Source organism: Molothrus aeneus, chromosome 2 (genome assembly GCF_037042795.1).
Source record: "Molothrus aeneus isolate 106 chromosome 2, BPBGC_Maene_1.0, whole genome shotgun sequence".
NCBI lineage: Eukaryota > Metazoa > Chordata > Aves > Passeriformes > Icteridae > Molothrus > Molothrus aeneus.
In genome coordinates, this window is record NC_089647.1 from 43409671 (window position 1) to 43553849 (window position 144179).

At 43.6% G+C, this 144179-nt stretch overlaps 1 protein-coding gene across 3 annotated transcripts; it reads right to left on the reverse strand.

Annotated features, from left to right (window-relative positions):
- Positions 1-8544: 8544 nt before the first annotated feature.
- On the reverse strand, positions 8545-65018 carry ARHGAP20 (Rho GTPase activating protein 20). 3 transcript variants are annotated; one of them, XM_066544779.1, is made up of 15 exons: positions 64877-65018; positions 54873-54955; positions 38936-39106; positions 33679-33828; positions 31808-31849; positions 30843-30927; positions 28145-28222; positions 24699-24765; positions 22591-22773; positions 18245-18423; positions 15152-15313; positions 14049-14158; positions 13621-13810; positions 13059-13170; positions 8545-11451 (listed from the first exon to the last, which is right to left on the reverse strand). In XM_066544779.1, the coding sequence occupies exons 1-15, from the start codon at positions 64973-64975 to the stop codon at positions 10352-10354; spliced, it is 2811 nt and encodes a 936-aa protein (XP_066400876.1). In that variant the 5' UTR covers positions 64976-65018; the 3' UTR covers positions 8545-10351. The 3 variants fall into 3 exon arrangements, with proteins under 3 accessions (XP_066400876.1, XP_066400874.1, XP_066400877.1); XM_066544777.1 differs by having other exon boundaries at positions 54873-54958; XM_066544780.1 differs by lacking the exon at positions 64877-65018 and adding an exon at positions 64542-64717 and having other exon boundaries at positions 54873-54958.
- Positions 65019-144179: the final 79161 nt, after the last annotated feature.

The window sequence follows — 144179 nt, forward strand, 5'->3', positions numbered from 1 at the left end:
GTTTTTCTTTTTCCAGTTACCTGGGATTTCACCTGACTGCTATGACTTCTTGACTATCATGGAGAGGGTCTTGGCAACTATATCAGCCAATTCCCTCATGAGGGGATGCACCTCATAAGGTTCCACAGATTTATGTACATTCAGGCTCCTCAGGTGGTCATGAACCTGATCTTCTCTTACAGTGGGGATCTGTTTGCTGCCCCAGTCCCCATCTTGCAGTCCACCCGTGTGAGAGGTGTGGGAAGAGAGGCTGCCATTGAAGAACGAGGCAAAAAAGAGTTGTTGAGTACCTCAGCCTTGTCCTTGTCCATTGTTACCAGTTTACCGGTCTGGGCTAGAGTAGATAGTTCCCTCTTATGTCCTGCATGGACACCTAAAGTGCAGTCAGGAGACAGGTCTGGCCATGCAAGCCCCATAAACCTTGGGTTTTTTTCAGAAAACAATTTAGAAGATGTTTCTGAATCACTTCTCTTGGAAACAAGCAGCAAAACATCTCCTGGGATGCTTCAAGGACAGAGAAGCAGATGAATGTTTGTTCTGGGCCTGAATCCAGATTCCAGGTGTTCCCGGCCACCTCTGTCCCTGTCCTGCTCCAGAGGACTGTCCTTTCCCTGTCCCTCCTCAGAAGGTATTTCGCAGCCAACTGGTGACACAGATCTGAAGAGCAGAGAGGTGTTGTACCCTGCTTTTGGAAGTTTGGCAGCCAATCCCACCTTCTCCCATTCATTGCAATAAACCCAAATAAAATTAATTTGTTATAAAATAAATAGGGGCCTGCTTTTGCATCAGCCACAGAAGAAAATCAGATTTGAGAGCACTCATCTTTATATGAGATGGGAGTCTAAGCATTCCTAACAGAAAGGGAAGTATGGGGACTGTGTTAAGGCCATAAATACCTTGGAACACCCCAATTTACAGTGGGACCTGCTCCTGCTCTGCACCCACATCGTGTGGGTCTCCTCACCCTGAGGCAGGGCTGAGATTTTGTTCACTGAGACCTGTTTTCAGAATTATGGCTTTTATGGCCTTTTTGAATGTGAGGAAAGTGAAGAATTTACACAGTAAAAATTCTTGGCAAAGTCCAAGCCTTCAGTTTCTGTGTAGTAAACCAATTACTGTGTATGTTGAATTTACATACTTCAGACAAGTGGACAGTAAATTCATATCCCAAGGTAAAAAAAATGGAAAAAATTCAGACTTTGGCTTTGCCAAACATTTTATTGGACAAATCCTTCTCTTTTTAAAATTTTATTGTTATATCTAGACAGGATGCATAAGTATTGAATACTTTTTTATTTTTTCTTACACCATAAAAGAATATTTTGGAAGTCTCTACTTTATCAAATAATAGATAGACCTCTGTAATATGAATTAAAATTTTAAATGGAAGCTTCATAGGAATAATTTCTTTTCAATAAAACAGGAACGTCTGGTATGGTTTCTAAGTAATTTAGAAAATAGGCATGGCTCCAGCCCAGTAAGGAATTTAGGTGCATAAGCAATTTTATTGGATTTCTCTGGGACTATTTACACTTAGAAGCTAAGCCCAAGCCCAGGAACTCTGCTAAAGGTGACCTTCCAGACTCCTCATCTATCTCTGGATGAAAAGTGTGACATCATTTAGATGCTGCACATTTCTGCAAGTATTTGGGCATTCAGCAGAGGGATAGCAATGCCATGGGGGTATTCAGTTGGGTCTGGGCAACGAAGACCATCTTTCAATGACAGCCATCTGTGGAGACCAAGTCCTTCTTGGAAAGATGACTTTGGGCCATGAACTTCCTTGTCTGCCTGGCCACCTCAGGTTCCTCAAGTCATGGACACCTGTGGACTCAAGTCATGACACCTGTGGTGGCAGATGTCCCTTTCCTGAGCAGTTGTGCCAATAAAACCATTAAGTTCAGCCCTGCCTCCTTCCTGCCACCCCCACCCAGTCAGGCCCCAGCTCTGCTAAGGGAACTTCCAATGGTGCTTTCAGTGGTGTTTCAGGTAAAAATCATTTATGCAGGGAAAACATTTAAGTTGTAGCATTAACAGACCTGCTGTTGCCTTGTCAAGGTCAGGCTGCGCATGAGCTGCTCCCTGCAGCAAATGGTGAGTGACCCCTTGGTGGCTTTGACTGGATTTGGGGAGGGATTTCATCTGTCTCCTGCACTAGGTCGTTTCAAAGCAATTTACACTACAGCTGTGCAAGCTGTCCATGGAGCACTTTAGATTTTAAACCCCCCTTCTTGTTCAAAGCTGCTCTCTCTGTTGCAAGGCAGACACTTGCACACATGTGAGCAGCACACGTGGCAGGTACTGCTCCTTCCAGCTCATCAGGATTGTCCACCAGGAAAATATGCACACACACATGGAAAATGGGTCTCTCCAGTGTCTGGCATTGGTACTCAGTGTGCCCCAGAGCCAGCCCCAGTTCCCCCAGGTGCTGGCACTGCACCCTCCAATCTGAGGTTTGTGGTCTCATTCCAGCTGCTGGCACTTGGCTCAGGTGCAGCTGCCCATTTGTCCAGCTTGAAGGCTGGTGCTGGTGTCTCACATGGACTCAGAGTAGAGGGTGTGCTCACACAGAAAGGCAACTGAGAGAATGAAGCAGTGATTATTATTAGAAATATGTAATTAGTTACATCATTACCTCTGAATATTTAGTGAGAGTATGGCAGGCTGTGGCCATGAGGGCTCAGTCAGAGGATTGTGTTCTGACCAGCCAGCTGTCACCCACACCAGCCCCTTTGAGCCCTTTTCCCCTCTATTTTTTTGTGCTGGTTCCTCCCCTGTCCATCTTAATCCCTCCCTGTCCCTGCCTTTGATCCTTACCCTAAACATCCCATAATGAGCCTGGCACAGTGCTACAGCCCACTTGGAACACCTCCTAAGAGGCTGTCCATGCAGCATCCTCAAACACTTCTCCCCCACAGCCCCCCATGAGCCTCATGTTCCTGCAGGGTGCCACTAATGCCTTGGTGGGGTTCACGCAGGAGCCCTGAGCTGCCCACTCTCCTCTGACAGTCCAAGAGAATGGGATGGGGCCCCTTGGTGTAGGAGGAGTGACTGGGATCCTACAGCCAGCATTGCCCTTTGACTCCTGTGGGGATCCTCTTGAGTCCAGGCTTCAGCCACCAGTGGGTCACTCTCCACTTTCTTTAAAGCCAGGTCAGTCTGTCTTTATCAGCCCTTACTGTCAGATCATTGTCTGAACTCTCAGCTGGGATGGTGGAGCCTCAGCTGTGCACACTGGCAGCGCATTCCTGTCCCTTCCCTCCCTGGATGGCAGACCACCCAGCCCCCCTCACCCATCCCAGCCTCTGGGGCAGCAGGGAACCCTGTGGAAACTCTAAAAAGCCAAGAGGAGAAGGAGGAGGAGCAGGAGAGCCTTGCCTTCAATGGTTATATCAGAATTATTGCTGAGCCTGAGAGCGGATTTGTAGCACATTGACAGAAATAGTTTGTGACATAAGAATCAAGTGCAGAGAAATAATTTCTGTACTGGAAACACCTCTCCCATGCAGGGTCACAGAATGGCTAAATTCTGAAATATTTAATGTAATGAAACTGGCAGCAGCTACCGAGTACTTGTCCTGGAGGAACTGCTGACATTTGCAGTGAAGCCACAACAAAACCGACAAAACAGGGCCTGGAGCAAACCTACTATCAAGGAAAAATGACAGCACAGACTGCATTGTACATATTTATAAAACACAAATGATATCCAAAACCTTTAGGCCTTGTGTGGCAACCATGCTTTAACAGAAATATTCAACACCTTTAACCAAAGAATCTTCCCCTTTGGACACCAGGGGGTCAATCAGTTTAGCTTGACAGAGGCCTCAACGCAGGGATGTTGGTAACTAATCCTGGGAGCAAGTGAAATCATGCAAGCAGGTCTGTGAAAGGGAGAGCTGGCTCCCTCCCCTGAAGTTGATGTGAGGCTCTGCTCAGCTGGCAGACATCATGCTCCAGTGCCTCTCACACTTGGCAGGAGCCAAGGACTCTTCCAAGCAGAAGTGGCCATGCACAAATGCCAATGAGGCTCAGTGCAGCCACGGCCCCTTGCTCAGCCTCTTCCCACACCAGACCCTGGAGAGGGAAAAGCCCCCAGTGTGGCTGGTGCCTTGGGTCTCCCTCCAGATGTGAGTGCTTGAGGATGGCCACTGGTGTCTGGACTGAGGCAATATCCTTAGGCATGTTCAGGGATTCCAAACACAGGATATGGAGAGATGCTAAATACTGAGGGAAAATGTATCTTAGTCCCTGCTCCTAATATATGTTTGTTGGGATAACCTGAAGTTTGGATGTAAGACTACAGCTTTTGCTGGTTTCTTAGATCTTTTCTGGGTTATTTAAGACATCACCATCAATACTCTTGGGCACATGGTGTGACTCTTAGGGATGGTGCTGTGCAGGGTCAGGAGTTGGACTCGTTGATTCTTGTGGTTCTCTTCCAAATCAGCATATTCTGTGATACTTGATTCTGTAATCATTGTTCCAAAACATTGTGTTTATTTAATTGTCTGAGACAGCTGCTTTTAACTAAATTTCTCCAGCTGTGATGAACATTGCTGTCTCTCATCAGGACACGAGCTACCTGTCTTTGACACAAGCCTTCAATGCTGCCACCTGAAGCACTCACCTGGAGCAAACAGTCTGCTCATGGCTTGGGCAGGTGAACTCTGCTGAGTGAGAACTCTTTGCTGGCTGGATGTGTGGGGCCAGAGAGTGGAGGGGAATAGAGATAAATCCAACAGGTGGCTGGTCACAAGTGATGTGCCCTAGGGATCAGTTTTGCAGTCAGCTCTGTTTAATATCTTTATCAATGATCTAGGTGAAGGAATTGAGACCTGCCTCAGTAAATTCACAGATGACACCAAGATGGGCGGGAGTGTTGATTTGCTGGAGGGCAGGAATGGCCTGCAGAGGGATCTGGACAGGCTGGATCACAGGGCCAGGGCCAATTGCATGATGTTCAGCAAGGCCAAGTGCCAGGTCTTGCACTGGGGTGACAACAGCCCCAGGCAGCGCTGCAGGCTGGGGACAGTGCCTGGGAAGCTGCCCAGAGGAAAAGGACCTGGGGGTGCTGGTCAGCAGCAGCTGAACACGATCCAGATTGTGCCCAGGTGGCCAAGAAGGCCGATGGCATCCTGGCCTGGATCAGCCAGGTGTGGCCAGCAGGAGCAGGGCAGTGACCGTCCCCCTGTAGCCAGCACTGCTGAGGCCACAGCTCCAATGCTGTGCTCAGTTCTGGGCCCCTCAGTGCAAGAGAGACATTGAGGGGCTGGAGCGTGTCCAGGGAAGGGCAGCGGAGCTGGGGAAGGCTCTGGAGCACAAGTGCTGTGAGGAGCAGCTGAGGGAGCTGGGGGTGTTCAGCCTGGAGAAAAGGAGGCTCAGGGGGACCTCATCACTCTCTGCAGCTGCCTGACAGGAGGGTGCAGCCAGGTGGAGCTCCGCTTCTTCCCTCAAATAAAAATAGGATAAGAGAAAATGGCATCAAGTTGCACCAGGGGAGTTTTAGACTGGATATAAGGAAAACATAAAGGGCTGTCAAGCTCTGGAATAGGCTGTCCAGGGAAGTGTTGGAGTCCATCCCTGGAAGTACATAAAAGATGTGTAGATGTGGTGTTTAGATGGTTTAGCAGTGGACATGATGATCTTAAAGGTTTTTTCAACCTAAACAATTCTATGATTCTATGATTATACATGGATGCGCAAGCAAGAGGTTGAACCAGACAACTCCCAAGGCCTCTTGCAGCCTGAATTCCCCCATTCCCCAGTGCTTTATGGATAAAAATGAGAGGAGTTTGATAGGCCCAACTCAGTGAGATTGTTTGGGGTGTTTTGCAGATGCACAGGTTCATCTGCAAGAGATGAAACAAATCTGTTTGCATGGGTTATGGCAGCCTCACCGTGTGCATATGTGTGTGATTGCACTTGTGCATGTGGTCCCCAAAAGCAGCAGCCACCTCCCAGCCCCCCGGCCTGCTTGTGCAGGGGTGGACAGCTATGTTTAGGATGGGAGAAAACACCAACCACCACCATGACCCAGCACACCAGGATACTCAGGGAAAAGACAAGTGGTGCAAAACAGGCAGCAGAGGAGGCAAACAAATTTGCCAAATATCATAGAGTAGATCATGGGCAGAACTGGAAATGAGATGTCAACTACCAGGTCCTGGGACCACATATGTCCCCAGAACAAAAAAGGGTGTGAAAGAGCAGCAATTAACAGAAATCCACTGATTTGGAGTTTTGGATAGAGAGACACCTTCAGTTTAAAGGTCATGCTTCATTTCCTGGATCTATAATCCATTTTGCTGCAACTCTACAAACTTGTTTAGACAAGGATTAGATGGTACGTGTCTTCCTGCTTTCTGAATTGGGCTATGCTAGAGAGATAAAACTTGCAGGGATGAAGCAATATAATTTATGAGATTGATGAAGAAGAATGGAAGAGCCCACAAAAAAAACCCTCAAAAAACCTTCAAAGCAGGCTGAGAACAAATTGCTCTAAATTTACATTATAGTAATCTCTCAAATTACCTGAAAGGAATGATGGCTAGCACTTGTGAAACAGAGGCAGGATGCTCATTAACAATGAGAACATTAACCCCTGTGGGACAGAAAGTCCAAGTAGTGAGGTAATTTGTCAGTTTGCTTCCTTTTCTGTCTTTGACAGCAGTAAATGAGAAGTCACAGCCACTGTTTCTTCCCTAACTCAGTCATCTTTTTATTTTATGTTTTCTCTGTTAGGTTTTGGTACTTCACTAAAGAAGTAAGCATTTGGGAAACATCTCACCTTCCATTTGTCACAAAAACTTGAGCAGCTCCTCCAAAGCAGCCACCCTAGTTTATGGAGGCAAGCTTACATGGAGTTTATGGAGACAAGTGACCCACAGTGAGCAGGATGTGTGGGGGACACTCAGCTGGAGCCAGGGCAGGAGAGGGGGCTCAGTGCTCGGGGCCACCTTTAGCCCACCTCCTTCTCACAGAGTGTATTGGATGTACACAGCAGGGTTTTGGTAGTGGGGGCCTACAGAAGAAGGTGTGTGGGGGGGAGAGGGGGTGTGGGGGGATGTGTGTGTGTGGGAGATGCTGTCAGAAGCTTCCCAGTATCCAACAGAGCCAATGCCAGCCTGCTCCAAGATGGTCCCACTGCTGGCCATGGCTGAGCCCAGCAGCTGGAATAACAGAGTTAAAGAAAGGCCAAAAAATGCACAAAGGCAGCTGGAGAGAGGAGTGAGAATATGTGAAAGGGATGGCTCTGCAGGCACCCAGCTCGGTGCAGAGGAGGGGCAGGAGATGCTCCAGGTACCAGAGCTGTGATTCCCCTGCAGCCCCTGGAGCAGCCCATGGGGAGGCAGCTGTGCCCCTGCAGCCCACGGAGATCCACGGGGATGCAGAGATTCCCCTGCAGCCCTTGGAGGAGACCCACAGCAGAGCCAGAGGATGCTTACTGCAGTGCTCAGGGCTGCATCTGACACTCTAAAAAGGTTCAGTATGATCCATTTTGGGTCTGAGCAGCATTTAATTCCTTCACTGTGTGCTCCCAGCCCAGAGGTATTGCAGACAGTGATTTTCCCCATTAGTGCTCTTTTTGTGATTGTCACAGAACACGCCTCATGCAGCAGCAGGGTGTATGTCTTGTAAGACAGAAGTGCATTTCAAATTGTGCTGGGTCTACATCCAGCTTGTCTGCCATACATTTAAAGCTGAAATCACTCCAGCATTAGCTACAGCTCAAAAGGAGACACATAACTCACTTTACATGGAAGCATACTTTGATATACCCTTTCTTCAGACAGCAGGGATAAATGACTTGTAGGAAGATACCATTTGCAGGACAGAAAAATTATGTTGCAGAGACTAGAGATTTTCTAAAGCTTTATTATTGATGCAATGAATCAGTATTTGCTACTCAATGTAATCTTGGCAGCATGGCAATACGCTTTTTACTGTTTTGAAAAGAAATGGAAATGCAGAGTAGCTGTTTTATTTCAAAATAGCATCACATCAATCAGTCTTTCTTTGTTTGTTTTGAAGGAGGTGTATATGTAGGGTTGTTAGATGACAGGTCTCAAAATGCATACCAAGTATTTTACCTTTGGAAGGTGACTGTTACAGATCAGATTCTGCATACTGCTGTTTTCATTAAAACAGCTGAATATGAAAAAGAAGAACCAGCTAATATTAAAGAATAAATCTTGCTCTCATTCATTGGTCTACTCCCCTCCTCTCCTTGCTCCCAATCCTAATAGGCATTATCCCATGAGATCTCTCTTCACCTCTATATTGTTGACTGAATCCCATTACCTGAAAACATCCTCCTACCACTAGATGAAGAGAAAGAGTAGGAATTCTTGCTTGAGAATTACTAGAATTTGTAAAAATCAACAGGATGATGATATGCAGTGGGAATGATGCCACCCAAAGTAGAAGAAAAATGCTTCAGTCCTTTCTCACACAAGATTTGCAGTGCTATCATTGGGAATTCTGCTTCAGCAATAGCTTGTAGAACTGACACATAAAAAAATCCACGGAATATAAACTGAATTTATGACATAACAAATAATATTTAATATAGAGCATTGAATGCATACACATCAATACCAGTGCCGTAACAACAAAACAGAACTTGTAAAATTAGCAGCAGTTTTTTGCAAGTACAAAAATACACATTTTTTCCGAACATATATAATAGCAAAATTTAACAGGATATATTATACAAACTCAAAGCATTTAGATAATGCATTACTCCAATATATTATATGATGTAGGACACAGACAGTGAGACCGAGCGCACCCTCGGTGGGTTGGTAGGTGACAGGATGCTGAGAGGTGCAGCTGACACAACAGAAGGACGGGATGTCACCCAGAGGGACCTGGACAAACTTGAGAAGTGGGCCCATGAGAACCTCAGGAGGTTCAACAAGTCTAAGTGCAAGGTGCTGCACCTTGTCCTGGGTCAGGACAAGCCCAGACTGGGAGAGGAACTCACTGAGAGCAGCCCTGCTGAGAAGGACTTGGGGGTGCTGGAGGATGAGAGGCTGGCCATGAGCTGTCAATGTGCTCCCACAGCCCAGAGAGCCAAACGTGTCCTGGGCTGCATCCATGGTGGGCAGCAGGGCCAGGGAGGGGATTCTGCCCCTCTGCTCTGCTCAGAGCCCACCTGCAGGGCTGCACCAGCTCTGGGGCACCAGCACAGGGAGGACAGGGACCTGCTGGAGTTGGTACAGAGAAGGACCATAAAGAACATTAGAGAAATGGAAAATCTCCTCTGTGAGGAAATGTAGGCTGTGGGAAGACCTCACTTAGGCCTTCCACTACCTTAAGGGGGCTTATAAAAAGAAGGGAGGTGTTTTTTTATGTGGGCAGATAGCAGCAGGACAAGGGGCAATGTTTTAAACTAAAAGAGAGCAGGATTAGATTAGGAAGAAATTCTACTCAGAGAGTGGTGAAGCACTAGAACAGGTTGCCCCAAGAAGTTATGGATGCCCCATCCCTGGAAGCATTCAAGGCTGGGTTGGATGGGGCTCTGAGCAGCCCGGTCTAGTGGGAGGTATCTCTGTCTCTACGGCAGGAGGTTGGAACTGGATGATCTTTAAGGTCCTTTCCAACCCAATCCATTCTGTGGTTTTATGTTTTAGAGGTTGCATAATAAAAGTACATGTGTTCTGCTTGCAATAATACATAATGCCATTTACAGCAATGTTAAGAAACTATTCACAACTTAAACATGAACAGAACAGCCAACAAAGCACAATAAATGAAACATAGAGTTGCAAGGTGTTAGTTACAAGATTCAGCATTTCCCTTTACATATTTTTGGGCTTACTTTTTCTTTCTTTTGCAGCGTGAAAGAAATAACTACACCTATTGAACATACTGTATAAACATACAGAAAACAACACACTCCTTGGAGGACAATGAAGGTCATATTTATCAGTTTCAGAACAGTAGTATAGTACCACAGTTATGGAAGCTATGCTGACTTTGCACGCTACATCAAAAGCACAAAGGACTGGGACTCACATCTGCAAGGCTCAACACTCGAGTGCTCAAGGACAGAGGTCCAGCAGGCAGCCCGCTGCCCTTGCAGGGTCAGGGAACAGGACACTGGCCTTAGTTACCTCCTGGGTCCCTTCCAGATTTTCAGGAGATTTCTGTTTGCTTGCTTTTCAGCAATTTTTATTATTCCTGCAATGTTCCTGCAAAGCTTCATATTGGAACATTACTCAGTTTCCTAAAAAAAGAAAACCTGTGAGTCCAGGGACTGCTCAATTAAATTTGAACAATCTGGATGTTAAACTTAAAATGAACACACATCAACACCAAAGGCATTTTCTTTATGGTGTTTATTTTAAGCATTAAAATTCCTCTGCAAAAAGCTTTGGTCAGTCTCTTCAAACTTTGGATTGCTGTAATGCTTTTCTAGACCACCTCTTTGCTCATGAAGTCCGTCTCTCCCAGTGACTTTCAGAGGCAATGGCTGAAGGTCAGGCTTAATGCAACAGCCATCGCCTCCATCAGTAGGTTTCAGGGGTGCTGACCTGCTGCTGGGTCCCATCAAGCCCCTCTCAGCCCCAGTGTCAGTAGGTTGTGGAGATGGTGGCACTGTGGTGGATGGAAGGAAACAGTCATCAGCCACAGCAGCAGCAGCAGCAGCATCCTCGTGTTTCTTTAGCAACTGGAAAGTGCTGTCGAAAGGGGAGGAGGTTTCACTGAAGGTAAACAGAGCCTGGTCTGAAAACTGGGAGAAAGCACTGTCCAGGGAGCAAATTGATGACACAGATGGAGATGTCCCAGAAGAAGATTGGCTAAAAGAGCTAAATCCTGAGCAAGTATTTAATCCCTCTGGCGTTGGAGGCAGGAGAAAATGAGACAGGTCTTTCCTTTCAACGTTTTTGTTTGTGTTGTCTCTTCTACCAACATCAATCCCTACAAGCAAGCTCTGATTGCTGAGCTTTTGCCTCTCCACCTGCAGCGACCGGCGCTGGCAGAGACACTCCTCATCTCCATGAGGCAGGACCACGTCACAGCTGGCTTTGCGCGTGGCCTTCTCACGTGGCGCGGCATCCTCAGTGCGGCCGGAACCGCAGCCCTGCAGGCCAACCGCGGGCTCGGAGGAGCGCCGCTGCCTCCGCACAGCCTTGGGAGCACCCGAGGGAGCTGCTGAGGGGAACCCACTGGAGTAGGGAGACTTGCTTGAGTTTTCTTGCAAGGAAAACTTCGGGTGCGCGTCGTCAGAAATTTCCAACTGCTTCAGTTTGGTTTGGCTTTGGATTTCGTCCACCTCCGTCTGCTCCGAATCGCCGTCGCTCAGAGTGAAGACAGACTCCCTGCTTCTGTAATCCTGATCACAGGTTTTAATCCAGTCACTGGAAGAAGAGTCAGCTTCATCATTCGCCTCATTTTCCAGGCTGTCATAGGAAGAGTCGTTCTGATGGAGAGAAGCAACATCTGCAAGGACAAACCAAGCGTTAACACATCAGTGACTGAACCGCCCTCTTGACAAGCAGCTTCTTTTTTTTTTTTTCTTTTTTTTTATTCCTGGCAAGTGTCCTTTACTTTCAGGAGCATTTGCCCTTTAAAGATTCTTCAAGCAAAAGTACTAATAATTTCATTAAAAATTGCTCCCTTAATTTTGAACTGGAGAAGCTAAAGTGAGTACTAAGCTACTATTCAGTCAAGAAATACAAAATAATGGCACAGATAAGGATTGGGGGGATTTTGTTGTGATTTTGCTTTGGTTTGGTTTTTTTAAATGGATAGTAGCTAATCCAGCTGTAAACAATAATTTATATACATAGATACATATATGGTATACATATATTGGTAATTTATTTTTTTTTTCTTTTCATTGTTGGACATTGAAAGCAACATTTAATCTTCCTATCCTTCTTTTAGACAAATGAAGAGAACAGGGTATACTTCTTACCTCTACTTCTTCCAGAAAATACAATATTTTTAAGAGCAACACTGTGAAGTTTTAGGCTCAGCTTAAACAGCTACCTCATTTGCAATGAGCAGTGCACACCTGGACCCTATCCTGCACCTGCAATAATTGGAATTACATTAAATTTCTTTTGCTCTGGGTTAGGCTAAGCTGTCTTATCTCACATTTGCAGCAGACACAGTTCATGCACGGGCAGTCACCATGCCTCAGTGCCTGCCTGAAAGCTCATTCAGTTTCTGTGACCCTGCTGTCGTGGGTCTGAGCTCTCGCTGCCAGCACATCCCAGCACAGCAGATCCCATGCGCTTCACTCCCGGGGAGGGGGGAGGCCAAATTTCACCCAATCTCTCGGGAGGCAGACTTGGGGAGTTTGAAACAACCGCACTGAGTCAGTCAGACATGCTGACACAATTGTCATGACCACTTTCAGTACAGGCCACCTGTGACAAAATTCATTTTACAAAAATGCTGCTTTAGAAATACTTCAAAGAGAGACACAAAACTCTAGTCAAAATCAAGTCAAAATCAGAGTGTTGGAGAGAAAAATAGCATTAATGATAATCTGGAAAACTCTGTCAACTAGTTTGCCAAACACTTTCAGTCATCAGTTCCATGATTTTTCTGTGCTAGCACCAAAATCTGGATGTCCCATTGAAACTCTGAAGATCTCTCTCTTTTAACAATGAACAGACACTCTCAACCGTAACGTAATGGTGTGACAGCTGTAGTATGACCACTGTTGATCACTGACCACCTGATATTTTGGGAAGACACAGGCTGAGGCAAAAATTATGGATTTGAAAGGAAACATTCACTGAATTTTTTCTTTTTTTATTTTCTTTGTTTCCCCTCCCTTCTTTTTTAACTGTAGTGGTTCAGATGACCAGCATAGGAACAAGAGTCTTTGTGAAAGCATTTTGTGACATGATCCAGGTCTATGGTAAGTTGAATCAGTGATTATGACCAATTCTTTGGGCAATTGAATGGAAAGAGACAGCAGTATCTGGGAACACCCCATGAAGAAGGAACAGCATTCTTCCATGGAATATACCAATCTTTTGCCTGGCTGAGTTTATCTGTCTTAATGGGATCAAAACATCAATCTGCATTACCTGAGCTGTTCTCTCTCTTGCATGTCATCAGTATTTCTCCAAAGAGGGAGGCAATTTCATCTCCAAAAATCCTGCAGCAATTCTCAATGAGGAACTGTACCAGACTAGAAATCTGCAACAAAGTAAAGGGAGAGAGATGTCAGATCTTCTCTTACTCAACTCAGGAGAAGCTCACCATACAGATGAGGAACAGGAGCAGACTGTCATCCATGAAGGCAGCCAGGAAGTACTCTCTCAGTCTCCTGGGCCTGATAAACTGTCCTGGTAAACATCCTTGCAAACATCTTTTCCATTCTACTCTGTCCTGTTCTGAGGTCACCACAACCACAGATCCTCTTGAAGAGAGAAGCATTTTCCTGACGCACTGGGCATTGCTTTATGATCTCTCTCCCCTTCTTCCAGGAAGGTTATGAGAATGGACTGATGAATGTTTCTGGAGCCCTGATAAGACGACAAGTCCTGATTTGAAGAGGTACTGAGTGTTCTCATGTTTGCAACCAATAGCCTGGTTGAATGGGATGAAGGTTGGTTGGGTTTTCTGCTACACCAAAGTGTTTCTCACCTTTTTAATAAATTCACTTTCTATATCAGGAGTGGAGGATACAGGAGGCCAGAGCAGGCTAGGTGCAATGCAGACAGCTAGATTAAAGGCATTCATCTGGTTCTCTTCAGATCGCATTTCTATCCCATGCAGCACTCCAAAGATGTAACGCAGGAGAACAACATTAGCTCTGGGGAGATGCTCTAGTAACCTGAAAACATAGAAAAACAGAATTCTTCACATTAGTGACCACTTTCTATGGATATGCACAAGTCAAGATAATGGAAATGCAGAAACAGGGTAATATGGTCCACTAATTAAACCAGGGAGAACGTCAAAGAGATGTTCTTGTTCTTGTTAAAAAAAAAAAAATTAAGTTGAATATTTGTGATTCTGCATTCTGGGATATACATTTATAGGAAAAGAATGTAGAGAACATAAATAACTACCTTTGGATGCTTTTTATCTTCTCTTCATTATTTCCTTGATCCAGCACAGAGACCCACTTATCACACAGCTGGGATGATAAAATACTGCCTGGGATGTTGCGAAGAAAATCCTTATCAAGAGAAAAGAAGAACAAAACACATGAGCAGCTGTTCTGGGGCATGTGAGGGAGTAGGAATAAGATACACAGATACAAGAGGATGTATCAATAGGACAGCACTTGCTGGCAAGTATATTGCTACACACAACCACCAAAACCAGAAGAAAATCATCTGAGATAGAGACACTTTAGATTATGCTTAAAGTGATTATTTCCCAGCCTTTCTCTACCTTTTCCTGTCAAAATAGAGGTATTTGAATGCTTCATCTGATATTGCTGAACTAAAAAATCTGCAGTGAGACCAGTTATTTTGATGTTGCATAATGTCTATCTTTACTTATCACTTCACTTCATCTGTAGTCCCTGTTTCTTCTCCTCAGCTGACAAGTTCAAATACTTCCCATAAGCACTCCAAGGCATCAAAACCCTCCTTCCCCTAATCAATGGAGTACTTAAACTGATCATTGATTGTTCTGCTATTCCTCTTTCCTAACACTTCAACCGTGAGCATGGAAATTGTTGCAGTTTAGGAAGAAGGCCAAATCCTAGCTTCCCAAAATAGATATGCTGAGGGAAGCTGTGATGCTTTTTTTGCACAAGGAACATTGGTTTTGACATACAAGACTGTATAATGCATGGAGAAAATAATCAAAATACTTGTGGCAACACTATAAACTCACTAGGATCTGCAGTGTAGGGTAGTACTGATGTGTAAAGAGACAGGTCTGCAAACATGCCTTTTAGTATTTCATATGCAGAGGGTAACAGGACCAGGCTGTAGCACAGACCTCAGGAAAGCTGTCAGCAAAACAAGCTGGCTACTCCTCTTCCTCATCCTAATTCAGTGGTATCCTCCTGTGGAGATCCTCACAAGGTTAATGTGCCACCCATTCTTGTTAATTCATTCCTCTTTGGGCCTGTCCCTGGAGAAAAGCCCTCCCTGGTTGAGCACAGGATGTGTGCTGCTCTCACCCAAAAAGAGAGACAGGAACAGTCTTCACATACCTTAAACAAAGATGCTGTCACAAATATGGATTCACGGGCCAGGTCCACTTCAGTGCCTGAATCAAGCTTCTCCTTTAGCTCTTTGAACGTTTTTGCACTTCCAGAGCGTCTGAAAATACCCTTGGTGGAAGGCCCCTCTTGGTAAAGGAGGGAAAGCATGTCCTAAAGAAGTTAAAAAGGCCAAGAGGATTTCCCATAAATATATTTTATTGTCCAGTGCCACTAAAATGTAGTTTTGCCATTTTTGCCACAGATGAAAACCTTTTCATCCTAAAACATATCAGAAACCAAACACAATCTAGGCTCACTCTGCAAATCTTGCCAAACTGCACAGCAAAGCTGTGATTTGGGGCTCTCATTTTGGAAAACATGCCCTCAGAAATACTGTGCTGCCACTGCCGAGCACTAACCTTCTTCATGACCTTCCAGGACCTGTGCAAGTTTCAGCCAAGTCATTTAAACATACAAATGCTGTGGTATGGGAAAATCTAATTCAAAGCTTTGCATTTGACAGTGGCCTCAGCCATAAATTGCTTTGCAGAAAGGTATGAGACCCTCACTGCTCATCACTGTAATTAATATTATCACCAGCCACAGATAGAATTCTGTTTCACTGTTGATATCTGAAAAAAAAGAGATTTTTATCTAAACTAGAAAGTGCTTTGTTTGTTAATATATATCTGCACTTCTACAGCAGATCAGAGTCAGATTTTTACCCCTTTGCTGCTTGTGAGCAGTATCAGACCCTGCAAGCAGCTCAGGGCTGTCAGCAGAATCATCTCTGAGGCAAGGAGCTCCTGTGCTTGGGAGGTCACTCCAAGGGGGATAAAGCTCAGCTTGTGGCTCCCCTGAAACCAGTGAGGCTGCACAGGATTAAACAAGTAGACAGCTTATTACAGAGAAAGGAAAACAAGCAGATTCCTGCCTAGCTTTTAAAATAACAGGAGGGACTGATATTTGCTGTTAAATAGTATGAGGAAAACAAAGAGAAAAAGAAATGCAGAAACTTCTCCTGAGATAACGTGTTCAGGATATTTGCCAGATGCTTAGTTTGATGCTTAGTTCTCTGCAGTCTCCTGAGGGCCATCCCTCAGACATGCAGGTGAACTCTTGCAGGCCTGCTCCATGCCATGGAGAATCTGTCATGGTTATCCCTTTGAAAGGGGAAACACATGCAGACAGACTCTGGGATATCTGTATGCACACAGTGGCCTGAGGACCAAGTTATCAAAAATGACAGCAAGAGAAGGGACAAGGAGTGGGAGCCCTGGGACACTGTTCCATCATCATTAAACTGAATTAGTGAACAGTAATGGATAAGGAATGGAGTTTGGGGACGTTCCTAGTCTGGGCTGTAATGTAGGTCCTCTTGCCACACAGCAGAGCAAGTCTAATGGAAACTATTACTTTTGATTTTATTCTTTCATGTTTCTTTCTCACTCTTGCAGAAGTCCAAGATCAAGAATTAATGGAAGTGCAGATGCTTTGGAGGAGCACCTTCATGGCAGCAGGACTCATGTCAGCATTTTCATTCTCTTTGCAGGAATTTAGAGCTCTCCCATCAAAACAGGCCGAGACCCACAGCACAGGATGTTAGGACATGACATGAACAAACCCTTTCAAAATACATTTTGAACAAAATATTCACAAGATAAAAATGGGAAGCCCCTATTAAACTGACAAACCCAGATGAAATTGCATGAATGAAGCTGTGGTGCAAGACAATTCAGTGTGGCAATGGCTAAAAGAGAGCCCTTCAGCTGTGAAAGCAAGCTGCAAGCTCTGAAGCAGTTATCCAGCATGCCTGCAGCATTCATCCCTGCTATTTTTTCTCTTGCAAGTAAATCCCATTCAGTTCCCCAGTATTCTATTCTCCAGAGATGCTGCATGAATTCAGAAGTTCTATTTTGTGGTATAAACACAATGTTTAAAATTCAAAGCATGAAGTCTACCAAGCTGTGATTCTATGCTTAGCAACTTTGGGGATTTTTTTCAAATAAAAATTTACTATTATTTATGTGTTGGAGAAATTTCTGAAGTGCAGCATTGGCTCATCTCTTAAACAGAGAGAAGGAGAGATCAGGTCATCATAGCCACACAGAGTCCATCTCTGGAGGGCTTATTTAAATAACCTAAATAATAAAAATGCACACTTCTCCTTCAAAAGAAAACACTACTGAAAGACCTGGAACATCCTGGTATGATTCACTATTCAGGCAGTGATAAAGCAGCACATCAAGCACCAGCTTAGGAGACAGAACACTTCCTCTTGTAAACTGGTGTGACCCACTGATTTCAGTGGGGTTCTGGTAATTTCTTCCAGCCAGAAGTCAGGATGAAGGGCCCAGTCCTGCAGGGCTCATTCCCACTTTGTAAATACTTCATCTGCTGTACTGACAACAGGGCCTTCTAATGACCAAAAATGCCACATACATGCCTTAATTATACCTAGGAATGGGCTCTAGGACAACCTTTTTCATGCTCCTAGGTTCGTTTTGAGAGCACCCACAGCACCAGAGCTCCCTCAAGACAGGATGAAAAGATGCTACTGTAGCCTCCACATTGCCACCTATTTTTTGCAGTGGTGCTGTCAGACCAAAAATGAGGACTCAGGATGCTTGCCTGCCCTGGAATGACTTCAAGAAAGGCTCTGAAATTGCCTGGTTATGGGCAGGTGGCATTTTTATGCATGCATGGGCTGCCTATATGGGACAGTGGATGAGACATTTATGGATGTGGGGATTTTACAGAGATCTTGGGAGTGGTTTAAAAAATATGTGTGAATGTGGCATTTATTTACACTGTGTGAGTGAGGATTGGGGAACAAGCCTTATAGCATGGGCTATAAAGGAGAAATAGCCCAGAGCAGCAGACTGATCACATGCATTTCTCAAGCTGTTATTAACTGGGCCTGACCACAGAATATGTTCAAAACCAAAGTTCTTGCTGGGAATCACAAATGAGGTTTCCCTATGGAAACCTTTCTGGTTTCTTTGCTTGGCTAATTTCAATGTCCCATTTACAAACATATCCTCATTTACCACAAAGAGAAATTCCACTGCTGTAAGACCCAACCCTGAGCCTGGGACTCACCAAGAGGGGTTTGGGCAGGTTGTCATCCTCACAGATGGTTGTTAGTAAGAGGCCAAAGAGCTTCCCAGGAACAGCAGATGTTGAGGAGAGGGGTGCATTGTCCAAGTGAGTGCCTGGGCCACGCCAAAAAGCCCAATTTATGATAGATCTTTTCCTTTTAAATGACTTTTGGCTTAAGTCTGGGGAAAGAGAAAGGTGTTTATTATGAGAAATGCATTTCAATTCTAGTTCCAGTATTTGGGTTTTGGTGGTTGCTATGGTTTCAAAGGAAAAAATGTCATGAACTCAACCAGCTCCTTGCATCCAGCTAGGCCTAATCCACCATGCACATAGCTCTGTGTGTGTGTGTGTGTAGAATGTGTTGCCTCACTCGTGCCCTGATGGGGATCACCAGGATCTGCCCTGCACTGCTGGAGCAATGTCAGCACTCTCCACCACGTGCAGGATGGAAAACCTCAGCCTGCTGACTTCACACAGCTGCACTCTGCTAAATAACTCATTTTCCACCCACGGGGGCAAATCCAGTGCCCTCACCTCAGCATGCTGTCCAGGGTGATCCTAGCTCTCCTGACCATGTGGGAGACTCTCCCCACAAATACCACCAGAGAATCAACTAATGGGATGGGGCATTTTCAGACCAGGAAAAGGCACTGCCTTTGCTCTCTTCTCCACAAAGCAGGAGTATCATCAGTGTCCTCACTCCAAGCACTTGCTGACTGTGGCCCAGGGATGGTGCCTGCCCTTTAATCACTGCCTTCCAGATGGCACTGCAGCACGCTGCCAGCACACGGATGGGCTCTGCTTGTCTCCACTGTAACATACCTCATCAGACATCAACTAACTGAAACTCCTGTCTGGAGTGTGGAGAGAAGGAAATACTGGTATTGGGACACAAAAAAGGGGTTTTTATATGACCTTTCTCTACATCAGCCACTGTGAAATCTTCTTAACAGCATGGGTTACTGCTAAAGGGAAAAGGAGTGTGGACTGTTTATGACAGAAGTGCTAACTGGGAAAAACTTAATCTGATATATTTTTCCTTTCTGAGATGTTTTCAAAACCAATCAGCATTGATTTAGTTGCTTGCCTACCCCATAGACATTTTAATTAGCTGGTTCTCCCAAACATTTTACTTTCTGCTGTTGTGGAGGCCAGAACCAAGTCTTGCAGAATTAAGGATTGTAGTACAATACCAGAGTTTTCTCTCCAATACTTTATTCTCTCCTATACCTTATTAGAATTTGGTTTTTAGCTCAAAGAGTGATTTCCATTATAGGTCATTCCATTCCAGATCATGCTCCCTTTGGGAATGGGTGGAAGTCTTTTCATTAGATGCTTACAGGATGAAAAGTTACAGTTTAACTCAAAATGTGAACATATGAATGTGAAAGCCTGAAGAAAAATGCTTTTCATAAAAAATAATGAGGACACACATTTTAAGCAGTCCAAAGCTTCAAGGAATGTAAGTCTGGCAGTGTCTAACATTACGTTTTGGGAGACCATAACTGACCTGTAACTTTGAAAAATTATAATTTTTCCTTCAGATGAGCTAGATATTGACACGTGAATAAGATTTGCTTCACAAACGAAGGTTTGCCAGCGTTCTAGTGACACAACAGCAAATACATACTGGTGGTTTTTTCTGTAAACCCTGTAGATCTCAGTGGAAGCAAAAATTCTGATGTTATTTTGGAGAACAAGGAATAGCAGAAGTGAAGAAAAAAAAAGAGTTTTAAAATTAGGAACTCTTCTCAGTCTCTTACTGATTGTTCCCCCTTAACAGCCATGTCTCAAACTGAGAATGTGAAGAAGGGGTCATTGCAAGGAACTGCAGCTCTCTCCTGGGACAGAAAGGAAATCTTAGCCAGTTCTCTTCAGCACACCAGGGCAGAAACCAACAACTGATGTGTGGCAATGAAATGTCCTGTGCCTTAAGAACTAACATTCACTGCAAAACAGGAAAATTCATCCTTTTCATACCCCCTTTTTAAGGGTGTTCACAAGTCTTAAGCTGAAGAGGAGATGAGAAGGGGTGAGTGTTCACTTTCTTTCCTTGAACCCGTGCAAAGTTATAATACTAGGACAAAGCCAGACTCCTCTTAGCCAAGACAGCTGCCAATTGTTGCTCTGCAGAAGTACTTCCACACAAAGACCTCATGGCCTTGCTCTGGTGGATTATTCTAAGCCAGAATCAGAAAAAAGTAATACCAGTTTGTTGGAAAATTTTGGTCAGAGCTCACAGCAACCACCTCTTCTTGCTCATATTTTACATGAAGGGAATGTCTAGTCATAGTTAATGTCCTAGCCATGGAAATGGCATTTCCTCTCCTTGAAACTAATCAGAAACTCCTAAATAAATCTTCAGCTCTATTTAACGATGTGCTCATCAGCATAATTTAATGGCTATGTTTAACTGGTAGGTGACCATTCCTGTTACATGCTGAAAGGCTACAGAAGAGGCAACAGAAACACCCTATTTCTTCCACATAGAAAACTCTCCTGTACTGTTTTAACCATCCTGCCAGGACAGTTGATGCAATTTGGTGTCCACAGAGCCACTTACATGACGTGAGGGCAGCTGTCAGTCACACCAGCCTGTCAGTACCTGCACTGCTGTCCCACTCTGGTGCACACTGCTGGAGCTGGCAGCTGCTCCTTCTGCCTCCAGCAGGGACAGCATGTCCTGCACAGTGGTGTCCCACTGCAGGGAAGTGATGGCAGGGAGGGCAGCACAGCATGTGGCAGTGAAGTGTGGGGTTACAGATACTGAATTTACTCTGTATATTCACTCTGTATGTGGCAGTGTGTCCAGTGAGTACCCAACCCAGATTTTGGCTTGCTGATTTGAAGCTCAAAAGCCAAACCATAGCTTTGGCTTGCATGCAGGTAATTTTTGCCATTTTCCAAACCCAAAACAGTCAGAAAAAGCGCAAGGAACAGTGCTGTATGTGAGATAACCTGCTTTGCAAGCAGCTACACCTATACATCACTTCAACAGGTTTTGTCTGATGAAAGAAGGAAAGGTGAATGGACTAAAAGCCTCTTTCTCCCATTAGCACAGTCCCTGTGCATGACCTGAAGGCTGCCCCAGGTTTCTGCTGCCCCAAGCCAGGCTCACTCCACTCCTGCAGCTTGCACAGCACTGATGATAACACATCTGCATTAGAACTCTACAGGCCTGATTTGCATTTCTATTTTCTTTTGCCAGTCAACATCAGCTGCCAAAGCAGGGCCTGTAAACCTAATTACACCCCTTTGCTAGATTGCCTCATTCTTAAAATATGCCATGAAGTAATATATGATACAAATTACTGGGAGGGGGGTGGATGAGTGCATGTGGAAAGGAAATTAATTTATATAAAATATAATCAATTTTCAGAATAATTTGTAATGGACTCTGGTATAGCTTCACTGTATTTAATTTCTAAAACCATTACAAAAGGATTCTATTCATATATTCATATATTGTGGGAGATCTTAAGTATTGGGGAATGCCCAAGATAACAGTGTGAATGTTTTTTTTTTCTATGATATGGTTTATTAATGGTGAAGTAGGGTAGAGTTCCTAATTGAGCTGAGAATGCTAGTGTGTTGAGAACAACAAAAACACACTATGGGATGTATCCTTGCCCTAAGTCTAATTTCCCATTCCTGTCACTATCTCCTTATTTGTTTTATCATGAGCAGAGCACAGTCATTTTGCCGTTGACAACAGAGTGCAAAACAGAGAGCAGGTGCTCCTATTTTTGCAGCATCAAGGCCAAAGGCAGAAGAAATATTACCTTCCTTATTTTACTCAAAGAGCACTGAAATAAAGTTCTATTCGCTCAGTTCTATTCACTCTACCTCATCTAGGTACCCAGGTACCTGCCTAGACTTTGCCACTTGAGGGTCCCAGTGAGGCAGAGTGTTGTCCTAAGTACTTTATAAGATGAAGGATTTCCCAAATGTTGCATGGGAATTCTGTGCCAAAGCCTTGACTCTTGAACCGTGAAACCACCCTGCCTTGTTACAGAGCACAGCAAGGGCTGCAGAGAGAAGCTCAGCTAACAGACTCAAAAAAATTGCAGGGGAGAGGGAGATTCTGTCTTTCTTTTGCTGACTTTAGAACAATCACTTGACAGGCAGCTTGTCAAAATGTAACTTCCAAAGGTGACACATATACAACAGCACACTCAGATCAGTGAGAGCTACAGTGTAAACCCCCCCAGAGCAGCTGGAAGATACACCTGCACGCTCCTCTGCGCTTCCCACCGCGCCCCCAGCCCGGCACATGTGCCTTCTGCAGCAGAGCCAGGTGGCCAAGCTGTGTGTGGGGACAGATCTGGGCAGAGGGGACAACGTACCGTTCAGCTGCTGGCACACGGCCACCTGGCTGGGCTTCAGCACAAACTGGCACTGCAGCTCCTGGGGCAGCTGCTCCGGCAAGAAAGGGCCCTGGAGCTGCCTGGGGCAGGCACAGGGCTTTGATCCGTGGGGCATGGCGTCACGAATGTGGCTCATTGTAATTCCAAAGGGATACTCGTGGCCTGTTCAAAGAGAAATCGAAATAATCTCTGTTGGATTGACTGGAGACTCGCAAAACTCCATCTGCCCTGGAGGAAAAGCAGATTCGGCTTGCTGGCCCGCAGCACTTTCTCAGTAATCTAAGAATTGCTGCTTTTCTCCATATTTGCACGGGCATAAATCATACACGGGCAGAGAGGGAGTTACCGTGTTTGGTGTAGTTAAACAGATGTAAAAGTAAAATCGGATCTATTACAGCTGTATCACATAAAAAAGCCCATCAGAAAAAAATAAAAGTGACTATTTCTGAGTTCAGTGTTTACTCTTTCTACTGCTTTTATTGCGGCACTGAAAGTTAGGTACTGCTTGCTCACATCATTCTGGAGGGAAATGAGATTTTGGGATCAGACATGTCAAATTTCTGCTGAGCATGCAAAACCAAAAAATTCCAGTATGGAAGTGATCTTCCCTCCCTTAGCATGTTAAGTCCAACAGCCATCAGCTCAGTCAAATGAGACACAATTATGGTTCCTGTCTGAGGCTGAAACAGGAAGGAAACGTTAATCACAGGGCTGATGCAAATGAGCTATGCTTGGCTTTAACCAGCATCTTTGGGGACTACACAGAGGCAATTCATTTCTGAAGGAGCTTTCACAAATGCCACCGGAAAGATGCTCTTCCAACTTGTCTAAAGACCTGGTGGATTAAATATATGAAATGTGGATGCAATGCTAAGATGTTTTAGTTAGCTTGCAGTTAGACTTGAACACTAAGAGAACGGAAGAGGTGTTATTTGAGATTATAGTATGAAGTTATGGCACAGGCAAACTCTGCTTCTGATGTGCACCTGTAATAAAAGTTTGCCTTATCTAATAAACCTTTGCATAAGTATCAAGAAAAGCATCACTTTCATGTCAGATTCTTCTTTTCCAAGGATTGCAACTTGAATTTGCAGTGAGAGTCAGTCAATTAGAAAGGCCTTTTCCATTTCTGAATTCTCTGGTTCTATGTTTAAAGCCATGGATGTGATTTGATCTGAAGAAGATACACAATAATGGTCACAAACCCAAAGTCTGGTATGTTTCAAAGGCAAAACAGTTTGCACTCTCTACAAGGTGCACAAGTTAGACATTTTATAAATATTAATGTTGTCTGACTCCAGTGAAGCATTTGTAGCTAAGGTTACTTTGAGAAGGAATGCTAAGATTTACTGGGATTAGATTTGCAGGAGAAAAAAATAGAAAATCCACACGTTTTTCTTGTTCTAATAATCTGCAAACTCATGCAGCACAAGTAACGCTGGGCTTCTACAGGGAAATGTTCTTACTAATGGAAAGGGATTTGTTCTCAGTGAATCATGGGCCAAAATCAAATCACTCCATCCAATCACTTCTGAGATTTGTGTTGATTCCTGGTCCTGAAATGTTTCGAAAAGCATTTTAGAAATTAATAAGCACTAATTTGCTCCTAATCAGACGGGAGCTGTCAGCTAGAATGAGAAATACAGGATTGGAGAGGATTGCATCAGTTAACTTGAGTTGTGAAAGGAAAAATCATTTCTCAAAATTCTGCTGAGTTTTGCTGAGGAGGGGACAATGCTATGGAGGTGTAGGAAGAAATATGGGAAAGCTGGATAACCTCCAGAAGAGGAGGTGACTGGAGAGGCCAACTCTGCAGAAACTCTGGGGCTTATACAGCAAAACTGGGGCAGAAATAAAGGAACTTCTTCAACCTCTTAGTGACACAAGCAGACATCTGCTCTTCAAAACAAAGGATCACCATTTCCCTAACTCCAGAGAGGCAAACTCATGTGATAGGGAAGTAAGAGAAAAAACAAGAAAAACAAGACAAAAGAGGAAACTGAACTTCAGTCTTCTCTCTATTTCTTGCTTCCTACAGCAGTAGTAACTGAGTGAATATTGAAAACCAAACAATGTCAACAACTTACCAATAAGAGGGTAAGGAGCATGTTCTCTTCCTGAAATGACCCATAGCTTGTAGTCTTTTTCAGAGCCCTTTAAAACCAAAATTAAGAATCAGTTTGTCAGCCATTAAGGACAGGTTCTCAAATAAAGTTTCTTACAACATAAGGATAATCTGCACCTTGCCAGCAGGGTCAAAGGAATCCCCTTTACTTTTGCAGTGCCCAAGTCTGCCACCAGCAAAATTCCTGCAGTGTGTCTGTCATGTGTAGTGTGGTTTATGTGACCTGGGCTCAGCTCTGAGCAGTGAGAGGTGCTGGAGCCCATCATTTCTGAAGAAAAAGGGAGAGATTTGCCCCCAGTTCTTTCCCTCAGACTGGAGTGCCTCCTGGCAGCAGAGGGATGGATGTCAGAGCCCACCTCACTACTCTGCTCCACCCTCTCCACAGCTTCCCTACATCTCTAAGCAGGAGGAGCTCAGGCTGGAGAGCCAAAAGGACCCTGTGACTGACACTGGAGCACAGGGCAGGAGCACCTTCACCTGAGCCCACCCTAATGATGCCAAGGCAAGGATGGCAGCCCCAGGCTCCTGGCACTCAGTGCTGCCCCAAAATCGTGTTGTAGGGCTACTGGCAGCCTTTTTGTGCAGCCCTTTTGTGTGGAAGGGCTTGCGACTGCTGGATGGTGTTTTAAGACTACTGAGCCCTCTTTTAAAGTGTACAGCAGAGAGGATAAATTTACATCAAAAGAGACAATTTTCAAAAGACTGGGGAAAAAAAAAGAAAAAGTGGATAAATACACTGCATTAAAAGTGATCTATTTTACCTTAAATCCCTTTTTGGTGAGACTACTAAATCAGGATAGTTAAAAATATAAAAGTTTTCTGGCTATAAAAAGCAATAAACACCTCATGACAGCATTTACTTAGATCCAAAGTTAATTCCTACCTCCTTTCAAACAGACTTGCCTACTACCCTGCATTTTCTGGACCTCCACCCAGTGTTCCTAAGGCTTTTGAGACTCTTCCTACTTGCTGCATGCACCTGATGTAATGCTGATATGCCCAACAAAGCCTTTGCAGTTTGCTCCCTGACTGACAGAGCTTTCTGGCCCATATAAGCACTGCTGTTAAGTCAGCTAGCAGGGGGCAGAAGGAAAATAAATAGGCTTTGGAGACATCTCTGATGCCTCAGGGCAAGCAGCCAGGAGCAAATAAATACAGCTGAAGAGCACAAGAAAGGGTATTTGCTTTTCCTTTCACAGACATATATGAAAGGGTTTGTTGCTGTGAAGGGGAAGCAGGGAAGGGAAGGGCCAGTTAAGCGTGGTTGCAGGAGGCAGACTGCTCATCTCTGACTGCAAATGCTGTCCTTTACAGCTTTATGAGGCCATTTGTCAGGATAAATGTGACTGTCCCAGAAAAGTCAGCAAGTGTACTTACAAAGCTGAGAAACCCAAGGCCCTTCCTTCTGCCCCACTTGATAATTTGGAACAGATGATCAATGCCATTTTGCACGAGGTAGCTGTCATTTTACCACAGAAACCACAGAGGAAAAAACCCTGATGTGTTAAACCAGAATGAACTCAGCCAAAGTAATAGCCCCATTAATCACACAATATGTGAAATGTAGTTTTTATAAGTGCCATTGAAAAGTCATGGAGCTCCTTTCAAGTGGTTCTCTGTGGACAGAAATAAAAAACCTTGATACAGCACGTAAGGCAGAGCTTCCTTAGGGCCAGAACAATCCTACCAGGGGGCTGGGTGTTTGGTTGATATGCAGGCAACAGCTTAATTTATTTAGCTTGTTTGATTTTATTGCTAATCTTATGATATGCCTCTAATGAAAAAAAAAGGCTTTCTGCTCTAAAGAACCAGTAAAAAATGTAGTATATTAGCAGGGCAAATAATTCTGCAGGCAAGGTTTTACATCTTTCATATGGCTTTCATTCGTTTTCTACTTGAAACAAAAACATAAAGAGGAGGAAAAGGTTGATTGTGATACATACAAAAGAACACAATGCTGAAACCCAACCAGCTCCTTGTCCTGCTAATCTCCAAGTATTCTCTTTAAATATTACCATTTTCCTGCTTTTTCTGTACACAAAGTGAGGAAGCGCAAATGACACCCATAAAATGGGTAAAAATAAAGCACATCACAATAAAGACTTGCAGCTGTAATAGCACTTAGTCTCCTGATTTTTGGTGCAGAGCAGGGGAGACAATGTGCAATTAAAATCCTAATTTTAATTCACCTTTTATACTTTTCACCTTGCAATCCCTCTATCGACTCCAGAGATTCCTTAATTAAATGGACTACTGGATTCTGAGCCAGGCCCCCAGCCCTGGTGTAAATGAGATGTCTGAGCCATAACAAGATGGGCAGACACAAATTGCTGTGCCTGGGAAATGCCAAGCCAGCAGAACAGACTCCTGCATTAAGAGCCTGTGTAAATTAGGGATAATGGATGCTGGGGAAGGGAAATTCTGAGGTTACTCCAACTTTTGCTGTGAGTCTCCAGAAGCCCCAGGGATGCATAACAGTGGCATTTTGCTCTTCATATTTGACTCTTCACACTCAGGGCTGTGGTAAGGAAAGACTTGTCAGATTCCATGCAATGAGATCAATGTATGCATCATGAGTAAAACATTTTAAAAAATCCTGTTACCCAAACAGCAAGCTGATAGACCAGCTAAAAAGCTGTCACCAGGAGCTTCTATATGGTTGGAGCCACGCTGTGAAACAGAGTGAGAAGCCAGAATTCTTGTCCCTGGCACTGATCCTTTACCACACCTGAGGCACTACCCAGTCTGGGTTAGGGCAAAGGAAGCCAGCTGAGGCAGGACTTGATCTAGCAGGGATCACTGCATCTATCTGGTACACTACCCTGCATTATTATAAGTTTTGCAAAAGCCTTTTTCCAAAACAGTTTCAGGACACTGTTTAAATTGGGTGCATTCAGATTCCATGCAATCACTTAGTTACATTTGTGTATCACATAACTCCAAGGGTCCATGGATATTCAGAGTACCTGACTGGGACACTTGGGAGCAGTGCAATCTGGAGACACAGCTGATCATGCTGTGTCTGCACACTCTGAAACCAGCTAACAGGCAGACCAGCAGGCTTCTTGTTCACATTGAAGCATGCAAAAGGAGCTCTATCAAAATCTCACTTCTTGGGTCAAGATATCTTCTCTTAGGCATCAGCAAAAGAGATTTAAAAGCAACTTGAAATATGACTGATCCCTTACAGGGATGAGAGGCTTACTCAAAACTTTTAAGGCACTTGATAATCTCTGGAGGTCTTTATGTTAACAAGATACTTCTGCTGCATTTCAACAACTGTAGACTACTATGTTAAAGGATTTAATTAATGTTCATATCCTAAAACTTGGAAAAAGTGAAGGGTAAGATCTGATTGTTAAAAGTAACTACAAAGAAAGACTCATTAAAACTGGTGCAAGGACTTACATTAATTCCCAGTTGCTGCAAGGCCATCAGAATTACATCATTTGCTGTATCAACATTGGTTACATTTAGGGTTTTTGACTGTGAACAGAAAAAAAGAGAAGGAGAAAGTGGCATTAAAATTTTGGATTTGCAAAGAGTATCTGAGTAGTGCAGTAGCTCTGCATAATTCATTGTTAGAAAAAATGAGAATATCCTGTTAAAATTTTACTTGATAAATAAATTATACTACATAGATAAAGGTCCAGCTGTCTGAAACCAAGGTTTGATTCCTCTGCTTTGTCACACACTTTCCATATTTGCTTCCTGCTTCCCCAACAGCTCAATCAGAAGAGAGTATTACAATTACTGGGACATGACTTCCACATTAAAATATGCAAGAAGTCAGAACCACTAACTGCACTTTTACACACTGCATAAGGGAAACATAATGGTTTGATTAATTTAAAAGCATGGAAGTTTCCTTTGAAAAATGAAACATTTCAAGGAGTTTTTTTTCAGTGAAATATCAATTGTTAATTTCTGTCCTTTTCAACTGAAGATCTCTGTGGTAAGAAAGAATTGTACACAGGCTGTTCATCCCCATAACCTTTCCCACATTCTATATAGATTTCCCAAAGCTAGATTTGGCTTAGTACCAGAAGCACTTCCTCTTGGAAATACTCCATCCAGTTAAAACAAGACCTTTCCAGCATCCTCCAGAATCTGCAGATAGGCAGTTTGGAAAAGCACAGAGCAGCAGAGACCCCACTTTCTAACCAGCTACAGTGACCAGCACAAAGTGCCAAGCTCTGTGTCAGCCAAAGTGCCACTTTCCACAGCCGTCTTTCCAGAGGGAGATTTCAGCACCTGCTGCCTGGCACCAGCATGGCTCCTGTCCTGCTGGGCAGTGCTCTCTGTGCCTCAGCTCCATGGGCTGCTCCAATGCTTGCAGCACCACAACCAGGCTGGCCTGGCCTCCCAGCCAGCTCCCACACACGAGGCACAGGTCACTGAGCCCCTGTTAGAGGCTGGCTTGGCTCTGCCACCAGGACTACACAGCTTGCAGACTGCAGCTGGTTCATGGCCAGACTAAAGCCTTGGCAGAACCAAGGCAAGCCCACTGCAACAAACCACCCAGGCCCACCTTAAAGAACAGAAGGTAGCAGAGCTGGGATGTAGATGTTTACTGCCAGTCCCAAGAGAGTCTGCAATACCCTGTAGCACATCAGTTTTATGCTGGCCATAAGATGTTCAGGTGAAACAAACCCCTGACAGTTTGCATTTAAAAAAGATCTGAGCTGTACCTTTGTGTAAGACCCTGGCAGTAACAAGCTGCCACTGCAATGAAAGGAAATTAGTGAGAATACTGTGTATCTTGCTTCAGGACAGATCTGAATGCTCATACCATAAAAAATTTAACATTTGCCTGAAGCAATGACATCTGGCTCTCAGGAGTAGGTCAGCACATTTGCATAAGTTTTGCTCTTGGCTAGAATACAGTTTGTGCCTTGTGTTCAGCCTTCCCTACTGTCCAAAAATGAAATAATTCTTGGGTGTCTCCAGCTGCTGTAGCACAGGAACCACAGCACCATAAGAACTATGTGCATCACAAAATTTCCATCTGTTCCTCTACTGTTTTATTACTGATAATATCTAGACTACAGGATGTCGTTCCTAGGACTGTCAGTATCAGGACACCCATATATGGCACATGGTCTCCTAATTATAGCTAAGGAGAAAAGACACTGCAGAAAGCCCCAACAAACCCTGGCACAAGACTGCAACACCTGAGTGCATGTATGATTTATAGACTTTTACACCTGAGCAGACCTTGATCTGCAGTCCTGCATTTGAACTGTCACAATTATTAGTATTGCTTATTAACTTTTGTCTTGGCAACCTGGCAATTCTGTCATTGTTTACCTTAATAATGATTTTCTAGGGGGAAAAAAAGAAAAAGGGAGACTCCTTTATGCTTACATTGATGCAAATATAGAATTCTAAGTGGAGAGTCATTACTGGGCAAAGACTTATAGTGGAATCTAACTTCCGTGAAAATTTCTTATGCCCTTGTCCATGCTCCTTAGGATTCTGAGCTTGAAATACAGATGTCACAAGCAGTTAGAAAGAAATGACAAAAAGCAGAGGAAGAATGGTTTGATTATCACTGAATGCTAGGGTATCTCTATGGAACTGGCTACATACAAGAATTTAGCTTAAATAGGTTAAAAGTTATATAGTCAAAAAGGTACAAATCACATTATGGATGGCCTTCCTTTACCATCTAGTCTTTGCTTATAAATTCACCAAAAATCAATTATTTGATTAACACACTTAAGGCAATTTCAGGGTGCTCTTATACACTGATTTACTGACTTAAGATTATTATAAACAATAAAACAACTGTAACTGACATTTCTGGAGATGCTTATGCATAAATTCTACTAAAGGTGTTTCTTGGGACTTCACACTGTTGTCTTTAGCTCATTTGCCAGAACCAGTATTTCTTACCAATCACATTGCCCTTAAAACAGAAATTGTGTATAAAAGACAGGGAACAGACATTTCAGGGCTGTCTATGCAAAGACATTTCACGGGGCTGAATCCTTAAAGGAGATTGCAACCCAAAGGAAACCTCTCAATATCCAAAGGATTTGCAGGTGACTAGCACTTCTAGGTGATGTGGATTTGGAGCCCAGTTTAGCTCAAGAACACTTACGTATGCACAAGTCCCCACGTCCTTTGCAATTATCGTCAGGCGAATGCTTTTAGGATTGTCCTTTTCCTTCTCTTCTCTTATCCGACTGACAAAACAAGTACAAAACAAGTAAATTTTTAATATTGCACACATAAATAGCAAGACATAGATTTATACAGCAATCAAGCAGTAACTTGGTAAGGAGATCATTTGCAGATGTACTGCAATAAAAAGATCTCTGAGGACAAGGGAGCATCCAGCAGTGTCTGGAAGGGAGGCTGACTGTGGCCCCCAGTAATGCCCTCATTGCAGAAATCAGAGTAAGCAGCAGAGAAAGAAATGGGAAAAAAATCAAAACTACCCATCATTGTGATGCCTGAGTCTGCACTACAGACTCCTACTGGAATCAGTTCCATCAGTACAGACTAGTTCAAAGGACTGAACAGGAGAACAGTGAACTGGAAATCATCCCAGCAAGGATGATTTAAACAACCCAGGTACTCTGAAGAATCAGGTAAAGACACAAGCCTCAACCAGAAGAACTGGGCAACCAGAAAACAGAACCCTCCAGCACTGGGCATGGTTTTTCAGAACAAAACACAGCCAGCCTTGAGCAGCAGACAGGTTAGAGCAGAGGTTTCTGAGCTGGGCTTGCCTGAATGCCACCACCATGGAAAGAGCTCCAGGCTCAACTCGAGCCATCATGGTAGAGGCTCCTCCTGCTGTGTTGGGAAGGAACAATGTGTGATAGGAATTGCTTCAGTTTTCTGCTGAGCACAGAGAAGCAATTCCCTCCTTGCACAGGGACTGTTGCATAAAGCACACATCTTCTGAGGGAGGAGACATGTGATTTTTTTTTCTTAACATTTGAAATTTTATTTTTCTTAATATTATCTATCATGATGGCTTAAGCACCACAGCTTATGGAATCACTGGTCTAGACCAGGACTCTTCCTAGTGTCTTTAAAGACCATATAATAAAGTACCTTTGCAAAACAGACAGCCATGCTTCCTTTTGTTCTGCAGACCTGAAAGAATTAAAAGAAAAACAGGACAAATCAGCCATCATTCTAAAACCAAAACAGTCCTTCTACAAACCACAATGGAATGCACCTTCTCTTGATAGCAATTTCATAAATACCTACAAAAACTAAAAGGTTTATCCAGATTTGAATGAAAAGTCTGCTTCCCTGCAAAGTCAGCTGAAAAGCCTGCCAGGGAGATCCAAAGCCCCAGTTACCATTTTTGCCACAGAAGGTAAAGCTTCACCAGTGAATTTCGCAGGAAATGTGTTGAACTCTGAAAGTAATGTCCAAATAGAAGAGGAGGGCACTTAAAAAAAAAAGGCTTAATTCAAAAGTTTAAAGGTATTTCCTCAGGTACACAGATTTCTTTCCACACTAATTCCTATTTATTGCTTGTTTTATCAGCACATCACAAAGTACATAAAAGCCCACTGTACTTAGTAGGGTTTAACTTTGGACATTTCGAGGCTTATCTCATTTCTCTTTATCTCATGTGTATACTTGGAAGGATAAAAAGCAGTCCAGTAAAATATAGCTAATAATATGACAGTTCAAGGAATCTAACCTAATTTTGCTTCAACTTTCTTGATTTAAATCCCAGCCCAAATGTAACTGCTATTTCCACCGCTGCTTTTCCAAATCTAGTTTTCCAAATTTACACAGCAGGCATTTAGGGAACTACAAACCTACTCAGTGATGCTGTGAGGGAAATGCACTTTATAACGTTAAAAAAAATATTCTGATTTGGTTGTTTCAGTTCTGCTGGACAGACATCTATGCACTCATGCATGGCCCTTTAAATTTTTCTTTGTACCTCCAGACATCAAATAATTTCACTTCTGTAAATCTCTAGCTGTTTTTGACTGAAGCTATTGCTTTCTTATTCAACTACTTTCAGTTATCTATAAAGGATCACATACTGCCTTTAGAGCAGAGCTCCTGAAATCCTGGCAAGACTTCAATTGAAAATCAACAGAAAATTTCATCTCTGCTTCGGGACTATTACGTGTAAAAAACAAACAGCACAACCAGCTCAGGAGAGTGCAATTTGTAGACAACATTGTCCTTAGATATGGACAATGGGACATAGAAATTAAGCCAGATACTCTGGCTTTTGCTCTGTGTTGATAAAGAAGAAAATGTGATTCCTGAGACTCAGGCAAAGCAGCTGGGATTTCAGGGGGATGGTGCCCTCCCTCATCCAAAGCAATGAAAGAGCCCTCCTGCTGAGACTAAAATTATCCTAATCACTAAAATTACCTCTACAGCCCTTATGTGTCTTACAGTCAATGCTGCAAAGACAGCCAAATTTTTTTTCTTGATATAAAAATTCAGAGATTCTGCTTTAAGAGGAATTTTGACATTTTCTCTGGCACAATTAAATCAAAAAAGAGAAATAGGACAAAGGTCATTATTTCACTGTAAGTTTTCTGCTACTTCCAATACATGGCCTTCTGTTTAAAATTGTCATACAAGAGTGTCTTTGATCCTTTCATTAGCTTGGCTGTTTAATATTTGTAGTTCATCTTATTAATTAGCCAAGGTATTTGCCAAGTTATAGCAAAAAAAGGTCATTTCCACTGAGCAAGTTTGTAGCACAGAAAGTGCTTTCTCAAATGATGTATTTTCTCAAATTTTAAAATGATAAGTGAGATGGAAGATGAGGTATGGAGGGCAGCTTGTTCAGAGCAGTAGAAGGAATTGGTTTGAGAATCAGTAAGTTCCTGCTCCCCACATTCACTGGTGCTGAAATGAATCTGTGATAGTCTCATGACCTGTCAGCCTAGAAACATTTACATAACTCGTTAAACAAAACCTATCTCAATTCTTACCTGAAGTTTGCCACACAGTTTGTGGTGGGCCAGCCCAAAACAAAGGACCTCTCTGGGTCTGTGCTGCCTTCACACACTTCTTCTGTACAAAATGCTGTCCACATCTCACAGAGACGTGCTTGGCACTTCAGCTTGAAATGAGAGTGTGACCTGCAGGTGGAAATTCACAGGTGTGTGACACACATGAAAACACAGACAGCAGATTAAACAACTAGAGTTCTTCTTCCTTCAGGCACATGTGAGGCTTGTACTGGAGCTGATAGAAGAAGCACTTCTGCTTCAGTTGAAGAAAATGTTTTATTGGGTTGCATGTAAAAACATACCAATTCTTCATTTAAATGGGATCAACAAATCTCTTATTTGTGGGATAAACAGATTGCTTCTGGCATCCCTGGACATCCCCCTTCTTGGGGAAAAGCTGTCCATGTCTAGAGTTGCTCTTCAAATCTTGCTATGAGGCAAAGGTTGCCACTTGTATTTGACTCTCCTTTCAGTGACTTTAATGCCATTGAGGAGTTCACAATACAGTTCTATTGCTTAGTCTCAGGGTCAAAAATGATGATGAGTTTAGGTAGTGAATACTAGGCCAGGGCAAATGAAGCAAACCTGAAGAAAAAACAAGCAGAAAATTGCTATTTGTGTTAACTATAGCACAGGTCACCACACAGCCTTAATAAACTTCCTACATGGTAGCTTTAGGAACATAGCACTTGGAGAATGAGCCATGACCTTGTGCATTCTCAAAATATTTGCTCATCTACAAGGAAGAGACATAATCTGCCCAATTTTTAAAAACGTGGCCCTTCCTATGTTTTATGCAACTTAACAATTGAGTAAAGGTCAAATTTACAGAATTTCACATTTTAACTTCAACTCTTCCAATAGATTTCTGTTTATAAGTGTCCTTCCTTTGTAGGATTAGTGAGTGGTAGTGCTATGTGAGAAACAAGTAAAAACTCCCGAAGTCAATCCAGCTCTGTAGCACTGCTAGAGCCACTCACTTCAAGCCCTGCAGAATTACCTGAGCTATGGTTCTCATGGCCCAGCAGGGAAAGGCTGGAGGAGAAGTGTCCCCTCCCTGAAACCAAGAGCACATCAGCTCACCAGTGTGTTGCAAATGTGGACAGGGACAGTGCTGGGCACCATGGTGATTAGTGCTCTATAAATAAATATGCCAGGTAAGCAGTTTCTTAGGGCTTTGGCACACATGGACTACCTTCTCTGAGATTAGCCTCATTTACAAGGTATTTGATTTGGGACAGACTGAACTAACACAGTCTGAAACACGAAAGCACCTGACCCTTGTGGCTTTAAAGAGGACATAGATGAACCTGGCTGGTCAGAGTTTTCCAGCTGACACTGTGCTAACAGGTGTGGTGGGACAGAGCAGCACATTCAGAGGAAGGTCAAGAAAGAACCACCAGTACTTATCAAATCTAAGGCTATGGTGTCTCCTGGTCAGCTGAACATTTCACCTCTCTTTATTACATTGTGCTACCCAATTAAAGAGAAACTTGAAGAACAGGAGCATACTTCAACATGCTTGTTAGAAAATAAATGAGTTTATGATGCAAAAAGTAAGGTCTGTCAAGAATACAAAAATAACTGTATTCTGACTGACCATTGAATAAATTGTGAAAACATAGATTTACCAAAAAATACAGCTGTGAATTCTAATGTAGATATTATCAAATGGGTGTCTGGTCTGACTCCACTAAATCAACCTGCTGACCCTCCCTTTCTCCTCAACTTCTTTTTGCCATTACCCAGTACACTGAACACTCTACATGCTGTTTCATTTTTTAATATTTACAGTCCATAAAGCCAGATCCCTACAGTGCCAGTAGCAGGTGTCAGCAGGGTGTTGGCAGAAACACAGGGATATTCTCCAGTCATGCTTGATGTATATTCTTCCCTGTTTGCCATGCCTAGTCACAGCTTTCAGCTATTATCAGTATTCAAGTGGCCTGGTTTCCAGAGGTGCTGAAGCAGTAGCCTCCATTAACATCTAAAGAGCCTGAAGTATAATTTTATCCCTATCTGCCATGTCCTTTATGCAATCCATGGCTTCTTAGCATTTGTGAAATGTGTCTTCTATTTAAATGCCAAAGCATTACCTTTAGAAATTAATATATTGCTGACTAAGGAAGCAACTTGACAGAACATTTAAAAAATGGGTACAGTAACAATCTAATGAGTATTGTATATTTTATAAGGAAGTCCCCTAGCAAATGTTACTGTGAATATCAGGCAGATTCCAAATCAACTGAAATCAGTAGAACAATCATGAAGACCATGCTGTAGATACTGGCACACCCCAAGTTATGCCACCTCTGCAGAGTACACAAAGTTCCTTTCGCTTACAACTGGATACCTTGCAGCCGATAACAGATGGGAGATTAATTTCTCTCCAGATTTGCTAATCTCCTTAACTGAATTCTCTGACAAAAGCATTTATGGACCTACTGTGAGACTGCTGCCATAATTCCATGTATGAACTCAGCCATTCATTTCTATGTCCAGCCACTTCAGGAAAATACCCTAAAAGGAACGTATATGTATGCAGGTGCACATCACAAAGGAGAAAAAGAAAACAATTTCTCTGCGTCTCTCACACAAAAACACATGTGAGACACCTTCCTTACTGAACTAACAGATCCTTGTAATAGTTACTCTGCCAAATAAAGACATACACTCTCTGTAAGAAATCTAATCAATACAAAAAAAAGAGTATAACATTTTACATACTTGACTTTGGTTTAGTTATAAAAACTCTTTCAATAAATTCATTTGTGACTTAACTCTCACATGAAGGTAGTGATGGACAGGGCAGCAGAGGAGCACAGCATGTGAGTACCATTCTTATTTTTTATAAACTAGTCTAATGCATCATAGGAAACCGTAGCAGTTTGTATTTCAGATATTATTAGAAAGCAGCAAAAAATGAACCCACAGGCCCCTTGTCCCAAGTCATACATGGACCAGTTATGGACAAATTTCAATGGGAGCAATGCCAGTTTGTTGCCTTTAAGCAGGAGCTCAGTCCTGTACAAGAAGTTTACTCAGCAAGCTCAGAGGACACAAGATATTTGTTCTCTTTAGCAAAAACTTGTCCCCATTTGCTGGCCATCCAAAGCCTGATTGTACATGAGCTCCATTTGTGCAGTGATTGGTCACCTGCAGCTGAGCTCCCACCTGCACGGGCCCAGCTGGACCAAAAAGATACCTTAGGGGTTCATATGCCTCAAGCTGAAAAACTACTAAGACAGAATTATTCACAAGGAATAATTCTGAAGTTAAGTCAGATTCAACTGTATCACTAATTCTGTGCTAGTCTTACTGCTTTGACTCTGTACCAGCTATTAAAAAGTCAATGGCAGTCAAGAGTCACAGCTACATAGCAATACACACACTTGGGTTTTCCTTCTAGGAATCAGCATTGGCATTTTAGTGTGAGATAGCTTTAAAAATGCTGATTTTTAAGTAGTATTCATTAGTGACAGCTCTGATGCTTTAATTGCTGACAGGGCAGCTGTAGAGAGAACATCCCAATTAGTTCTTCAAAATACATGAAGTAAAATCACTCAAAATACTATTTTTGCCATTTCTAGCAAAGACTTGCTCCCCCCTCTTTTTCACATGCAAAAGCACAAATTGTTCTCTTCCACCTTTTTTAACATTGTTTCTCTTCACCACATTAAATCACATGCTGTAGGAGCTGTTATTACTCCCTGGGGACCAGATTTTTGTGCGGTTACACCAACTAGTGCTTTCCTATGCAAATAGTCCCACTGGGACCCAGCCAAACCTGCAGTAATGTGCAGCTCAGGGGCTGTAACACAGCTTGTGCTCAGCAGGCTGACCAGAGAAGGGGGCTTTATCCCTCATGACTGTACTACTTTACAATTAAGGAGCTAAGCTAGTGGACCATGCCCACAGAATAGCCAGTGGACAGAGAGAGAGAGACACCCAAGAGCACTCCCCTCACCCATCAATGCTCTTTCAGCACAGGTGAGTTTGCCACAGTCAGGAGCTGGTTTTGCCTCAGTGACTGTAAGAGGAACCCAGAAATGTATGTAAGTTGCAAGTATTTCACTTTACAGCTGAAATTAGGTGAGGTGAATTCCACCCTAAACCAGCAACAAACAAAAATCAGTACAGTAACAATGCTGCTACTGCTGGTGCTGGTAGAACACCAAGATTTCCCCTAAACATCCTTATGTTCTCCACCCACCCATAGCGAAACGTGTTTTGTGTAAAATATCCTCTGTGTTGTCACAGCACATCAAGTGAGGGAGTTCAGCTGGGGGGCTTATGTTTACTATGTGTGATTCAAACAGACACAGCTCGGATTTCTACAGAAAACACAGACTTCTGGCTTTTCCCAGAAGCCCCTGAAACAATTGCTTAAGCAAAATGACACATTGCGAAAGCCCAGGATTCACATTGAGACTGCCCACCCTGTGAAACCACAACACAGTGCCTAACAGAGAGTGAAGCCACATCAGGATTTTTTATTATTATTTCTCCATAACCCATAACAACAAGTGAAAGCACCCTATAAAACTGCCTTAAACCACAAATGCCGCATGAAGCTGGCATGCTCGACACAGCTTGTAAATGTGATTTAATTGTGAATGGTAGAGTGAATAATCAGAGCTCAACAGCAAGCCTGATTACACATGAACACTACCCAGACTGCTCAGCATGGCTTCCCCTTCCCCATACTCCTTTCTTCTGGCAGAGGACAACCTACAGAGACAGACATGGCAATGCCGCCTGCAATCTCTATTATTTTTTATATTTTTTATTATTTTTATACAGCTGCTCATGCCTGGTGTGTATCAAAGCAGCTTCCAGGTAAGGGTTAAAACCTCTAATCCCTCTACAACACAACCACTGGTGTTATCCAAACCCCACAGGATGAAGATGACCTGTCTAAAACAAGAAGTTGAAGTAGCACATTGGACATAGCTGAGTGCCAATGAGTCTTTTGTAACACTGCACTCCCAAAGTGGAGAAGGTGACAAAAAACAAGAAATATATGAAAGAACATCTGATGCTTCCATAAAATGTTGCATCTTGAAATTCCTCTATGGCTATGAGGCTTTCAAAGGTCCCTGGAGAGGTCAAAATAAAATGTTTCCTTATGATTTGGGAAGATTTGCTACTATAAAAGCATTCTGGAAATCCATGCTATGTTCCACTGAAGAAAAAGTCTGCTCTGCAGGAGCAGTACCTGAGGAGCCTTACTCACTTGGACTTGGCAACAACCAGAAGGTCTGTGAAGAGGAAAAGGTGTCGCTCCTGGGTTTGCAGACTCGTCTTCAGCTGCACGTGGCCGTCCAGAATGAGCACTCGGTTGTGGCATATGAAAGACTGCACAAGGGGCCATGACTCTGGGCTGATGGGGGACAAGCAGCCTTCCCTGCAAAAGGACATAAAATAAATGGAATAAAGGAAAGCAAATCAGCTACTTGCCTGAGAGTGAGAATCAGGCAGTGACTTCCCATACCTGCTGCCAAAAAGTAATTTATTTGACCCCATTTCAGTGAAATGTGAGAGGCACTTACAGGATAATTCAGCAGTCAGATTCTGACACAAAATCTGTTAGGGACTGTCCTCACTGAACCTTTAGAGCCCAAGCTGTAAAAGCTGTAGCTGTAGCATTTAGCATGAGTAGCATTTAGCAAAGGACAATAATATAGACTCCCCATTTCTGCTATTTGTATTTGTTTCAATTTGAACTGAAGTCTTGGAGAAAATATTTCATCTCCTGTAGGCTCTCCAAATAGAGAGAGGACACATAATGCATGATGAACAGTGAACTGCACACCCACCTTGATCAGAATAGCACTCATACTCAGGGTTAAAAGCCATTTACAGAAATTACTGAGAAACAATGACAAATATAAGGTGTTACTGAACCTTGCTAGAGACACACCACGTATTAGATCAACATGAGAAGGCTGCTCAGCCTTTCTCTCTTCTAGCACACAACCCAGAAGCACTGAATAAGCTCCTGCTACAGGGTTTGGTTGTGTGGCTGGAGCACAGCAATGCTCATCTGAGGCTGCTGGGTAATCCAAACCCAAGCCTGTGGGGGAAATACCAGGCTCTCTCCTAGAAGACACTGATCTTTTCAAAGGAGGTATTGAGTAAGTTGCAGCACAGGGTGGAGACATGATTCTCTCAAACTCTCCTGATCTAACTGTTCTACATAAAGCAGCTGAATAGTTACTGAAGCAGAAACAGATTTTCTCTAGCATGATGGTCAGCTTACTCACCCAGCCAGGATATCCCTACCTTCTGAGCCTTGCTGTTAACAAATGACCATTTATATGGAGCCACACCAAATGAATGTGAGGGTCTGAGAGGAGGATACTCTTTCTCTAGGGTTCTCTAGAAGCTTGTAGCAGGTCTGGAAAGCCAGAGGCATGGCCTCAAATTCTCATACTAAGCTGAGAGAACTGAACCTGGGTCTCCTATACCCTGGTGTACCTTAAATAATGAATTTCTGGATTAAATCCAGGTACCATCAGTATCTTTACCCATGATTTTAAAATACAACTTTGCAATTATTTGCTTTCCCAAGAGATGCCTCCAAATGAACCATTTCCCTCTGGCAAAACAAATCAGTTCAATTTTTATTCAAATATAATTTACTTATTTTTTTCTTGTTAAAAAAATTAAGCAAACACTTGGCAGGATCAGCTCGGCAAGGGCAGGCTGAAACGAACAACTTTGCAATTCCAGTTTATTCTTGATCCCATTGGAACGGATGACAAACACCTAAAGACTTTTCTGGGACAAGAAATGGAGCTTATATGGTAAAAGTCACAAAACAAACGTGGGGGGAAATGAAAGAAAACAAGAGCAAGCACAGGAAACCTTCAAAGAAGGTCATAAACCTTGTACCTATGTTAGAGCCTGGATGACTCATGACCCTCCTCTCCTTGATACTTGTGGCTGGATTATGCAGAAAGTTATTTAGGAAATCCTGACAGCTGGGAGAGAAAGGATAAGCTCCAAGATTGGCCTACATTAGCAAGACACACTTTCACTGATGTATAAAGAGCTGGCAAGGATCCCTACCTGCTGTGAAGGGCCTTGGATTCCCCTTTATGGCTGGAAATCTTCAATTTTTAAAAGAATTCCTCAACTTATTTTGTCTTAAACTGTGTCTTAATCTTGTCTTTCATTACCTACCCCTTCAGGTAAGAGAGAAAGAAGAGGAATGACTTACAGAATGAAAAACGCAAACCTAAGTTATTTGGTCATTCCTATGCAGAACGGGTGTCCAGGAGTGTGGAGGTTAAAGCAGAGGGAGGAATTTTGGTCCAGCATAACAGGGATACACACTGTGTGGCCAGCAACAGGAGCCAGGGGAACAACAAGCACCTCTTCTACCCTGCCACACCCACGGGACTAGAAACTGCCAGCCCACCAGTTCATCAAGTGTTAGGTAACTGGACTCCAATTCATTAACTCCCTAGCAGCACTTGGCACAGGAACTCAAGCAGAATTCAGGAATGCTGATGAGTCCACCTGCATGAAAGCCATGCATGGCTTTTACCTGAAAGATTAAATCAGGAATACACTCACCTGTACTTGAACCCAGTAACAACAAATGCGAGGAAAACCCTTTTCATGTTACACTGCTGGACGCATTCTTACAATCATAAGGTCTGGCTTTTATGTCTCCATATAGGCAATTCTGTTTGATTATTCCTATTTGTATGTTTTCTACATCATGATTCAAGCCCAGGAGCCCCTCAAATTACACTAAGCAAAATCTTTGCCATGTTGGTACACAAATGAAGATGTAGTAGGTTTAGTACTGCCAGAAGGATCAAGTGAATTGAACTGTCTTTTGAGCCAGTGCCTTTCAAGCACATCTGTCAGCTGAACTCTAATAAGCAGTCTTACATACACTAATATTAGACCTTACCTGATAAGCCTTATTAAAAAAAAAAAAAAAAAAAAAGAAGTGCCAATATTTTCTTCAAAGTGGAAAAAAAATCAAAGCCATTAATTTAGCCAGAATATTCTAATGCCCCAGGAACAAGGAACATGGAGGAAATTCATGTCAGCAGTGACAAAAATGTCTTTTGGAAAGCAGGCTTTTGATCCTCTCAATTAATGTTCCTTTGTTACAAGACATGAATGAAACCCAAGTGTTGTTACATTGAAAATGCAGATCAGCAATATCCTCAGGCACAGGGATTTATATGAGAGAAGTATTTTTGCAGTTCAGTTTTTAATGGCTCAGTGATTTTTCGGGCCATTAAATGGATCTAATTCTGAAAAAGTGCTAAGTACATAAATACTGATTCTTTGAAATCATTTCACAACTATGTACTGTAGGTATAAATCCTGCATGCCTCCACTGGTGCTGAAGCTCAAGTAAGGACCAGAAGTTCTTTCCAGTTTTCATACAATCAATCACAGAAACATAGAATGTCCTGACGTGGAAGGGACCGACAAGAATCATTCAATCACAGAATCACAGAATAGCCTGGGTTGGAAGGGACATTTAAAGGTTATCTAGTCCAACATCCCAAGCAGGGACAGCTTCCTCTACATCAGGTTGCTCAGAACCCTGACCAACCTGACATTGAATCTTTCCAGGCATGGGGTATCTTAACACCCCTTAAGGAAACCTCTTTTACAGGCCACCTTTAGGTACTGAAAGGCTGCTCTAAGGTCTCCACAGAGCTCTTCTCCAGGCTGAAGAGTTCCAACTGTCAGCCTTTCCTCTTAGGAGAGGTGTTCCATCCTTCTAGTAATCTTCATGGCTTTCCTCTCCTGGCTCCAATACGTTCATGTTCATTCTGTGCTGAGGACCCCATAACTGGACACAGAACTCCAGGTGGGATCTCACCAGAGTGGAGTAGAGGAGGAGAATCCCCTTCCTCAACCAGCTGCCCACGCTGCTTTTGATGCACCCTAGAACATGCCTGGCCCTCCTGGCTGCCATGGCACTATTGACTCATATTCAACTTGTCATTGACCAGGACTCCCAGATCCTTTTCTCCTGGAACTTTCCAGTGTCTCACTTCCCAGTCAATCCATACATCCACAGTTGCCCCATCCCAGGTGCAGAATCCAGTGCTTGCCCACGTTACACTTCATGCAGTTGGTGACTGCCCATGTCTTTAATTTGCCTACGTCTCTCTGCAGGGCCCCTCTGCCTTCCAGGGAGTAAAACAGTTCCTCCCAGTTTGGTGTCATCAGCAAAATGATGTAAGGGTACCTTCAGGTCCTGTGTCCAAGTCATTTATGAAGACAGTGAAGAGGATCTGCCTACAGGTGTAGAGCTTGCAGCTTGCAGCATAAATCTAACCTTGCTTTGGCTACAGGCCAGAGAAGACACCAAGCAGAGCATCTGCTAACCTTCCTCACCGTGTTCAGAGACATCAGACTTACTTTGTATACCTCAAAGGCCAGTTTTGCATGGCTCCAAAGAATAAGCAATTTATCCTTTAGGAATAATAAAGCAAATGAATCAACTTCAGTGTCTCTCAGTCAAGTACTTTACCATCACTGAATCACAGCTTTGGGCTAGAGCAGCGCACTGAGAGAAGCAGGAGCTACCCACATCCTTTCAAGGCTAGTGAAAACAGCAGCTATCTGCACCTAATGCCTACAGTTCAGCCCACATTATGTATTTTTGCCAAAATGGATTACCAGTCAGGGAAAACATGTCATTTGTGACCAGCAGAGATACCCCCAAAAGCAAGCAAGATCTAGAAGGTAAGTTCCTCCACTTTCTTAACAGAGCTTATATTGGAAATGAGGTAACAGTACTTGCACTTTTTCCTGTGCCTCCTACTCTGACCCTTAAGCTCCTAAACAGTCCTGTGAGAAGGAACTTCAACAGGAGCTTAATAGATGGTTTCCTTGTCTTTTTGCTAATGATTCAGGACCTGCTAACTGGAGCTTGGAAGGCAAGATGGTTTACTGCTGGAAATCAGTCAACACTCAGACATGTTATCTATCCTGTGGCTAGAGGGTGTTTTACATTCAAGATAATTAACTTACTAAGGTAGTGAGAACAATTATTTAAGTAACCAAAAGCAAACAGGTCCAATTTGGTGTGCAAGAGCTCACCAAATAAGGTGAGATAAGGTGGAACAAAAAACGCAACCAAATCTGTAACTCAGCAGTGAGTACTGACTCACACTGCAGCCCTCCTTATAGTGCACCAAAGGGCAATGTTAAGGTTTCAGAACTTCAATACACAATGAATTTCATCATAAATGGGAATCTGGATGTGACTTGAACTGCATTATAGCCAACTTGAAAAAATCATCCCAGACTTTGCCAAAATAATCACACAAAACAGATCATTGTGTTCTGTATGCTAAAGGAGAAGAGTGAGAAACTAAATGAAAGAAGAGCTTTTCTTGTACACTGAAAACAACTGCCCATGCTCAGGCCTGAACACAGGGCAATGGAGATAGTCCTGCTGATGCTCCTGACGAATTTAGTTTGTATCATGCTGGCAGCTTATTAAAGCACATGGCTTGAAGAATCACTCCTCAGGCTAGAACAGCTGTGAAGAGAAAGGAGGCTACAACTGCACTACACCCATTTGCAGGCCTACCTCCAAAATCTGTCAGCAAGGGGCTTTGTCTTTGAAAAACAGCTGAGGAACAAGCAAAGCCCTGTGTAAGTTCTTGAACATTCCCTCAAATGTTCTTGATCATTGAGCTGTAGATGGAAAGTTCTTGATCAAGTTCTTGATCATTCCCAGCTGTAGATGGAAAAGGGAGATACAACACGGTACTCCTCAATAACGCTATCTATCTGGAGATGTCCTTGTGACAGTTCTGGCTTGGCACAAACCATCTATAGATGGAAAAGGGTGCTGAAAACAGGGATGTCAACAGCCACACCCATTTCCCATGACTTGCTCAGTCCAACCTGTCCCATCTCCACTGCCTGTTCTGCACAACCACACAAAGCCCTGCCAGTCTCAGGGATGAGCATTCATGGCCCCCATTGCCACGAACGAGGTAACACAGACAAGGCTCACCCACACGGAGCAATCTGCAGCTCAGAGCCCTACTTAGGCTGATATATATAGCTATAGATATATATATAGAGATAGAGATTTAAAATCCTCTGCATTTTTAAAGGTGCAAACTGCTCCTTTCTGTCACTGCCTCTGAACCACAACCAGTGCCCTCAGTGAGTCACCCACGTGCTCAGGATCTGCCCACTTCAAATCTTTGTGACCCTGAATATGCACTTCATCTACATTTGTATGGCACTTTATTGTAATAAATAATAATTAGACTTGGAGGGCGAAAGAAAGCACAAAAAATATGGGCTTGGAGGGTAGGAGTGTTTTCCAGGAAGGCGGTAGGTAAGATGTGGGCCAGTACAAGGCTAGTATGCAGTTGTAAACTTACACGGACTATTTATAGAAGGGACTTTAATAAACAAGCATGAAACTCTCTTAATCACATGGGCTGCCAATCCATTTCTGAAAATCTGCTGTCAATTGATCCCTGCTATGCCAAGGGAGCTTCGTTCTGAGGATGCTGGGCATGTTTGCATGCTGTTATCTTTGGTAAATTTTATGCAGTTGAAGCAGCACTTTGTGAAAACAGTGCAGCATTCCAGAAATAGCAAGTCTATTTTCTGCAGCACTCCTTTAAAGTCCCCTAGGCCATCACCATTGGGGGTACAGTAGCTTTTGTACCCTGAAACAAGTGATATCTGCTTGGTTTTTCAAAGAGCATTAGTTGCTAAATTTTACAATGCCTGATTCTACTTTACAAGTGTTTTTTACTGGTTGCAGCTTCTTTTTTACAAGTAATGTGTTTGAACAAATACAGGGCAGTCACCCCTCACCCCTGCATTTGCCCTTATGGACTGTGCCACTGGATCTCATAGGGACTCCTCTGACCTGGGGCAAGTATCAGCCTCAGTTCACAGCCTCCAGCACAGGACTGTCCTCATTCTATGCAGGCAACCAGCTGGACTCCAGAAAATTATACCCAAGATCAAGCAGTGAGTCCCAGCAGGGCCACAAAGACTTCCCACCAAAATGTGCTACAAACTACTCTCAGCACTGGCAGGGCAAGCACAAGCCTGGACAATGGAAGGAAGATATATGTTAATTGGGACTGGGAGCAAGCTTTACTCAGATAAATTGACTAATTTACATTTTAGGGCAGAAATCAAGGTTAAAACTCATATTTATGAAATTGGATATGACTCCTCTGCTTCTAAAACTCAGTGTGCACATTTTAATGCAATATTTATTGAGAAAAATATTCCAACTTAAATTATAATAGGATTCTAAAAATTGTCTTGTATCATCTCTGCATGATGTCAAAACCTTATGAAACATAATAAAAATTACTATAGAGAATAAGGTGGTGGTTTGCACTAAATGTTCCAGGTGCTGAGGCACATAACAGACTACTTTTCTGTAATCTGGCAGTAAAATATCACATAGCTGTAGGGTAAAATGCATCATTAAAACAAAATCCTCACACTTTTCAGGCTGGAAGCTTGGCAGCTTAACTGTAAACAAAGCTGCACTTAAGTAATTTTTACATAGCCAAAAGGACACAATCCTCTGCAGAGCAAGCATGCACCACAGTGTGGAGGCTGGAGACAGGAAACACACTTGTGGTTTGGTTTGCTTCCAAGGCTTTTTGTTTTATTTTAATAAACAGCTGCAAGGTGTTTACTCTGAAAATTTAACACAAGGGCAAAATTTTCTATTGATATAAATTAGCACCACACGTTTTGGTCATATTTTGCCTATTTCCACCAGAAAACAATTTAGGGCAAGTGATGTAAATCCTGCTGAAAAGCTCTTGCAGTGTGGGTGTTCTCCAGTCAGTCAGCAAGTTCAAGGGGTTTTGGTCTGTGGCCCCCTGAGCAAGTGAGACGTTTGGGAGAGGACATATTCACATGCAGAAGTCAATAAAAGCTTTTTGGCCTTTGGAAGAATCAATCCTCTGTTCCCTACTGCAGTTCCCACTCACTTTTACTGACCGACATAGCAGCACCACCTTGAGTTACTTTCTCTTTGCAGGTGCACCAGGGAAATGCCATTCCAGGCACTGTCTACCCAAACAGAGATCTTATTGTTCATACCAAAAAAAAAAGGTCACAAAAAAGTGACCTTTGTGGGGAAAAATAAAGAAAACAAAGATAATAAAGAAAAAAAAAAAAAGAAAGAAAAAAAAGTAGGATGAACTGAGGCGAAAGAAAAGCCCAAAACCTAACAACTCAGCTCTACAGTTCTGCACCATGGATGTCTGGGCTTTTGGAGCTTCTCATGGCCTACAAGAAGCCTGGATGCACAGGCTACCTTTACTCCTACCAACGAAACTCCTTCCTACCCATTCTGAGGAGACATACAGAGGAGCACTCTGGGATCTCAGTCCCACTAGGAGATCCAGTATTATTTTAGTTGGCTGAAGAGATACAGTTTTTGTCCTACCTTAACTTTTTTGAGAAGTAATAATTTCAATTAGGAGAATTAATCCTACTTAATCACAACTGGAACATTTAAAAGCCTGGCTCAACTCCATTGACTTTGACTTACCTCATAGATGAAACTGATCTTTTATTCAAAAGGTGTTTTCATATATCTTCTTGTAAAGTGTATTACAAGAGTTCAGCACAGGTCATGTAACAGTCAGGAATTCTTGGTGACCAAAAATAGCTGGGACGTTCTGCAGATCTCTACAGAAACAGGTAATTTAAAGCTGATGTGCACATGAGGTAAAAAAACTGGTGTAGACATCTTTAGAAATCCCTTCTGGACCAACATGAATGGCTGTCAGTGAGCCTACATGTTTCTGCTGACCCTAACATGTCCAGCTCTGTGTCACACAGGCTGCAGATGGGCAAGAGCAGGGCACTGGTGTGACCATGCCCTTTCAACAGGGAAATGGCATTTTCTAGTTGACTGCCTGGGTTTACTTCCTGTCAGTCACCCCACTCAATCATTGGGTAATACCAGTGAGGCTGCTCATGGTCTCTCAGAGTTTCACTGCTCAAGAGCCCTTCCCCTTTAGAGTCTGATTTTCCCATTATTGAAGAAGCAATTCAGATAGGTAGGTTTGGATTAGATCTTAGGAAGAATTCTATACTGTGATTGTGGTTGGGCACTGGCACAGGCTGTCCAGAGAAGTTGCAGTTACCCCATCCCTGGCAGTGTCCAAGGCCAGGCTGGATGGGGCCCTGAGCAACCTGGTCTAGTGGAAAGTGTCCCTTTCCATGGCAAAGAGCTTAGAAGTAGATGATTTCAAGGTCTCTTCCAATACAAGCCATCCTATGAGTCTGTGAACTGTGGGACACAGTGGGGTGAACTCCACAAAGCCCCAGCACAGACATGAAAAGAGGACATGCTCAGCCCCTGTACTGGCTGCAGTGTGTAAGAACCACTTCTCCAAGAGAGATGACCAATATGGGTGCCAACATGGAAGACAGGACTGTCACTTCACCTGTCCAGTTGTAACAGGAACAAATCTGGCTTTGCTTTGCCTCCAAGGCTTTGAATTATATTTTGATACTTGTACTACAGCACAGGAATTATCCTATTACAGTGAAGAGATTACTTAATATGCCTGCTGCTGCCAGCTATGGCAAGTGTAGTGACCCAGATTCCTTATGAACATGCATGGAGCCACACGCACCTGTTTGCGCTCCCATAACTCACTGCCCACCTATTTATTCAACAAGTTTTTCACAGAGCTACTCAGGCAGATTAGTCAGAGGTTCCTACTCCAGAAGTGATCTGAGCTGGGGAGAAAAGCTGTTAGAGGATCGCCCACATCTCTGTGCCTTTTGATGATAATTACCTGTTCAGTGCTGCCAACAGCTATGCTGTACTGGCATGTGCAAAAGCAAAACTCCAGGTGTTTGGTAAGCTGTCTGGTCAGCAGGACAGTGTCTAAACAACAGAGGCACTTGAGAGGTCAGGAAGCCTCTGAGATGATGTCTTTCTGTCATGGGTTTAGAGTCTTGCCCCCAAGGCTTATTAGCCTTTATTTGATCTAGCCCCCAGCACTCAAACATTAAAGAGTGGGCACAGAAAATACCTAAATACAGACTGTTACTCCCAGGATGTGATTAAAAACCCCTCACCAGCAGCTTTGTGCACCATGAGGACACAGCTGGACCAGGAGAAGCAATGCCACGGAGAGACCAAAGGGTATTTAATGCTGGCCCTTGTCAGAGGTGGGAGCACCACGAGCTGCACATCAGCCTGCACATCATTAGAGCCTTTCTGCTTGTTTACACAAGATAAATGATCACAAAGCAGACTGAGCAAGTTGGTCTGTGATTTCCTCAGGTATGCTGTTGCCCAAACTGCTTGGCCAGACTGTCACTTGGCAGAGATTTTATTGTCTAAAATCAGCAATACACAATGGCTGGACAACAGCTGCATTCTTCCAGACCTCAAGGCCTAATCCAAAAAGTCCTTTAAATGGGCTGCAGCCAAAAGCACATGTGGACACTGAGACATCTGGACAAGCAGAGCCCTGCACTCATCCTGATGAGCACTGCCCCTCACTGTCTTCATACTGCCACAATTCTCTCCAAAAGTGAATTGGCTTAAGGCACTGCTGTTAAACTATTAGCCATTTATTGTAAAATTAATCTCCTATTTAAACTCCAATCCCTCCAAAACCCTGATTCCAAGCCTTCATTCTTACCTCTAGTCCTTTCCTTTTAATAAAAAAGCAGCATATCTCTGAAAGCCGCAGATCATTTCGATCTCCAGATGTACAAACATCGCTAAAAGCCAGTTTGTAGGTCGTAAATGAAGAACTGAGGGGTTTTATCAAAAACAAACATATGCACACATACACTCACACAAAACAAAATACAAAAACACAGCAGAGGGGCAGGATTGCCAATCTGAGTTAAAAGGCCATCTGAGGCCTCAGAAAGTTCACCTTGTTAACAGCTAATAAAATTTTATCCTCAGCTATTATTATGTAAAAGTAACTTTTGTGTTCAAACACATGGTTTAAGGAAGCAATACTCCAGTGTTATAATTAGCTTTAATCAAGCATGAATTAGATATACTAGAAACTGACAACTTGTAGAATATCATCACAAGCTGTTTTAATTATAATTCCGTTAAAAAGGAAGAGCATTAAATACAAAAAAGCAAATTTTAAAAAATTACTATTTTTCTACAAATTCATATATGTTTACCTTACATAGGGAAACATGACATATTGAGGGGAGAAATCCAGGGCAGCTCTCATACAGAGATTTCTGCACAAAATGTTAAAACATCAAAACTTTTCATTAAATAAAAAACCTCAGAAAAAAAATCCCGATCAAGTTTTTCGAGGCTGAATTAAATCCAAGAATTAAACCCAAAAGCAAAGACACACCTTCCTTTGCTTTGGTGACGGAGTCTCTAGGAATAGGAGACTCAGTTTAGACGACTGGCTGGAGCCAGCCGGGATCGTACCTGTCCATGCCAACTCCCGCTCTGCTTCTGAGCCCTGCTGGCGGCGTGCAGCTGCTCCAGAGGTAAATCCCCACTGACCACACGTGGAAGGCACACCTGGAAACTGGCAGGCACACGTAGCACAGCCTTTGCCCCTCTCAGCTCCGCAAACTCCCTGGCGAGGCACTGCCCAAGCCATGCCCTCACCAGCAGCAGAACCATCGGCCGGCCAGGCCATGGTGGCCCTGGCCCAGGGTGCCGCTCCTCCGCCTGGCACGGGCGGCCTCTGCTAGGGAGGTGCCATCCACAGCCCAGGCTCCAGCAAATGCTGCCATGGTGCCTGGGGGCTGTGCAAGAGCAACACCCACCTCGGCACAGGCAGGAGAGCTTCTGCATCAGGGCCTCATCCTGTGCCAGCAGGTAATAATGGCCGCGGCCCACGGCCCAGGGGCCCGCGCTCCCCCTCCATTGCCTCACCAGCCAAACCTGCCTCACAGAGATTCCATTGCAAGGCAAAGTTATTCACCAGCATGGAAATGACTGAAGAATGAGCAAAATTATCGCAGCTGGAATATCTATATAACAAGCTGGTTACTCATAATGAACTTTCGTCCCCTTCGTCCCTGCCGTCAGTTTTGCCTGAAACACCAACTACTCATCTTCCCCGTGAAAAAGAGACAGTTAAGGCCTTCTGGCAATTTACATTTATTAAAAGTCTCTATTTTTTTGTCTTCTTCTAGTCCCATAGCTTGGATCATCCACATTTCTTCTGACTAAAACCCTGAAAACACAATGTCCAAGGCTCTGGGAACACTCTGTATTTGCCTCGCGCCAAGTGGAATGTATTACTAGATTACACATATGATCTTCGTTATCTGGGATATTTAGCCTTTGGCACAGGACCCCTAGAAGATGACATGCCAGAATCACTTACTGTGCACTGGAAGAAGGAAGAACAGCCTCTCTGTGAATGGCATAACATTACTTCTATGTAAATAAGTGGAGGAAACACCTTGGAAACTTGTCGAATCTCCAGCTTTTACCTTCCCCTTCTCCAACCATAAGAGCCACATAACAAAATTGAGTAGAGGTAACATTTTAGGAACTTCCTTTTCAGGTTCTTTAGGGATTTATTCATAAAACTTTCTAAAAAATATCCTTTGGGATTTTTTTTTTAAAAACAGCCTGTGCTTCCAGCTTACACCAAAATAATATCATAAACACTCTTCATACTGTAAAAAAGAGTTGTTACATTTTTAGTATTTTAACACCTTTAATGTGTGGACACACAGATCTATAAATGGTCTTCCAGACTTAGAAATTGTGAGATTATATTACTTGGTTTCAGCATGTAAAAATATCACCTTCAAAGATCTGTTGAGGTGTGCAATAGAAAAGGGGAAGCTGCTGGCAGCTGCAGCACAGATTTTGGCTGTCCCTGTGAAATATTAGAGATGCAAGCAGAAGACCACCAATGCAGAGCAAAAACTTGGGTTTTGTCACATGTGAAAATTGTTTTGAGCAACAGCAGAACAAAAGCTGAAAATTTTACTTGAAACAAGTCTTTATTATTCTGTGTCAATTATTTGAGATGACAATACCCAATGCTTTAAATCCAGGCCTCACACATTTCTGTTTCAAGCATGTAATTTGTATTGCACTGAACTGTATCATTAAGTTGAGCAGGTTTCACTAAAAGACACCAAGAAAAAGTAAGAGGAAGATTACAACTGTGGAACAAGTCTGTGGACAAATATAACTAACCCAAATCCTTTGCTGATTTCATACACATTAACGGAGTTAACAATCAAATTTATTTTTTCTGCACCTGAATATGAGCCAAGAAAAATACCAAAAGCTTACTTTTCCAATGTATTTCTACAATAACCTTGCTCAAAGTGCTTCTGAAGAGTACATCTGATGATGTGAAGAGTCTCTACATGGCTATTCATCACAAGTTTGTGATGACAAAGTAGCTGTAGAGCGGAAAAAGGAAGAAAAACAAGAACAATGTGGCAACGGTGGCCTGCATATCTTCATCTCTTGGATGTAAGGGCCCAAATTCCACTGTAATATCTGTACTATTTACTATGTTTCTCTTCTGCCTGCAGGTACAAGTCAAGTGAGGTATGGATTATAGCAAGGTTTCCCTTCTGTGCACCACCATGCCATACAGCCATCCCAGAATTCTTCCATAGGCCGAGTATCATGTGACTCCTTCTATATGATTGACAAGGCAAGGAAAGATTTGTAATGAAAGCTGAATGTTCATGAAACCATGATACAGCAGGAGAAAAAGATGACAAGCTTTTAAGCACACAAGACTTTCAGACTTGCTTCTCTTTCAGGACTGGTAAGAGGACAATGGCACAAACAAGCACTGGTTTTTCCAACTAGATCATCTTGTCTTGCTCACATGCTTGGGTCATCACAGCTACCATAACACTACCATTGAAAACCTTAGTCCTCTGAAGGCTAAATAGCCATCTCCAGATGTCACAATGGTTTCTTTGAATAAATAGCATTAATAAACTTTAAAATGCCCCAGAGTAAGTCTGTCCAAAGTGCCACTACATTCTATGAAAGTGCCCTGTATATAAACCAGGGACACCTGACATATAAAGTGGTATAAAAATACAAACTGACTCGGCTTCTAAGTATTTCCTGCCCTTTTAAACTTTGCACTTGTTCATTAATTTCAACAAATATTGAGGTGAGCCAGCTGCTGAGGTGAGAGCATTCAAATAAATCCCTCACAGATGTTTGTTAACTTCAGATAGGAGCTTTATTATCTACAAATCATTAATCAACCATTAACAAGTAAGTGTTATGGAGTCCCAGTATTAAGGTTCACTGCCAGAGAAGAATGATAGATTTTGCAGGCTGGCTGTGTCTATAAGAACTAAGAGCAGAGACAGGTCTGAGGTAAAACATTTGGAGGAGATTAGAAAACATGAGAAGTCATTTTGTTGCTCTTCAGCTCTCCTTCAGAGAAAGCACTTCACCAGAGTTAAGCATTTACACAACAAACCGAGTGGAAAGATCAAACTCATCCATCAGTTTGGTGATGAAGAGGAATGTACTTTCCACAGCCAAACAAGGAAGTCAGGCACAGGTGAGAATTGCTGCTCCTGAGAACAATAATAAACACCATCCAAAGTGTTACACTCTAAACTGAAAGACTCTGAAGCTACAAAATCGCCTGCTCTGACTTCAGAGTCCTCAGACTTCACCCAATACCTCTCACAAAGGCCACAGACTTCTGCTGGAAACAACAGAAGCAGCTAAATTGTTCCATGCCACAGGCAGAGGACAGACATGACTGAGGCAGCACCCATCAGTTGTTGTGTAGGATAAGCATGGCTTACTGCAGAACAAGGAAATGCATTCCCCTCTTTGGTCCTCTCCACCACACAGCTTCTGCTAACTGGCCTTACGAGAGAATCCTTTCACACAGTAGATTTGGAAATAATTCTGATCTGGACTACACAAGCAAGACACTTCAGAGAGCACAAAATTCTTAGGTGAAAATGTAGTGTGTATTACACTCCGTGTCTCTCCAGCTATTTCTGATTTCTGATACTTATGGAGCAGGCAATAAAGTAAATTTAAAAAGCAGAATTGAAGAAGAATATTGCCTGAATACCAGCAGGTAAATGAATTTTGACTTTCCTATTTTGCAACTCTGATTTTTTCACAGAATACTTTCACAGGTTTCTGAAATACTATGGAATTCTAAATCATGCAAACCAGATATTAATTAGATCAAAGACAGAAAACTTTCCAAAGCTCACGTACTGATTACTTAATGCACCACGGAGTAGGAAAAAATATTCCTTACAAAGCCATACTTTTATTTCCCTCCATAACATTTCTTCATAAGGAGCAATACACAGCTGGAAGCATTAACAGCCGACCAGATGGTTCACTTCTCGATAAACATGTTTTGTAAGTTTAAAGTCTAATGAACTGTAGTGCAGGGAGAAAAAAAGTTATGTATGCAGAGTGGTTCAAATGGCAGGTCAGGGCTGGGGCTGGACAGGGGACTAGCTCCACAGAAACTTCCATTTCTATGGCAGCTTTACATGGGAGGAGGGAGGGAGGAAGGATGGCCAATTCTGGCAGAAGACAAGGACAAAAAAGGCTGAATGCTTAACACCCACAAATTCAGCCCCACAAGCGCTAATACTGGACAGGGGAAGGTTGTGATCACCAAATCCTGGCCCACAGCATTGTCCTGAATCAGCAGGTGCTTCCAGAGCCCTAGAGAGCCTGTACCATGCAACAGGCAATGACCAAAGAAACTCAGCTCAAATTACAGTGTGCAATTCTACAGTGAACAATCCGGAGTTACACCTGACACTGCGGAAGTGTCCAAGGCAACAAGCACTCATCTTCCTCTGCCCATGCCATCTCCACAGGATGCAATCCAAGCCAGTCACACAAACTGTTCACAGCTGAGCAGCCCAAATGTCACATGCCTGGTTACAAACTGCAGAGCAGCCCTGCCCACCCGGCCAGGTATAAACAACTCAGTGGGGCAGCACTGGGGAAACCCCTTCTAGGAGACCACCTGGTGCCTGGGCTGGTTCTGTCACATCTTTCAGCAGCCTTTATAGCTGTGCAGCTACCGAGGAGCCTGAACTGTGTTCAACAAGCTGGTGTGGACAATAGTTCAAAAACATTTCAAGTTTTGGGCTGAGAAACTGCAAAACAACACAGCCAGCAAAAGTCACTGACTCACCTGGAGGCCGATCTAGATCTGCTGAGTGCTTTGACAAAGATCAAAGATGGTGCAGACTGACGTCTTTGGGCCAAACTCTTCATCTTCTGATTGGAAAGAGAAACAAAATGAAATCACAGGTGAGATTTGGAACAGTAACTGCACGCATTCAAACTGAGCACAGCCAGACTCCAATTTCAGGCCATGGGAAAAAGGCTGTTATTGCCCTCAGCAACCCTGGAGGGGGAAAATAAGGTAAGAAAAGCAGGAGCATTACAAGAAAGCCAGTGTAAAGAATAGCTGAAAAGTAGTGTCTATACACAGATACTTGAGGTACCCTGCACACATGAAATAAACACCTAGAGCTGGTCTTTGACCACTTTTTTGTCCCTTTGTAAGATATATTTATCAAATATCCAGGTGGTGGTTTAAATTTCAAATACTTCATATATTTCTGTGTCACATCTGACATCTACCATTATTTAAGGTTTGTATTCTACTCACCTGACCTTAAACATTTTATTAGGATACCCCTTTTTAACAAATCTTTAGAGATGAGAGCATTTTCCTTCCCTACTACTCAGTCTGGAGCATATCTTGCCCATCAGTAGCCAACAATGACATTTTTTCGTTGCTGATTATGCATGAGAAAAATAAAATGGGGAGAGACAGGACAGTTGTTAGCACAGAAGTAGAAAGAGAATGGGAAAAAGGAGACACTCAAAGACAGAGAACACCACAGGGGAAAAAAAAAAAAGAAAGCGCAAGGAAGAGATGAAAATGTCAGTAGCTAACAAGAGAGGATGGATTTCCATTTAGTGAAGTTGAACACTACAATAAAAATACCGAGCAAATAAATACCACAGTTTTCCCCAGAGGTAGAAATTTTCAAAAGCACCCACAGGAGACAAAAATACACATTTTCCTGAACCACAATGCATTCAGTCTCCCTCCTGCAGCCAGAAGCAGGACTAGCAGAGTAGTCCTGGCCCTGACCCTGGAGGGCTGTCTTGAACCAGTTGTGCAGCCTGCTGCCAAGGTGCATGACCTCTCCTCTCACTGACCCTCCACCAGAAGGGTGACTGTTACATTATTTAGCTCAAATACTTTTCAGAATAAACTGGGGAACAAAAGAACCAGGGTCAAACTCCTCCTGAGACCCTGACAGGAGAATATCCAATGATGCAGTGGTACCTTACAGCACCACTGAGAGCCCACAAACAGGTGAACCTCTGACAGCCATGAAATCCCTGCTCTCAGCTAATCACAAAGCATGACTCTCTTCCTTCATACCAGAAATAACCTCTGACTACCAGGACAAATATGTCAGGACAGTGGGAACAACTGATTCCTCTGCCAATGTATGCGCTGGACGTGGCATTCATTCTGTTTGGGCAGGTGCACAGTGTGCTCCCCTCGGAGAAACTCTGCATATTTTACTTGCTTGTGACAAGTGCATTTATTTTACTCACTGCAGTCCATCTGTTATTGTGTCAGTTTTTTGGTTCTCTCTTTATTGATGTAGAGCAGACTTGTTTGTTTTGTCACTCAGTTACAGCTATTGTGCAGCAATTGTTATAAATTCAACTGCGTAATTTCAATTTGCCTTTAAAAATTATCCCCTCCTCCCTATTTTATCAAAAAATAACCTTCTCAAGACTGATAAATTAAGTCTTGGAACATTTAGCTGTCTCCAATTGGACTATAACTGCATAATAAAAGATTACTAATAAAAGAGATGCCCATTTTTAATAGTTTTTTTAAATAAATAAGATAAATTGTTCTAGTGAATTAAATCTGTTTGTCTTACTGCTAGCTAATCTGAAAAGCTGTTAGAGGTTTTAAAAGTAGCACACCTGCAAATACAAAGACAAAAAGAGATCTGTGTAACAATGCAGTGTAACATGCTACAGAAGACCAGCCACATATGTCACACAACAGGCAGATTTCAGAAGTTAATATAAAGCATCACCTCCCAGTGGGAAATTTACTGCAATTTACACATTACTGGGCAGGTGGCTTTTGAGGGGATAAGAACTGGAGCATCTCAGCTCCTGCAAATGCAGTGGAAGTTTGGTTACATTTTCAAGAGATCTTCAGGTCTGAAAAGAAAGCCGCTGGGAAAAAACCTGCAGTATTTTAAAATCTATAGCAATTACAGCATTATTTTTCATGCTTGGGTTAGCAGTGCTGAATAGCACCTGTGCCACCGAGATTCTAGTCTTGACTCAAATGTCTGAAGACCAAAGTAAAGTGTAGACTACAGCAAATTTAGGAAGAGCTCAAATAACTGGCAGAGATTATCTTGGTTAGGGGGATCCCAGAGGTGTGTGACCCAGCCTCTCTGAACCTGCTGACAGCAAGACCCATTCAAGCAGGCCACTCTGGGCCACCTCCAGTGCAGGTCTGTGCTACCTCCAAGGATGAGATTCCACAGCCTCTCTGGGCAAACTCTTAGCACAGCTACTAAGCATATCTTAACAGAAAAAAAATAGACTCAAAACATAAAAAGATCACTGATGAGAAAAGGAAAATTTTCACAGCACTCAAGTGAGTCAGGTCAGCTGTATGCAAATAAACACATTACACAGAGACATTGATTACAGACAGAAAGGGGTGTTTTATTTCTGTTTTGCTACGTACAGAGTTTGGGAAGAGAAAATAAGTGACCGTCATGACAATTTGAATTGATTCACTTTGAGAAGGGAGAGGATAAATTCACTTTTTCTTAAGTTGGATTCAGTTGCCTGCTATCCTCATTTTTATTGCTTTTATTATGTGCAAGGATGGCAATGTGGAGAAGAGGAGATATATCCTGAACAGCTGTTGTGAGAGCAGATGTTTGGGAGGAAAAGGAGATGCACTGACCAATTATTTAAGCATGGGACACAGAGAAGCATTTCTCAACATGTGTCCCACATCATTACCTCCCATTTTTTCATGTAAATATTAGAAAGGTCAACACAGACAGAAATTCTCATACTTGCTGGCTGAGTCACACCCATGTGAAATGTATCATAAAATCAGTATCTATAATGAGTGTTTACAGTGTGCATTTAGATGCAAAGATGATAATCTTGTGTCAGTCAGGACAAACTAGAGTTACGTCTGTCTTCCTCACATCCAAAAGCTGGAGTTGCTTCCCCCTCCCCTCCGATTCAGGTTTAACTTCATACTTTCTGCATTTCTGGTTGTGGTTGTCTTGACTTCTTAACAGAAACAAAAAGGTTTTGCAATTTCAGTTGTTGGACTGGTGGTAGTATTTGGCCAGTTTCTCATTTGGTATAAAAAATTCATAGGCCTGTAGACTGGAGAAGAATGAATTTACACCAGATATCGATCAGACCTACAATCTGACACACTGTTTTGTAAACTGTGATGGTAGGCGGTTTATGAGCAGACCAGCCTACCATGCAGAAGACAGAAAGCTTACAAAACATCACTGAATATATGCTGCCTCTCCTCAAGAATCAGAACCCCTATGGACTACAGTAAAACTTGCACAAGTATCTCCCAAGTCATCAGCTTGGGGAAAAATGTATTCCTGGATGCCAGTATTCAACTAATTTTGCCTCAGAGTTGAAGTGGATGATGGCACTATTTGAAATTTATATAAATCAATATATTGCCAAGTTACAATATTGCTTTCCACTGTGGAAAAGGTAACACATGGTAAGACCAAAAAAATTGGAACTGTTCCTGCACTTTACATGTATCACTTTACTATATCACGCTTCTAAAGAGAATGGCAGAGTGTGAATTAAATAAAGAATGTATGAAAAAAAATTAATGGTACTTACTATTTATTTTGTGATGGCAAGTAACTTAAGTAATGCATATAGAGTGTTTATAATATTTTCAAGTGTCTAGAGAAGTTAAAAATTATGCACTAAGTGGATACCCTGCTGCAGCTACTGGTCAGAGCAGGCAGGCTAAGCCAGGGGCAGTGTGCAGTGATTCCCCAGGAACACACTGCCCACATTGCCAGGTTGTGCTGCCTGACCCATGCCATGGTGAGACACATGCAGGAAGATTCCTCTCCCCAGCCTCTGACTCACACACCTGAGCTGTCTGCCCTGTGCTCCTTTTAGAGCTGACAGAGAGAAAAGGACAATTTAGGGCATGGCTCATCTTGCCTGAAGAAGTTTTTCTCCATTGACTGTAAAAGAAAAAGCAAGGTGACCAAGAAAATAGAGTTAATCATCATCAATCCTCTCCTTGCTATCTGAGCAAAGGACAGGGAACAGAAAAATGTATATGCTCAGTAACTCAGGGAAGAACTGTCTTCTTGCAGTGGTTTGAGCTTAGGATGAGAAAATGTTACTTGATGTCTATTTAAGAACAGACACACAAACAGTTGAAAAATTTACTTAGTTCCTGAGTGACAGGTAAACACAGCAGAAATGCCTCCTCAGCAATGTGCAGATAACCTTGTTAAAGCCTCCCCAGACACTGAAGGATTTCAGGCTCCTGATTTACAGGCTCACTCCAGAAATGGGTCAAGGCTGGGACATCTGCCTGGGTCATTTAACTGGGTGACAGGGACAACCCTCAGATGTGCCAATGCCTCAAGCTGAGGATTGCTTTCAAGTGGCTAAGCTCTCCCTTTCACTGCTTTATTTTTCTAATGAAAAGAAGTCTGATTTTAACAAATCCTACTCTCTAAATATATTTAAGTTAATAACTGTGAGGGATTTCACCCATGCAAACTCTGCTCTTGTTGTCTGAGCAACAAAACATATCTGTGGCACACACTCCTGGTTTAGCTAGATATGAACCAAAGCACTGACAACAAATCCTTACCAGAAACTGTGGGGCAAATTTCAGCTAAATGCCTGAAAATCAGAAAAATCATAACAACCCTCAGCATATAGCAGAATAACTGGGCATCACTCTTACCCCTGTATCACTGGGTCACTTATGAGAGGCAACAGATTATATTTTCCTACATATACTAAAATCCAGTATTTGTTAGACTTACAGACTAGAGTTGTCAAAAAGTGCCAAAAATAACAAGAATTCTTTTATTTTGTTATAGCAAGAAATGGACCTATGCTGACCTATAGCATTCTTGAGCCCTCAAAAACAGGGTGAGAAGATGACTGCATTTGAACTGCTGGCTCAAGCAGCAGAGATGTAGAGAGACCCATTTACCATAAAGGCAGAGCAGGTGACAAAACTATGTGCTTTTGTTTATGCTGGCAGAATACTTTTACTTACAAGGACCTTCCTAGAAAGAAAGCCATTTTTGGATGGATAATTGTGGAGAAAACAATTGCAGGGGCACAAGAGAAAAGAGCTACCAACACAGTGGAACCAAAAGCACATCCTCATGGAACAGCAGCTGCTAGAGAGCACAGCAAAGGCTGAAAGCTATCTCAGAGTATAAAGAAAAATTGATAAAAGAAGCTAGGAACAAAACATGTTTCACCATACTTCCTGAAGGATACAAATCTTTGGAAGCACTTATATGGATGTCTTCAAAAGATTCCGCTCATCTGCATCACTAGATGAAGATGTGAAAGATCAGTAAACACATCATAGAGGAGGGGAACATTGAGCATTGAGTATGCTGCTTGTGGGTCCTACAGTGAGTCAGTGCACTGCTCAGATCAGTGACTGGGTTTGTGATGGTCCTGCTGAAGCCCAAAGTTTCCTTTCAAGCTTGCCACAAAGCATGAAGGTTAACACGTGGATAAAATTCTGTCCCAGTTTCTGTACGTACAGACTTTCTCAGGAGCAGTTTAGAGATGACAAGAGAGAGGAGATTCCCCCCACTCCACATCCATACTTCAAGCAACATTAAGTAAAGAGGCAATAATTTGTTATTTGTGGTTCTTGGGCGTTACATCCCCTATGACCTATCGTGCCCCTCTCTTTCCTAGTGCCACCTGGAGGGGCAAACAAAAAACCCAGGAATAGGAAACTCAAGAACTAGAACACATTGTTTTCTGCATAATTTTCAGGTTCTCTCATGGACAGAAAAATAAAGGATTGCTAACACTAGTTAGTAATTAAATCAGCACCAGGAGGCACATCACCACAGGAAGTTACCACAAGCCAGCACATCCTACCAAGGTGATTTTAACCTAATGACCCACTTTGCGGGTGATTTCATTAAAGTAGGAGCTTTTTCAGTCCTCATCAGAGACAAAATAGCTACAGGATATATCTGCAGGATGATAGGAATTGTTCATCACTTCACTAAATAGTGCCAGAAGTGTTTCTAAGTGTCTGAAATTTCCAGCACTACCAGGTGTGATTTTAGAAACAACCCACCAGATCCTCAGCCAGGACAGAATCTTGCAGGAAGAAGAAATCCCTGCTTAAGAAGATTTATCTTAAAAAAGATAAATCTCTTGGCATGAGATCAAGGTATCATACCATATAATGGCAAATACATACTTGATTCATCTTTTCAGAGTAAAACAAGGGATGAAGATTATGTATGATTACTCTTCCAATGCCATTAATTTGCTTGAATTTGTCCATTTAATACACTGTTGAGGAACACTAGAAGTCCCTTTTCCCTGCCAGTAAACTGTTGCTGCATTTGTGACCAGAATCACAAAGAAACACATATTTACGGTGATGGAATTGCCAGATTTCAAGCCTCAAACCATAAATGCTACTTTGATTAGTATTCAAAATGGTTAATTTTTTGCACACTTTGTAGATGTAAATATTAATTGCTGAGCCTCCAAAACATTTCAAGAATTTACTTGAAATCTTCAAGGATGCAGCAAAAATCCTAGGACTGACTCCTTGTGCTACCAGATATTGTTTTGCATAAAATATTCAGGGTTGGCTGGAATCTAGCCCCTCTGAGAAGAGAGAAGTGAAACACCAGGAAATTATAAATATGGTTAAATGACCCAGCTGCTACTGCTGACACAGTTACATAAAAGACATCTCTGCTGCATGGTTTGTTTTGACAAATTTGTAGAAATAAGCTCTATCAGTATAATCACTTTTAGTCATGCTACTGCAATCCACTTCAGTTGCATCAATTTATTGGAATTGGTTTCTAAGCTAAACAGTCAATACAAAACTTCTGTGTAGGTCAATCACACATGGTGACTCCAGTAAGTCCAGTAAAGGAGGGAAACTCGCCCAGAATTTTCCAAAAGCATTAACTAAAACACTGCACTTCAATGTCACCTTTTAGCAGAGTGTTGTAAGCATTTAACAGAGAGAACCTCCCACAGACTGTGAGGTAGGCTAGCAGTGCAAATTATTGTGCATGCCAAGAATAGGCACAGAAACGTTTCCAGGATATTAGTTTAAATGGTCACATAAAATACATGAAAAAAGCCCTAGACATTTTCTGTCCCTGTTCTGGTTCTGTGGTGGGATCAAGCACGTGGATCCTTCAGCTTGGTTTTGACAGCCAAGTGGAAGATGAAGTAGGAGTTCAGAAAACCACAGAACAATGCAGCAAATCTCAGCTAATTTGAGCAAACATAGTCACAATAATAAAAAGGGAGAAAGGTTCAGTAGTCACCTAGCACCTAGCATCACATATTTAGGGGTAGCTTTTGCCAGAAAGCAAAACAGTTGATGTTAAATACTTATTTGCAACAAAATTGTTTAACTTGACATGCTGTGTCACCAGCATCAAAACTGATTTCTTGCCAACACATTCTTCCATTTCGCTGTATGCAACCAATACAAACAAGGTAAGCTCCCTGTTACCAAAAAAGACTTTCTGTATTGTGAAAAAATGATGCTTTGGCACTGAGTAGAAGACAACACAAAGGTAAATATAGAGTCCAAAGGACCTAAATAATAAAAGAAATATTTGAACTGTCACTGAGATCCAGCTTCAGGCAAAATTAGGAATACTCCTTTCCTGTACATGGATAAAGGTTGGAAGCTTCTTCCCCAGAGAGACATAAAGAGGTGACATGCTAGCAGTCTCAAGGAAGCACCACAACTGTGGACAAGCAGCTGAGCTGCTGGCTGGATGTTGGTGGCTGCCTGTGTTGGTTGTGCATGGTGTACAAAGCTGCCATACGCTGCAGGGCCCAGCCAGGGTCTCAAGCTGCTTCTCCACAGGAGGATCTCCATTTGTACCCCCGCTGCATGTGCCTCCACGCTGAGGAATTCCAAAAGGGCTGCCAAGAACTGTAAAAAGTAATATCCCTGCTCTCTTGTCAGCGTTGGCAAAAACAAGGTCTGCATTCCTTCGACTGTGGGCTCTTTGGAGCAGGAATAGGAAACACAAGTGCTACCATTAATATTTGTCCTCAGAATGCTGAATAATGAAGTGGAACTTGCACGATAAAAACGTTCATCTTCACAGTACTCGAACTTCTCATTTCAGGTGGGTGCCTAGCATCAGAGCTCTGCCAGGTTGGAAGGTACATGGTGTTCTGTCTTCAGCAAAAATGAAATAAATGTTTGATAAAAATCAAAGCTGCACATGTAGCCATCTCAAATTAGATCACAGCACTTGGAAAGGGTGAGTATCTACTCCATCATTTTGCCCAGCTGGGCAGCAGAAGGTACTCCACCACCTTGTGTAGGTGTATCACATGCCCAGTTCAGAAACCAATCAGGTATTAACTGCAGTACTTTAAGTGTAGTAGAAATCTTGACAATACTCTCTCCAGGCAACCATTCCACCATTGACAGCAGCTGCCATAAGAAGGAGTCCCCAGGGCTGCAGTCAGGCTGGAGCACTACGTGGCTTGGTGGGACACAACCCATGGAAACACACAGCATCACCTCCTAGCCCAAAGAGACCCATCGGCATTGCTGTGCCATGGCCAGCAAAATCCCAGGGACTGCTTAGCCACATCATTGGACACAAGCTCAGACTTTACTACCATCCTAAATTGTCACCAGGTGGACAGATTTACTAAGGGACACTGAAACCTGGCCAGTCATTCTAATCCTGCCAGCCTATTTGGCAGCCGTCTGAAGTGTACCTCTAAAGACAAGGCAGTGAATAGATTTAAATGTCATTGTGAAGCAAAATCTGCAAGGCAGCAAGGTACCAGCTCTACTTTGGATAGAAAAACATTTCAGCACTTGCTAAACCCAAGAGAAAAAAAGAATTCCTGTTTTATACAGCAGGAAGAATCTGGTTATCACAGCTCGCTTGTTACAGCTAAGTAAAAGGCAGAAACAAGTGCTTGGCTGTATGCAGAAGAGAGCATTTTGCACTTGATTATGTCAAATGCTGAAAAGCAATCTGAGACATCAAACAGATTTTACAACCAGTTTTGAAGATGGGATGAGGTTCCTCTGCTATCAATTGCATACACTTTGCACAAGGTGCTTCCTCAGGGAGCTTCTTATATTCCTCTTGCACAAAGCACGTGCGAGAGCAGCCACCGAACACCCTCATCTCGACCAAACCCTTCGCTCGCTCTCTCCAGGCACACATGCAGCAGATCCCTCTTCGATCCCCTGGATAACAGCTCTGCAAACCATTCCCCAGCTCTCTCTGATACCCACCGAGCAAAACCTCCAGAAATACATTCAGCAAAACGTCCTTCGCGTTTCCCCACGAAATCCATGTAGCAAACCCTTTTATCGGTCCAGCACATCCGTGCAGCAACACCCTCCGCGCCAGATTCCCGGGGGATCCATGCAGCCAAGCCCTGTGCCTGCACCGAACAGCACCCGGCAAACCCTTCCCGAGCTGCCCGGGACAGCTGTGCAGCGGCGCTCCGGACCTACCCCGGACACCCCGGCAGCAGGCTCCCTGTGCTCCCGGGACATGCGTGCAGCCACCCCCCGAGGTGCCCGGTTATCCACCCATCGGCCGCACCGGGCACCGCGGCACTCCCGGCTCCCCGGGGAGCCCGTGCACGAACCCTTCCCGCCGACAGCCTCGGCTCCGCCAGCGGCTCCCCCGAGCCCGGTTCCGACGGCGGCGTGCAGGACTCGGGGAGATGGCGCGGCGGAGCGCGCGGTGGGGCCGCGCTGACCGGCGGTGCCCGCCGCGGGAAGCTCCGGGACACGGACAAGGATCGGGGGGCGCTTTCCCGTGCGGTCTCCGGGGACGGCCTCACCTTCTTGCTGTCGGCGGCGGCGAAGCCCCTGGTCTCGCCGCTCACCGAGGACGAGCGGCCCGGGCCGAGGTGCTCCTGTTGCGGGGACATCACGTCCATACAGCCCCGCGCCGCCGCGCTCCCGCCGCGGGGACACCCGCGCCGCCGCCCGCACCATGGACAGGGCGCGCCGCGCCGCGCCACGCCCCCCGAGCGCGGGACACGCCCCCTAGGGACACGCCCTCACAGGCCACGCCCCCTCCGCCGCGCCGGGCCCGCTCCGGGCAGGGGGTCCCGCAGCGGGAGGGCGGCAGCGCGCATGCGCGGCCTCCGGGGGGCGCGGGGGGACGGGGACGGCGGGGGACGGCGGTGGGCGGCGGTGCGCGCGCTCGCATCCCGCGCCTGCGCGCGCTGCGGGGCCGGCGGGGAGCCGGGAGCTGAGGGATCCCGGGAATGGGACGGGTGTGACAGGGACACAGCACTGCCGGGCGTGTCGGGGGTCACAGCGCTGGGGGCGCGCTGCAGGGGCCCAGAAGTGGCGCGGGTGTTGTGGGCACAGGGCGCTGTGGCGGGCGGTGCGGGGTTAGAACACCCGGAGCTGCTGTGGGGTCCCGGGAGTGGCGCGGGTGCTGCCAGACCTGTGGTGCCCCGTATGTCCCCGCAGCAGCCAGTTCAGCGCCAGGCATGGCTCTCCCCAGAGCCCTCCCGTCTGAGGAGCGAGCAGTGGGCTGGGGGCAGCTGTGGGGGTCCCTGCGACCCTGGCACCAGAGGCTCCCAGTGCGCTGGGGGACGCCGAGGGGATGCCACCGCCAAGGGGATGCCATCGTGCTCCGGAAAGCCGTGAGCAATAAGGAGGAGGAACCACTAGTTCCACTAATGGATGGTGTTGGCTCAAGAACAAATGGTTGTAAGTAGGCTATAAATAAATCTCAGCTGGAGAAGGGAAGAAAGCGTCCTGATCGTACTGATCCGAAGAGGAGGAGGATCCCTGCCAGCCGGGAGCAGAAGGTGTAGTGCTCCAAATGGTGGTGGTTTGATATAGCTGTCGTGTTGGTACATTATTGTATACCTTCATTAAACGTGGTGTCTTCAACAGAGAGGGCCTACTCCTGATCACTCAGGAGGTTCTTTCTAACCCTTCCTACGTGTTGTGAGGGATATTTTTATCTCCAGCCTTTCTAGCTGTTACAGAGTTTACATGCATTTTCTCCCACGTTGATCACAAAAGGAAAAGCAGAGAGACCCTACCATCTCATGTGCAGCATTTCACTGCTTTTCTTCTGCAAGATGAATTTTTACATCCCCGTGGTGAATTGGATTGGGAAGAGATTCAGCTTTAACACGATTACTTTACATCTGAAGAACCCAAGCTGGTTCTCCTCTTGGAAGCACAAATGGATGTGCTGCTTCTGCAGCTTGGTGGCGGTGACTCTTGCCATATATGACTAAAATAGTAGTAAATGATGAATTTGGTTCCATGTTATGTGGCTACCCTGGATGCATTATTTAGGCTCAGCATTTCCATCTAATAATGCTTCAGTGATCTCTTTGTTGAGATTGATGTGGGCATCTGCCCTCTCCTTGTACCCTCATTTTTGTGAGTCAGTGGAATCATGTAAGTAAGGAAAGATTAAATATTTAAGTCTGGAATGCAGTATGAGTTCTTTTGCCTCCTCAGAAGCCCTGGGGTTTTGTGGATCTGACCTGACTTTTTCTCCCTACTGTATGACTGACCAGTAAAAAGAAACTCATAGATACCTGTGACCACCAGGAAATAGCTCTTGGATGACACTGTCTGATTTCAGAAAGTCCAGCAGGCTGCCCCTGATATCTTTGGGAAAGCATTGGATGGGTAGGGCAGAGGTTTGTATGCAGTGTGTGTGTTAATGTGTCATGAGTTGTACCATTTCCTCTTTGCATGTGTAAGGTCCTTCAGCTGAAGGGTAGAAACCCTGAAATGATGCATTCTTGCTATCTGTACTAATTTACTGACAGATGGCCATTCATCACTGAGGCAGAGTAGTATATAAAAAAGCCTTCTGAATTTTTAAAGCATGAGTCTCTGAAAGCCATGGTGTCAGCTGATTTCTGCCCCTCTGGGCCTTGGCACAGGCCAGCTGTGAGCACCATCCCCACTCAGTGCAGACCTCGTGCTGGTGCTCTCACAGCTTCTCCCGCCCTTCCACTCCCACCCCTTTGGTCATGTCCCTGCTTCTCCTCCTTCATCCTCTTCCACCGTGCTGGTGCTGCAAGGGGTTGGCAGCAAGGGGGACACAAGCAGGGTCATGGGCTTCCCTTGGCACAGCACCCAGCTCCACAACATGGGGACAAGCACCCAACCCAGCAGGATGCCGTCCCCAGGCAGGTCTTTGAGTTTCTGTGGGAGGGCTAAGAAAAGATTTATCAGGGTAGAAAGGAAACTGTACAAAATGCCTATTCTAAGCACAGAATATATTTAGCAATTTGGCAACCTCCTTTCCAAAAACATTTGCAAGTGATATTCTCGGTGACATTTTGGAAACAGGGCTGTATGTATCTGTTTATTTGAAAAGGAAATGTTGCATAAGCTTTCTGAAACGCTTGCACGTGCACAGAGGTGTTCTTTTATCTACTACCACGAGCACATTTCCCACACTCTTCATTGAATGCTGACTCCTTCACCTACTCACAGAGGCAAATAGATCAAAATCTTGCTGTTTTGTGACCAAGATGGAGAAGCTTTCTTCTCTTCAAAGCACATGTTTACATATGCATATGTTTACATATGCAAACATACAACCAACATGTTTTTGTTAGCTTCAGTTCTTCTGTGCATCCAATGTTTCCATACCTTTTCTTAACCTCCTCTGCCAGAAAAGTGGACAGGAAGTTTGGAGCAGGAGGTGTGAACTGGCAGGAGTGACTGGGAGGGAGCAGGGTTTTACAAGCCTCCCTGCCCCTTGCTGGAGCAGAAATGACCAGGAGGAAGCATACAGAGTACAGGAGCAATCTACAGGCAGGCAGCCTGGAGCACCTTGCCTGGTGTGACACGAGCAGCAAGTGGGTCTCGTGCCTTACCATGATTAATCTCAAAGGGTAAAAATAAAGGAACCTGCCAAGAACAGCCAAAAATGGGAAACAGGAAAAATACGCTTTCCCTAAAGACTGTTCAGAGTTTAACCAAGAGTTTCTTTCTGGCAGATCAGGACTTTATTGGTTTTCATTTGGATTTCATTTGGATTTGAGAGAAATTTGAAAATTGGGGGCATGATCAAGGCTGGGGACAGGATGCAATTGCAGCCTGTGCAGAATCCCCAGAACTGCCCCTGCCTGATGGTTAACCTGCCTCTGTGCAGCAATTCCCAGTGGAAAAATCACCCAGCTCTCCCTCAGTCTTTGTCCAAGGATGAAGAAAGTCCTACATGGGCTGGTGTGAGGCCAGGCATGAGGACAGGGCTGTTGCTGCCTAAGGCACCCCAGTGCCTGCCACCCCACAGCACAAAGCAGGCACACTGTGACATTGCCCAGGCTGTGGGGCACCTACTGGGTGCTGCTTCTCGTGCTGTCAGGGTTTTAACATCAGCCTGGGTATTTCTGGCCTGAGTTGGTCTGATCAACGAAAAGACAAAGTGTATAATTGCACCTAATCAGCCTTGAACTGCACCATTATCACCACCAGCTAAAATCCTGCTTGAGCCCTACCCCCCTCAAAAAAGACATAGAAGGCTCAGAAAATATCATGCATGTTAATAAAAAGATTTTCTTTCTGTTGCCTTGACCACGGTGTGGTGTGAAGAAAAACACCAGAGAGACAGGGGGAGAATTGGGACAGAGAAATATATGGGTGTTGTAGGAAAATCTTGTACACAAGACGGGAGAATTATTCATGGGCAAGCTCATCCAGGTGGAAACATGACCCCTGTAAATCTGCCACATCAGAGAAACCCACAGTGAACTGTTAGCAAATGTAAGATACACAGGCTGCTGCTACCTCTGGGTTTTATGAGCTTTCCAAGCACATTAGCACTAGCAGAAATTCCCTTCCAAGAAAATTATGATATCTGAGGAACTATGTGAGGCTATACATGAATGAACAGTACTTAACCTGCACTAAAAACCCATGGTTCTATCAAATCTGCCCCAAAAGGGCACAGTTGCCTGAAAACTAATTTTATGAACCACACAAGTGCCCCATGCAATTAAAGACATGAAGTTGATCTGAACTGGAATCTCCAGGGGCAGTTGCATTTCAATGAGATCTGATGCATTGACTTTCTGTTTTAATATCCCAGTACCTAGAATCTTGTGCTGCTCGTGCATTGTGAACAGCTAAAAATAGGACCATATCCTGGACAGATAGGAGCTACTGAGATGGAGAAAAGCTGAGCTGAAATGAAAACTTGGAGAAAATGCAGGATGAATGGAATGGATGCTGGAACTCAGCACAGGAGCTTTTAGAGGCAGGTATCTGCCCTGCAGTGTGAATCCTTCGTTGCTCATCTTCATGGTGTTTACTGCTGCTCCTTTCCCAAAAAGTTGTGGTGAGCTGAGAGCATCCTCTGTGCTCTGGTCTCAAAGGGTTTGGGGTGAAGGTGGCCCAGGTACCAAGTCCTGCCCTTCGTTTTGATAGCAAACTGCTAATAAAACTGCTAAATGCAATGTGAGTAGCTGCTAAGTGGAATTCATGAACGTCCTGGGATTCAGGCCACAGCAGTTATTAATGTTTTGTGCAGATAGTATCACGTTAACAGGAAGCACCCCATCCTGTCCCTTCCCAAGCAGTAAAGTTTACAGGGCCTTTTGTGCCAGATGCTCTGCGTCAAGGCTCCTTAAGGGCTGGGAAACACCTCACTTGGGCTATTCTGCCAAGGCTTGTCAAATAAACAGAGACCTGCCCTCCCTCTCTACCCCAGAAGTACAGGTGATCCCACGTGAATGTGGAGTCCAAGTTTACAGCGCGTGGCGTGTTTTCAGCAGCAGGGATGAGTGTGGAGCTGAATGGGGAGCCCGGCTGACAACTCAGCTGTAGGAACAGGCACAGCACAGTACAGGGAGAGCCTGAGCACTGGGTGCTCCACATGGGATCACCGCTGGGGCCATCTAGGGCCATCCTCCCATGGCTACACCTAATGCCCAGGTAAGTGTTTTATGTCCCAGCCTTATGGATGAACCAGCCAATGATTCTACCAATTCTTAATATTCCCTTCAGCCTTATGCTCTGTGAAATTCAGTCCAGCACATCAAAGGGAAGTTTGCCTTTGAAGGGCTGCATGCTTCCTGCATGCAAACATTGCTCTGATTTAATTAGGTTTGATTTTTTTAATCAGTGTAGTTAAACCAGTACTATGCTTGTGAGCAAATATGGCTGGCATAAGTATCTCAATGTGTATATGGCCCAATATTAACACCTCTCAGGAGCAAGTGGCATTTGAATTTTCCTACCATGCACATTTTCCCTGTTTTTCCTGCATCTTCCTTCTCATTTTTTATGCCTTATTTCTTTCATTCACACTAATACACTCATGAAATTGTTTATTTTTGGTTTCTCTGCACTGAAGATTTTCTTAGTGTCCTTGTCCAGTGTTCAGTCTTTCAATTGCAAATTGTGAGGCAAAGTTGAAAGTCAGTAACGGGATATACATCCACAAGGACCTCAGGAGAGCTAAGTAACAGACATGAAAGGATAGCATTTCATTTGAGATAAGGCCTAATCTCGTCCCTTTGTGTGTAACATTTCCAAACTTAATCTGAGCACTTGTGCCTGGAGCCGTTTAACTTTGCTCTCGGGTAGGTGGGTAGTGGTGGGAACACACAGAACCAAAACCGCAGCTTAATCCTGAGTACAAGGGTAGGTGCCATTGAGACAAAGGAGGCTGACCTTAGGAAACATCTACTAAGTGTTCAGATATGGGCAGAACACACATCTCTTCAGCATAAGCTTGAGCCTTATTGAATATCAGGGTACCCATTACACTGCCTGAGACCTGGAAAACCCACAGTCCTCAGCACCCACAGTGATACTCAGCATCAGGGTTTGTTTCTGTTCATATTCAACATATTTTTGAGAAAAGACATTCTATCACCTAAACTTTGCTGGGGAAGGGTGTTTTCAGATGCTTGTCCCAAAATTACAGTTGGGAAACATGGTTATCAGCATACAGGTCATAAATAACCTGCACTGGTTTTTGTGTTACAGCCAGGTGTTGCCAACAGACTCCCTGGAGCTCCACAAAGCACTGGCCACATAGACAGCCAAATCCCCACTTCAGTGCTTTGAGGCACAGAGTGATAAATTAGGTAACATGAGTCAGGTTGGCATACAAGGGACTGGTGAGAATTATACATTAGTAACAGAAATGTTTATAGTGACTAGAATGGGAAGTTTTTGAGGTTGCGCTAAGAACAGGGCATCTTTGTTTTACGGCTGATGGGACTTAAATTTATTGCAAGTAGAAAGTGGACTGTTGACATTGGCTCTTCAGGAAACATGAAGGAAGCTCCCATGGACAGGGGACCCTTTCGAGTGTAACATACACTCATCCATAAAAATTGTCACCTTATCTTCCTTGCTCTGAATCCATTTCAGGCATCACTTTCTCTGCCTCTAATTCATAACCCAGACAGTTGTTACTGTGAGTGTGTTTAAGAACCCTGAGGGCTGTATTTTTTGTCAGTTTGTGTTTTTAACATGCTGATGGATTGTATTGTACTTCTGATCCCACCCTGGATTTACTATTTTCCATTCACCATAGACAACTCCCTTTTCCTAATAGCTTGTGGGACTGGCAAGCTGAGAATGACAGACATTAAAAAAAAATGGTGGACAAGATTTTTAGTTGTCCTTTCATAACACACTGCAAAATGTTTCACTGCAAGACTAGGATGCTTTCAAAAGTGATTCAGATGAATAAAAAATGAACTAGACATCCTCCCACTCACTTGGGATCCAAAAGGAAACAGCTCTATTTTTCTTTAAGAGTGTTGAATTACTCCATATAAGCTGATGCACATATCTTCAGCCTCTGTAAGCCAAGGTGGGAGCCCAGACTTCACTGCATTCCATTGAGCAGGGTCTTGTCTCTCCTGCCTGTCTCAGCCATAACAGCAGCCGCAGCATTTTTGAGATTAAATGATCTGTTACATGAGTGGGGTGGGTTGACCCTGGTTGGATGCTAAGTGCTTACAAAGCCACTCCATTGCTCTTCTCTGTCACTGATGGGCTCATCCTTGGCCAGTGGTGGGTCTGTCTTGGAGCTGGCTGGCATTGGTTCTGTTGGAAATGGGGGAAGCTTCTGGCAGCTTCTCACAGAGGCCACCCCCATAGCCTCCACACACAATACCAAAACCTTGCCACACAAACCAAATACACTGAGGGCTGAAATCCCTGGATCTTCTGTCTGATTTGGACAGTGAAGACTGTCGATCTCCAAATGGAGTTTGACTTTTACTGCAGTGTAAGCGGGTGTAATTTCTGGAAAGGGGAGGCCAGCAGGAGCAAGGCAGAGGAGTGCTCAAAATCTCTGCCAGGCTCCTACCACAGTCACTCTGCCTCACAACTGCTACTTAGAGCATCCTAATGTTTTAAGAAAAAAAACCCAATGGTTTCAGAGTGTATCCAAGCTGCTCCCAACTCCAACACAGTAATTGTAAGAAGCAGACTTAGGAAGGACTTAAGAAGATAACTTAACCTCATCATCAGGCAGCTTTCCCTCGGTCTTTCCTCAATTACTTGTTCTTAGAAATGAGGGGTTATGAGGATGTGCAGCCTCCCTTGTGAGCCTGTCTCTTTGTTGTCACCTCAGCTGGGAACTATTTTCCCTGGTGAAACCATCTCCTCCTCAGTTAAGCCTATGACAACATGTCCTAACCCCAGGGGATATGAACAGGGTTTATTCTTTCCTCCTTAGAGCTACCTTCTACATATTTGGACACTATGTCCCCACAACCCTTATTTCTAGACTAAACAATACCAAATCCTCCAGCTTTCCTTGCAGTCTGTGATTCCTGATCCTCCAATCCATCTTGTTTTCTGAATTCTTTCCATTTTGGTACGTTTCCTTTCTAAATCATCATTTCCAAAGCCGGATGTGTTTTGTTTGTAAGGATGATGTGCACATGTTTCTCTTCCTTTCACACCCCACTTCCAACCCAAATGTTTCCCTGCTTTTTTATTAACTGAAGACAGGTGTAGATGTAGGGAGAGGTATGGGGAGGTTGGCAGTCCATCCTTAATATTTTACAAAAATTTTTTCTTATTCTCCATGATATAGAAAGCCATTTAGCAAAGTAAAATACATTCATTTTACATTTCTTAAGTGACATTATAACTGTTGAACTCAGAAATTGTCCACAAAGCTATTAAAATATTTGGATAGTTCAAGTTTAGATGAAATTCCAGCAGATATTCCTACCACACTTATTTCTCAATATGAAAGCTGTGACCCAGCATTTCTTCTGAATCAGCAGGATATGGGCCCTGGTTATCAAGCAAAGCTAAATGGTTATTGCTTTTAAATTAACAGAAAGGTTATTGTTACTGAGGTGCACACATTTGGGTAGAAAGCTAAACTGCAGGACAATAGTGGGCTTGAATTATTTTAGGATTCCAGCTTGAGGAAAAAGAAAAGGTTGTTACTGTTATCATAGAATCATAGAATAGTTTGGGTTGGGAGACACCCTAAAGGTCATTGGGTTTTGATGTCTCCGCCATAAATGCCAAATCCTTCAAAACAAAAGACTGTTTCATAAACTTTGTTAAATATTAAACTTAAAATAGGAAAACCAAAATATGAAAAAATGGTTAACACATTTTGGAAGAAGGATTCCTTCAGATAGCTGGAAGAGTGAAAATGTTCATTGCCGTGAATGCAGAGGATTTGGGCCAGAGTAACAGCAAAGAGGACTGGGAGGGGTGGAGGGAGATGGGGAGGCAGAAGAGGCTCAGAGCTGGCAGCCACAGAGCTGCTGAGTCAAGAAATGCCACATGCAGTGAGAGGGGACCTGGAGGCATCAGGGGTGTTGCATTTTAAAATTACTTTACTGAAAGTTGTGATTTTCTTAAAGGAGCATGGCTTTTTCCCCCCATGACTCTTTTTAAATGTTGCACTTAGATGATCTAGTTCTCACAGGGAGTTTTCTCTCAAGGGAGCTCTCTGACATGGGGCTGGGCAGCATCAGCAATGCAGCAGTGCCACACATTACAACATTTTGCACACAACTTCAATACAGAAACACCTTATAATTATTTTAGTGTAACTGGGATATAAGCTAATGTCATTCCTGAGAAATAAAGCATGTAGCACAGATAATCACTGTTAGGTGCTCCTGGACCATCCTCATGGAACATGGGCAGCATGGTAAACCTACCAGCTTCATATCTTATGTATTTGCAGTTGTCAAAACATAGTTGCCTGTGGGGATGTGTACTCGATCATGAAAATAAAAAATAAATTTAAAAAAACAGCTTAAAATTATTGTCAAGGAGAGAACTTATTTATTTATTAAATAAATAAATATGGCATTTATTAAAAAGAAATCTGAAGTAGTTATCACAGGACTATCAGTTTGATTCTGCTGCTGTTCAAGGTTCACAGATTAATTTCCTCACTGAAGAAATTTGCTCTTGGCTCGAAGACTTACAGGTCAGTGGAAACTGTTGATCCTGAGAGGCCTGTCAAGAAAAATGAGTGAATTATGGGGTTTGGCCAAGTCTTGTGCTTACCAGGCCAATTTCAGTAACCGAGGCAGCAAAAAGTCCATTTCAATTGAACTGAAATTAAAATGTGTAAAAATGTACACTCTAGGTTTTGCAGGATTTCCAGTGTTTTGCAGTATGACATTGTGACGCATATTTTTATGTCCCCAGGACAATTCTGCTGGTTTCAAAAGGTTGAAATGACACGGATATCACATGATCCACTTATTCTACAATATATTCTGGCTTTGTGCTTTTTTTAATGCTTTGCAATTTTCTTTGGGTACCCTAATTTTACAAAAATTAAATTTACTTGCTCACTGGATTGGTTAGGAAAGGTAAAAAGCTGCTAGAGGAAAGTTATTTCACCCACAAATTCATCAACATTCCAAGACTTTTCTAGCTTACCTTTCCTCCTCCTGCACCTGAATGCAAACCCATTAAAAACAGTCCAGGAAACCTCCACCTCTGCATTCACACTCAAGATGCTCATAAATCATATTTCTTTAACAGGGGTTTGTGATCTCATGTTAATGAAACTCTGGGGTAACACCATGTCTGAGAAGGAGCTGGTGCCAGAAAGGAGGTTGATATGTGGCTGCAAATCATCAGTGTTATCAGTGGAAACCCTTGGAATTACATCCGTGCAAGAGCTCTCCCTTTCTCTTTATTTCAGAAGTTTCCATAGGCAGAAAAATGAAAGTCCCACATCGCACCTCCTGCACAGTTTACACTGCAAATTCCGGAGCCCTGGCTGCTCCACCACATGGATCCCAAAGCACCACAGCCCTGCTGCTTCCCATCTGCTGCCAGCCCCTCCAGACCACCCCAGCAGTGTGAAAGGTTTTGTACTCCCCCTGAAAGATGCCTTTCATTTAAGACCCCTTCCCAGAGCTGGGCTGGGGGAGGAGGCCAGCACTCCGATGCAAAGCTGTGCTACAGCCTTGCAGGACTTTGCTGGGAAAAGTGGTGGGTGCTTTGTGAACTGGTGGGGTGGCACACAGGGCACAGGAGCTGCCCCTGTGCATCCTAAGTCTGGACCTGAAGGTATAACGTCAGCTCTTGGAGTTGTGACATAAAAACCAGTCTCTTAAACCACAGCCCCTCGCACTGTCCAGCAGATTGATGTCATTTACAGACTCATTAACCTGACAGAGACATTCCAGAATATTGCAGCTGCCTGTCTCTTCCTCTTTCAAATCCTCTGAAAACAGAGTGCTGCTGGTGGTATTTTACCACACCAGCAGGCTCCATCCTTGTCCCTCCTTGGATCCATCCCCTCTGCTCTGGGGTGGCTACCCTGTGTTTCTTGCTATAGATCGAATGGCACTCAGCGAAGAGGATGAGTGTTTTCAGCTCTGCCTCCAGCTGCTATTTACCCCAACCCAAAAAGGTATTTCTTCAAGCTCCATGTCTTAAAGACTGCAGGAAATAAGGTGAGCTTGGCTGTGGCTTTGGCTGCTTTATTGCCTAGTGGGCATATATGGATGGAAGTGTAATTGTCACAAGAGCGTTAGGTAATGAGCTATGAGCATGGCAATGGCGATAACAAATTATTTGCTCTTCCAGACAGTCACACCAGCAAGCTAACAGTCATCACTGAGAGCTCCTTCTTTTACTTAGGGCTTTGAATACTATAAAATCCATCAGTAAAATAAATACCATGTTAGGGAATAATAATACCCTGCTGCTAAATTAATATCTAAATCATATTATGGAAGGATTTTCATTATAAAACTTATTTTCTTTCTGGCCTATATATTGATCAATTTGGAGTGAATATCATTTTGTCTACTAGTTGTTGCTGTTCTCAAGTGGGAATTAATCTGAACCAGGAGCTTTCTTGGCCCACAAGCCACTCAGCTCTCTGCATAAAGCACTGTAATTTTACACAGTCCCTGTAAACTGGAGTATTATATCAGCTGTGGTCAGTATTTTCATATGATGCTTACCAGTAAAGTTGTAATGTTCATTTATGAGTGGGACCATAGAGTTACTGGAGCAAAATACTCCCACAATATTGTAGAAAATTTCACAGGATGGCAATAAAAGTAAAATGAGAATTGAAGTGCAGCTCAGACGAGCAATTGTGGCTGATAAAAAGTCATTGGTGTCTTAGCTGTCCTGCATGAGGGATGACAAGGATGGTGGTATCCAAAAACCTCCAAGAACAGTTCATTTGTCTGATCTCAAAGTTTAAATTTTCTTGCCACAATATCACTTCTCCCCCTTTGCCTTCTACAGTTACCTACAGCAAGGGATATTTTCCCAGGCGCAAACCAAATTGTTTTCCCTTGTTTCACCCTTGTTTGTTGTTTGTTCATCTTTCTGAATAACTGCTAGCATTAGTCATTTGTTCTCAGTGGTGCTCACATGCTGCCTGTGTCTGGAGGACATTGAGGCTAGCTGGCAGCAGAAAGCAGGCTGGAGGCCAGAGACTTTGTTCTGTACATTGCCCTGACCTGCAGGTTGGCTACCACTGATCCTGGCTGTTAGCCTGTCCTGCTTTTCTGCAAAATGAATTGAAGGCTGGCTGATCACGAGGCTTCTCTACGAAATGTTTTGTTATGCCTCATAGCTCTGTGTTTGTAGATTTCCAGCCAGTTTTTAATCCATGTGACAATGTTCATTTCCAGGCCAGTTTTGATTATTATTCTTTGGTGTGAGATACCCTATCATTTGCCTCCCTAAAATCCCAGAATGTTTCCTTTACGTCATTGCTTTTGTCCAGTAATAGTAAAACGCCATCATGAAATGTAATCAAGACTGTTTGGCAAGGTCTTTCATTTAGAAACACATGTGGCTTATTGCACATAGTTCCACTGCTCTGTTGATGTTTCATGATCATATTTTCAATCTTAATGTTGTATTAATGTGGAGGGAAGGGAGGGACACACACACACATTTGTTTCATACCTGACCAATCATTTTTTATGCATTTACACTTCCTATAATGTAGAGCACACATGCAAGGGAGCTATGTTACTTTTCCATGTGGTTTAGGCTGATTGTTTATTTTGTCATTAGTTCTCAGTGAGAAGGTCATCCTTTCCCCCAGATGTTTACTACTTTCCAAACCAAAAAAGATTTCTCTCATAACTTGCATTGCAGACCTAATACTTGTAAAATGCATTAACAATGCCAACACAGTAATGGTTTCAAGAACTTTCTGTACACAGAGCTGGTTTACCACCACGCCATGGCTCATCACCATTTAGGAGAGAGGCGTAGCTTTCAATTAGTAAACCAAGTCTTGGCCAATTTGAAAACACAATGCATGGGATGTGAGAAGGGGGGATGTGTGAGAGATTTGGGAGAGATTTGATGCACTGGTTTCTCTCTGTTTTCCCCTTTGCTTCCATTCTTTAAGTTATTTTCACATATTCTCTACAAGAAGAAAAAAAGGGTGACAAACAGGGAGAATTTGGATGTTGACACATTGGAAAAGACTAGTCCAAATTTGATAACTCCATTTTCAACCTTAACCTTTATACCTTCTGGCTCTTCTTAGGTATATTTACATCTCTGAAAATGTAGAGTACAGATGCATGGAGGTTCCTGAGGTTTAAATATATGATCTCTACTGAAAAATTTTCTCTTTGCAGATTTTGTGATTACTGTGGGTGTACTCAGCTACCTCTGCATAGGTTATTACTGACTGCAAGGAGAGCAGGCTTCAAAATTAGCTCATATACACATCATAGAGAACTGACAAGGACAAGTTAATACATTGCAGTTTCAGGTTTCTATGACCCTGAAGGTGTATATGTGTATACATTTTTTGCCTTTGGAAATATTACAGATATGTTTCCTTGAGGAAATGAAAGATGTGGGGGTGGCTCAAATTTCTGATATGTCTGAAGTTGAATCTCTTCGTATAGAGTCTCTATTTTTGCCTTGATAGAATGAGAACACTGGTGGGACTTGCTAGAGAAGTTTATTTTGCTAGCTAAAAGCTGACTAGGCATCTCTGAGCAGCAGGTGGTAAGGACAAGAGATAGGTTGAACTAAATCACCATAACGAACAGGGTTTGTTTTAAGGAGAAAGAAATTGTTTTAATGACACCAAATTCCACTTGTGACTTTCTCCTCAGCAGAGACAAGCTGTAACTACTTTATGTTGAGCAAAATATAAATCTTTTGGTCTGGTATTATAATAGCCAAAATGTCAGAGATAATGTTACTTGATTTAGAGTTTGTGGCATTCACTTGATAAGGAAAGGTGAGAGCTATGTCGTAGAGCATTGCAGCAATAATCATACCAAATATCAGGACAGAAACAGTTTGTTTCTTTTCCTCATTGTGGGATTTTTGCTACAGACAAGTCCTAAACCAGTATTTTGCGCCAGTTGTCCTGAGGGCAAGGTTAGCAACTATCTTCAGTTCAGCATTTTTGTACGTTTGTCCCAGAGATATTTTCAACTGAGTCTGGTGCACTTTCACAGAAGACAGATGTGACACTGATGACCATGCCACATGCCTGGACAGGCAGACTTTGGGCTTGGCTGGGACGTGCAGTGAGTCACCTGTGAAAGAGATGCAACTTTTCAATACCTCAGGGATGGAGAATTCAGATCCTGTCTCTAAATTAAGTTATCCTCCAGAAAACTGCTGAGTCAGCCTCTAAATTAACTCAATACTATTTTCTGTTCTGAAATCATAGCACTTGGATAAATTAGCTCAGCTCATGTGGTAACATCAGAGGCAGCCAAACGGGAAACAGTGGTGCCCAGCTGAAAATGGAAGGGGCAATGTCCAGGGTAGGAGAAGTAACTGGGGATAATCAGGCTCAAGTTTGAGGGAAATCTGTCTCAATTAATTATTAAAGATGTGAAAAAATATCTCAAACAAGCTAAGGTTTAAAATGTTTCAGATTATGAACATCACTTTAGTTAAAAATCTTACTAAAATACAGCCTAATTCATAAAATGCAGCTCTATGGGTAGAAGCTGTGAAAATCCATGCACCTTCTGATGCATTGTCCTGGCTAGTATTCAGAAAGAGTCAAGTCATCAAGTATTCTGGAAAAGCATCTCCCAAGCACTGCAGTAGATGGGAATCTCAAGTGTCCTTTGCACTTTCCCAGCAACTCTGTGGTCACCGTCCCTGGAGACCTGCAGGAACAGCCCAAACTAGGGATGCTGTGGGTCTGCCCCTTCTCACCTTAGTGATGGCTGATGGGGGAAATAATCTCACAAGGTAACAACCAAAACATATTTCTAGAAAACTGATACTCTAGAAATTTTTTATTAAATAGGAATATGGCTCAAGCAAACAACAAAAAAGGTAAATTCCATGCCCTTCCACAAGTTTTCTGCTGCTTAAGCTGTCTTTGGAAATGGTGATTATTATTGACAGTTTAGCTTCTTATGTAAAAACAAGGAATTTTGAGGGAGGGTTTCTTTTCTATCTGTTAAATTGTGTATGAAAGAATTTGGAATGAATATGCAAATGTAGAAAAGAAAATAGGCAGTAATTGTGTGGAAAATAGACAGTAATTGTGTGTAAGCCTAATGAAATACATATTTTCCAGTTGTTTGTGATTGTTGTCATCCATGGGCAAGGTGATTGCAAATGACATCTCTGTCTGTGCCTGTCTGTAGTGACTCTTCCCACTTCCCACCATCAGAAAAGAAAGGAATGCTTCCCTTGTCCTTTCTAGGTGTGACTGCTCCTTAGCACTGTGTGTTCATGCATTGCTCATTTTCCCTCTTTTCATCTGTCAAAACTCAGTATCACACTATACCAGCTCAGGCTTTCTGGATCAAAAGAGTGGCAGATCAAAAATTTTTTACCTTGATCACCATAAAACAGTAATAACATGTTTCTTTTCCCCATGACATAATGGGAAGGTCTCCTTTAGCGTAAATCAAAGAGAAGCTCTATAATCTGTCCTCGTCCTGGAGGGTTTGCTTCTATGCATTTCTGGCTCTACACTTTCCTCAGCCACATGTACACACAGATATATGCACAGACACCTAGATGGATTCATCATTTCCCTGTCCATTATTTTCCTGCCTGCTCTGGTTTCATCCTGCAGTTTTCAGTCAAGGGCTCTGGCCACCTGTGGGACAGCATTGTCCCAGTGTGCAAGCCCTTGCCCTACCTTCTCAGCAAGCCCTTGCATGTTCCTCCTGCTCAGCCTGTTGACAGGGAGCTGGAACAGGAGGCAGGCAGGTGGTCTCTGCTTCCAGCTGGGAATAGAGCATGTATCCTGCCCTCCTGCAGCTGGAGAGACAGGAGATGTCTGCAGTCATAAAATCCTAACTATATGGTCTTCATAAATGCACACACTTTATCTTCACAGGACAGATAAGTCCAGCACATGGGTGGTACAAGCAGGAGAGCAGCTCGACTGGGAAAGAGCTGCTACAGTCCCCAGGTGAGGGTGAGCATCCTGAAGATCAAACCTGGGACTGTGCTTTCCGTGCTCCACTCGCGGGCTGGATGGATGTTGTTATTTACTGCGTTGTTTGTGGCCAGAAAGGGTCCCTGGCATTAATGGCCATGACCTCTGCTTTGAGGCTGGGTATTGCCATTGGATCAGAGCACACATGCCGTTGTACTGCAGTCAGAGCAGCTCCAGGGAAGTAGCAAGTCCGCATTGCTTTCCAAGAAACCGTTTCAGTCCTGCTGCCCAGAGTTCAGCTTCACACAGCACATGCAGACAGCTGGTTTGCATGAAGACCCCATCACCTGGGAGTGTGCCAAAATCCCTCAAATGCCTGTCCCTGAGCTCAGAGGATTCCTGGGAGGAGAACTCTGCCTCTCACTGCGCCTTTGCTGGCAATAGCAGAAGCAGAGGACCGGTTCACAGCTCTGCTGCATACCAGGTCATGACTGGAAAGGGATTTTGTGGCTTGGCCTCTGAAGTCAGGATTTGTCTGGAGATGTTTCTGAATTATGTGGACAAGATGGAAGCTATAAACTGCTGAAAGTGAAGACATTTGCAAAAGAGGCCAGATAAGGCAAAGCAGTCCTTTTTTTTGTCTCCACTGACATCCATCCCTGCATCGGCGTGTCAAGCAGAGATAAACATTTCTGAAGTAAGAAATCATACGTTGATCTGGCTAACAAATTGCCACAGCCATTCTGTGAAAGTGCCTCAGACACTAAATCTGAAATCAATTCCCTTTTCTCACCCTAAATCCTGCCTTTTTACATCCACAGTTAATCATTCCTACTTTTCACATCATGTGTCATGACATGAGCCCCACCTTGGGAGCATAACAAGGTTACCCCTCACTACTTCCATTCCCTTGGGCCTCTCATATTACCTGCCTCTGGTAAGAGGCTGCCCACACACTGGCACTTTTACATCCCTGCAAATATACCCTGTATTTCTTGATGAAGCTGTCTGCTGACTCAAAAGGCTGTCACTTACTTCACACAGCTACTTCTCCATGCAAAGGGTCCAGTTCCTCTGTTGTGCAATCTGTCTATTTGATCTTTGGACAAAAAAAAAGAGACATTTGCTATTTCCTTAGCATGCAAGAGACAATCAGCCCTTCTATGGGGCAATAACTTGACAGAAATAACGTACAGTCCCTTTCTTATTCTTAGAATAAAACAGCAGCATGTAATTCACTCTGAAAATTGTCCCTGCACTGCCCGCACATGTACTCCCAGTAGCTTTTTGAGAGTTATAAAAAAGGTGGGAATTATGGCTTCTCTCTGGAATTGTACTACTGGATGTCAGGTAATGTTAATAAATCAGAGCAACTAGCTGCATGCTAGATGAGTAAAGTTAGGCACCTGGTTTGAAACTATTTGTCCCATTTTACTTCCAGCAAGTCATCCAGTCTGCTGTTTCCTTTCTACTCAAGTTATTGATACTTTGCCCCTTAAAGAGGTCTCCAATGCTGCCTTTCCAGTTTGTCCTGCCAGGCTGGGCTGGCTCCTGCTGCTGGAAGGCCTGGAGGCAGGGGGCCCCTGCTGCAGTGTCACCAGGGCTCACACGCTGTGTCCTCTGGGTTTCGTGACCGCAGCCAGATCCAGCACTGCAGGGCATGAGCTTTGGTTCACCCAGCCTGTGATCCAGCCAGCCCATGTGGTGACTTTGGTCCAGCCAGCCCATGTGGCATCTTCCAGACAGCCCTAGCACACTTCCTCCCCAGTACTTTTCCACTTGCTCACTGACGTATCTACCCTTATTTCTGAGGTTTGCTAAACATGCAGCCAGCTTCAAGCCAACCACGGAACCCAAACAAAAGAAAGCTCATTCCTCATTTTCCTGACCAGACCCAAACAACATCTATGACACTTCCCCAATTTGAACACGTGAGATTTGCCTGCCAGCCACTGGGAAAAAAAAAACAAAACAACCAAATAATCCTCTCTGGGAGACAGTGGTCAAGCTGAGACACAGCACTGCACATCTCCTGGCATCTCCTGTCCCTGCCTCCACTCTTGGGTATCCAGACCTTGGGTCAGCCCCTTGCACCCTTGGTTATCCAATGAGTTGAAGCTAAAATCTTTTTAACCTGTTGAGTATGTTTTTTAGCACTGTGCTCTGGATTTGCAACTGATGTGGAGAACTATTTCTGGTAGGTCCTGTGGCACTGTGTCATCTTCTTGACACTCTCTGTGTGAAAGGCACTGTCCTGGTGCACCTGCAGGCCCCTAAACACTGTCTGCCAGAGAGTTCTTGTCTCAAAAAAATAAACCCACTACATCCTGTATCTCTTGGGCTCAAAAAAAAACCCCACTAGATCCTTTGATTACCTCAGAGGAGTAAATTTCCTTGCTTTTAGGTAGCATATTGTTTTAAAATGGGGTATTTTTCAAATAGATTTGCTACAAGCAAAACAGAAAGCCTTGCACCAGCAATCCCAGCCAATAGCTCATGAAAGTGAATTGAGTCTAAATGACTGTGCACAAGGTCACTTTTTTAAGATGTCTGTGGAAATCCACTTCTTTTATGCAATTTCCTTTTTGCTGCAGTCCTCAGGATAAGATGGACTGGCAAATCCTAGGCTGTTTCTATTTTAGGGTAGCCTGTAAGAAATAACTGTGAGATTCAGCAAAACAACAGCAGCCTCTGGAGACAGAGAACACCAGCAGCACTGGTCTCCTGTTCCCTTTGCCCTTTCTGTAGGAACTCAGCCCCAAAAATGCCACTGGCTTCCTTCCCTCCTTCTCCGTGCAAAACTTCTTTCCTTCTTTCTTCTTGCTCCCACATGCTGTGGTGCTTTTGCACTGACCAGCCTGTCTGGTTTTATTCCCTCATCCTTCTCTCAGGACACTGCTGCTCCTGTGGCTCAGCATCCCTGGCTGTCCCAGAAAGCCACCTTTTCCTTGTCTGACCCTCTGAGAACTCTTCCACTTGCCTTGGAAAGTGCTCACATCCTGCCCAGCTGCTGAGAGTCCCTCAGCCATATTCCACCATATGGCACCGCATCCCTGCACTTTATCTCGTGGAAAATATCAAGATAATCAGACCTGCCTCTCTGTGATTCATGTAACCATCTGTCTAGGCTTCCCACTGTTCGAGTGCTCTGATATCCACCCTGCTAGCCAGAATATAAGTGGGCTTTTACTGTCCAAATTTCTTAATCTAAACAAACATGAAAGGCCAAATTCTTCTTTGGGCTCCTTTTCCACAAATCCCATTTGTGACATTAAATGGGGCTGTTTGAATCAGTGTGAGCATGGAGTTTGGCTCAGAGTTTTCCAGCTGATTTATGGTGTCCATCTGGCTGCTCTTAATCAAGGAGAGCCTGGCCTGAGCACAGTTTTTAAACAACACCATTATACAGAAAGCTGAGCTATGGCCACAGCCATGCTTGATACCAGATATGATGGTGCAGCTCTGTCCCTCTTGAGTCACTTCTCCTCGTCTCCTGAGCTTTCAGGCACTGCCTGTCTGCTCAAGTCAGACCCTGCCTTAAGCAAACCCTCTGAAATGGGGAGGATGAACTTTGGAAGAAAGCTTGTCTGTGGCCAGTTTAACTGCTACTGGGACTGCTTCTCTAAAGCACCCTTCACCATGGCTTTCCACACGTGTCTCCAGCCAGAGGGAAGAAGCTGGCAGATAAACTGGTTGTCTCCCAGTTAATACCAAGGTAATGGTTGCAGTTAGCAGGGTCCTGAGCAGACCTGGTCTCCTGGAATGTGTGCTGCAGCATCAGGGCTCCTGACATCCCTTTCCCCCTCTGCATGCATCAGCCGTGCAGAGCTTCAGGCCTCTGCCCAGGAACCAGTGCTGCAGTGGGGTCCAGCTCCCACAATGGAGTGCTGCTGGCACCACAGGGTGTCATCTTCCCTGGGGAGTCCAGGTCTCCCTGGGATCCATCTCCTGGCCCCATCAGGATAGCTGCTGAGAGACTCCAGCCCTGGCTTACAGGAGTCAAGAGATGTGGAATGGGATGGAGGTGGAAACACCCCTTGTACCCAGACAAATGGGGCACCATGCCAGTGTGCATGACAAGCAGTGATGGGTATACCTGAATCAGACCCTTTCCAGTCATTTTAGGAATGAAGAATTTAAATACTCCAGGATGCAACTCAAAAAATCATGTTGTGTGGCCTGCTTTTCCAACCAGGCTGTCCACCTTGCACCACCAGCCTAGTGAAAGCCCAACAGCCCACAGTGAGTCCAGTTTCTGATGGAAATGTCTTATCGCTTAAAAAGTAAATTTTTGAAACTGAAATCTGTGTATTTTCTTCATATTGAAAATAAATTACTCCTACAGTTCCTTATAGCCTTTGACATGCCAAACATCTGCAATATTTTAAGACCACTGTTCTTGAAACCCAGTGAACATCAGAGAATCTCAGCTTGCCTTTAAGAATTAAAAAAGTTTCTATTCCTTGATTTTTTTCAGAAAAAATTCTCATATCAAAACAAAGGAGCCTGCAGTATAGAGGTTACAAAATCAGTCAAAAAGCAAATAGAAGTGATGTGAGCCTGTTAATTTTAAAATCTCAAAATTTCTGAATGCCAGGGATTGGTGACACAAAATTTCCATACAGACAATTCAGTGAGTCTTCTAATCAGTCAGCATGATAGAAAGTCTTTTGGATGCTACCCACAGGATTTGTTATTTTTATAACTCTTGGCTCATTTAAGTTATTTTTTAAATTATTCAATCTCATTACAGTTTGATGTTAATTAGCATAGAGCTGAAAAAAGAAAATGTGTTAAATCTGAAAACCAGGAAGAAGCAGGAAAAAAAGACCCTAAGTTTCCAAACGCAATGCTATCGCAGCCATGTTTCCTAATCACTTCATGCAGAAATTAATCTGAAAGTGGGGTCAAGAACCTACACTTTCACCTTTTTGCCTCAAGCCAAGAAGGTCTCAGAACTTCTCAAAGAGGGCTACAGCTCAGGTATGTTCAAAGTGACCCGTTGTAACCAATTTTTCAAAGACTCTTACAAAGCAGAGGATCATGAGCCATGTAGGGTCATTCTGCAGGGTCTCTCCGTGTTCCAGCACTTCAGCACTGCCTGGCCTGGCTATGAAAGTGCAAAAAAAAAGTGCAAAAGACCAGCTCTTGGGCATCACCAGGAGAAAGATTTATTTGTTTGCTAAATTGAAACCCAGGACTTAAATATGTTTTTTTCAAACAATAGGTGACCTTGGGGAGAAGATGTGAAAGCAAAGAGGGAAAACAGTCCTGCTGTGTGTGCAAGCAGGAGCCTGGGTTCCCACAGAAGCAGGCTGACTCCTCTGCTCATCAACTTCTGCTTTTGGGTTCAATCTGAATCTGATGTAAACTGGTACCCAGTTCCTGAGGACAGAAAGGAGAATGCTGGAAGGCACCTCAACTCTGCATTTGCATCCTTTGCCATCCTCCCAGGCTGGACCATTCTCCCCCTTCATTGTTTTCCAAGTATCTTCCTCAGGAGAACTGGCACAAAAAACCCACAGAGGCATACAATAATAAAGATAACTGCTTAAAATTTTCCTCATTAATGGCTTTGCCTTTTCTCTGACCTTAAGCCATTTTTTAATCCCTTTCCTCATTTTCTTGCCTATTCTGTGCCATGCTTTCTGACCTTGCAAATCAATCTGTTATGCAATGCAGTATTAAATGCATCCCTGGCAGCTGGATGAACTGTACTGTTTGCCCCTTGTCCACTAATCCAGTAAGCAAATTCATCAGGTCTGACCCTCCTAGGGGAGCAACAACGAGCCTCTCACAAGGCTGGAAAACAGAAGCATGCAGCTCCAATGCTTTACTAAGGACAGTAACATTCTTCAGCCATCATCCATAACCCAGTCCGGCTCTCCAGCATGAAGTGAGAGTAAAATTAATGTCGGTGAGGTGACACGTGAGTGGTTCTGGCAAGGGTGGGAAGGCATTCGGCCCTGCCACTTCAAATGCAAGATTATATTTGCTTTTAACGTTCTCACACCTGGAGAGGCTCCCATCTTCCCTGGCAGCAGAAGCCTCCCACGGCACAGCTGGTGAGGCAGGGTGCTGCGTCCGGGCTGGGCCGTCCAACCGTTCCAGCCAGAAGGTGTGAAAGCAGAGGCCTGCAAAGAGCCTTGGGACATCACGCAGTCCAAACCCCACACTGAGACAGCCTGCAAGACATCCAGACTGTCCCGGACGGATGTTTCTCTGACCTTGTCTTGAAAAATTTTTAATTATCCTTCTAATTAGAAAGTTGTAAAATTAAATGTCTCTGGCTGCAAAATATAGCTGACTACCACTTGTGCGCCAGTCTGATCCCCAGGGAAGTCATGTAACAATGGGAAAGAGGAGTTCTGTGATCTCACTGGTATTTTATGGGGGTTCAGGGTCAAAATCCAGGCCAAAGTAAGTATTTCATTACTGCCTTACTAGTGAAACTGTATTGACACAGTCACATTTTTTGGAGGACAAGAATAGATGGGAAAACAAATGAGCATCTCAGAGCATGAAGGTGAGCAGTGCTGCTCCACTCATCTCTCCCCATGGGCCCAGGAGAGGAGTGTGCTTTTCTAGTCTGCCCAGGGCTTGTTGCTTATATATTCTGTGCTTGTGACTATTCAATGTGATGTCCCTGTAGAGAAAGAAAAAAATTTGAATTTTAAGTAGCAAAACTCAGCTTTTAATGCATTTTCCTCCAAAACACGTGTTTACTGAAGTGTTACAAAACACAAAATATTTCCATTTTTTCCATTTGTTTCCCTGAGTTTTCTGACAGTCTCTGCTCTCATTTCTGCCCCTTGCAAACCAAAGAGTGGGCTTAGGAATTTCACTGCAAGTTCCCTCTCTAACCTCGAAGTATTTCCAAGTTCTCTTTTCCACTTTCTCCCACTTTTTTTCACATGTGAACACCAAAACTCCCATTTCATGTGCAAGAGTAGCTATTGGCCTCTGACCTGAGAGAAGCTCGACCAGAAATTAGTAGTTTCACTGAGCTCTATTAATGGAAATATTAAATAATATATCAGATGGAGCAGGTTTCAAACTCCTACGAGACACTAACATGGTCTAATGTCTCCTTGGAAACGCTGCAGCGTGGGGGTTTGGCAGAGCATGTCAGTGATACTACAGATTGTGTAGTGTGGGACTACTATAGCTGCTGGCCACTGCATCCAGTCCTTCAAGGCTTTCTCTGCCCTGCCTGCTAAGGACATCCATGCAGAAACTGATTTCCAAAGCTAAAAACTGCCATCCACTTTTCTGGGTTGTTTAGACTCAAGCAGCAAGGGCACAAAAGGCACTTATTCCCAAATTATGCATGTTTTCAGAAGGGTTTCAGCACATCCTGATGTTTTTCACTAGACATCTATAGAGACAGTCATGGACTGAAAGCTAAGAATGTCTTTTGATGAATTGTGACCCACATTCAATATTTAACTTGAATAAACTGGCTTTCTAGTACCAAAGATACTTACAAGGAATGTTGTGCTTAGACACTAAAGAAAAGCTTTACTTTCTGGTTGCTTTGGCATGAATAACCCATTTTTATCATATTTCCTTTTTAATTTTAGGTAAAGGCACAGATGCATTTGTACACAGCAAAATGAGATAATCTGAGAGAAATATGTCTGGACAGATTGCAAAAAGAGGTGATATTTAGAGTGGATGAAGCAACTCACAATATGAGATGCTGGTAACTTGGACTGCTATGTACCAGATTACATTTTTTAAAAAAAGGGACAAAGCAAGTTTTTTTTTTTTCTCCTTCCTTCTGAGAAGGAGAAAAATAGAATAGAACACTTTCAGGCAAGCCCCAGGAATTAACCTGTGGTCTGTTGTGCCCCCTTCTCACCCCTTCCCCACTTCAGCAAGCAAAGGTTTCTCAGAAAGCTCTCCCAGCCCCAGCTTCTGCCCTGCACAGCTCCAGAAACTGCTGAAACAGGTGCAGCTCCACAGGGACAATAAAGGTGTAGCAGATTGGCCCAGAACAGAGCTTTTTGGAAGCAGGTGAAAGCTCTCCTTTGGTGGTAGGGAAGCTGCACTTTGGGAGGTAGCCATCTCCAGTGGGAGATCAGCTGGGCTGGGCCGTCACTCCCGTGATGCTGGATGCAAACCCTGCACAGAGGCTCTTGGGGCAGGTTGTTCTCTGTGCAGCAAAACCACACCTGAGGAGCTCCTGCACAGGGCCTGCACAGGCTCAGGGTGGCACGCAGGGGTTTGGCATCACCACACAGTGTGCAACTGCAACATGTCCTGCTGTCTGCAAGCCTAGTCCTGCTTCTGCACAGATACATGCATCCTTAATGCCCTTAAAGAATTATAGAATGGTTTGGGTTGGAAGGGACCTGAAAGATTGTCTAGTTCCAATGCCCCTGCCATGGTCAGGGACATCTTCCACAGGTTGCTCAGAGCCCCGTTCAACCCAGCCTTGAACACTTCCAGGGACTGGGCATCCACAACTTCTCTGGACAACCTGTGCCTCACCATTCTCACAGTAATGAATTTCTTCCTCATGTCTAATCTAAACCTACTCTCTTTCGGTTTGAAGCAATTTCCTCTTTTCCTGTCACTACATGCCCATGTAAATAGCCTCTCTCCATTTTTCTTGTAGGTCCCCTTTAGGTACTGGAAGGTTGCAATGAGGTTTTCCCAAAGCCTTCTCTCTTCCAGGCTGAACAACCCCAATTTTCTCAGCCTGTCCTCATAGGAAAGGTGCTCCATCTCTCTAATAATCTTGGTGGTCTATGCATGATGAGTAATTCCTTCAGTTTTGTATGCATGGGAATTATTTGGACATGGTTCTCTGTAGGAATGAGACTTATGTGTCATTATTATTAACATAAACATGTGCTCAGCATCAACATAAAGCTGTTCCAGCCCAAGCACTGAAGTGCAACCATTCTGTCCTCACTCCTTGCTAGTGTACCTCAGAACAGGTGAAAACAGAAGATAAATCACTCTGCACAGAAGTGGCTAAAACTGGAAAGACTGGGAGAGTTATCTGTGTGTCACTTTTTCCGTTTTTTGGTCCTGGGGAGGCTAGAGAGCTTGTGATACTTAGTGGCACAGGTGACAGCAAGGGCACCACAGCCTGTGTGGCAGTATCTTTCTGGTCTACACACACAGAGGCTATTTATTTCTACATACTATTAACATGGTTTTTCAGAATGAAGGCACTGAAGAATGATAGCTTCTGTTCCTGCAGGGTAGAACAGTAAAAAGGGAAGACATAAGACCTTGGTGCTAACCACATCCTTAAAATTCCTGTATTTAGGAGTGAATTTCATCCTCCTAGCACAGCAGTACAAACTTCCCCAACCATAGCATCCTCCAGAGCTGCTCAACCTTGACATGGAGATTTCCACCTCTGGGGCTGAGAAACAGGATGATATTCTGGTTTTCAACTCCTTTTTGCTGTAGGGAAATATTTCCAATAAAAATAGGAGCTGTTCAGTGTGTGCCTCAAACATTTGCTGAATGACAGCAGCACTGGGACTTTGCAGTTTAGAAAATTCCTTGTTCACCCTTATGCGACGTGTGAGATCATGGAAAGACAGAGAAATTCACCTTCTGCCTGCCAAGCACCCGATCACCATTTAAAGATTTTACAGCATCCCTTGGTGGATATAGATTAGCACCATTTAACTACTTGCAGATACTTTTCAGAGAAAGCAAATCAGAAGTGTGAAAAACAAGAGAGAAACAGGACAGCCATCTTAGCAAGAGGAAGCCACAAAAGGAGGGCAAGTGAGTCTTGGGAAGCTATTCTCCTCAAATGAGCAAAGAGGTGCCTTTTTAGGTAAGTAGTGTTCACTTATTATGTGATGCTACCACCACTTAAAGAAACATGAATGTTTTGGGGGCAGTAACAGCACAGAACGTTCCCCTGGTTAATCTGCATGCTGTCAGGTAAGTCCTCAAGTGCCTCTTGCTGTTGGCAACAGGGTCAAACAAGTGCAGCAGAGTCCATCGTTGTGGCTGCCTGAGTCACTGGTCCCAGGAGGAAAAGTTGGCAGAAGTCAGGGATGGAGAAGCTCTGTGTGGCAGCTTTGTGTGCAGGAGATGACCCCAGGACAATGGAGGAGCTGTGAACACGGCTCTGGAGGTTGGTGGCTCCAGCCCAGCACCGCGGGCAGCTGCGCTGAGGAAGCGGGGAAGTACCGCTGTGATTATGGGGATCAGCTGGCCAGGCACACGTACAGCCCGGCACCGCGGGCTGGGAAAAGTGCCCACATGCTAATGAGTACAGAGACATGGCAATTAGCTTGTAAGCACTTTGGATTAGGACCATCTGTGCCATGCTCATGCAAAACCTGCTGCCACGGGCCCTCAGCACGCCTGGCTGAAACGCTCTGGCAGGACAAACTAGAGAACCAGAACCCGGAGCAAGGAGCTCACACTTTTCCTGGTATCGCTGCATGTCTTCTTAGACAAAGCAGGGGAAACAATTATTTTTCAAAAGAACATTGTGTTTTAACAACTCTGAGCATTATAAGCAGTTAGAACTGCTCAGACTAAGTCAGTCCTGAACTCAACAACACTTTCCAGCCGAAGAGCACAACAGAAACATATGTCTGTTTTTGGACAGGAAGGGACAAGATGAACTGAAGACAATTCTGTGGTAGATTCAAGTACATTTCCAGGAAAAGATAAATTATTCATCATGCTTCTAATAGTGGTTAAAGCCCTAACTGCAAAAGCAGTAGCACAGCACAACAGGTCAGATTAATTAAGAAGGAGCAGAATGACATCAATTCTGAAAATCACAGAGAGGAGAAGAGTTCTGGTGAAGTACCTTCGGGGACGTGCTGAAACCTTCCAGCATACAATCACCAAATCAGAATTTAGAGCTCTAAACCTACATAAAAGAACAACCAGGAGAGATGTCCTGAAAACCATGAAGGTCCAGTCCAGCACTAGGGGAGGGGAGCTGCTCATGCCCTCTGTTCCCAAGATTAAGTGTTCTGTTCATTGTTCCTTATAGCCTAACAGTTCATGGTAGAAAATATTACCAAATTTTTTTTTTAATGTTCCTGGGAAAAAGTTAATCTCCTTGCTCTTTTTTTTTTTTTTTTTTTTTTTTTTTTTGTAAGATAGCTCACAGTTTATGGGGAAGGGACATGTGCAACTAGTTTTGAATCTGTCAGGAAAAAATGCTATCCACTATCTGCCACATTTATTTGATCATTCAACCTATCAGTAATGAAATGGCAGTGATTTTGAGACAGAATAATCAGACAGGAGTCTGGCAGGGTGTGTGATGCATCTGGGGATACAGATTAAAAGGTTAGCTGTGTTAGTGTTAACATGGATGTGCTGCAGGATCAGCAGTGCCACCTGGCACTGTACCATCCTATGTAGGCACTGCAGGATTTTCTCTTCACAAATCCAGCTGTGCTTTTAAAATTCAATGTAAATTAACAAAAACATGCAATTGCTGTATAAGATATATCTAACTATGCTTTAGGGTCTCATTTCTGAGCGCAGAGCCGAATCCAAGAAAGGTCCAATGATTTAGGTCATACCTGTGTCTCCAATATTTCCTTGCACTCAGTGCCCTACCCTTTGAGAGATTTTTCAGTGTCCTGTGGTGATACAGGATCTCTGTTCCCATTTCTCAAATGAGGCTAATGCTTCCTCACCAGAACAGACAAGTGTGTGGAGGATGGCATGGAGGTCAGGCGCACAATGGCAGCAGGACAAAGAGCTCTAGGTCCAGGCTAAGTCCAGAAGAGCTCTCAAAGAAGATGGACAAAATCCCACATGCATTGAAACCACTGCAAGCAGAGGGACTGGGCAGCACAACAGAGTGGGTCTTTTCCTGCAGGTTAGTCTGAGCTGTAATGAAACAGAGGGAAGGAGCAGTGATCTCATGGTAGGAACTCTGCTAAGTTGTCTCCTGCTCCTTTCCAGAGCACGATTCCTTCCACAGTGCACATCTCACTGATGTAGCTCGTTCAGTCCCCGAGTCTCTTCATGCCTGTAGCAGAGACCCATGTCATCCTAAACAGGGGAATGATGCCAAATAGTGTCAAGAGAATCAAACCCCACAACCAGTGTGTTCTGGAATAGTTCAATTCCATCTCCTCACCTAGAGCTGGTTGGTGTACTAGGCTCTCAGCTTACTGTGAGTGCCTTGTCGGAATCCATGACAGGGAAGCCGTGTCACATTCGGCCAATGTTTCTTTCCACGACTCATCCATGTCCTGAAATGTGGAGTCTCCCAGTCAGTTGGATATAGGGGTTCAGGCAGATTTTGGTTGCCCAAGCAACTCACATGTTATGATTCCCAAACAACTGAGATGTTGGAAGGCTGAGGACACTTGAGGGAAATGATTATGGAAAACAGAAACAGTTTTCCAGCCATACAGTCACCCTGTGGTAAGATTTGCATATTGACAAGTTTTCAACTCCTCATCATTTTCTGCATGGCCAACAGATTACCAAATATCAGACCAGACATTTTATTTTCCTTTTTTCCCTTATGAAATTGATACACTAGCAAAAGAACCTGCCTGGGAAGGGCACAAGGGGTGGGCTAGCTGGCCATGCCTGCACGCTGCCGTGGCACAGTGCCCCTTGGGTGTGCTGCCTGCAGTCAGCCCCTCACAGCTTACAATTCTCTCATTAGGCTCACGGAGCTGCAAAACACCACCTGAGGTTGTAGAATAAGATAATGAGGATTACTGAAGATCAGGGCATCAGATCTTGATGGAGCACCAGTCAGCATTGTTCCAGGGACACAGACACAGCAGCTCAGTTCACTGGACACCAGTGATAACTGTTTGCAGACCATCCTCATCATCACATTTTTAAATTTTATTTGTTTGCCTGGAAAAACTGTTTTAACTGGCAAGTGATGTGCTTGGATCTCAAACACCAGGCTGATTTCCAGCCTCTGGTGATGAACAGTTTCCACTGCAAATCAGTGCCTGTAACCCCAATAACCTTCATTTAGTTTCCCAGCTCCTGACCTGAATCAGTCCCTCAGTCATTTAATTTGAGGCTCATGATTAATTAGGTAGGTAGCTTGTGTTAATCAGCCATTTGTTAACTGTCAAAATGCCCCCACCTCATGCAAGACTGGGTTCCTCTAGCACAAGATGTCCTGGCAAGGTGGAGCACGACAAGGAGCTGGTCAGGCAGATCAGTGGGTTTGTGTCAGCTCCTGTCGTGTATTTCAGCTTTGGCAAAATTAGTGCAAATTCTCTTTTTCCTCTCCACCTGCCCTGAACTGTGTTTGTAAAGGTTGGCTGGCACTCATAGCATATAGCAGTAACAGAAATGCTGCCAATTACTTGAGATACCCTATCAAAATATTTTTAAGGCAGCTATTTTGCAAGTACAATATGAGTCACGTCTGAAGTCAGCCCCAAAGTAGCAGCCACTGTGATAAGCCAGATAAATCAAATCAGCTGGTTTGACTCACATTTCTTATTCATCAACTTTGCAGTGATTTGTCTTTTCTGACAGCAGGCTACTTGCCTGTACACCTTTCAGAGGCAAATTCAGAGAGAAATGCAGACTGAGAGGTCTGCTAAGCAGCCCTGGGCAGAAGCAAAAGGAGTAAGAGTCACAGGACATAAGAAAATGTCATATATATAATAGAGCATAATAAAAATTATCCTACCCAGATGACCTGTGACCACGGGTGGGTAAAGATACCATTATCCTGAGCAGAGACCACTGAGCTCTGAATACTCAGCCCATTGCTGTGTGCCAGCTGACAAGTCAAGCTAAGGGATTGCAAGCCCCTTCGGATAAAAATGTACCATAACACCTTCTGCAGCACTCCCAGATACCCAGTGACCAAAACCAATGTAATAAGAAAAGCTTTCCGATTCAGACAATTCACAATTTGAAGAGTGACTGCCTCTTGGCTACCAAAAATACTGATAATTGAATCTGAAATTCTAAAGTGCTCAAAGCAGCCAGCTTCAAACAAGCTCATGCCATTCCCCAAGAGTCTTCATCCAGCTCTGGAGCTAAGCAACATACTGATTTTGGAATAGCACAAGCCAACTGAGATTTGAAAATTTGCATAACAGCTTAAATTGCTTTTGATTAATTTTTCTTGGTGATGAATTTATCTTTAACTTAAGATATCAATTCATTCTATTCTGCAACATTAACCAAATGACAGGATTTCAAAATTATTGTTTTTCTTTGAGCAGTTCATTCTGAATTAAAATATTCACCCCTTTGTACATCTGGTCCCTTATTCTTGAATGAAGGTCAATGTTGAAGCTAAATCAAGGGAAAAATCAGGGACTATCATATTTGTAGTTAATTTAGCATCTCTAAGGAACATTCATACTCTGGAGTTTTAAGTTCACAACTGTTTTGGAAACTGCTCTTTCTAGGCAACATGCCATCACTAAGAGAACTCTTGTGTACCAGGAGTTCCTCATTATTCATTTCACTGATGAGATGTTTTGGGATGAATCATGCATTGCTAGAGTTCATTTTGAGGTTTGTCTTGTACGCATCCCCATGTGAAACATCCAGTTCTAGCATGAAAAATTAATCTGGTGCCCTGAGGCATGGAGGTGACAAGCAGATATATCCCCTGATGATGAAAGAATGGAAATCTTGTAAGTTGTGAAGTTGGCATCATCACTTTTGAGAAGACTTTACACCTGGAAAACACCTGATGAAGCTATTAAATCCCAGGTACTATCTTTTACCCACTGGAATCAGCAGCAATGCACCATCAATATCTTTTACTTTTAAACCCCTTTTTATTAAAAGAAAACAAGCAAAACCAGCTAATAAACATTTTGTAATTCATAAGAATTGGGCCTGATAGTATATTTATCTCCAGGAACAGGAGAGACAAGTTTCTCTTGCTGCCCAACAAACATAACACATCCCCAAGATCAATATTCCATTAGGATCTCTTACCTCAAACTAGCATGTTTTTAAATTGTTCTATCTGAAAACAAAAAGGCAAAGTTCCCTCTATTTCAGGCAGGGATGTCCAAAGAAGGGCTCACTGCGTGCTTGTGTCATCCTCTGTGAAAAAACTTGTGTGACAAACAGACCAGAGAGGTTGTAGATCCTTGGAAAACTTCTCCAAATCCTTGGATACTTTGAAGGTGAGATTGGATTGGGTTCTGAAGAACCTGATCAACCTGAAGATGTTCCAGCTCATTGAGGGTGGATTGGACTAGCTGGCCTTAAAAAGTTCCTTCCAACCCAAATTATTCTGTAATTAAAAACATATCGTGAAGTAGGTATGAATAATTTAAATCTTTGATAGTAGTAGGTGGGTCCCTTCAAACTGTGACAATTCAACATGACATGTACTTCTAGAGATTTATGTATTTTTTAAAAACCTAGTAGCAGCTTAAAAAAAAGAAGTTTATAAGTGAAACTTGCAGACTTTTCCCACTGGTATTAATTGGTCAGGCAGTCCATGGACTAGTATGTAATGGAATAATTCGGGGGAAAAAAGCACATTTTCCATACTAAGTACGTGTGATGTCGTCACTGCCAAATGGAAATATTACAAGTATTGCTGTAAATTTTGCCACAGACAGAAGTGGACTTTATTTCTACCAGTACCCATCATGCTGTGTTACCAAGATGTGTGTATGCTGAAGTATAAAACCTGTTAATAGCCCAGCAGTCCTTCTTCCTCTGCTCCTCCGTGTTCCCCTCTCTCACAGCAAGGAACAGACTGCAACGGGGCCAGGAGGCCAGGCTGTCCCTCTTGTCACAGGTGGCACTGACTCAGCCAGAGCACGAAGCCACAGCCTCACCCTGTACCTTGATTTTCACAGAGACACCCTCTGTTTCCCTGGAAATACAGAGCCTCACGAGCAGAGACTGTTCTGTGTGTGTGTGTGCATGTGTCTGTATGGAGGGGCAGACTGATGGTGTTCCTTTGCACAGCCATGATGTTTATATGCAGGATAAGGAGTTGCCAGCTTCCCCAGGGACAGTGTGCAGACACCATCCTGCAGTGGGTGCTCACTGTGCTCCAGCAGCAATGTAGGGATGTTTCCCAAGTGCTGGGTGAGCTTCACTACTCTTGTTGCAAGTGGGAGATTTTTGCAGCTCATCATCCCTGCCCCTCATCTGTGACCCCATGCATGGGCAGGGTTAGCCAGGTCCTGGTGTGAGCTGCCATTCCTAAGCAAGATGTTAAGAAACAAATGCTGGTCAGTGCTCACGAGAAAGAGTAACAAAAAAGCAGCTGAACAGAACTGTGGCATAGGATATATCTTATTGTTTCTTATATTTCTCTGGTTGCTTCTTCTCATCAAGTGCAATCAAAAAAGGCTGTGCTCCTCCCACTTGAGTTAATCAACATTTGCACTGACAGTGAGTAGAGCTCAGGATAAGGAGACACTCTAAAATATGTCCTTATTAACCTCTGTAATCCTCCCTGTGCTTGTTAAAGGTGATGGCCATTTAATATGTATTATTCTGTTCTATTTAATGTTTTTCTTTACATGCCACTTCAGTTTCAGTTTCTGTCTGTTCTAGCAGCAGAGAGGGGAAAAGACAACCATTCTGCCCTTTGCCTTGCAAGGAAAAGGATAGAACCCAGAAGTCTGGGAGAATAGCAAAAAAGCTATATTTATAAAAAAGTCACCTCCTTTCTCTTGACTTCTCCTAAATGGATTTATTAGAAACACAAGTGGGTACTCACAAGGGCACTGTCAATTTAAAAATTACTGCATGTCTGCCTGTAAAGTACTCACTGTCCCTTGCCACAAATAAAGCTGTAGCTCAAAATAAATGAAGGCAAAGAAGAGGTAAAAGTCTTTGTTATTTTGCTCCCCCCACCCCAGTTCTTGCATTCACACAGCCCTCTCTATCTCTTTGCAGCAATCTATTGTCTCTTTGTATCTACAGTCGTTCTCCCTCTTCAGAGGTTTGTTGTACAGTTGCAGAAGAGGAGAAAAGATTTTTAATTTAAAAAAAAAAGGTTCAGGAGGTGGGACCCTTCATGCATTTGTGAGCCAACTGAATGTAAATTGAAAGGTGAAAACATAAATGAAAAGAGCTTAATTTTTTGTCCTGCTACAATTTCTAGTAGTGAGTTCATTGCTTGTCCTTTGTTGCAGTGCACCTTAATCCTTTATTTTTGTTAATTGCCCCTGAATATTCATTTCTAGAAAGGCAGAGGGCCTGTTGGGGTGGGGCAGAAGTATCCACAGGGCCAGGGGTGGTGCAGGCTGCCCTGTGCCCTGCTCCCAGCCCCAGCTGTCCAAACAGCATGGATCTGCTGCCCAGCCAGGGGCTGGCTCTAAGTGTCATAAAACTTATGACTAGCAGGTTCTTGTTCCTGCCTTCTGGTGTCTGACCCTCTGCAGGTCACGTTTTCCAGATAATCGCTGCAGTTGGAAATCTGCTGTGTGTAAGAAGTGAGATGAAAATCACCATTCTCCTGGCCATGGTCGTGCAGGAGAGGGCACATCCCAGCCCAGGGCCACCACAGCCAGCTCTCATGCTCTCGGGATCTTTTGCTGGTTGCTGTGACCCTGAGAGATGTTAAAAGTCTCTTTTCCCAGCCCAACTGCTTGAAGAATGAGTCGGAGCTCTTCAGTTCTCAGTCTCAAGGTTATTTATTGTATCTTAGCTATAAAAAATTTTCTCCTGCCCTGGCGAGGTCTGTTCAGCAGGACAGTTCCAGGCACTCTGCCTGCCCCCGGGGCGGTGTTATGTCTTTATACTAAAAACTGCGTTTACAATGTTTACAATTACTTTCCAATACCTATCACCTATGTTAGACAGTGAGCTTCTACTCTAAACCAAACTAAAAGTGCCAACATCACAGCAGAAGATGGAGGCCAAGAAGAAGAAGGAGAAAGGCTGGACACGTCCAGATCCCTTCATCTTGCCCCTTGGACCGCCATTCTAGAAACCCCCAAATCTGCTTTTTCACCTCATGATAAATTCACTGTCATTCTACCTAAACTGTTGTGGCTTGCTGGTCTTCATATAAGGTTGGTAATTTGCTCCACGGGTCATAATCAAAACCACAGGTGTTTTGGGCTCCATGCCAGGGCTTCTGAGACCCCTGGCAGGGGTCGTGGCCGTTCTGGGCAGCCAGAGGGATGTTCTAGGTTCCCACATCATGCTCCCAGTGTTTCTGGCTGAGGGATCTTCTGCTGTGTGCTACAGCCCTTTTTGGCAATGAGCCCCGGGGGAACTTGTTTAGGGAGCAATGCTGGGAGCACTGACCCCACCATGGCTTCCCCTGCAGCCACTCAGTACAGCTGGGTGCCCGATTTATTTAACTCCACAGACAAGCACATCCCTCAGAACCACATAAATGTCCTGTCTAAGCTGAGTGAGCTTTGTCAGAACCCAGGATATTCCTCTGGCTGCCCTGGAGGACTCGAGACCCTGGCAGGGGGCTCAGAGACCTTGGCACAGAATCAAAAACACCTCTGCCTTTGATTTTAACCCATGGAAACAATTACCAACTTTGTATGAAGATGTACAAGCCACAAGGGTTTGAATAGAATGATAGTGAATTCATCACTGGGTGAAAATGTAGAATTTTGGTGGTTTTAGAATGGGGGTTCAAGAGGCGAGATGGAGGGATCTGGGCATGTCCAGTCTTTCTCCTTCTCCTTCTTTTCCTCCATCTTCTGCTGTGATGGTGGCACTTCTGGACTGGTTTCAAGTAGAGACAGACTGTCTAACATAGGTGATAGGTATTGGAAAATTACTGTAAATAAAGTATATGTAGTTTTTAGCATAAAAAGATAACACTGCCCTGAGGGTGGTCAGTGTGCTGTGAACAGACCTGCCAGACAGACCTCAGCAGGCCAGGGTAAGAATGGTATAGATAAGGAAAAATAAACAACCTTGAGAACCAGAGATGAGGAATCTCACCTTCTTCTTCAGTCTCGGGGCTGGGAAAAAAGAGACTTTGGAACACCTCGGGGTCATCTCGACACCAGAGACCTCGTCAGGGCTTCACATAGGAGTCTCCTGCCCACCACTGCAGAATCAAGTACCACCACTCCTTGTCCTATAACAGCACAGAGAGACAGCAAAAATGTCTGCAAAATTCCAGCAAGATCATTCATGACGAAATCAAACATTTTTTCTGACATTAAATTTTAGCTCAAACTTTTCCTATTTCCACCCCCACCCGACATCCAAGCTGTTGGAAACACACCACCTACCTGGAGTGAGGATGTTGGGCTGCAGACACTGTGCAGCTTTGCTCCTTGGAAAGCTTTTTCTGCCTTCCCCTTTGGAGACAGAACCAACGTGGGAGTGCTGTGGCTGTGACAGCTCTGCCAGGTCTCTGCAGTGAGGTTCCCAGCTGCAGCACCCTGCCTCTTACAGTGGACACACACATCTTCTCCATGCCTCTCCTTGGAACAACTAGGGGAGCCCTTCCCTTCCACAGCTTGCAGCAGATCAATGGAGATCTTTCAGGAGGAAAGAAAACCTAATTCATCCTCTCTTCCCCCAAGCACTCTGCTCTATTTGTCAGCTCTAAGTTTGGGGGAACAGTCTTCCACAAGTAAAGTATAAAAATCAGGGAACAGTTATTACTGCAGCATATTGCTTCCAGCCCACAGGTTATATCAAAAATGTTGGAAGAGCCCTGTCATGGCCCTTAGGAGAAATTTTGGAGTGTCTTATAATAAGTATGCTTTCCAAATCTTCTGTAAGCTTAGCTTCCAGTTATGCTGTAAGATTTGTCTGAATTCAAATCATTTTTACATTCAGAAAAAAAAGGCAAATATTTGTTGAACTCATAATAAATTCAGGATGGATGGATACTAAGAGCAGAATAGTCTATTCTTAGAAATATGTAAATTGGATTTAAATAGAGTTTCTCACAAAGGTTGTGCAGGGAGATAATGGGAGGATTACATTTCTAATGTACCAAGCTATTCTGAATTCTGGATTCAGAGTTCTTTCTCTGAAAATTAATTTTTTTCCAATGCTACCAAAAAAAAGCCCATAAAAACTGGTGAATCACATTTTAATCAAATGCTAAGTTTATTCAGGTTAGTTTTAAATTAACTAGATGCTGCGTTGGAAGGAGGTTGCACTAGGGGCTGATTCAACAAAACCAAACCACAGTTTCCAGCTTGTACATCAGTTTTCTGGGGTCTTGACAAAGCCAACACGAAGCCCCATTCTCTTCCAGCAAGTACCACAAGTGGCAATTTTTGGGACAATTCCTCCATGTTCTGAAGGATGCTGTAGGGAAGGGGTAGCAAGCAGGTGCTTTCACACACTTCCACATCAGGTCAGCAGACTGATGCTGAGCAGCAATGCAGCATTCTGATCCCAGTCTCCTGTGGGATTTTGAGCCAAATGGCTTCTGTTCCTGCTAATGGCTACTTGGCCTTTGTCCCCTCCTATGGGCCTGCACACAGCCATCCCAGTGCTCTGATGCAAAAAGGTGCCTCTTACAGCCTCCCAAGCAAATCTGCAAGCACTGTAGAGTCAGCTCCTCATGGGTTATCCAGAATGAGCCATAGGTACACTCCCCATATTGCTTAAAAGCCTTTTATGAAGCAGTACACCCTGGGGAGCATTTGCTGTCCAGCAATCCCCCACTCATTTCTTTGCACCACCAGCCTGAATATTTATGAGGTGGCATGTGATTTGATGGTACTGGTTCCACATGTAATGATGATGTCATGTGTTTTAGATTTTAAATGCCAGTTTCATTTTGTAGTGCATAATAATTTGTTTCTTTGGCAGTCTATAAAGAATTGCACTGAGTCTTGGCATGCCTGGCTGCAAGGACGTGGAAGGGGAAGCAGGACTTAATGTGCACAAGGGGTTGTACCTAGAGTGGTGCAGTTCATGCTTTCTGCCAAAAACATCATCTGACATCAAGATACGTCTATGCATGCCTGGAACACTTGCTCCTCCAAGTGCTTTGCCAGCAGTGATGAGCAAAGCCCTGCAGTATCTGGGCAATGCATGTTTGGTGTTGAGTCCTACCCAGCAAGGTCTGATGTAAAGATGGGAAAAGGCAAAGCATCTTGCTAAGTTTACAAAAACACATGTGCAAGAGGCAATCCATCTTGCACAACTTCCACAGCTTCTCTGGAGCCATCCTTCTTCTCCCAGATATAGGCATCATCAGATTTTGGGCATATCTCCCCTAAACACTGTTCTGGTTAGAAGCAGCCCACACCTTCAAGCCTCTATTCAATTTTTTTCTCCTGAAATTAGAGCCCTGAATGTAATCTAACTCTCAAACCTCCTACCTAGTTTTGAACCAGTTTCCAGTGCAGAACAAGAGGGGTACATTTGGGAAACAGATGCTCAAAGAAAGTGACAAGTTGGATAAAGAAATAGGAAAGCAATGTCTTTTTTATTGGCCTAAAAACACTGCTGGACAGAACTTATACCTCTAGGGGAATAGTAACAGGAACCAGCAAGGCATGCAATACCCACTGCAGTAAATAAAAGTGTTGCCATCAGATGCACACACATGTATGAAGTTTCATGGGCATTTACATAGAAAACAAAGTCCTTCCAGTAATTTCTGCTGCCCACAGAGGAGTCTGTGCCATGCTGGAGCTTCCCAAACAGTGGGATGAATGCTGCTTGCCAGGTGATGGGTGCTAGCACAGTCCCATGGGCACTGCTCCGTCACTGCACCACAGGCAGTATTTCTGAAAGAACTGTAACTTTGTAGTGCTCTAAGCAAACTCATTTAAAGGAGGATCACTCTCTGGCCAGGGCAGTGTAAAGAGCACCCTGCTAGTGCACTGGTAGCAGCATGCATGCTGCACCTACAGCAGGTGGGTCTAGACTCTCTCCTGCCTTTGCTGCCTGTTCTGCCCAGATAAAATAATTCATCTTTGTCAAAGCACACCCTGCCTGCACAGGCTCTGTATGAATTTTCAATACTATCTCAGCTGCATCAGTCTGGGGCAAGACTTTCCTACACAACTGTGCAGACAGGGATAAGCTGTGGCTGAAGGTGGCATCTGCAATTTAGTAGCATCTACTTGGCATGGTGGTGTAAGTGCACTGCACTACAGTGCACTATAATGGTGTAATTTATTATTACATTTACATGAATACAGCTCCTGCTGATCTCCTAATAACTCATCCTAATAACTCATGCCTGAATCAGTAAGAAAAACTGTGAATGTCTGCATCAGTAAGAAAAACACCCTGAAAACTGACAAGAAGAAGAGGAATTCCTAAAGGAATTGTTTGCACAGCCTGGTTACTGAAATAAACCCATTTACTACTCCCAGTGCAAGCTCCCACAGATGTGGGTGCTTGGTGGGATGGCCCTTGGAGGCATGCTGCTGTCACTGCTGCCTGCAACACGAGACAAATTCCTCAGGGACAGGCAGGATGGGGTGGGCATCCTGAAGCCCACAATGGGCTGCTCCCCATCCAGGAGCTTGTGGGTGCTCTTGCTGGTGAGGCTGCCCTGTGCCAGCTGTAAAAAGCAGCCTGCTGCTATCTACCAGGTCAAGAGCTCTGCAAGCAGAGGCATAGTGCAAAATCCCAGTGTAGCAGGTCAAGCCAGTGAACAGCATATTGCTGTACATTGTCACTTTAATTTCCTATTCCTCTCCTGCCCTGGGCTGATCTCTGGCCTGAAGGATCTTCCTCTTCTGAGGCAATTTAAGGGAATGCTAATACCATCCTTACAGGGATGGACGTAGCTGGAGAGGACAAGCCTTGAAGAAACCAGCACTTTCTTTAGGACTGGCATAGCAAAAAATCCAATACAGATCCAGAGCAACTGTTCTGGGTGCAGTCTGACTATGCTGATCTGTCAGGCTGTTCAAAAAAAAAGGATCTGAGAGAGCAGAAGGTGTCACCAGAGAAAAAATGGGAAGACCTCGTCCTTATTTCAGCTCCAGGTGGCCTGTCCACATTTCATAATTTCTATCTGTAGGTCTAATAGAAGGTATTGTCTCTTCCAATATATCCTGCCCTGCACTCTGAGGCTCTCCTGGTAATTATTTTCTCAGCCAGAGCATTCTAATACCAGAGTGTAATGAGCACAGCACACATGCCTTGGCAGGTTGACTAGATAAGGTTATATACAGGATGACAGAGTTTTTAAATTATTACTGACCAGGCCAAAAGCTCAGTAAGAACTGAACATCTTGTTCTTGTGACATATTGAACCTCTTCTCCAGACCAGAGAACTCTGAATAAATTTCAGCAGGCAGCAATCACTTAGATGTACTTCAGACTCTCCACTCTGCCACTGCTCTTTAGAAGAGGCCCAGGGGAATGCGTTTGTGAAACAATGACTTCAGATTTTCCCTGTCAGAAATCATTTATCAAAACAGAGAAGTGAAAGATCTCCATCACCCAACAATGGGGATGTCAAGCTCACCAGAGGGTGGTCAGGACACAATCAACATGCATGCACACATGTTAGTGAACTGCAAGGAAAAAACTACCAATATGATTGTTGTTCAAAAATTCTTTAAGAATTAGTACAGAAATTTCAGCATACAGCCTGCTTTGGTTTCCAAGTGATGGGAGGAATTGCCTTATGGCTGTGCTATGTGTTAGTCTTGCTCAAGCTCCTGATATATTTTGCAGAATTTCAGATTTCTATTACTTTAAACTAAATGTCTCCAGCCAGAAGTTACTCCTTTGGAGATGAACCTTGAGTCATTGAAATGCATGTGACCTGCTTGTAGAAATCTGTGAATCCTGCACAGCCTGGAAAAACAGCTGTGGTTGGTACAACTTCAGAACAAGAAGTGAGGAGAGTATCATTCCAAAAGTGTGGAAAAGAAACATGGTGTCACTGTTGGCAGACAGACTCAAAGAACAATAAATAATATATTTGGGTTTTTTTTCCCGTTAAGAGCATAAATGGGATCCAATACAATTTAAAGGAAGAGTTAAACTGAAGACACTACAGCACTTTACATCTCATATCATGTTTCCAGTTCTGCAATCCTTAATAAAATCAAACATACTTATTAACTTGAGTAGACATATTTATTACCCCCAGCTGCAATGGCACCAGTGGAGAAGAAAGATATATTAGTGATCTTAGAAACATTGTTTTCTGGATCTCATGAGGTATTTTATAGAGATATATTTTCTGGGTATCTGTAGGCCCTGCCTCCTGCTAGTTCATCCCACTTGCCCTAGGAGAGCAGCCACTGCTCCCAATATATTCCTCTGACCTGTTTAGTTGAATACTTCCAGCAGCGCACAAGCCAGTGCCTCCCTGGGCAGCCTCCTCCTCTGCTCACTGCCTGTGCTATTAGACACTGGCCCTGCCTCTGGGGGCCCAGAGTGCCCCAAAGCCTTGCAAGGCATCAGGGCTTCTTGTCCTGTCCCTGTGGGTGTGGATGCCCTTCCATCCTGAGAAGCTTCTTCAGAGCAAAACCATGATGGCATTTCCCAGCACTGAAAGCGAGCAGAGGTGCAAGTTTTGGTAGGGTGTCAGCAATTTGCTGGTTCTCTCCACTTCAGTCCCTGGAAAACCAGCCAGTCAACACAGCCTGTTGAGCACAGTGGTGTCACTGCTCTGTGTTGCCCACCACAGCTCCTTCACACAGCCCTGTGCAACAAGGGAGTGCAATGAAGTCATCCTGCTCCTCCTTCTCCAGTTGCATCAAACGAGTGGCTGCAAAACCACCGTGAGCTCTGTGAGACCATCTCCTCTGTGACCTTAGGTACCAGCAGCCATCAGGAGAGGGTGGTGCAGGGCATCATTTTGGGTTTGCTTATGCTTTCAAAGAAAGATGTGAAGGAAGAGTGTTTAAAGAAATATGTGAACTATCCGGACTTAAAAATTAGGTGAACCCCAGCTTCAGAAAACTGGAGGGTTAGGTTGAATTCAGTCAGTTCTCTATGTGCCCCAGCAAAGCTACCAGTAAAACTGGCCTCCTGAGCTGGACAAAGGCAGCAGCTCCTTTGCTCTAAATCTGCCTGCAGAGGCTGCCTGCAGCATTTGGCCAGAGCAAGCCCCTGGTCAGTGTGGTTTTATCAACAGCTGGAAATAGTTTGTACACAGGACATTCATCACCCCTTTGCTGTGACAGTGCATCATAAAATGTGAAGTTGAAAGGAATGTAATCTCACATCTCTTCAAAGAGAAGAAATTTGTTGTGTGTTGGTTTTTCTTTCTTTTTTTTTTTCAAAGACAAAAAGAAGGATTATCTCCTAAAAACTTTCTAACCCAAATCAACCTCAAGTGGGAAAGTCTGATGCTCTGTTTGTGGCTCAGTACCTTTGTGTGACCATGCTTAAAACTTTTGCAGTGATTGTTGTCTCAGAGCCTCTCATTCTCAGCTTACTGTAAATATTAACTCTTTAGGGCTTGCAGTATTTTTATCAGAGCTTAACACATCAAGGGACATTTGTCTCATCTAATGTGAAATGAAAAAAGTTACATTCCTCTTTAGTAAATGCAACTTAAAGACAAATAATTAATTAATTAATTAATGTGAAGATAATTAATTTAAATATAAATTTCCAAAATAATGAGGCATTTCCAAAGAGCAAACCTCTCTGTCACACATGAGTGGGTTGTGCGGGGGACGTGCAGCACCAGCCCATTACAGCAGGGCAAGAGGCATGGGATGTGTACTTTGGATTACTAAGGATGAGAGACCTTCATCAGGCTGTGCCTCTGATGTTTAGGCCCATTTTACATCACCCTTTTCTGCAACATTTTTTGAACACATCACTGCCTCCTCGTGAACCCCACTGCTGTCACAGCTGAGTGTCTTTCACGTGAGATTAAACAGGAAAGGTGAGCAGACCTCATGGAGTCCTTGACATATCTTCAGGATATGTTTTCTGGATGGGATCCCTCTTTTGTCCATAGTCATTTGCTCTGTCATTATTCTAGAGAGGGATTTTTCTGACAGGGCACTGGAACAATTGGGCACGGGGGTAGATGAGTATGTTTGTATGGTAAGGAAGGTGTTGTGGCTTTTTCCTAAGGGCAGAAAGACTTTTAATTCACTTAATCCCCTTTTAAAATGTATACTGCAGCCAGATCCTTAGAATAAAATTGCTGTCTCCTGCTTTACTGGGGGCAGCTGGGCAACCATGCTCAGGCTATCTCTCACATCTGAGGATCTCCATTTCTCATGCTAAGTGAGAACAATATTGCAATCAAGCATTTCTTCTTGAAAAACCAGCTCTGTTGTGAGCACAGCTGTGCCCTCCCAGTTCCAGAAGGCCACAGGGTCCCTCTCCAGGATACTTGCTTTACCCTCTGGGTGAGGCTGGAGAGTGCAGGCAGGGCTGCAGGTACAGTGTGTGTGGGGACCATGCCAGCCCTGATGAGGGCTGACAAAGCATCACCACTTGTCACTGAATTACCAGCACATGATTTATGACCACCCTGAACTTTGTGCTGCCCATATCTCTGAAATGAAACCCATGAAAGAGAATTGCAGCTTGAGTCAGTGGCCATAAATCAACCAATCCCCAAACCTCCAGGATGTCAGGGGATGAGAAATGCATGCACTTGTAAGCACTCCTAGACTCACACAGAGGGCTCCTTGGAAAGCAGATCTGCATTTCATTTGATTTGTCTCATTAACAATAAATACAGTGCATAGTGTATTGTCTCCATTTTTACTTTGTTAAAAATACCTCCACTCTTTCCCCTTTTCCTTGTTTTCTCCTCTCCTATTCATAACATTTATTGTTTAAATGCTCCTAGCATTTCAGTTTAGTATTAATAGGAACTAACATTTAGCCCCCATTGCAAATTGTCTCACAGTTTAAAGTGAAATACTTGACACTACTCAAACGCAGCCACTTCAAGAGAGAAATCTCACAAAAGCTGAAAAGAATAATTTTCCCTTATGGATTAGACCAGGGAAACTTAGATTTTCATGACTTGGGTGCCAACAATTAGACCCTTAAATTCACATTAATTTCACATTTCATACCAACAATACTTATATTGGTTTTCTGGGATGCTTAGTAACAGGCAGCTTAAAATGTGACACACTCAGATGTTTAAATATGATATTGGAAGTTTGTGTTTAGGTACCTGTCTTTCAGGCATGTGTCACTGTTAGCTACCAGCTGCATGGGTGGTTGATTCCAGTGGGACCCCAAGTCACACTACAAGTGTGTATCACACACAAGTGTGTGTCCTTTGTCAGAAATGAAATGTCTGTCACCTGTATGATGATGTACGTCACCTCCCGGGTCTCACTTTGGTCTTTCATTCAGCTCCTGTCTAAAGATTAACATCCCCTTGCCATTCCTGCAGTGGTGTCCCTGTTTGGGGAGGGGGCTGAGGGGATCCTGCAGACCCAGGTCACTGCCCCCAGCCCTATGAGCTCAAGGCCAGGCTGCTTCTCCCATCCCTTTTATAGACTGGTAGCTCTGGGCATCTCTCTGGGATGCACCCAGAGCTCCAGCTGCTGAGTTAAAAATACTCCCCTGTCCCTCATTATTCAGCCCTGCAGGTCAAGGCAGGACTTTGATCTGAACAGAAAGGCATTTCCAGGGATATGGTTACATATAACACATTCTATAAAGGGTCCTCACCATCTGACTTTATCTTTGCTTAGTAAGTTTAAATGACATGCACACTATGAGGGCACTGTGGGAGCAAAGCAACCCAATAGTAGGACCCTGTTTGATTCAATAAACCTAAAAACTGGACCAAAGTGAGGCCATTCCTTGGCTTCTTCCTCGACTGTTTTCTAGTGAGAACACACCTATCTTGGTCTTTGTTTTCACTCAAAGCAGCTTGTGCTTACCCAGCACAGAAAAAGTGTATGGTCTGGAAGAACATCTCTGCTCCTGGAGCACGGTGTGCTCCTGGTCATGTTGTAGAACGGGAGAAACTGGCTCTTTTACTGTTTGGCATTTTGGCAACCACCTGTCCCTGTGGACTCTGGGTGGAGGATTTTGCTGGATCCCCAAGTTGTCCTTTGCTCAACATGGGGGACACATTTGTGACCAACTGTGGGTGACTTCATCACCTCCAGTGTGTTTCTGTTTGTCAGCTTCTATTAGACAACAATACAACAGGATATCCTTCAGTAATTATTGTATCAGTGAGTTTTTTAACCAACCATGTTCATGAAACAACGAAAGGGAAGATTTTTAAAACAGCTTAGGTAAAGTTTATGTAGTTATTAGAGCTGGAACTTTGTTTCTTTTGGGCAGGTTCCTTAGGGTTTTATGCCACTTGCTTAGGTCAGTTTTGTGTGAGACTTTTGCCTAAGGTGTTTGGTTTAAAGCCTGCTCTTTCGGTGGTGGCAGCTGTGGGTGTGCCAAAGATCTTGGGTGTTTCTTATTTTGGTTGGGGGGGGGGCAGGGGGAGGGAAGTGTGCTTGTTGCTTTTCCTGCCATTCAAGCAGCTTAGGTTTTATATTTTCTTGATTATTTTTGGAACAGGTTGGGGAATTGAGGAGGTACAATCAGTTTCCATAGGAAAAGTTGCATCAACTGATACTGCTGGTCATCACAGCACCAAGCTATGGTTCATCTCAGCCAGAGGATTTGCTGCACAGGCTTCAGTGGCTAGGGCTGATTACACCTGGGGAAGAAATAAAGACATGCTAGCTCTGTTCCACCAACAGGGCTGTAAATCTGAATGCTCTCCACGAAAGTCAGCAGTGTCACACAGGTGTGAGAAGTGACTCACTGCAGCCAGCTGTGCTTACCCCACTGTGCTCCCTGCAGCTATTTTTCACATGGGTGTCGTTGCTTTGCCCATTAAAACCTGTGGGATGAATGGAGAGAAGCTTTTCCCTGAGAAGGGCGCCAAGGAAGCACAGCTCTGCCAGCTTGCCCCATCCACCCTGGGTGAGCAGAGCCTTCTGTGGCACTGCTCAGTGGCTGCCCTCATCCCCAGTGCAGCTTCCTGCAGGCAGCTCATCTGCATGAGGCAGTGCTGAGGAAGGAGAGGAACAAAGTACAGGAGGTACCAAACAGGCTGTCAGGAGCCCACCCCCAGCCAAAGCTGCTGTCTGGCCCCAAGCTGCCATCAGCAATTCAATCAAGCAGCCATTCAATCAAGCACATGTGTAAGTGGGATAAAACCCCTTTAAAGCCAAGACCAGCAATTAGGTTCCCAGTGCCCATCACTTGTCCTGCACTGAGGGGTTGAAGGCCACCAGGGCAGCTGTTCCACACCTCACTGCTTGTGCTTGCACTGGTCTGGTCCTGCCCACACCAAGAGCAAGCACATCACCCCAGGTCACCCCGAGGGCTCCCTGCCTTACACTCCTCAGCCAGCTGTCCATGGGCAGGGCTCAGATCCCTCACCCCTGCAGGGGGTCACTAAATATAGATGGCATATTTTGGAGGAACATGATGTACCCTGGGATGCAGGAGGCATGGTGGCACCTTGCCCTCTGATTATAGAAGTTCTAGCCAGACAAATATTTTTCCAAGTGGAGTCCTCTAATGAATTAACTCTATGCTTAATTACAGGATAGTGTGGGATCATACTTTCTGACAAATTTATTGTTTGCCAGAATCTGTGTTTTTAAAATAACTTATCATCACAATACTGACAGATTAAAAGAAAAAAAAAAACAGAGTCTGTCACTGACCTGCCATTCTTGACATCCCAAGGGGCAGGACTTTGAGAGAATGAGTTTGTAAAATGTTACAGAAGTCAAGAGGTTTTGATCTGTATCATTAGGCAGATGATATGGTGGACACACAGCCAGCAGCCCCTTCTCCAGGACCTGTGTGCCTCCAGCCCACAGGCCCAAGCAGAAGCAAAGAGGATGTAGGAATCAGGATTGGCACCTTTTTCCCTAAGCCAAAGAAGCATCGCATATAACAAGGAAATGCAAAAATCATATGGTACATGGAGATTCCAAGGCTGATGGCTGTATCAGAATCAGGAGAAATATACATCCTCTTATTTCATTGCAGTTTCCACAAGCAGAAATAATATGCTTACTGAGGCTGATGTCAACAAACATTATTTCAGGTAACTCATGGGGCTGTGTGTGAAGAATGGCATCTCTCATCAAGAATAAAAGCATGAGAATCTGCTTCTAAGTTAATGTGCCATGCAAAATGAGCTGGAAGTCATCAGGACTGTGAAAGGGCCTACCAATCTGGAGATGGGAGCCCTGACCAGCAAAGACCTACAGACAGCCCAGCTCAGTACTCTGCTCACAGCTAAAGAGGTAAAAGAAAGTGCTGCTTCCTGTTGCTAATGGGGTTTATTATCACAATTTTCCTTATATCTGGTGGGAAAAGTTAGGTAACTGCCTGCATTTTGCAGTAAGGTTGTCCTTGCCCAGAGTCATCTCACCTACATTTAAGCACTTAATTTGGACACCTGAAATTAGGTGTTTAATTACTTTAGCCTTCCCTACTCATCTTTGATGTTGGTGGGCAGCCAGAGGGGGAACCATTCCTGGGGGTGTCCCAGCAGATCCATGGACACCTTTTTCAGGTTTCAGGAAGGTCTGTCCTGTATCTCTCCCTCCTGGAGCACACCTGTGTCTCACAACTTTTAGGACTGAACAGATCCCAGCCATGAGGCTAAGCACTGGCAAATCCAGAAAATTCTGTCCCTATCACAAGCTGTTTCCTGCCTGTTCCAGTTCATGAAGCAACACCTGAGAGCCACTCCAAACTGGAATACGTGTTCTGTAAAGGCACCTTCTGCTTCTTATTTTGTTAGCAGCCTGCTCTCAGGCTGAGGCTATCTGAAACACACAGTTGTGCTCCTCAGGTACATGTCATTTAGAAGACACTCTGTCCTTGCCTCTAGAGAACACCGTGGTAACTCCTGTGCACTCTGTGCCCGTGTCACAGCAGGACCTGGCACCACAGGACATAAACCACAGCTACTGCAGAGCCTGCAGGGATTCCTTACAATATGTGTAATGGAAACAGGTGACATTTAAACAGTACACTTAAGTACTTTTCTAGTTCCCATTAGGGTTTCGGAGCTCTCCTTTATTTAAAGAATAAATTTCTGACACTTAAAAGAAGGTAAACAGCTGTGTTTGAAAGCTTTAACATAAAACAGCCTCAACTCTGCTCTTTCTCTTGAGAAAATTGTTCAAATCACTATCAAAATGTCTCTGTTGAGAATATGGAAATGTTTGGATTAATCATTATATTTACTTTCTAAAAATGGATGCAAAGAACAAAACAGAATCCAAATATACAAACATGTGGAAAATGCACACGTACACAAAGGCAGTCAAGAAACAATGGAGGATGTAACAAATGTTTGGAAAGAAGTCAGTATCAGGGTCATCCAGGAAAGAACACCCTCCAAAATACAGAACTCAGGCCACTTTAGCTAATATGGCACTACCAGCATAGCATAGTGCATGTTAACAAACACAAATGAAATCAAGAGGACTGAAATAGTTATAGATTCCTTGGATCCACTACAGATCCTGAAAAATGTAATAATTTCTTATACCCTTGTTTTGCTAAGTAAGGGGACAGCTCCTGGATGATTGATAGGGCTGATGATTTGGGACAGCAACTATTTTGCCTGTGTGATTTTCCCTGGTATTTCTGTGTTCCTTACTGTGTGCTTGGAGGCTGCAGGGAGGAGGTGGGTATTCCATCATTTTGTACAAGAGGCATGTGGTGTTAGCAAAGCTGGCTGGCTATTTATCTCCCCCTTCTGAAAACTGCTCCAGCCTCATCCTTAGGGCTGTATGCTGGAACCTGCCTTAGTGTCAAGGATTTACTCAAGAGTGACATCTGCTCTACCAGTGCCAGTGCACCTCAGTCTTTTGGATATAAACCATACTGACCAGATTTTTAATCTGTTAGCAGTTACTGTTTAACATCCCTTTCAGTTAATGCTGGACAGAAAATAATTCCTTATCACTACATGGTGCTAAATATAATCTAAATGCAGCCCAGCAGAGTTTATTTACCATGTGCATCCTGCCTGAGTTGTTACTGATCTTGTGTTCCAGATGTCCAGCTCTGCACTGAGGCATTTTTAAGTTTAAGATAGATGCCAGGACCACTCAAGATAGAAGGGAGGTCATCCTCCTTGTTATCCTCACTAGACACTAATTTCTCACTGGTCTCTTCTGCTTCTCTTGTTGTTTTCCTCACTGCTGATATCTTCACTTCTATAACCTCCCTACTTAACCACTGAATATTTTTCCAGTTGTAAGAGCCAGCTGGGTGCCCAGCTGGGGCCCCTAATTTGCAGTGGATGGATAAACCCTCCTGAAAAAGGTGTCTATGTGTCTCCCTCAGTTAGCAGTGAGAAATAGGTTGATTCAAGGGATGCTTTACTGTTATTTGCCAGGAGTCAGGTGTCTAAATTAGGTAGATCAACTTCCATCCTTCTGTGTTTATTCTCTTTCTCCTCTTTTTTACACCACGCAGCTTTTTAACCTACATCTATAGGTTCCTAATGTGTTTGTGGCATAATGGTTTTAGGACCACATGATAACGTGAGGTTTTTTTACCACATGGTAAAGTGGTTTTAACTTCCAAATATTGCTCACATTTATCTGTGTCACTTTTCCTTACAGTCAATTTTTCTCATAAATATTATCAGCTTTGGGAAATCCGCCCTTTTTTCCAAGTTGTTTGTCCCTTCTTCTTTGGGCAGGGTACAATAGGAAACCAAGACTGTGTTCAGCTGTTGCTGAAATAAAAGGCTGCATTGGTTACCTGGTGGTCCAGAGTCCAGCCATGCTCAAGCTGATGTTCAGCCTGATGGATTAGAGCCTTGCACCACGGCACTCAGCACCAATGTCCCCAGGAAATTCACAGTGCAGCAGACAGACTCTCAGACACGCCTGAACATCACAGAGTTAATGCAATCCTTCATCCAGACACTTAATTATTTCCATTTTGCAAGTCGGGCCGCATATGTTTCATTTTGGTGATTTGTCAATTGAATTTTGGAGCCGAGGGCAGGAGGCAGGGCGGTGACAGCTGAGAGCATGCTGGCACAGCCCCAGCAGTGCAGGAGTGTTGCTGCAGCAGCAGCAGAGAGGGAAGCTGCAGGGAAGGAGGGCTGCTCCCCGGCTCCCCAGCACGTTCCCAGTGCACACCCCGGTGTGAGAACAGGCTTTGTGGTTGCCTTCACACTCTCGTGCTGATCTCAAGCAGACTTGACATCGGGACAAAATGTCCCTGCCACATGGGATTTTTCAAGCTGTACCAGAGCTAGACCCATATTTCCAAAGTCTGTTTTCAAAGTCACTCTTGGAATTCAAGGGCAAATCTGGTGATCTGGTTGTGTCAGACTGTGTGAAACCAATGGACTGAGTGCATGTATCTTTCCATCACAAGTTAGTTATCCCAGATGCTGAGGAAAAAAGAGACTGAGCTAAATACAAAGCAGAAATAGTCCTTCCTATTGTGTTACTTCTTTTTTGTCCATTAGTGACAGCAAACACCATGTAAAACTCCATAGGAGCCTGTGTCACTCCACTCAGGTGGGGAGAGAAAAGCAAATAAAGGGTGTTTTTCAAAAAATGGGAATTGCCTTAAAAACAAAGCAGGATTGACAGCTCCATGTAGCATAGTCTCAGTATTTTTACTCTGCTTTCTGGTGGCAGCATTTGCCAAGGGAAGCCCAACAAAACCTTAACAATTTCTGCACTGCTGAGAAGATGGAGACAGGCAACATTACCAGTGAAATAATCAGCACTCCAACTGATGAACTATAGGAAGCATTTTGTATGGAGTCTTCCTGTTAAAATCTTGAAACTCTCTTTTCCTCTTTGCTGGAAGAACTTTTGCTTCACCCCACCCACTCAAATCAAGGTTACAGCAGGTTACCCAGATGAGTTTTGAACCCTCTAAAGGATGGAGATCTCACTGCTGCTCTCAGCCTCTGTTCTTATCTTTATCCTAATTCAGAAGATTTTCTCCTTATGCAGGAGAAATTACCTATTTTGCTACTTGTCTCCACTGGCTCTTGCCTTTCTCTGTTCAAGAGAAGGCAAAAACAGTCCAGTTCCATCTTTCCTGCAACTCCCACTAGGAAATTAACAATGCACCTTGGTCCCCCTCGAGCTTCTCTTTTGGGGGCTGAACAAGCCCAGCTCCCTCAGCCTCTCCTCACAGCCAAGTGCTGAAGTCCCCTCCAGCTTGGTAGCCCCTTCTGGACTCACTCATATGTGTCCATGTCTCACTTATACTGAGGAGCCCAGAAATTGATCCAGCACTCCAGATGAGTCCCACCAGCACTGAGCAGAGGGGAAGGATCACCTATCTTGACCTGATGGCAACACTTTGCCTAATTCAACCCAGGATGCTGTTGAACTTATTTGCTGCAAAGAGACAGTGCTGGCATGTCCAATTTTTTGATCCCAGGATCCTCAGGTCCTCTGCAAAGCTGCTTTCCAGCCAGTGGTCCCCAGCCTGCACTGTGCTAGAGGATTATTCCCTTCCAGCTATTTTCCATTTGTCTTTACACAATTTTATGGGGGCTCTGCCACTCCGGGCTGTTGAGATCTGTCTGAAATCTCCAGCAACTCCCTCTTAACCACAGAGTTTTCACCACAGAAAGCAACAAGTTTGGCCAGACAAAATTTGTTCTTGGTAAGTCCAGTGGGGCTGGATCCCCATCTTCTTTTCCTTCAGATGATAATTATGGCTTCCAGGAGGATTTGCTCCACTATCTTCCCAGGAGCTGTAGCAAGGCTGACCAGCGTGCAGCCTCCTCCCTGCCCTTCCTGAAGACAGGAGTGTTGTCTGCCTTTTTCCAGTCTGTTTATGGCTCTGTCCATCTCCTGAAGCCCATAGCCACTGTGTTGTGTTCTTTTTTCTGGCTAAGGACTCAGCTGTGCTGAAAATAATCGTGTTCTTGTGCTCTTAGAGGGCATCAGAGACATCTGCTACAATACATTCAGCTGCACACCACAGGGGCAGGGTGGATGTTGTGTTGGGATTTTGTTTCTAATTCATTTTGCTTTGCCGAGGGAAGAACTCTCATAGGGGGGAAATCAGCTGTCATGAATTTACTTGCTCTCTTTCTGGGAAGGAGCATCCACAGCTTTTCTTAAGGAACAGCTAGACTATGCTCAGGCTCTCAGTCCACCTCCAGGAATGTTTGTAGTCACAGTTTTCACACTGACACCGCTGTCACTTCAGGCACCAACTTTCTCTCCCAGTTTAGAATGGTTTTAAACCTTGACAGAACTGCACCTGCACATGTAAATACGAGACATATTTTTTTCACTATTAAAAAACCTCAAATTTTGGGTATTAAAGCAGATCTGAAGTGTTAGAACTGGGATTGCCCCCGATATGCTGGCCACAAACATTGTAACTTGTCAGCAAGAGGCATTACCAGCTGTAGTTAAAACATACGTGTGCAAGTATCTCCCACAGCCAGTCTCCCTGTAAAGATGAAGCTCTGTACCTGTAAAAGGTATCCTGTCCATCACCTCTTACCCACAGCATCCTCAGAGACAGTGGAGAGCACGTTTACTTCTGGTCCCAAGTCATTGGCCATGGGGCATGGAGACAGCCTCCAGAAAACCCTTGCTTTGTTACCACATTACAAATTGGTTGTGTGGTCACACCCGGAGATCAGTGGTCAACAGCTCCATTTCCAGATGAAAATCAGAGACAAGCAGTGTCCTCAGGGGTCTGTATTGGAACCAGACTGTTCATTGTCTTCATCAATGACACAGACAGTGGGATCAAGCAAGTTTTCAGACAACACCCAGCTGAGTGGCATGGCTGATGCACCTGAAGGATGGGATGCCATGCTGAGGGACCTGGACAAGTTCAAGTTCAAAGTCCTGCACCTGGGTCAGGGCAACCCCTATTGTCAAAAAACGATGGATGGGAGATGAAGGGATTGAGCAGCTCTGCCAAGAAGGATACTCCATTTGTATTTGCTAGCTGGGAAGATTTATACCACAGTAGATTCTGGACAACTTATGGGAAAGGGGAAGTTCCCTGCTCCAGAAGCTTTCCGAGCAAGTGAAAGCTATGCAGCACCTAATCTTCTTACATCCTGTGATGCCTTTTTAGGGCTATTCAAAGCCCACAGTGAAGAAGCTGATTTTTATCTGAGGAGCTGGCACAACCAAGCTGGCTGGAGAGACATGAGCATTCTCTGGCCCTGTGAGGCTTCAGGAGAAAATAGCTTTTCCCACCAGCCCTGTCTATCATCTGCCCAGTCCCGCTGTGATACAAGGCAGTACATACAGAACCATCTTTGTAGTGCCAGAAAAATCACTGCTCGTTTCCCCCTGACATTTTGGGATGTGACACCTTCACAGGATCACACTGGCACTTCCCACCGAGCTGCGGGAGGTGCTCTGTTTCAGCCAAGGCACCATCTAAGCAGAGAAACAAGCTCAGCCTCCAGCAGGGCTGGGCAAGGCTTTAATCAGCCATTTATCCAGCTTATTAAAGCATCTATGAGTAGCAGCAGATTTGCTGGATGTCCCCCATGTGAGCAATGTGCATTTCCCAAGTCCTCGAGAGTTTGGCAGCTGCACCAGGGCTCCCCTGCACAGGGGAAACCAGAGAGCTGGTACGGAGCCTGAGCACCATCTTGGTAGCTTATAAACAGTGTTTTAAGGTGAAGCACAACACACAGGCCTTGTTCTGGCACACAGCTGTGCCAAAACCATTTGAGGCTGGGAACACCGGGTGTAGGGAGGGAGAGAAGGCGATCTAGGACATTAATTTAAGTGGAGAAATCTAGCCTACATGAAGGTTGACTTTGCAAAATCTGTCTGCTTATTTGCACTCCCCTGACATTTCCTGTCCTTCTCCAAGCACAGGGTAAATTAGTCATTCAGATTTTATGAGTTATTTGGGCAAGATTGCAAAATAAATGACAGCTCACCTCCTTCTATGAGGTTGAGTTATTTGAGAAGCAGTGCTGTTTGTGTCTGACATAAGCCTTGCCGTGAGAAATGATGGAGGAGGAGAGAAGAGATATTATCGACTGAAATGGAAAAATTCTTAAGCTCATCACACTGGAGTTTTCCAGGAGTATCTCAAGGCTTCCAGCATGTGAGAAATGGATGAGCTTCATCAACTGAAAATCAGGAATTATAAGACTAAGTCACACACAAAGCCAGCAAGATCTTTATTTTGGGTAACCCTTCTTTTTAAACCCTGTGATCAGCAGCAAAAATGCTTCTAAGCGCAAACCCTCTGGATAAAAAAGAAGAATGGAAAAAAAGCCATCAAGTAGATAGTTTAACAGGGTGATAATAACTTGAAAGGAACTATTTCACTATCTGTCTTGTTAAGTACAGAAAAGGGAGGGCTTGGACCAGAAGCTGCAAATAGTTGTACATTACTCAGATTTGATTCAGGCTGTACAAGCCTCCCTGCACACTTGCCCCACTAAGTCCCTGAGACCCCCCAGTACACCTCAGAGACCAAAGGCATCAGTGGCATGGCACAGCAGGGCATGACAGCATCCCTCTGCAGACACATCCCAAAATTCATGATGCTGAGCTCACGGCTGCTGAGGTGAAAGGAGTTTGTGCAAACAGATTCTGCAATCCAGCGCAACGCAAACATTGGCAAACACTCTGGGAACTTCATGTTTATTTATCACAAACTATATTGAAAGCTTCCCAGTGGCTCCTGACAGCTCCAGGTGGAATAGCCAGTGTGAGCTGGGGGGTTGATGGTCATGTACTTGTGTGCACAACCCTCCATCTCTTTAAAACTATAGACACACTTTGACTGTAAAGCTGGTCAGGAAAAAAGAGGAGTGCTCTTTTTGTGGGAGCAGCTTGCTTCCTCTCACCTGTCAGAAGGAAACTGCATTTCACATACACCTACATTTTGTTTGGCACAGGATTATTGGGTTTTACCTTGCCTTCATTTTCCTGCTATACCATTTGCTTCAGAATCTGACAGAAATCTTTTGGGAGAAGAATGCTTTCAGATGTAGAAAACAAAATCTGTACACTTTAAAAAAGCAGTTTTAAGTGTCTCTTCCCCTGCCAGCAAATTTTAATAGTGTAGCAAAAACTTATTCCAAATATGCTCATCATATCATCATGGCAAATCTTGTGCAGTCAAATAACTGGCAGCTGTTGAGCCAACTGTTTCCCATTTCAAAAAAAAAAAAAAACCAAAACCCAAAATTTATTTATAAAAGAAAATGTCCAGTCAGACATTCTTCCCTTTCTGTTCCACAGATGCCTGTTTAAATAAAACCTCCTTGCATTACTCATCGATGGAGTCCTCTCTGCTCTGCTCAAGGTTTAATTACAGCTTTGTCAGAAGTGAGACATAGTAAATAACAACACATGGTGGATCTGGGTACTGGGGTTTATTTAAGAGCCTAATTTCAAGCTCTTGCTTTCTGTCATTATAACCTGCAGTCCTTTCCCTTCTTCCCCCCAGGCCTACATGTCCCTCCCACAGGCAGATCTTCTTCTTCACCACTCAAAAGTTCATTTTTGGACAGCCACTTGCTCACACACACATACCCAAAGATCTGCTGCCTGTTAGTGTTTGTAGTTTAAGATATTTTTTAATCTACAACAATTTCAATAGCATGTTCTTTCAGAGAATGGAAGTTAGCTACAATTACATTTGTTCACTTCCATTTCATTCCCTCTTATGAAATTGCTCATCCCAACTATTGACATTTTCTATGGATGATATGCACATTGAAATGTCAAGTACCAATGTAAGCAAGTTGCTTTTTTCTGTTAGAAAAGATGTTACACAAGTTTCCATTCCAATGTTAATCTACAGCAGATTGTATGAGATAGTTGAAGCACTACACTGAAGGGAAATGCATGGAAAAGATACAGGATTGGGTTCATGCTTTTGACATATTATCCAAAAGATAAATGTGCACAAACTTCTTTAGTGCAATTTTTTAGCTTGAGCACAGTTCAGGAGTGCTGAGACATTTAAGACAACTTGAGAGAAGATTCTGCAGTTGATGCAAGAGGTAAGGACCTCCTGCTACAGCACCTGTAAGAAATGGAAACTATCAGTGATGCTTGTCCGAGAGAGGCTCAGCTTTCATCAGCTGTCTGTGGCAGTAGTTTGGAAATAACATCCACCTCTCAAGTCAAAGCAAACACCAGGCAGAGGCCAGAGAAACCAGTGAGAGCTCTAACAAGCACAGCTGAAGGCTGGGGTGAAAGTCAAGAAACTGGAAAATACTTGGCCTACCAGATATCAGGTGCAGGACTTGATTGTCAGGCAGCTACTGAGAAAAGCTGGCAGCCTGTGCTATCCAAGTGAAGAAACAATTTTCATTTGTTAAATTCAGCTGGTTTCCTAGCAGTTGAATTCTTTCCCACTCCCCCAGTGAGAGGATCCTTCCCATTCTTTCAGGGATGCCTGCTGCACACAATCCTAAGGATGCTGTCCCACTGCCAAACTGCTTGTTCAGCCTCGCTGTGGCTGCTGCACTGCATGAGCACACACAGGCTGAGACCCAGCATGATGGCACTGGTGACACTTGCTCATAAAAACAAAGAAATTCATTAGAGGATGCAGACGCATGAAAACAGCAATCTCATCCTGGGGTTTAAAAGAAGACCTGACTGATCCTGGAAGCATCAGCTAAGCCTTTACTACCTCAGGACCAAGGCAGAGACAGGAGTCCTGATATCTATATAGAGCAATATTCAGGGTGGGAGTGCAGTGTGCCGGTGTGCATTGGAAGGTGTGGATGTGGTCCTGTATGCTAGAGCAAGGAGTAAAAACATCCAGAGTTTGACATTAAGAAAAAATAAAAAGCATATGGTCTGGCCTTGACCTGTGTGCATCTGGTCATGATTGTGCCCTGACATGTTCCTACTGTGCAAGGAACTACATCTGGCACAGGAGTAGCAGCTGACTGCCCACTACTGCTCCAGCCCCCTTGCCAGCATGGAAAATGATTCCTTCTCTATCAAATGAGGGAGTCTTCTGTTGGAATAGTCCTGGTTTCCACTATGAAATTATTTACATAAGCACTAGAAAAGAGAGAAGGCTGGGACATGGTTCCTTGCACCAACCAAGTAAACCCAACCTGGTCATTCAAGGCTGAGAGCCAAGAGACAGAAGACAAGGAATGTGTTTTCCTTCTGCTGTGGGAAAACTGGAGGCAAGCAAGCAATGTCCTAAGAAATTGAAACATTTTTTTCTATTGTCATAGATTTTGTGAGTTTTATTAATTAATAATGGAAATAAAAACAGAAGAAAGAGAGGCAAAGGAAATAAATTGATTAAATTTTTGACATAGTAAGGCTGGTGTTTTGGTGTGCACATGTCAAATATGGTTGAAAATTATTTTGATTTAATAACATTTTATACTTCAAGTACAATTCAGATGGAAACATTCACAAACTTCTATAGTGGTGATTCAGGTGAGAAATAATTTTATGACTGCAGAAAGATTTTAAGTTTTATTACTCTCTTAATGAACTAGAGCATATGTCACATGAATTCTCACATACATCATCCTGTCCAAGGGCAAAAATGTCAACTTTGAATTTCTACCACAGAAGCTTCTAAGAGAAATTAGATGCTAAAATTTTTCCAGCTGTCTTTGCAGTTCTTCAGTTCATTGAGGTCTGAAAGCTTCTAAAAATGTTACCATCTAGCCAAGGTCAGTTTGTAACAAAGCATGTTCTGTTTGACCTGTGCAGTGCACATTGCAAAGTATTCACTACATTTTATATTGGTCTTTGCAGCAAAACATGTGAAGGTGAAAGTGTGCCCTTAATTTTGGTTCTCTTGATTTATGTTTATAGGGGTCTGTTTACAACAGTACTTGTCTGCATCTGCATGGAGAACAAGATTTAAGAGCATATAAGGCTAGGTAGCATAGGTTTTAGGCTCAAAATAATTGCTGTTATATGTGAAATGTCTCCCATGACATTAAGGGCAGTTCCATGTGTCTAATCCTGGTTTACATGTTCAAAGATGGAAATGACCTTGGGTCTGTGGTTAGAAGAGGGTTGTCAAATAGGATCCCTACAGTCAGAAGGTGTGGCTAAATGAAAAGATGGTCCTAGAAAGACAGTATTTTTCTTATCCTTAACTTGCTTTTCTGTTTGTATTCACAGCCTTTAGATATTTTGTAAGTGTTCTTTTTCAGTTTGTCTTTATCTGTGGAAACCCAGGGCACCAGGAATATTTCTCTGTGTGCTCTGGGGTGTCCTGACCCCCAGGGGAGCACTGACTTTGACCCTCAATCATGGGGAAAGTTTCCTAGACTTCAAGATAGACTGGAATCCACAAAAGTGTGAAATAGATTATAGAGAGTAGTGTAGGTGTATCACTTGGTGAGAAATTTAGGTTTTGGGATTTTTAGTATGTTGTGGATGGAAGCAAGATGGAGGGCACAGGGTGCTGTCCTGGGTTTCTTCTTCATGCTTCTTCTTCCTTCTTCTTCATGGGTTTGGGTGGCACTCTGTAATTGGGCAGAAAAGTCCCCACTGGGGGCTCTGTGGGATCAGTTATTGGGTTAAAAGGGAAAATAATCTAGGTGTCAGTTCTTAATTGGATAGTTTAGTCTTAAAAGGCCTTGTAACAAGAGATAGCTAGCCATTTTGTGCCTTCTAATGAAAAGCTGCCAAACTCAGTGATGAGGCTGTTTTACTGATAAGAAATAATATGAACATGAATTACTGTCTCAAGTGCCTTCAATCCAGACCCAGAGAAACCGATATTTATTTATCCTACTTATCATCTACTCCTTGATCCATCCATCTACCTACCCATCCATTCACACAACCTCCCAAAAATGGATTCCCTTCATCATGCCAGCACTTCTCCCTCTGCAAAACAGTCTGTAGGTAGGAATAACCTGCAGGGTGTCAAAGTTCTCACTCCTTCTGCCTGTTCCTACTTTCATTGAGTAAACCTTCAGTTTCTTGATGGACAAAACTTCAGGATGGCCAAGACTAGGAAACCTGGGACTGGTCTGCTCTGAGGCACATGGAGCCTGAGCCCTACAGAAATTCAGAGGGGGCCATTACCCCATTACCCAGAGAGAACGTTGCACAGCTGTTGGTTTCACTTGGCTAGACAGCCTGGTTTGTGTCTGAGTGCCTGGGAACATGTTCACCCATAAAGCTGTGAGCACAACCCCAGCATCATTTTGGAGCAGAATAGCTAACCCATGCCAGTCAGCTGCTGGACACAGCTCAGAGCCAGCACTGGGCATGCCCCATGTGCCAGGACAGCCACGGCCCCTGGGCTCACAGGACAACCTGGCTGCTCCATGGCTACTCATGTAGGAGGAGCTGCCATTGCAAGGAGCCGCCAAAGGAGCACCTGGAGTTTGGGGAGCAATGCAGTGGCAGGAGATATGGAACCACTTTGGAGAATGCTGATGGCACATGTTAAAGAAGAGGAACATTGGAGCAATCCTTGTGTTTCAGGCCAGGCTGCTGGAGAATTCAAAGCTGGAAATGCAGAGTGGCTGAGGCTTGTTCAAACCTGGCAGCAGGGCAGGTGCCTTTCCCAAGAGAGGAGCCTGCACCTGCACACCTTGCTTGGAGCCTGGGGGAGGTGGGTTTGTTCCTGCTCCATTCAATCAGTGTTCAAATGTGTGGTGGGAAGAGCAAGCACCAGGCACAGCTGGCCCTTGGCATCCCAGGCTTTGCAGCACCGTTGGAGTGCATGAACCTGACTGTCTGGGTCACTGTTCATTGATTTTCTTTAGAGAAAGATGATTTGCAAAATGAGAAAAGCATTCCAAAGTGAGTGCTTGTTTTGCAGTCAGCACCACAGGCTGAAGCTCCAGACACAGTGCTATGCCAGGACCTGACAATGCAATAGTAGAAGTCATAAAAATAGCACAAAGGCATGAAACTAATCTGCTCTCAAACCTCTTTTTTAAATGATTAATTTAATTCCTGATAACGTATTTCTCACCTCCATTCCACTATTTCTGAGCTGTCTCATTATGCAATAAAATGTTGTTTCCTTTGGCTATTTGCTGTAAAAATGACTCTAAAAAACAGATTGTGAATGAAGAACAACATGTGCCAGTTCTGTCAAAAAAGGGAGACTCAGCTCACAGTTTGGCAGAGTCACAGGAGAAGCTCAGGACTGTGCCAAGAAGGGGGCCAAGCCCAAAATAGACCCTGGTCTGAATAAATGTGTGATGGGCCAGGCAGATTAAGCATCTCTTTCTGCCTGCAGACCATCTGCTTGCCTTAAACCTGCCATGTTCCAGTTTGTAACAGGAAGGAAGGAAGGAAGGAAGGAAGGAAGGAAGGAAGGAAGGAAGGAAGGAAGGAAGGAAGGAAGGAAGGAAGGAAGGAAGGAAGGAAGGAAGGAAGGAAGGAAGGAAGGAAGGAAGGAAGGAAGGAAGGAAGGAAGGAAGGAAGGAAGGAAGGAAGGAAGGAAGGAAGGAAGGAAGGAAGGAAGGAAGGAATCATTTCTGCAGTGTCATGCTGCTATTTCAGGTAAGTGCTGTTACAAAGAAAGCCTTCCCTCATCAACCAAATGTTCTATTGCATCTTCTCATTCCTCCTCAAGTTCCCTCTGATGACCTTTCACATAGCACATGCAGAGAACACTCTTCCCTCTCCCTCCCTTGTATCTTTAAAATCAGACCTGTCCTCCCATGCTTCTTCCAGGTCTTTCCTGATCCCCTAAGCTACTTATCTGCCAACATGGCATGGTTGAGGCTGCCCACCTCCAGGATCTCCAGTGAGCTTCATATTCTTGTTCTCACCTTGGTGAGCCTTCAGCATATTTGATGTTTCCTCTATGTATGCTTTGAGGGCTCTGGGCTCTTCTGTGCCTCCTCTCCTGAACAAACCTTCATGCTGGACTTCAATTATCTCATTCATCTTCCTGCAGCCCTTGTCCCTCTGTTTTCCAACTTGACTTCTTCTACCTCATCTAAACAGAAAAATCTAAGTCCTTTGGAGCAGGACTTGTGGACATATCCTGAGCCACTATGGCTAATTTTGATGAAACATCTATTGCACACACGCACACACGCACACACACACACACACACACACACACGCACACACCAAGCAACACTCTGCAAAGACACCAGGGACCAGAATTGCTGTGTGTGCTCTGACTGGGGCTTTGCTCCCTGCTCCCTGAAACCTGGCTTCATGTTCCAAAGATAACCCAACCCACATCATGTGAGCATGTAACTAGACTCAAAATTGCCTGTCTAATGAAGCAGGGCAACCCTTTATGACTCTGCAGGCCCTTCAGTCATGCCCAGGGCCTCTTGAGATGGCACATGATGGAAAAACATACACAAAATTATTGTCCCTGTACTGGACAACGAACCAAAGGCCAGCTGACCCAGTGACCCAAAGGTCGATAGCCTCCAAAGCTGTAGCCATTTGAAAACTACTCTTGATTAATAGCTGGGGCTAATACAGACATGCAACTTGCTGTGCTCAGGGATGTTTCCTGGCCCATTTCATTTCCTAGAAGAAGTACAGCCAGGCATGACCTCCCCAGTTCCCCATTATTTCCCATAGCAGGCTTGCATTCTCACGTCTTCCAACTCTCTCATCTTCATGCTTTTGTCTCCAAAGCATTTTGCCTTCACATGAATGACCCTGTTCTCCATTGTACATCTTCTCCCAAGTGGCATTCTCATGTTTCCATTGACCTGGCCTCTACTATCCTCTAATTTAGCATTTCTTCCTGAATATTTATTGGCATTACTCCAAGAAGAGTCTCTAGCATGTTCTCCTGCCTGCTGCACAGGCATACACAGGGGCACAGGTGCCAGCATTTGTGAGAAGCTCGGTGGGAATGTGGAAAAGGTGCAAGCTCTGAAGGTTTGGAGAAGGCCTGCACACTACAAGCTTTTCTGGTCAACAGCTTCCTCTTTGTTTATTGAAAATTCAAAGCTCTTTCTGATGCTCTTCTGTTGCAGGGATGAACCCTGCCCTTGGGCATGTTCTGCTTTTAAATGTAATGTGAACATGGCTGGGCTGGGAGTCAGGGCTCCCACAGAGATGGCTGTGCCCTTGGTACACATCACCCCAATGCTGCAGTGACACAACTGTGAGCCTCTGTCACTAGTGGGTCCCAGGGAACCCATCACACAGCCTTGCAAACCAGGCATGACCTTCACACTGACCTCCTCTGCTCCACAGAGCAGTGGGGCACTACCCTTCAGAGCAGCTTAGTGTCAAATGGATAAACCAGACCTGAGTTCTAAGGGCTTCCTTGCAAAAGGGAATTTTACATTTCATCTGCTACAGACAAAATAAAGTGCTAGAGCCCCAGGCAGTCTGCAGTGGCTCCCCATGCGCCCATGTCAGCAGGCCCAGGCAGTATGTCTCACTTGGTGCTCTCCTGGCTGCAAGACCTGCTGCTTCCCCTTGCACTGGCTCTGTGATTCATAGCAGTTTATTCAAGGTGTTCAATTAAAACCCCACAACACCCAAACAGATTGGGCCTTTTCTAAATGATTTGTTATTCCAATCAAAAACAGTATCTAAAGATGGTTGTTAGAAGAATATGTGTTTCTTTACAGAGTTTAATTTCTCTTTAATAAAAAAAGACAGGCCACAGTGAAATAGAAGGCTGACATTTCCATTTTATTGTCTACCATAATCCCAACAGAGATTGAAAGAGAAGTAAATGTCAGTGGCAAAATGATTACAGAATAATGAAAATAACTTTTAAAATTACTGTACTTGGACTAAGTTATAAGGTAAAAACCAACAAAATCAGCACTGTCCAATTTTTTAAAATTTAGTTTATACAATGGTATAAAAAAAAGAATACCATCTGTAACACTCAACTCTTCATCCCACTTGAAACCTATGGTTCAGAAGCCTGTGGGTAGTGGGGCTTGGAACTGGGCTCATCTTGAGGAGACTTTCCAAATATTTCACTGGTTTTAGTTACTCAAGCAATGCAGTCATTTGCCATACAGTTTCTGACTTTGCTGATTGCTACCATTCTTCTTCTGGGTTAATGTCCTTGCACAGCCACTTTGGCTGATGACAAAGTTTATGGCTAATTCATTATAGTTATTGAGCCATTTCTAGTGAATTAGTGTTATGGATGGGCCACAAACTGCTGAGATCCACACACAAAACTGTGAACGAACAGCTGCACTCCATAGTGATCTCAAATAGCTGAAATAACAGTGGCTTCTGTGGCACAACTCTCTAAACCAAAATGACATGTTAATGAAGTGCCACTGGCCATTATTCCCAAAAGTTTGTGTCAATGGGAAAAAAGGTGGAAGGTTATAGAGCCCAGAACAAGCTGAAAAGGGGACCTCTAGAGATGAGGGGCTGAGAGATGATTGACAGACAATTGAAACTAAGAGCAAATGAAACTAATGGCTAATTGCTATTTGATTTCTCTCTGTTTGAGAAACAGAGCTTCATCAGTCTCAGTAAGAAAACAGAATGATTCAACAGTAAAACCTCTTGGTGGGATAATCCTGTCCTCTTAGCAGAAATAACCTTTAACAGACCAGAGTTTGTCTAAACATTTGTGACATAGCTGTATCATGTTGGTTAGCACTACCATCTAAGCACACTTCATTCACAACTGCCCAAATTCACTGCTCCTTTCATAGGTCCTTAGTTCACAGAAGACTGGGTGAAGCACCCAATTTGAATGCAGAAACCGCCACCTCAACCCTCATCACCCTGGAAGCAAACCCAAAACCTGCAACCAGAGCTTGTATCTGTGCTTTGTACTTGGAAATTATAGCAGGCTGATTTTTTTGGGATCTAGGTTCCCTGGAAGAATCTTGTGTTGTGATGGAGTTCATTGAATGGGCTTTGTTTTGAGGGCAGTCAGTGAAAAATGAAAATGCCCACCTGAGAATTTGTTTGGCATGTGTCTTTGGAGGATTGAAGAGTAAAGTATTCACAGTCTTATACCAGAGTGGAAGACCTGCATTGTTTTTTTTTTTTCTCTCCTCATCCATTTAATCAATCAAAATTCATAGCTGCATAAGATTCTTCACGTTACATTTCATTCCTTTGTTCACCTTATGGTCCTCTTGACACCGTGCAAGGTCTTTCTGAGCACAGTAATAATTAAATACAAGCACCATCTATTTTATTGGAGCCTATATTTATTTCACAACCTCAGAGAATTGCTGGAGAAATTATTGCTAACATATTTGACCGCAGAGACCCTACCTGGGGCACCTTTCCTGGCAGGGCTCCTCGGAAGGTTGCCATTAACCACCTGCTGCTCAGGACCAGGTCTGGAACACATCACCACTCCCATCCCTTTTTAAACTTGTTCTTTTCGTTCTATGTAACTTGCTTTTAATAAAGCACTGCTACAAAGTTGCTTGGTTTATGTTCCTAGGGGCTGCCAAAGATTTGAGCAAATAAGGAGGGGGACGCTGATTTTAGCCCAAGGCAGTGCCTCTATAACCCCCTCCTCAAACAAGCTCACTGATAGCCCACTCCAGGGAGATTTATGTTTTCTCAAATGAAATAAGGTAAAAGCTGATGGTGTGAAATGAAGGGCAGCAGGGTCCTCCAAGACCCATTCTTTCCCTCCCTCTCAGGCTGTTGAGCATAGGAGAAGAGTGACAGGTACCCTGGCCATCAGCAATGGGACAGCATTCAACCACAGAAATCACCACAGGGACTCTCTGCTCTGCTATAGATACCTCCTCCACTACTCACTTTCCTCCTGCTCAATATTTCTGAAGAAACTGTTTTGAACAGTAAAAATCTGCTCTTATGTCTTAGCCAAAGTTCTCCAACATTCATATGACCCAGAACATCAAAGTGCTGATAGGAAAGACATGGAATATTTGGGGATGATTGATCATCCCCAGATAAGCCCTCCCATTTAATTGCATTCCTAACTAAACAAAGCACTGTGGATGCAGCTTTTCAACAAAAGCACAAGGAGGTGGGCTCTGCTTAGATGAGGTAGACCTGTCCCACTGCAGGCAGTCTCTGGGTACCTCCCTGGGAGGGAAATCTCACCTGTGGTTAAACTGTTCTCAGTGGCCTTACTGTTCTCCCTGGACTGCATTACTACACAGGAAACCTCTGAGCAAACATCTGTCTTTGGTGGGTCTTCAGTGTCAATTCACTAAAATTACATTTACCAAGGAAACAAAAACAATCACAGGAAGAGTAAATATTGGAAAAGACAAGCTAATTCCAGCATTGCCTGAAATAACTGGAGCAACAGCAGTAATGGTGGCAAATCTTGGATGGGGCAGGTAAAACCCTTTTCTTGGGGAAGTTGTCAGAAAACAGAAAGAGGGATGAACTTGATCCAGCAGCACAGCTGCTGCATTGTTTTATTTTAAAGACAATGTTTATTTTAACAATTTGTGATTAGCACCATCACAGTTACAATGGGACATTTTCTCTAACAGCTGTAGCAGAAATCTGGGAAACAAAGGAAACATGGGTAGAGAAAAGGAGCTCCTGAAGTTGAAGTTTGTTTCCCGTTATGAACATCTAAAATATTGTACACTAGCATATTGTTTTTCTAATTTTTGCAGACTATTTTGTCTTTTCTCTGACTTCTCTAAGTGTTCTTCTTTGCCACTGCAGGGAATATTGTGCTAATAAAAGAGATTGCCATTCTTGGTGGAGTCCTTGAGTGGGAGATTTCTGTTTCTAATTGTTTTCTTATTGTTGGCTTTGAACTTCACATCTTTTGTGCTGATGTGTGCCTTGAAAGCCCTTCTTGGGGAATATAGTATTACTAATGTGAGATGTTGATCAGCCCCCATGGCAGGATGTTTATATACAGAGGAATGTTTTGATCTGTGGCTATAGCTTGGGTCTGGATCTTGCTTGGGTTAATTTGGATGCTGTTTTCTTTGATTCTGGCAGACTTCCTTCACTGTTTCTTGGGTTTACTCCATAGGTTTCATGTCTTTGATTTATCAATGGCCAGAGAATCATATTTGCCCCCATTTTTACAGATTTTATGGTAAGTGCTATGTTGTCAGCAGTTCCTGTTTAATATGTAGAGAGTTTTAAATTTATGAGCAGCATATTACTGTTGCTCTGTTGAATTATTAGCAGATTCCCCCGAATTTGGTGTGTTTATATAGAATTTGTAACTTTTGATTAAATACAGTGCAGTTCTTGGGACATGTACAGTACTTCTATTTGAGTGTTACTAAGCAACCGCACATGATTTTTGTATCTGTGATTGTCACAAGGGACTGTGAGGTGCTGGCTCAAAAGCAAACTTGCTGCTGCTCTACTTGGGGGAAAAAAGGAAAAAAAAGAAAAAAAATAACTTATTCCAGATTTGCCATGCTGGCTGAAATCCATGGTTGGGCTGGTCTAATCCAGTCTCCCTTGTCCAGCACCAGCTGAGAGCTGCAGAGGAAAACTGAAACAAATAAACTAACAAAATCTGAGAGATGTGTAAGCAATTTACAGTGTGATTTACAAGATCAGAGCACTCTTTGCTGACCTACAGGGATGGCCTGGGGCGGACAAGTGTCATTACCTTTATTACACCCCCAGGGCAGCAGATTGAAAGGAGTTCAAGCGAGGTGTGTGGTGGTTTGAGGGGGGTTGACACAACACTGGCAGGGGATGTGGCATTCCCCTCCTTGGAAGAGGAGGGGAGGAAGGGCTGGGAAAGGACACGTGGGCAGCACTTCCACCACTGGAAGATGTAAGGGGAGCTGGTGGATGCTGATCCTCCTGTGGCTTGGCATGTACCTGGACATGCTGTCCTCAGAGAGGTGATTCTCCCAGCTGGGGTTAATCATCACTTTGATGGAGAAGAATGTACCATAAGAACTGCTACTACTGCTGGTCTCAGAAAAGGACCAGGTGAAACCTGTTCAGAGTATTCATCTTGCTCAACCTAGACATGCAAGAGGATAAAGGATGAGATTCAGGAAAGTGCTTTAGAACCTTCTCCTCAAGCAAGGCTGTAAAGAGTGATCAGGAAAACCTGGCCTATGTCCCTGGGACCTGCCCCTCTGCCAGGTGCCCTAATGACAACCTTATTTCTCATGGGCCCCTGGCTGTGGAGGATGGCCCACTAAGGTGATTACTGCCCAGCAATCTGACCTCTCTTGAGAAGAATTCTCAATTCACCTTCCCTCTTAAGCTTAGGAGGACCTAGAATTCACATCCTTTTCACCTCACTGTCCTGTTTCCCCATGTCCTGCCCCCATCTCTTACAAAATCTCCCCCCATATATGCTGCAGCAGCAAAACCACAACTATTTCAGGGGCATGTATAAGATCCTTCCTGTAAGATCTTTGGGGTGGGGGATGCCCAAAGAAGGGTACACTGTCTTAGTCCAGAAAGAGGTCTGATTGTGGGTTTAAACAGTTGAGTAATTTTGCTAAAGGAACCAGTTCTGTCCTTACTCCACACTGCTGGAGTAACCACAACCACTCATTTCTGACTCCCTCCAGAATGTTCAGTGCCTGGCAAGATCAGCTCTACACACTCGTCACAATTATCTCAGCAACCCAAAGTCAGAGTCTGCCTCCAGACATCTAAGAAGAGAGTTTGAGCCATCAGGGACTTGTCATGGTCCCCTGAGTTGCTCTGAAATGATACGGAACAAGCAGGATGCAGAGATCTTCTTCAGTGAGTACTTCTGGAGCATCTATAAGAATCAGCAGGCTCTCATAAAACCCTCGTGAAGACGAAGACATGGTCCCAGAAAGTTCTTCATCACAACTCCCATCCCAAAGACAGATTCCATCCTTTATACCAGCAGTGGAGCAACTCCTTTTGCATATGAATTAATGGTGGGGTTTTTTTCACAGAATATTTGGAGCCCTTCTAAGTTGTCTTTATGCTAGTGCTGATAGTGTGATTTTACAAATGGCCTCTGCTGCTGTGAAGATAAGCCAGGCTCTGCATTAATGCTGTTGCTGCACATTCTAATCCAGCAAACCACCCCCAGCTCTCTCAGCTTCCAAAATAGGAACTGTCAAACAGTTTTCTGTTCTGTCAAGATTTTCGGAGTCTTCTGGACAAGAAGAGTGTCTTCTAAATACATTCCAACATTTTCTAAGTTTCTACTGGTTTTCTACAAATTTTGTCCAGGTCTCCCAACAGTATATGGAGGTTTATAGCAGCTAAACACCTAATTTTGACAGAATGTCTTCATTCCATTTTCTTTCTTCTTCTCAATCATTAAGGCATCCTGGACAAAGAGCCATAAAGATAACATTTGCAATGTAGTGTTTTCTAATATCAATTTAATAATCCTCAGATCAAGATATGAAAAGAAAAAAAATACAACATATATATAAGTTTAGCAGATTGAAAGGCACACATTTATCTGCTGTAAATCCATCTGACCCCACATCTGGCCCAGCAAATATCTATGTGCAACAATTTACACTCAGAAACAGACACGAAAGTCACAGTGGAAGAACTTAGATCAAGCCACTAGTGCCTGCATTTTTCTCTAGAGGAAAATCATCTAAAGCCTCCAGTTAGAGGTTTCCAGAAGAGCTGAATTACACAATCCATGCTGAGTTGGGAAGACTGGGAAGTGTCTCTGTTAAGAACTTTCATACATTAGTGCTGCACATACAGCAATGAAGTGCAAATAACATCTGGTTCTCAACACTGTTACATCAAGGGCATCCCCCAGCCATTAGTCCAGGTGTTAATCCTTCTTCCAGTAGAAATCAGAGAACACCTGGAATGGGAGAAATCCTTTGGGAACAACAAATCGGAAAAACAGCTTTAACTTCAAAATGTGTTTTAAGGCAAGATTTTCAAATGTACCTAATGTCAGAAGCAAGTACCAACCATGAAATTTAAAACACTCAGCAGGTACATTTGTGGGAGGTGAGTGCCAGGTCAGCTTTGGGATTTGTACAGATGAAGACAAATGATGCCTTGAAGAGTACCCATTGAGGTGGATAGGATGGAAGGAGAGAGAGGGAGTCAAACAGGCTGCTAAGGCAGGAGTTCCAGGTGGTGAAAGCAGCTTCTCTGTGTTACACCTGGACAAAATGGTTTCCACTCACAAGCCTGATCTCCACAGGTACTCCCACATGCTGCCTGGAAGCGATCTGCCCCAGGGCATTCCTGGGATAGAAGAGTAGCAGGATGGATTAGAGCACAGGCTTCACAGGACACAGCAGAGATGAAGCCAAGACAGGGAAGGAAGGGACATAGTGGGATAAAGCCAAACATCCTTTTCTGCTGCATTTCCTTTTTTTGTGAAGACAAAGTCCTGGTAGAGAAAAGTTTTGTTCAACACAAAAGACTGAAGGATATTTCACACTGTTGGCTGTGTGCTATCTGTAATCCCAGCTGATGTTTTATGATGCCAGCATGGGGTCTACAATGATGTTTTCATTGAGGGCTTCAGGTGTCAGACATGTACCTGAGGAGTAGTTAGATTTACTCCAGATTTCCCCCATTTTCACTTGTTTTCATTTATATATGATTGGCATGCCTCCTTTCATTAAAAACATAAACTCCTCTCCTCATAGCCCACTCAGTTCTTGCGTGAGATTAGGTACGCAAGTATTTTTCACAAGCTATATTTCTTTCTCAGAATTCTGACTTTTTCTAGGGAAAGACCACAACAACAGCAATAGAAGCTATTTCAAGAGCACTGACACCTGAACACTTTCTATGGTCCTCTCCCATCCTACTTCCCCATTATCTGCTATCAATTCCTAATCTAGATAAGGGATGTCAAAGGGTAAATACCTGTCTTTTCCCTTTAGTACTTGTTTTGAACCCATTGTCTATAAATCTGCTTCATTTCTATTTGAATCTCTAGTTAAGCAGCTCTGCAACCTACTGGGACAACTAAGTAATAAAAAAGAAAAATGACTACTCACTTAGAATCATAAAATCATATAAGCTGGATAAGACATTCAAGATCATTGCATCTGGCCATTAATCCAGCACTGCCACTAAACCATATCCCCCAGTGCCACACCTCCGTGTCTTTTAAATACTTCCAGGGATGGTGACTCCACCACTTCCCTGGGCAGCCTTTTCCAGGGCTCAACAACCCTTTCCATTAAGAAATTTTTCCTACCTTGTAAAGAAATACTTTCTGTTTTGAAAAATCCTGGTATTTAGAATTTGGAAAGCTACCATTAGGAATTATGGTTTGTTTCCGATCCTTCAACCAGCTCTCAGTCCAAAAAGGACCTATTTCTAGTCCCATAGCAACATAACTTCTTTCACAACCTTCAGTGTGGAACTCTGTCACAAGCTTTTTGCAAATCTACACTTGCTGTATACAACTAAGAATGCACCCTTTATCAGCATGGTCCCTTTACCACCCTCCCAGAGCACCACTGGGTGTTCCTCTCCTCACAGAGGCTCCATTGAGTTTCCTCAAAAATTAATGCTCTCCCATGTGGTGAAACAATCCTGTTCTGCATCAGGGCTTGCCATCTTACCATGGCTGGAAGTCAGAGGCACTGACTGATAGTGCCCTTTTGGAGCCCTTTTGTGGATAGAAGTTCCACTGAAAATCCACAAGGTCTCTAGCAAGCAGCACAGTTTGTAATGACAACAGATACACCTTGGCCCACAGCCCCCTAATTGTGCATAGGGCTCTTCAGGACTCCCAAATCAGTGCTATCCCAATCTCACTATTGGATAGGATGTGGTTTTCTTGTTTAGACTGCTATACCCTGTCTCTTCATCTCAACCTGATCTAGCTTTGCTCACCTATTTGCAAAGAATCTGCTCATTGTCTTCTGTGTTAAGACTGATGCAAAAAATTCACTGATCTTTGTCACTCTGGCTTCATCATCTGTAAATGACCTTTTGACATGTTGGTCACCAAGTGCCCCTACTAGTTTCCTGACTGTATTCTTGCTTTTCAGCTTTTTGTTATCCCCTTTTCCAGGCACACGTATTTCTTCTGTAGCTCTCTTATTTTTTCTGTTTGCATTTGAACTGCCATGTTTTATGGCTGCTCTGCTCCCTCTTTTGGGTAATCTTTTCTAGTCTTTTCCCTTTCTGATTCTGTTGGGCCACACACAGTTTTCATTGCATGACTTTCTTATGTTTTTGCTAGCAGGTTTAGGAGTACAGACCACATGCAGGATGGGCTGGCCATTTGCTTTTTAATAATCAAGTTATTTTCTTGAGGCCCCACACCTTTTATATTGTTGTGCTGTATCCTCAGTGAACAGTGTGTTACAAATCCACATCCTCAGCCCTGCTCCTTGGCTCACTGGGGCTTGTGCAGAGGAACACATTCACCTGGCAGTGGTGCTGCACAGAAAACTGAGACAGACACATGGGCTTGAATACCTCCATCTGAAACCTGTGCAATTCTGATCATTTTTGATGGTTTTCTTTCCTAAAATGAGCTTTTGTGTCTGTTTCAGGTACATGTACAATAAAAACAATTACAAATCTTACAAACCAGACCACTGAAAAATTAGGAAGACTACAAGATGAGTTATTCCATCATTCCTTGGCCCTCCTCAGCACTTTGTTCTAGGAAGGTGACATCATCGGTCAAAAGAAAAATTGGTTTTCCATATGTATGAATGATAGTGAGGACTTTTTTCTTCTCTTATTACTATTCCCTGGCTGTGTGGCTTTTCCTATTGCAAATATATGCAGGTATTAAAAGAGGTGTGTCAATGTATGCTCATAGTTTTAACATTCTAAGGATTTTTTTTTTAAACTGCACTTTAGAAACTCAGTTACGGTGCTTTATTTGCTGCTGCATCTGTACAATTGGAAAAGAATTGCTGGAAAAGGTTGGTATGTTGAGGAAACTGAACTCAAAAAATACATGTGGTTTACAGGCAAAATTCAATGAAGAGTCTGATTAGTTCATGATTTATTTTATGCTTTTAAAGGCAAATGAATTCAAAGTATTTAGAGTGTTTTGTGTCCCAGAGGTCCTGTTAGGACTTAATATGGTCTTCTACTTGCTGGAATGGTCCTAAAGAAATAAGTGATATGTCACAACTGTAAGTGAAGGAATGCTGTGTAATATAAACAAATTATCAGCAAAACTGAACCAGCATTACTTGCCTAATAAATTAATTTTTGGCATATATTTCACAACATTAATTTTAATGTCTACATCCTCTGTTTTTATTTCCTAGTGATATAGTTTTATGATTATGACCTCAACAAGGATCTATATTGATTGTTACCCACAATTGTTTGGCTCCAGTCTCTAACCTGTCAAAACTAAGCCTGTGCTTGGATGTGGGAAGAATAAAGGAATAAGCCAGACCACTTAGTGAAAAGTTGTACAAAGAAACAGCCATGGCTTTTTACCTGGACAGAATTTTAAGAGAATTTTTAATGTTATTTCAGTTCAAACCCCAGAAGTGAGGTCTAGTGGACCCAACTTCAGATTAGATATTGAAGGATTTTTTAAAAAAAACCTCAAAAGAACCCCAACAAACAGGTTCAGGTTTAGATTAAACATTAGAAAAACATTTTCACTGTAAGGGTGGTTACACACTGGAATAAATTGTTCGAGGAGATGGTGGGGTGGAGGGAAAGTGGTCTCTGGATGTGGCTTGGGCATGATCATGATGGTGCTGGATTGGTGGCTGGACTAAATGATCCTGAAGGTCCCTTGCAACCTTGATGCTTCTGTGATAACATAACTTGAGCCCTGTCATTCAGCTGTCAGCCTCAGAGAGCTAGAGAGCTCCCTGTGAGTCAGTCAGGAGCAACAGGCAAAACAGGGCGGGTGATTCATCCTCCAAAGGTGCCCATTTCTGCCCCAGGACTACGAAAGGGAGTTAACATCATGAACTTCAGATACAGCCAGCTCTCAGACTTCCAGCTTTACTTGACATGGATTCCCCCCAGCAGTTATCTGCAGTGCACATATATATGCTGGCACATTTTACATCATGAGGAAAGAATCTGATGCCACAGAGATGACAAAACTACCCAGACCCCACAAATCACATGGTGTAGTGCAGGACTGGGGTTTTGTACCCACAGTAGTGTCCTGGCAGGTGAAAAGATGGATATATGCAGGTGGGCTGCTGGAAAAGTACAGAGCTGCCCTTGGTCACATCTGGCCACAACCACAGGAATTGGTATGAATAGTCCACGGAGTGTGCAACAGAGCTGAGGGAGAAGTCAGCATCCTCCTAATAAAACCCATAAGCAAAGGCCAGACATGGTGTCAGATCCCTCAGTTTTCCTTTCCCATTTCAGTTTTTTTCCTCAGATGTTGTAAAGTTTCTCAGAGCTGCCAGCTAGAGTATGCCAGAAAATCCTAATTTTGTTAAAAGAAAATGTCTTTATTTGTGCCAAGAAAACTGCATTTACAGCAGCACTGAAGAACTTGGCCTTGGGACCAAATGATGGAAATACCTTCTTCTTATTCTTACCACATCTGTCCAAGTTCTAGCAAATCATTTCAGGGCTCCACAGGTTTCAATGTTCATGGATGAGTGATACAGAAAAACTAATTAACACACATATTTTAAACAATTCTTTTCAGTCCTCTTTGAAATTGCAGCAGGATTATATTTTTTTGAAAGACAGGTCTTTTGTGACAGGGTCACAATTTATTATTTTTTTTAATAGCATACAGCATAAAGAAACAATACATTTAAGAAACTAATCAGGCTTAGCTGCGCAAAACTTAGAGACTTTTAAAAGGATTGCCATAAAAATATTATTTAGTGCTTGAATGAAAGAAATCTGTTGGTCTGCCTATCTTTTTGCAGAAAAGGCAATCTTAAAACTTTTGCTCATCAGTGGAGTTCACAGTAATGCAGCCAGCTCATGTATGTCAGCTGTAATCTACAACCAATGCATTTCTTTAACTGGGCTCCATTCCCATTCTCCAGGATGTTCCAGAGGCATCTGTTGAGACTGCTTCAGCACCATCCTAACCTTCAAGGCCCTGAGCAGTATCTGCCTGATGCACAACCAATGTGCATGTGTACATAATGCTTCTACATTGCAAACACCTCAAAATTTTGTGGCGTTGGTGATGCCTGAGAACTCATACCAGAATCTGGGGCATCAATAAATCCTCTGCAGTAAACAAGATTAGACTTGTTGCACTTTTGAACCAATTTTGTAGCCCCAGTTAAAGAAAGATATTGCAAAACTGCCGCCAAGATGATCAAGGAGCCAGAACTTACGAGATGCAGAGAAAGTTGAGCATTTTGGGCTGGCTTTGTCTGGTAAAGGGGAGGCTAAGAGGGGTCTAACAGCCCCCTTTGAAAAGGCAGGTGCAAAGAACAAACAGTTTTTGGTAGTGGCAAATGACTAAAAGAGATAAGGGCCCAGATCATGGCTTCGCAACCTCAGGCTGAACATCAGGAAAAATTTATCCCCCTTGAGGGTAGTGCAAAACTGGAACCAGATAACGGGAGACAGGGGATCCCCATCTTTGGAGTTGTAGCAGACTTTGCTAGACAAAGCTACAGGCAAATTGAGCTGGTGTTGTTGATGGCACCACTTTGAGTGGGAGGCTTGGAGTGGAAGTCTCCTGGAGTCCCTTCCCACCAGTATGTCTATGAAATAAGCTGCACAGGGTAGATCCTGGTAGATCTTCTTTTAGCCTGGGGCTCGGGGTCAAGGCTGCAGGATATCATTGCTCTGCTCACACCTGGGGCTGTCTTCAGCCCTGGTTTAAGCCTCTTTGGCTTGCAAGGGCCACCACTCAAATCACTCCTGAGACTGGCACTCAGTCCTTACCTCCTGTGAATGTCCTTGGCAGCCTAGGAAAGTTCTGCATGAGTTTACACATGGGTACATTCATGGTAAGGATCTGCTGCAATCTCCTGGCAGCTCCTGGCTTGGCTGCCACAGAGATCTGACTGTCCCCATTGCTCTTCTTATGACTGGCTCACAAAGAATACATTTGGGATGAGGTGTCAGGTTGGGATTTTAGCTTTTCTTTGGAGAGGGCTAGAAATCTGGATCTTCAACCATGCACAGAAACCACCTGCCATCCATATTTTATAATCTGGTTATATTTACCAAAGCATTTTCAGCTCAGACAAGCTTCTCCAGGGAACCTCAATCCCCAAGCAAATTAAGAAAAAAAAAGTATATATCTCAATATTTTCTAGCCAGGTCTGCCAGTTAGTAAGCATGCTGGCATCTGCAAGCTTGCAGGATTTATGAGGGCAGATTATCTCCACATGCTCCAGTGGGAACAGTGGCCATAAATCCCTTCACACCATTAATACACCACACTGTGCTATCTGCAGTTCAGCACGCCCAGCAGAGCACTGGGGGAAGATGAACATTAGAAGCATTGCTTTCCACTCATCACTGGCAAATTACCATAAAGAACTACCCTTACAGCAACAACAGCCAAAGTAGATGATTAAGTATTCGCCTGGAGACATATATACAGTCTGATTATTTACCTTAATTATCTCAGAAAAGTGGTAAGTAAAAAGTATTTTCTCAGCAACAGCTGCTATGAGATTTCCCTTTCTTATTATAAAGATTTTTACAAGTTTGAATTTTTTTCTCTAATATGTTTTAATAATTTTGAACAAAATATGCAAAGAGAAAAAAGCTCTTTTACCTTTTAAAGTTGATTGTATTTGTTTTACACAGGGGGCTGGAATCCTGACTACATTCCAGTTAAATATTTAACTTCTGTCTACTTAAAATTTACCCTAAAGACAGACTTGATGAATGTATCCATCTTCCTTTCCTGATCTGTTCCCCCATGCTGCAACCATCTTGGAGGCAGCTGCATTTCCCTCGGACTGTAAAGCTGGTCCAAGAACACCTCACACAGAGCTTGTCAGAAACACAGAGGGCATGAAACAGACTCTTGTTTTGACAGGCAGCACAGATAGCAACAGATGCAGTTAAAAATACCTTGAGATTTGCTGCTTCAAGGTTTTATTTTCAGTTGTTGATGATTTTGTCCAACTGTACAACTATTTTTTCACCCTTGAATCTTTCTATCTTTGGCTGATTTTCATTGGAAACTCCCAGCCAAAACATGCTGTTCAAAAAGAGGCTAAAAGGCTAAATATTAATATATTTCACATTGCAGCTTTTAGCAGTCTCCCATGCTGCAGCGTACCCCTGATGTTTGGAAAGGTGATCACCCTGTGCTGTGACTAAAAAAACCTCCCATAGCTGATGGCGTCAGGGGCCTCTGAAAAACACCATCCACTCTGGCAGAATTTAGCAGCTAAATTCCCCAAAGCTCCAAAATTACTGTAATTGTAAATGATGCTGGCAGAGCAGGACCTCTGGTCACCTCAGCCCCCACGAGAGGCCAGTTTGCCATGGCAGCCACTCCAAACAGGGAATGAAATGCACCCTTTCTACCACAGCTGGAGTACAGCTCGGGCACCCAGCTCCCCACACTGGGGTCCTGGTGTCAAACCTGGGGTGACATCTGGGGCTTCTCTCCTTCCAGGGCCGGGCTCCTCCTGCAGATTCCTCTTTCCAACCTTACCTTAGAGGTAACTCACTGGTAAACTGTGCCCAACACTGCACCACTCAGACGCCATTAGAAAAAAAATGTACAAATCCATTTGATTTGAATGATGTATTTTGTTCAACCTGAAATATGTTTCTTTGGTTTAGTTTGGGTAATTTTTAATGAATGTAGAGGTACAGACCCTGTAGGGCAGTGAGGAGATGGAGGGGGCCAGAGTGTAACACTAGCCTCAAATCAAACCTCATCCCTAGTGCTGTGCTCCAAGCTGAGTCTGACTTACTGCCTACCACTTTCCCTGGGGACCTTGAGAAACTCTGCCAGGGTATTTTCTTCCTCTACTCTTGCAAGTTTTTTGTGTACAAAATAGTCAATTTGTTGGATAAGCCAAGTGGGTACTCTGAACATGAGACTGTCTCTCCCACAGTGGATGTTCAGTATTCTAGTACAATAGTGACTAAACTCCAAAAGGGGTGGCAAAGGGTCTTGCAGTGTGTAAAAGGCCAAAGGGTAGCTAAAGGCCAATGAGCAGAACCTCCTGAGTGGTTTGTACACGGAGGCTGGATGTCCTTACAAGACCTGCACTAGCTGAACATCCTCCTGGAGAGAATTTAGCAGCACTTGTCTGGGCATCCCCCACACAGCAGGCAAAGGCAGTCTAAAGGCTCTAAACCCCTCTTCCTGCCAGTAAAGGTCTGGATGGACTCGTATCCCATAAAACTGAAATAACGCCAGGCTGAATGAGATACAAAGACTATGTGCAGAGTTGAAACAAGCAGAGTATTGGATACCTGTCCCATGAGGCAGGCCCTCAAGGCCCCCAAAGATTCTAGATGCTGCAGGGAAGCCTTTTGACCTCTGGACATGGGTCTTTGCTGGCTGAAGGACATTGCTGCTCACAGTAAGGAGGGTGACACAGCTTGTGGTCCTAGCTGGGATACTGTTGTCCTCAGCTTGACATGCTGGTCCTGAAGGGGCTGGGTTGCCATGTCATGCCAGAGGTGTAGACACAGGGAGCAAGTGCCATTTCCACAAGAGGGGCTGGAAACACCAGCAAAACAGCAGGGTACAGAGTGTGAAGCATCTAACTTTAGATGCAAAGGTAAATCTCCCAGGGCCAGTGACTTAAGCTATGGGAGAGTTATGCTGACAGTGACAGATGGTTTGGTCAAGGCACTTCAGCATCACAAGGTTCCCTGTTGGGCACAGTCATTCACCAGGACCTGTCAAATACTACTGCTACTAGAGAGCTCCATCATATAATGAAATGGCCCTGCCTTTGTTTCTGCCTTGCCTTCAACCACCAAACCCTCTCAGTCATCATTAGCTGAGGCAGCTCTGCACAGTATTTTGCTGATCCCTGGAGATGTACCTTGAATTCCATTAAAGTCCAACTGTAGATTCCTAACTGCTTTATTACTGAGTTCACCTTAAATCTTTAGGCAGCCTTCAGACACTAAGGCAGCCAGGCAGTAACAGTTAAACAAGCTTTTAAATATATAAATAAAAATTACTCCAAAGACTGCATATGCTTGTTATTTTGCTGAGACTAAACTAAATTTTCAGCTCCAGGATAATGGATTTGTTTAAATTAAAGAACTCTGGTCTTTCCGGTTTGTGATTGTTTTCTTCTAAGATACAAGCCAAGTGAGTATTAAATGAGCCCAGAGCAGAGAGGAGAGGACAAAGTGAAAATATAATTTATTTACATAGTGAATGCTCCACACAAGGTTCATAAAAACAAATGATATTATGAAAAGTGAATTAAAGCCCAATTGCTTCCAGGTCCAAAGAGTTTGATGAGCTAATTAAGCCATGCTTTCTCAAATCCAACCTCTGAAGTCTCCAGGGAAGGTGAATAGCTGAGGGACACACTTTGAGACCACCTGTTCATTAATTCATTCCCTTTCACAGCATGGCTCTGCAGCCTGAAGCAGAGCAGTGAGAGGCACCTTCCCTCTTTGAGCTCCTCCCAGGAAAGGTGATCTGCCTTGCAATGGTCTGGCGTGTCTTGCAGCGATCTGCTGCCATCACTGTCCACAGCATGAAGCCAGGGCTGTGTCACAGGCTGAGCAGCAGATTAAATTCTCAGTGTCCTATGTACAATCTGTAAATGTCTGCTGGGTGATATTTGATGTCTCCTTACTAAAAACATTATTTTAAAATCCTGCTGACTTCCAACAATGACTGCCACAGGAACAAGGTCCTCTGGCAGCACAAACTGGGACAATTCCCAGACAAACTTGATTCCAGGAGTTCAGAAGTGACAAGTTTTGGATGCTACATGTCGTTATCTGAGACTGTCCCTACTGTACCCAGTTCTGTAAGTTTCTTTATAATATGTGTTTATCCAGCCTCATGTTTTGCAAATCCACATGTCAGACCTTGAGCTACTTAGATTTTTTGCTTCACTCTTTTACTCTGTCAATTTCACACCAAGAAAAGTCCAGAGTGCATACAAATTGTATGTTCAGCTTAGTCCTCTTCCATTGGTTTTTCCAAGTATTTTATTATAAAAGCTTCCAATTTTGGTGGATCAAACTATTTAAGTCCTAATTTCATCATTTCTTCAAAATACAGGTTTGATTTCAACCATAAACCTTTTGCATGAGAGGATACACTGTATTTCATGATGTTGGTCAAATTCCCACCTGATTTTCAAACCCTGTTACAGGAAACAAAATGTCTAAATTCATTGAAGTAGAATCTGTTATGGGGTGACTTCAGACTGAGGGTACATATTGGGATTTGGTCCATTTTTAAGTGACCTTTGGCAATAATTCAGGAAACAATTATCAGTAAATGAAAGTAGATTATGCACTTCCCAGAACTGTAATTCTGAGATTTTTGACGTACTAAACAGTTTTGATCATTCTACAGCAATATGCAGGAGTGGCTTTAGCCTGAAAACTCTGGAAAGCCACATTTTCTTTGTACACATAAAGTATCCACAGTCAGAGGGAAGCTGGTGACCTATGGTCCTCTGAAACAAAACAAACCACACTGGCTGTGTCACAATCTGAAATGTTTATAAAGGTCAAGGGACTCTGACTTTTTGTCTGTGTGCCTTTGTTAGGCCACTGTCAAGACAAATACAATCATTGTTTCAAAGCTCTGTAATTCATATTTGTACTTTGAAAGCAAGAAATATTCCTTAAATGGTAGGGGTAATATAACCTCACATAACACATACTGGTATTTCCACAAATTATGGGCCAAGTATGCTTCCACACAGAGAATGATTTTATATTCCAATGGGTACACTTTTCATTCTGTTGTATGTCGAAAGTTGTTGGTCTCTAAGGTCCAAAGCCCTCTAACACACTCTCTCCAACCATGTGCAAAATGGAATATCAGAAACTATTGTGAAATTAACTGTTTCAAGAAAAATTAGTCTCCAGTTACCCAAACTCTTCAGATTGCAAATAAATCCAGCCTCGTTCTAATACAATTAAATTTATTTCCTTTTATAAAGGCTTCTAGGAAAGGATCTGGTATGTCAGTGGTTGGATATACTCAATTCAATAAATGTAAATATGAAAAGAATTTTTATGGAAAGCTTTTGTTGGCTTGTCGCACTGGTGCATTAAAAATTGGCAGTAGCACCACTTTCCTCTTTGAGAGCTATTTTCTCAATTTAGATGTGATTTTACAGTCCTGTAAGATGCTAGAAAATAAAAGGAATCATACATCCTTTTCTATCCTAACATGGAACTCCTGGTGGAAAATAATCTCTTGCCTATACTTAGGTATTAGGAAAAAACAGGCTGAATTCAGATATGAGAAAAAAATCTTCAAAAGCTACAAATTCTCTCCTAAACACTTCTGGTTTTATTAATTCCCAGTGTTGTCACAGAAACACCACCAAACTGCTTTTTTCATGAGCTTTCTTGTAATTTCTGCTCTTGGACTGAAAATAGAGGTGGGGGGAGAAATCTGTTCTAATTCTCTACTAAAACTCCTTATACAGAACTTCAGCTGTCTTGGTAATATGCCATAAGAGAAAACATTTGAGCTTTCTTGTATCTATCCCAAAAGCACCCAGGAAATGAAAAGAAATGAGAGGATGTAATGAAGATGGACACAGTGTTTCCCACAGTAGTGCCCAGTGAGAGGAC

Excerpts from the sequence above, each read along its gene's own strand:
- ARHGAP20 (XM_066544777.1), bottom strand. The coding sequence starts at position 64,975 with ATGGACGTGATGTCCCCGCAACAGGAGCACCTCGGCCCGGGCCGCTCG. Across the intron at positions 22,774-24,698 it reads TGCTCCTTACCCTCTTATTG|GCCACGAGTATCCCTTTGGA; the intron begins GTAAGTTGTTGA and ends CTCTTTGAACAG. Across the intron at positions 14,159-15,151 it reads TGACAGCATCTTTGTTTAAG|GATTTTCTTCGCAACATCCC; the intron begins GTATGTGAAGAC and ends TCTCTTGATAAG.